The 121,896-nt window shown below is 41.7% G+C and overlaps 18 protein-coding genes across 42 annotated transcripts; 12 read left to right on the top strand and 6 right to left on the bottom strand.

Moving 5' to 3' along the window:
- The first annotated feature begins 4,170 nt into the window (after window positions 1-4,170).
- On the top strand, window positions 4,171-48,162 carry Eip93F (Ecdysone-induced protein 93F). Of its 12 annotated transcripts, XR_011157438.1 has the most exons (8): window positions 15,363-15,498; window positions 15,559-15,981; window positions 32,062-32,471; window positions 34,240-34,685; window positions 38,625-40,498; window positions 43,571-43,923; window positions 44,039-44,149; window positions 44,204-48,162. XR_011157438.1 is itself a non-coding variant. In XM_069040661.1 (7 exons), exons 2-6 carry the CDS (start codon window positions 15,888-15,890, stop codon window positions 43,909-43,911), a joined length of 3,165 nt encoding a protein of 1,054 aa, XP_068896762.1. In that variant the 5' UTR covers window positions 15,363-15,498; window positions 15,559-15,887; the 3' UTR covers window positions 43,912-43,923; window positions 44,204-48,162. The 12 variants fall into 12 exon arrangements, 10 of the variants coding, with proteins under 10 accessions (XP_068896760.1, XP_068896762.1, XP_068896761.1 ...); XR_011157437.1 differs by having other exon boundaries at window positions 43,571-44,149; XM_069040661.1 differs by lacking the exon at window positions 44,039-44,149.
- On the bottom strand, window positions 47,978-49,323 carry LOC138125407 (RCC1 domain-containing protein 1). 2 transcript variants are annotated; one of them, XM_069040693.1, is made up of 3 exons: window positions 48,827-49,323; window positions 48,483-48,778; window positions 47,978-48,436 (listed from the first exon to the last, which is right to left on the bottom strand). In XM_069040693.1, exons 1-3 carry the CDS (start codon window positions 49,321-49,323, stop codon window positions 48,261-48,263), a joined length of 969 nt encoding a protein of 322 aa, XP_068896794.1. In that variant the 3' UTR covers window positions 47,978-48,260. The 2 variants fall into 2 exon arrangements, with proteins under 2 accessions (XP_068896794.1, XP_068896795.1); XM_069040694.1 differs by having other exon boundaries at window positions 47,978-48,433.
- Window positions 49,324-49,329: 6 nt separating this feature from the next.
- On the top strand, window positions 49,330-51,769 carry LOC138125409 (ADP-ribosylation factor-like protein 3). Of its 2 annotated transcripts, XR_011157444.1 has the most exons (4): window positions 49,330-49,453; window positions 49,871-50,131; window positions 50,179-50,524; window positions 51,575-51,769. XR_011157444.1 is itself a non-coding variant. In XM_069040697.1 (3 exons), the coding sequence occupies exons 1-3, from the start codon at window positions 49,451-49,453 to the stop codon at window positions 50,455-50,457; spliced, it is 543 nt and encodes a 180-aa protein (XP_068896798.1). In that variant the 5' UTR covers window positions 49,330-49,450; the 3' UTR covers window positions 50,458-50,702. The 2 variants fall into 2 exon arrangements, 1 of the variants encoding a protein (XP_068896798.1); XM_069040697.1 differs by lacking the exon at window positions 51,575-51,769 and having other exon boundaries at window positions 50,179-50,702.
- A 579-nt stretch (window positions 51,770-52,348) lies between these two features.
- Window positions 52,349-54,905, top strand: LOC138125397 (uncharacterized). Of its 2 annotated transcripts, none has more exons than XM_069040682.1 (4): window positions 52,349-52,497; window positions 53,226-54,198; window positions 54,290-54,622; window positions 54,673-54,905. In XM_069040682.1, the coding sequence occupies exons 2-4, from the start codon at window positions 53,245-53,247 to the stop codon at window positions 54,751-54,753; spliced, it is 1,368 nt and encodes a 455-aa protein (XP_068896783.1). In that variant the 5' UTR covers window positions 52,349-52,497; window positions 53,226-53,244; the 3' UTR covers window positions 54,754-54,905. The 2 variants fall into 2 exon arrangements, with proteins under 2 accessions (XP_068896783.1, XP_068896782.1); XM_069040681.1 differs by lacking the exon at window positions 52,349-52,497 and adding an exon at window positions 52,509-52,728.
- A 187-nt stretch (window positions 54,906-55,092) lies between these two features.
- On the top strand, window positions 55,093-56,454 carry LOC138125408 (luciferin sulfotransferase-like). Its single transcript, XM_069040696.1, has 5 exons — window positions 55,093-55,444; window positions 55,489-55,585; window positions 55,631-55,811; window positions 55,856-55,976; window positions 56,025-56,454. The coding sequence occupies exons 1-5, from the start codon at window positions 55,264-55,266 to the stop codon at window positions 56,411-56,413; spliced, it is 969 nt and encodes a 322-aa protein (XP_068896797.1). The 5' UTR covers window positions 55,093-55,263; the 3' UTR covers window positions 56,414-56,454.
- Window positions 56,455-56,475: 21 nt separating this feature from the next.
- Window positions 56,476-57,832, bottom strand: St2 (Sulfotransferase 2). The gene is made up of 2 exons (XM_069040692.1): window positions 57,280-57,832; window positions 56,476-57,232 (listed from the first exon to the last, which is right to left on the bottom strand). Exons 1-2 carry the CDS (start codon window positions 57,579-57,581, stop codon window positions 56,560-56,562), a joined length of 975 nt encoding a protein of 324 aa, XP_068896793.1. The 5' UTR covers window positions 57,582-57,832; the 3' UTR covers window positions 56,476-56,559.
- A 1,033-nt stretch (window positions 57,833-58,865) lies between these two features.
- On the top strand, window positions 58,866-61,412 carry LOC138125395 (hexosaminidase D-like). Its single transcript, XM_069040678.1, has 2 exons — window positions 58,866-59,973; window positions 60,022-61,412. Exons 1-2 carry the CDS (start codon window positions 59,016-59,018, stop codon window positions 60,714-60,716), a joined length of 1,653 nt encoding a protein of 550 aa, XP_068896779.1. The 5' UTR covers window positions 58,866-59,015; the 3' UTR covers window positions 60,717-61,412.
- A 1,447-nt stretch (window positions 61,413-62,859) lies between these two features.
- Window positions 62,860-83,115, top strand: LOC138125402 (casein kinase I). Of its 4 annotated transcripts, XM_069040687.1 has the most exons (7): window positions 62,861-63,381; window positions 63,819-63,925; window positions 75,318-75,837; window positions 80,494-80,734; window positions 80,946-80,996; window positions 81,550-81,605; window positions 81,846-83,115. In XM_069040687.1, exons 1-6 carry the CDS (start codon window positions 63,259-63,261, stop codon window positions 81,576-81,578), a joined length of 1,071 nt encoding a protein of 356 aa, XP_068896788.1. In that variant the 5' UTR covers window positions 62,861-63,258; the 3' UTR covers window positions 81,579-81,605; window positions 81,846-83,115. The 4 variants fall into 4 exon arrangements, with proteins under 4 accessions (XP_068896787.1, XP_068896788.1, XP_068896789.1 ...); XM_069040688.1 differs by lacking the exon at window positions 81,550-81,605; XM_069040686.1 differs by lacking the exons at window positions 81,550-81,605; window positions 81,846-83,115 and having other exon boundaries at window positions 62,860-63,381; window positions 80,946-81,160.
- Window positions 83,116-83,179: 64 nt separating this feature from the next.
- On the bottom strand, window positions 83,180-86,343 carry nst (phosphoglucomutase 3-like protein nst). Of its 2 annotated transcripts, none has more exons than XM_069040680.1 (7): window positions 86,206-86,343; window positions 85,716-85,857; window positions 85,571-85,641; window positions 85,395-85,524; window positions 84,884-85,340; window positions 84,399-84,835; window positions 83,180-84,177 (listed from the first exon to the last, which is right to left on the bottom strand). In XM_069040680.1, the coding sequence occupies exons 2-7, from the start codon at window positions 85,817-85,819 to the stop codon at window positions 83,733-83,735; spliced, it is 1,644 nt and encodes a 547-aa protein (XP_068896781.1). In that variant the 5' UTR covers window positions 85,820-85,857; window positions 86,206-86,343; the 3' UTR covers window positions 83,180-83,732. The 2 variants fall into 2 exon arrangements, with proteins under 2 accessions (XP_068896781.1, XP_068896780.1); XM_069040679.1 differs by having other exon boundaries at window positions 86,077-86,215.
- On the bottom strand, window positions 86,007-90,219 carry Tsf2 (transferrin 2). 2 transcript variants are annotated; one of them, XM_069040668.1, is made up of 10 exons: window positions 90,045-90,219; window positions 89,616-89,794; window positions 89,290-89,565; window positions 88,946-89,240; window positions 88,137-88,897; window positions 87,922-88,086; window positions 87,209-87,464; window positions 86,745-87,155; window positions 86,520-86,691; window positions 86,007-86,472 (listed from the first exon to the last, which is right to left on the bottom strand). In XM_069040668.1, exons 1-10 carry the CDS (start codon window positions 90,115-90,117, stop codon window positions 86,241-86,243), a joined length of 2,820 nt encoding a protein of 939 aa, XP_068896769.1. In that variant the 5' UTR covers window positions 90,118-90,219; the 3' UTR covers window positions 86,007-86,240. The 2 variants fall into 2 exon arrangements, with proteins under 2 accessions (XP_068896769.1, XP_068896770.1); XM_069040669.1 differs by lacking the exon at window positions 90,045-90,219 and adding an exon at window positions 89,894-90,038.
- Window positions 90,220-92,089: 1,870 nt separating this feature from the next.
- LOC138125404 (vesicular integral-membrane protein VIP36) lies at window positions 92,090-93,871 on the top strand. Its single transcript, XM_069040691.1, has 6 exons — window positions 92,090-92,284; window positions 92,332-92,447; window positions 92,502-92,699; window positions 92,744-92,906; window positions 92,955-93,121; window positions 93,173-93,871. Exons 1-6 carry the CDS (start codon window positions 92,170-92,172, stop codon window positions 93,386-93,388), a joined length of 975 nt encoding a protein of 324 aa, XP_068896792.1. The 5' UTR covers window positions 92,090-92,169; the 3' UTR covers window positions 93,389-93,871.
- On the bottom strand, window positions 93,570-97,778 carry 5PtaseI (inositol polyphosphate-5-phosphatase A). 6 transcript variants are annotated; one of them, XM_069040674.1, is made up of 9 exons: window positions 97,157-97,778; window positions 96,876-97,106; window positions 96,657-96,824; window positions 96,348-96,605; window positions 96,130-96,297; window positions 95,713-95,955; window positions 95,599-95,638; window positions 95,257-95,293; window positions 94,361-94,433 (listed from the first exon to the last, which is right to left on the bottom strand). In XM_069040674.1, the coding sequence occupies exons 1-7, from the start codon at window positions 97,217-97,219 to the stop codon at window positions 95,600-95,602; spliced, it is 1,170 nt and encodes a 389-aa protein (XP_068896775.1). In that variant the 5' UTR covers window positions 97,220-97,778; the 3' UTR covers window positions 94,361-94,433; window positions 95,257-95,293; window position 95,599. The 6 variants fall into 6 exon arrangements, with proteins under 6 accessions (XP_068896773.1, XP_068896772.1, XP_068896777.1 ...); XM_069040672.1 differs by lacking the exon at window positions 95,599-95,638 and having other exon boundaries at window positions 93,570-94,433; XM_069040671.1 differs by lacking the exon at window positions 95,599-95,638 and having other exon boundaries at window positions 94,290-95,293.
- A 51-nt stretch (window positions 97,779-97,829) lies between these two features.
- Window positions 97,830-99,446, top strand: LOC138125401 (caspase-6-like). Its single transcript, XM_069040685.1, has 4 exons — window positions 97,830-98,095; window positions 98,155-98,311; window positions 98,360-98,947; window positions 98,997-99,446. Exons 1-4 carry the CDS (start codon window positions 97,961-97,963, stop codon window positions 99,269-99,271), a joined length of 1,155 nt encoding a protein of 384 aa, XP_068896786.1. The 5' UTR covers window positions 97,830-97,960; the 3' UTR covers window positions 99,272-99,446.
- A 134-nt stretch (window positions 99,447-99,580) lies between these two features.
- Window positions 99,581-102,253, top strand: LOC138125398 (caspase-3-like). The gene is made up of 5 exons (XM_069040683.1): window positions 99,581-99,871; window positions 100,263-100,404; window positions 100,455-100,774; window positions 100,828-101,054; window positions 101,792-102,253. The coding sequence occupies exons 1-5, from the start codon at window positions 99,737-99,739 to the stop codon at window positions 102,180-102,182; spliced, it is 1,215 nt and encodes a 404-aa protein (XP_068896784.1). The 5' UTR covers window positions 99,581-99,736; the 3' UTR covers window positions 102,183-102,253.
- Window positions 102,254-102,334: 81 nt separating this feature from the next.
- Window positions 102,335-103,985, top strand: LOC138125400 (caspase-6-like). Its single transcript, XM_069040684.1, has 5 exons — window positions 102,335-102,572; window positions 102,639-102,689; window positions 102,742-102,818; window positions 102,872-103,663; window positions 103,711-103,985. The coding sequence occupies exons 1-5, from the start codon at window positions 102,526-102,528 to the stop codon at window positions 103,914-103,916; spliced, it is 1,173 nt and encodes a 390-aa protein (XP_068896785.1). The 5' UTR covers window positions 102,335-102,525; the 3' UTR covers window positions 103,917-103,985.
- A 26-nt stretch (window positions 103,986-104,011) lies between these two features.
- Window positions 104,012-105,821, bottom strand: LOC138125403 (uncharacterized). Its single transcript, XM_069040690.1, has 4 exons — window positions 105,469-105,821; window positions 105,167-105,421; window positions 105,002-105,115; window positions 104,012-104,948 (listed from the first exon to the last, which is right to left on the bottom strand). The coding sequence occupies exons 1-4, from the start codon at window positions 105,604-105,606 to the stop codon at window positions 104,370-104,372; spliced, it is 1,086 nt and encodes a 361-aa protein (XP_068896791.1). The 5' UTR covers window positions 105,607-105,821; the 3' UTR covers window positions 104,012-104,369.
- A 149-nt stretch (window positions 105,822-105,970) lies between these two features.
- On the top strand, window positions 105,971-109,093 carry LOC138125392 (serine/threonine-protein kinase PITSLRE-like). The gene is made up of 3 exons (XM_069040670.1): window positions 105,971-106,216; window positions 106,567-108,766; window positions 108,817-109,093. Exons 1-3 carry the CDS (start codon window positions 106,122-106,124, stop codon window positions 108,907-108,909), a joined length of 2,388 nt encoding a protein of 795 aa, XP_068896771.1. The 5' UTR covers window positions 105,971-106,121; the 3' UTR covers window positions 108,910-109,093.
- Window positions 109,094-109,111: 18 nt separating this feature from the next.
- Window positions 109,112-111,244, top strand: LOC138125394 (cyclin-dependent kinase 11B-like). Its single transcript, XM_069040677.1, has 5 exons — window positions 109,112-109,255; window positions 109,306-109,443; window positions 109,555-110,656; window positions 110,714-111,052; window positions 111,102-111,244. Exons 1-5 carry the CDS (start codon window positions 109,161-109,163, stop codon window positions 111,177-111,179), a joined length of 1,752 nt encoding a protein of 583 aa, XP_068896778.1. The 5' UTR covers window positions 109,112-109,160; the 3' UTR covers window positions 111,180-111,244.
- Window positions 111,245-121,896: the final 10,652 nt, after the last annotated feature.

Below are 121,896 nucleotides of genomic sequence, written 5' to 3'. Positions count from 1 at the left end.
GCGGATGGCGCAATTTGAAATAATTTTAGTCGATTCGAAGAATTTTAGATCAATCCGAGCATTATTGTCGAGAAAACACGCGATTACGCTGTGCCGGTGCGAATAACTCGGACGGATGGGATGGCTGAGGCAGCGCGGAGGCATGTCTGAGATCGAGTGCTTCACCCGGAACTTTAAACCTTTGTTTTCATAAACTTTACGAAAATTTTTCAAAATGATATCAACCGAAACGAACAAACCTAATATTATCGTTACTGACAAGAATCTAAAAGTTTTTGTTTTTGGTCTGGCCACGTAGAACAATTTCATTTTAATTCGGAGAGTTTGGTATGTTGTCACATTGACAAGCCGACATTTTAGGTAGTAGTTATGCTGGAGCACGTAGGGTAATCTTAAAGGAAGATTACTTATCCATTAATTGATTTAAATTCGTCATTACATCCGTAACTGAAATTCATCCGGCCTGAATGCCGTGCACTGGGGTATTTGAAGGCGTACTTTGAAGTCGAATGCATAATACATCTTTTGCGCGTGTAGTTTTTTCGGCCTTCGTCTAAATTTACTCAGTTTTCATTTACCCAAATCGTCTTGAAACAGTAAATTCCATGCATAGGCAAGAAAATCAAAACAGGAATTTTTAACGGCATTGAGTGTCAATGACATTTGGAGTTTTTGACAAATTCAAGAAAAATTCTGTTTCACTGTCTTAAAAGTTATTTGCATCACAAGTCATTTTGCAAATGCGTCAGCCGAGGCTCTACAAGTGCAAATTAACATAATTAAATGTCAAAAACACAAGCATTAAGACTTACTTGTTTTTTGAATTTGACATTTTAATCATTTCTCTATCCGGTAATATTTTAACAAAAATTATTTCTTTTGCTTTAAAATATTGTCGGCCGAAAAATTTTGTGCACGGTTTATGGTCCGAGGCGTCAGCCGAGGCTCCACAAGTGCAAAAACCGTCCTCGCACTTGCAAAATGACAGTTTCTGGCCTTGTGATACAGTGCCAAATCTCTTATGTTGAGAATTGCAACATTTAATGATAGTAACGGTAACAGGTTCATTGAAGGGAATGAAGTCTCCTACTGGATAAAAATTAGTAAAAAATGATAAGAAGAGAATTCGAGAAAGAAACAAAATTATTGTAAAATTATGAGACAGGGAACTTGTTTTTAATCGAATTTTATTGAAAGGTACACCCCAAGCCACGATATCGCCGAGAGGGTGGAACTGTAATATTCGATGAGTAAAAGTGAGCAGTTTCCAAACGTGAACGACACGCAACTATTATTTCTAGATTTAAACTTCTTAAAGCCAAGATAACAGGTGACAAATTCGAAATTCCTATTCCTTTTTTTTACAGAGTACCTACTTACTGACCTTTAAAAAAATATTGGTTTATTTCTTATTTTGAAGTTTAAAAAAATCTATTGTCTTTGAAAGACCTCGAACGTGTCCAAAATCTCTTCACCACAGAACCAAACTAACTGACTTGGTAAAAAAAATGTTTGTTATTTCTGCAAGAGTTTTGGTATAGTGCGGACAAAATACATGTGAATCCTGACTTTATTAAGTCAAATTATTTAACATCTTCAAATAAAAATGTAAAGATATAGATCTATGATGAGAAACAGATTTTTATCTATCATCAACCATAAACCTTTATTATCGTTATCATGTTGTTAAATAATTTCACTTAATAAAGTCAGGATTCACATTTATTTTGTCCGGACTATAGTTCCGTGTTGAGAATTGAGAAATTTGCCTAATGTAACGATATTTGCAACGACTGCAACAGTTACTTGTTTGATGTGCGTCAGGATTCTAGTTACATTTTTTTTAACTGTCAAACGCACTGTCAAATTGCTGACTTTTAGGTTATGTGTATTAAACGTTCTCCTTGTAAACGTTATATCAATTTGACAGGGATTTCAAATCTCATGAAAGAAAGAAGCGCCAACGTCGCCAACTATAAATGTTGTAAATTACCAGAAATGTTACCAACATAATTTTTTTCCCCTGCTTCTTTGCAACCTGTACCGACTTTACATACTTAGCACGAAACGATATTTGGGAACTCATTATAAAATAAGCCGATTGCCTCTTACAATGGTTTTTGTGCTGCCGTAGTTGCAACTGGCATTTTAAGTGGACGATTAGCGTGCGGCAATGGAAATGAGAAAACTCTAGTGCTGCAATGGACAAACAAGAAAAAATAAACTAATTATGGCAAATCAAGTATTACTGAAAGACAATTATGTCTCTAATGTTATAAAACAAAAGGTGCTTCGTAAACATTTAAAAAATGCTAAAATGTGTTAATTTTAGGTTTGGGGGGTTTATTTATAAAAATTTCGGTTGGTGACCTTGCAAGCTATAAAGTTGCGTTTGAATTTGAAATTCGAGCACTGATAGACTGACATTTGACATATTCAGTGCTAAATTGATTACCGACATAATTTTGTTTAAGTAATATTTATTATGTTAATGATTCAAAAATATGTTTTATTACAAAAGGCAGCACAAAAAATATTGTATGGTACTCTTGTGAAAACTCCATTGCTTTACTCACTCACATACAGCGCTCGACTGCGTCTCGCGCCATATTACCGTTCGTAAAGTAATGGATCGTTTTCAACACTTGTAACATAAACAACTATTATGGCTTGTCTGTAAATAATACCTGATTTTGGTCGCTTCGGCACGCTCCAAACGTTTGCAGCTTGATGGTCCGTTCCGTACTTCCAAAGCTTACAAACCACACTTTTGATCTCTTCTGCCTCATCTTCTAATCGACATTGCTGGAAAAACTTTGTCTTTATGTAGCAATTTTGGAATGTCTTAGCTGTCAGAAGATTACACTTTCTGTCTCTCCTGTTTCGAATACTGCTCCATCATGGCTTTCATGACACAGTCTCTTGGCAAATTCTTCCAGCGTGTTTGTTACGGACATTTTTTTCCACTTTTTTCCATTTTTTCATTCAGAAATGTCTCTTGCTTTATCTCAACAATCATAACAAATTTTTCTCCCTTCTAGTTTCTTGTCCAGTTGCTTTGGAGTTTCTATACAACTGAACTAGAGCTTAGTGTGGTACATTTTTCCAACTCCGAGTTGGTTTCCATTCTCTTCCACTCAATTATCCATTCATTAGGAAGATGACAAAGTTTCGTATATTTTCTGTGGTACTACCAACAATGCCATAACTTTGAATCAGTACCTACATATACTCCACTGGTGGTCTTTGTAGCGTATTCGTTGCAGCGTTCTAATAAATCTCTTTATATGACCTGCACGAACCAGTGGTATTAAAGAATACTTGTTGCCATTATACAGTAAAATTGGCTTTAAAGTGACTTTAAATGAATCATTGCGAAACCTCCACTGTTGTTCCAACACCAAGTTCCGTTCTTCACATCGCTGTATATTGAGATCTATCGAACTTTCCAAAAGATTCAAGACCTGGATTCTACTATGCAGATAAGATCTTCAGAAATGACCTCCGATTTTCTTGACTCTGTCATCGCTGTTGCTTGCAAGACATTTACCTAAATCTTTTTAAGCAACAGTTGTGATTGTGATCCACATCAGTTGTATTGAACAATACGTGACATCTGGCATCTCCTCAATAAAGAGCAATGGACCAGAAAGAATCCCTGCGGTACCCCAGCTGTTACAAATCCGATTGTGATAACAAGCCCCAAAAAAAAAAACAATCTCGTTCGTCTTCGTCGGTGCAACTGTCAAAACCCCAAAGACAGTAAGTACAGTCTGATCGGTGGAAAACCGTAGTGCATCTCGGGCGTGCGCATTTCCCTCTCCGAATTAGAGCCTTTTGTGAAAAATCCTCGCCGAAAGGACAATGCGTGCGACCCCACGTCTTTCGCAAAAATCCACCCCTTTTCGCTGGCCCCTCGTGCGCTCGCACCCCGCTTTTTCGTCGCCTTTAATTACCCCCGAGCGCTCGCAAGTGCATTTAGTTTTAAGCAGTGAACTCCTAAAATAACTATGGTAAAAAATCAATAAGTGCAGCAGCGGTGCCGGCAGAAATACACACACACACACACACACACGTACACAGAGTAGACGTAGCGGAGGGCCGCTTCGTAGAGGTGGAGGTATAGTACGTTCCATGTGTGTGTATATCAGGACATAAGAGTGTCAAGGTCGGACTTGGATATGCACCACATGCACCTCAACTGCAATTGCACCAATGCAACAGTGCGCTCTTGCTAGTTACGCGCGTAAAACATTTTTCCGTTGTTTGGTACGATCTCTTGTGGGGTGTCGGACAGTGTGGACGGGGGATGGACGAGAGGTAGGTTTTTGCAGACAACTAAATGCACAAATTGCTCTCCTGGCGGTTATTATTCCATCATGCAAATGACAACATTGCACACGCATAATCCACCGGTGATGGATTTATGTCATATTGTGTTCAGATCTATGATTACTTTCGAAATGTCTTACATATAGGTCGCATTTTTAACGCGTTATTTAGGTGTCTAAGGTTATACAATTGTGCATTCTTTGCGACTGTGGTGCCAATAAAACATGTGACTGTCGTGTTTTTAATTTATGTTGCTGTTAGAACAGTAGGTTGTGGCGTTTTATATTCTAAGGTTATCAGATCAGGTGGTGCCATTTTAAAATCTGTGTACTACAGCGTTCGGGACGTAGATCTACAGTCTGGCACGCTTACCGATGACAGAGCGCTTCTTCATTTGGCAGACCTTGAGTGTTTGGGCAGAGTTGCTAGGGAGCGGTTATGGGAAGTGAACCCTTAATTTGCATTTCATTGGTTGCTATTAGCCGTTGTCGAGATGCGTCATTATTTGCGACTTAAGTCGAAATTCGCTAATGTTGTGCTCGCACTGTACACAATGTTGAAAGTGTTCCGGTTTTTTCGACAGCTGCAATCTGCTGTTTGGGTGCAAATACAAAGAGCGAGAGTTGGCACCGGCAACATCAGGCGGGATGGGATCCCAGAAGGGTTTTTTATTTTTTGTTTATTTAGGGAAATGCCAGAGAAAACAGATGTATTATCTGGCGAGCTCGAATGCAATTGGTGCTTGGTGGAGATGAAAGAATCTGGCGAGAAGAAACACAGACACGTGACCGACTAAAATCTTGGCAAAAATGTTTCAAAATTAGGTGTTATTTTTGGTAGTAAGAAAAATAGCAAAATGACTGAAATAGAATCATAATTAGACACTCCAATAAAAACACAAGGAAAGTAATTTTTTAGTCAAGTCTACGTCAGGTAGATTGGTTGTTTGCAAACTTCGTCCCTACCAAATTTGATCTGTACCTTGAATTTCTTAAAAAATTTTAAGAACGTTTTGTCTTTTCGACACATAATTCAGGTTGGGGTTTAAAAAAATCGAAAGAAGAAAAAACAAAATTGAGAAAAACATTAAGAAGGAAATGAGAAATTAAAATTGGTAAAAAATGTGTCAAGAATTTGGATCTTTGGTAGGTTTTGTTCAACAAATAACAAAAATTACTCCAACTTTTTAATTCTTGAATTGGGTTAGTAGGAATAACATTTGAAGACTCTTCACGCTTTCAGTTTCAATAAAAATAAGCCCGACTTTACTTTTTCTAACAAAAATACATACAGGGTGTCCAAAAAATGGCGTACAAACTACTTACTACCTTATCGACGATGTTTAAATGTATATGGAAAAAATGTTTCCGACAAAAAATCAATTTTTTTTTTATATGAAAAAAATGTTTCCGACAAAAAAATCAATTATTTTTATTATTATTATTATTAACAGTAATACAATGTAAAGAAAGATATATTCGTACATCATTACCTTGAAATGCTACCGTAGTGGATTTAAAATAATTTTTTCGATTTCCAAAGCTTCTAAATTCTCTATTATGCAAGATTAGATATTGGTAGTGAGTGATCTTGTACGATTAGAGGTAGCTGTCATTACAATTTCATACAAATATTTCAAAATAATTGACCTGTTAAGTGCCACTTTCAAAGACAGCCAAATCAGCAAATAAATCCAATAGAATTTTTTTAACATTTTTCTGACGTTTACGGTAATCTCTTCTACACTGTAGTGCACCGTTAGTACGCAATTTTTGGGACACCTTTATTTTGATTCTTATTAAGCTCTGGAAAATTAATTTCGAACGAGACCAGAAATTTTTAACTTAAGTTAATAAGTCCACAAGAAATCAGATGAAAGAGTTTTCGTCAAAATTTTTGGTTCTGTTTCTGTGCAGTTCTGTTCTGTAGTTTTTGAAATTTTATTTTATCAGAATTTCTTATTTATTCAAGACTTGTTGGGTAGATATTTATTTTTGATTCGTTAACGATGTTAAAAACTTTTGCTTTTGACTTTCACTGTCAGTTTAAGAAAACGAAAAAAGAAGGGAATGGTAAATTTCTTTCTTCTTTAAACAAAACAAGACGAAAAACCAAATTTGGTTTCATATTTTGTCAAATATAGTTACGAATTTCTCTTTCAACATTTTTTGCTAGTATTAGTTGAGGTAGAAACGTAACTCTTTTTTAACTGACACAATTATGATTTTCTCAATTCTGAGAAAGTGAGAAAAATTTATTTATAAGTTAAAATGCATTCACGTTGTTTTGGGATAATTTTGCATTTAATTCGATAGTAAAGCTGTCTGTTGAATTAGGTTATGTTTTTCTAAGTTTGAGGTTATAAATAGCGTCAATGTCTACTCAGACATCGCAGGAAATTCAGCAACATTCATTTTGATAGGTCCGCATGTCAGGCACTTTAGTGACGGAACTCAAACAGTGTGTCCAACATTAAAAAAATAAATCAATGCCTCCCATTATGCCAAAACAACCTGAACGGTGTTCATAAGTTATAATACTGAGCTGGTATGTATTATCAAACATTTTTTTCTGATTTATCTTCCTCCTTGATATTATATGGGCTTCTTAAAAAGTATTTTTGAAAATGTTGTCAAATTCTTTTTGTACTGCTGACGTTCAATTAGAAACAATAAAAAATTGTAGATCTGATTCTTTCTACATCTAACAAATCGCATATTTTTTAAATTATTCAAATTCTTTATTAATTATAAAATTCCTATAAATAAAATAAAATAAGGATAAATTAAGCAGCAAATGTGGGTTTTTTGTTAAACTGATTCCAACACTCCATTTTTACAGAAGCAACTTTACAAGCTTGAAAAAATTTAATTTACACCAGACAGAATGACATTATCGAAAAAAAATTCTTACAGAAAAGAAATTCGAGTTTTTTGGGAAATTTCTCAGAATTCTCTTTGTATGTATTTTTAATATAAATCGGAAGAATGAAAAGCCCAGAAAATTTGCTAAAATTGTAGAGAAATAATAGTAACTGAATCGTAGTCTCTGTAATATACAGGATGATTCACGATTCTTTATTTTAACGGAAATAACCCAGATAACTATTTTTTCCATTTTTAAATGAATTACTTACATAACAAGTGTTCAATTGAAATGTTCATCAAGTTGGCTTTGACTTTATTTTTTAAAAGACAACAACATCGTAAATTAATTTGGTTAGAAAAAGATAGCCACAAAGATCAAAGCCAATTTGATGAACTTTTCAACTGAGGCCTTAAAATCCTCGCTACGCTCGTATTTCAATCTGGCCTCTCGGGCAACTAGAAAAGCCCAATTTACACAGAACCTCGTCGCATAAATAATAATTATTTTCGATATTTTGAAGTACCTGATTTCCACAGTAGTTATTAAAAAATGAAATTTTGAAAACAATAGGTAGGTATCTTTGGGGTGGAAAAAAATAAACTGAACTGAAATGTTCAGTTTCCTCATTGTATGAATTATTTTAGAACATTTTTCCCAGCTCACGAATCCTTTTGCTGTTGTGGAAATAAGCACGAGTCGCAGACGAGCAACGAACAACAACAAGGAAATTCAGGAAAAATTTACGGAAAACCAGTTCGAATCCACGTGGGAGATTCTGCAATAAAATATCAACACCAATTAATTATTACCGGCTGCTTAATTTACTTTGATTTAGTTGAAATGTCAAACGTACAACGTTCGAGTTTTCATTGGAACAGCGATTAAAAAATGTTTTGGCCAATGGCGTGCACGAAAAAAAATTCCACTTATTAATTTCTTGGAATGGTCAAAAGCTTCCGGAAATTGTTAGTGTAGCCATGACAGTCGTACCAAACTCCTTCTACTGGATGCTTATAGCAAGCATGCCATAAATTCCAAAAACTTATTCTCTCGTTCGTCAGCGATTCGTCAAAAAAATGATAGGTACGCGAAAACGATGATTTTTTTCTTGGTGTCCACGCCCCGATGATGCACGTTTCGGCCGGGTAGATGACGTCTTCACGAGTCACCTCACCGCAACCGGCGGCCATTGCGATCGGCGAAATTAATCGCGATTTTTCGCTATCTCGCTAATATTTCCGTTCGTTTTTAAGGACAAATCTAGCTGACGCGGAAGTGCATGTTTTCGCAAAACGGATGTAGATTCGGCCGACATTTGGTCAAAAAAAGAGAACACAACACGGAATCACAAAAGCGACACGGCCGCGACAGCCGATCATAATAATAACAATAATAATTCTCTTCGGTCCGATCTGGGGTTGATATAAAAAATTAAAACGGCCGACGGCGATGCGTCTGCCGCTTTTTATTATTTGACATGATGCAGTTGTTATTTTTCCCTTTGTTGCGCGAAGGGTATTTTACATGAATTTTTCAGATCACTAAATTAATTTTTACAATTATTGCACGCTTTGTTGTCGTTGATTTGACGTCCTTTTGTGGAAATTGCTAAACGGTAAATAGAGGCGCACTTGTGTTATTTACATTTGTCGCTTTTTCTGATGTTTATTAAAAAATTGAATTCATTATTTTCTGTTTATGCTGCCGATTTGTTTTTGATACGACCGGACGAGGCCCCGAGTCAAAATCAATCCATAATGGATATATAATATTTCGAATATTAAGAGGGGGAATAAACACGTCCTAACGGCTAAATTACAAAGGTAATAAACATAAATATCAATAAAGAACGCAATTTGCATCATCGCTCTAATGAAATTGTAATAATAAAATCGATAGACGCGACCACCAAAGATTTTTTAAATTTTAATTAGCCCCAGATCATAATCCACTCCACTTGAAATTTCAAGCGACATTTCTCGCTTTTCAAGCTTTTTTTCAGGTCAAAAACTCAACAAACGAGAACGGATAGTTGCAGACTTGCACCGAGCTGTATTTATAGATTCCCGTCAGGTGTATGAAACTATAAATTTTTTATTGTGGAATGGTGAGCAGCTGTCAAAGTGGAGATTATTTATATTTAAAAGTAGTTGAAATATAGGTATGACATCAAACAGTTTGTCGTTTGCTCAAATCTCAATCAAACGAGAAACGATTTTATTTCAATTTAATTTCGTCCGAACAATGCTCAGCGAGGTGGGCACAAATTCTGGTTGACTTTCCTAACAATAAATCGAGAACAACACTTGTTTGTGCGACGTTCTGGAGGTTTCAACCAAAAATCAACGACTTATCAACGTCGTTGATTTGTGGTATTTTTCCACCGGATTTTCAACCGATGCGAAAAATTGTGTGGGGGTTGTTGCCGTGATATTATTTCTCAAGATCTGTTCGAAAATACGCAGTTTGTACGTCGAGCTGGACATTCACAGGTCTACAGTCACTACAACAAAATCCTTTTTCCGCTATCGACAAGCAAATACCCACTTTGCGTTTAAAGAAAAATGTTTAATGCACGAGCGCTTGAAAACCATCTGTTTTTACATGTCAGCAGGAAATTCTTACATTGTACGCTGCGCAAAAGATACAATTCGATGGTCGCACAAAGGACACCTACGGCTTCTCCACGTTAATACGAAACAAATGCAAAGGAGATCTTCGCACGGCTCTGCGAATTTTTGTCGGCGATAATTGTGCGGCGAGGGTCGAGAACAAACACCCTCCTCGCTCTGTGTCGAAAGCGACCCCTGGAATAGACGAAATTAAAAGGGGCCTCGCGCGACAACACAATAAAGAACATTGGAACAGGGTGGGTTTGCCAAATATTTACATTGTCGGCTAAAATATTGTTTTTTAGGGCACGTGTTCAATTTAGAAATTGGTATCGATTCCGTGAAGGTTTCGGCTGAGCCGAACCCACTCGCGAAAATAAAGCGTTTTTATCGACAGGGTGGTCGGCGAGGGCGACACCGAGCGACGAAGAACCGTAATTCAACTGGTGGTATTTTTTGGTTGTTTTGCGTCTTGAGCAAATTTGAAGGGCGGGTTTTTTATCGATAGACATATCGTCGAGGGTTGAAAAACGATATTTTAACCTTCCATCAACGTGTCATTGTTTTTTTGTTGTAGGTATTGGATTTTGAAGGGTAAATATGGGGGTGATTTTTTTATCGACAGGGTGATCGGCGAGTGCGAATAAGCGTCGAAAAACCATATTTCAACCTTCGATCAACGTGTCGTTATTTTTTGGTTGTTTTTGGTTTTCCGGGGTGGATTTTGAGCGGTCGGTTGTAGAAAACGCAGAAAGTGTGTCGTTTTTGTCGGCGAAACTTGTAGCCTTGTCTGATTTCGCTTGATTGACCGTAATTGCGTAAAAAATATGGTTGTGCGGAGAAAAAAGTAAAAAATCGGAAAAGTTACACAAGAGTTTCGTTCACGTCCTTGATTTATCTAATGATGGTCGAAGAATTAGAAACCATAAAATTTTCAAATGCCAAACAATCCGTGATTCACACGTACACACACACATACATGCATCCTGACGCAATTTCGCAATTATAATCAAGGTTACGAATTTTCTACGACCGCAATTTGCGATTGAAATTGATTCGGATTGGTGCGGCGACGGCCGCAGAAAAATCCAGGAGTGCAACACACCACTTTCGGGTGCATTTAGCAAGCGGCGGGGGTGTGCGAAGAGGGCGACGGAAAAGGGGGAAGGGGCGACACGGAAAGGGATCAAAAAATGCGATCAATAGTGGCTCTCTCTACTTCTTAAACCCTCCACAATTGCAACGAAGCGCTCCGTCAAAACTGCTCTCTCGCCCCCGGTCCACCAAATATTCGCATCGACCCCCCGAAAAACGTCGATAATGGGGTGTCGTGCTGGGGCGGGGGAGGAGGAGGCGGCGATCGGGCGATTATCGTCGGGATTTTTTCCGCGGGCCCAACAACAGAACCAACTGTAAATCGTGTTGTTGCGCTGCAGCTTATAAACCAAATGAATTATAAGGTTCGAGTAACAAATTAGCGGTATATTTAACAAGGAAATGAAACAAAAGTATTTCCCGCTGTCGAGAGCACCGCATGTATCGACATTTTATTTTTGTAGCCTTGATTCTAACAGCTTATATAGCGAAGAATGTAGATAAATGCGTTCGCAACTGGTGCAGCAGAGGAAAAAACTCGACGACGACGACAACCTGCAGATTTGCTAAATGTTCAATTATTATCGAACGGTCGACGGAAAACGACGATGACGACGACTACGACGACAAATAACACACACGAATTGACGAAACCGTCTTTAATTGCCCTCGTGGAAAATGGCCACTCAAGGATAACTTTGACTGTTTAGCTCTTATCGTCGATTTTAAACGTATAATTACTAATCAAAACTGCGACCGATCGTTGCTCAAAAAATATTCCAAACATTGTTATCGGAATAATGGTGCTCATTATTCTTTCGTCGAATGAGGTTTTCACAAAACAATTGCCAACAAAAAAGGAAATTCCGAATTGCGCAATTTCGTCGCGGAGGATTAAGAACTGAATAACGCACAGTTTAGGCATTTTTTTCCATCACTGATTTATTTTTTTCACGACAACAATTTAACACAATCTATTTCTCCGTTCTCTTTTCAAAATGCTCAAAAAAAAAAACTTAATTATTATTATTACTACGTCTGATGTTGCTATTAATTATTACGTTAAAATAGTTGTCAAAGCGAATGCTCAACCTCTCTTATTTAAATGAAAGTTGAAAACTTTTAATTTAATATTATTGGTGCGGTTTAATAGTGAAACAAATATGTACCAAATGAATTTTTTGTTTGTTTTATCTTTATCGCTGTTAATTGGCATCTGTTAAACTAACACACAGGTATTTATAAAAATTGTTAATTGTTAATCAGTTTCTCCGAACATCTCGACAACTGACGGTAAGAATAATAGCTTTGGTTAGTCGTTTAAACTAGTTAGAAAGTTTAATCGATATTTATATCTAATTGAACGCTCAGATATATTTCCAAAAACTATCCTTTCTCCTATCGGAAATTAAAAAATATCACAATTTAATTCTGGTTAAATGAAAACACATGAAAAATTATTATCAATGTCAAATTAATGACAACCATATTTCTTTAACATTTTTTTAAATTGAGAGATATCCCAGTTTTTGCTTTTAACATTTAAACAATCTCAATTTTTTTTTTAAATGAGGACATTTAACTGACAACAGGTATAGATAGGTACAGAGAGGTCAATAAAGAGTCTGATCAGTGATCACAACAGTCTGTTAACTCTTTTCCGCATGTCTTTGACTGAAAAATATTTAACAAATTGTCTGTTCGACATTTACTACTCTTTTTTAAAAATGTTGACTATTAAACAGAAATTCTTCCTTCTGAAATTATCTTTTCGAAATTGTCTTAAAGATGTTGGATTTTCTCATGGGCTATGAGTCATATCTGCGCAAACGACGAATATCCGTCTCAAGTAGGCGCTACAAACCGACCGGAAAATATTGTCATTCATTACATTAGCTTCGTCTCTCTCTCGTCTATTTGTATCGGGTGTTCATTTAAATTTGTCCTCAAAGTTGGCGTTGAAGAGTCCCAAAAAGTGAGGTTAGATTTAAACAGCTGATCCGTGATCTGAAATCCGTAGTGCGATCACAACTGGTTTATCGCTCCGCCTTCGCGCAGATATTTCCAAGGTCACAGCCCATGAGAGAATCCAACACAGCTTGTTAGTTTACTTTTAAGAATTTTTGTCGAACTGACGATTTGGCAAAAAATTCATAAGCTACAGCGGTCAAGTTCTTTCTTGGTCTTCCTGTGTATTTTATTTGTAAGATTATTTGACGGTAAAGTCAAAAGTGAATAAAATTTTCAAATTGTTTATCACACTTCCGCGCAAAATTTAGCTCATTTAAAGAGTTTAAAGCATTTAAGTGTCTTTAAGTCAAAATTTTGCAAAATTTTCAAAGATTCTTGATGTATTCAAGCAAAATCTCACAAAATTCAGAATTTTGTATTTATATGTTTACCAAATCAGGTCTGGTGAGAAGAAAACCCTATAAAAACAAAATTTTAAATAAATTTAAAAATTCCTATTTTAACTTTGGCCTTGTTTGATTAGTAGTTTCAGAAGAGAACTGTGATCCTCCTTCATTCCATGGAAGAAAATAATTTTTATTAGTGTACCTATTAAATTAAAAAACGGCAAATGCCTTTTAAAGAATTATAAAATAATTATAAATAAATTTAAAAATAAATAAAACAAGTTTTTTCCTTCTACTATTCATATGGTAGGTCTAATGCACATATTCCAAAAATGTTTTACAAAATAGTTGAAAAAAAATAGCTATTTTATTTATGATGAGCTTAATGTTATTTATTCATAAGTTCGAGGAATACATATTTTGAAAAAAAAATTATGTGTTTCAAAAATGCACTTTCTGTAGATTATGGGACATATTTCACGATCAAAAAAAAAAATTTTTTATTGCCTATCATATTATGTACCGTGTTTTTTTTTTAAATTTCACCTCAAAGTAGTCGTTGAAGAGTTGATTGTGAACGCACCACGGATTACAAATCATGGATCAGCTGTTTAAAGCTAACCTCACTTTGTGCGTTGTTTGTGTTTTTACTCTGCAAATTGACAAGTGGTGCGTTCACAATCGACTCTTCAACGCCAACTTTGAGGTGAAATTAAAAAAAACACCCGATATCACCTGAGTATCAATGGATGTATTAAATCAGTAAAATAGAAACTTTGCGTGTTATTGCAATTTGCAATTTGTGTTGCTAATTAATAAAATAACCTGCAGATCCAGTTGGACGAAACTCGAAATTTGAAATAAAATATGTCTTCATTATCTGTCACAAAATCAAATTAATTTCTGTTCCACTTATGCATATTTAATGTCGTATTTATGCGTGTAAAATATGCAAAGAAACATGATTACGATAATGTAGAATGAACCACTTTTCATCGAAAAAAGGTTGGACGTGAGAGGAACGATATAAGTATCCGTATCTCACCTTGAAAAATGTTGCTACAATTTTAATTTTGAACTTTTCGTTGATGATTCAAAAAGTTTTAAGAAAAAATTCTTTTCATGTTTACAAAACAAAGAATCTAGACGAGACTGCACCCGTAAGTGGTATCATCACGTTCCATAGGTCACTTAGATCCAAAAGATATAAAAATATCTACATATATTTACATAATTTAAGTGTGCGTTAAGAGATGATTAGTTTTAACAAAAACAAAACATTAACTCCTTGATAAAACACGGCATTCCTTGCTTGACTCGCGAATTATTTGTGCAAAATGGATGTAGATTAAGCGTCAATTTGAAGAATAAAAATATTTTTTTTATTCGGCGGTCGGGAGGGTATCATAATCCATCGAGCGAATTTGTATTTAAACTTTGATGTTAATTTAATAATTCAGAATATCTAAAAGCTCGGGAACAAGGTAATTTCGTGAAAACCCAAATTGGGAAAAATCCCTTGTGTTGGTTTCCGCGAGTTTTAACGAGTTCGTATCCGACTTGAATAATTTTCGGCTTTCCCGATGAAAAATCGCGCACCCGATCGATCCCGCCGCCAAATAATCTCCCGATTTCTTCCGACTCCCATTTTTCGCCGTCCCAGCTGTTGCGGTGCGTCCGCGAAATTTTCGACCGCTCCCCGTACTCCGAAAGGCCAGCATCACATAAGCAACCTTTAAAAAGAGACCAATTCAAGTTTAAACTAGGAAAATCTAGCGACAAAGACGAAAAACTCGCCTCTCGCCGAAAAGAAAAAGAAAGAGAGACCTGGCGAAACAGGCCGCAGGTCATCAGACAAAGACCGGTCGGAGAAAGACGCCGATACACCCGAACCTATGAGATTAATACGTTAGAAAAGAATACAAATAGACCAGGAAGAGAGATGTAACGAATCGGGGGGAGGGCGCCGGCGACGGTCCTCGTCTGGCGCAGGGGCGGCTCGTGCGAGCGCGACGAGGACGGAGCGAACGGGGATGCACGGCGATCTAGTGTGCGGGCGAGGGGAGGGAAAATGCAAGTGCATGCAAGCGCCGAGTGGCGTCGCACTTGTTGCGTCACAATATGACGTTACTACAGTAGTGATACAGACCACCATTCATGCAACACATTACTGCAAAATTTTACAAGAAATGGAAACGCGCCAACCGCGCCGCTATTCAAACATGTAACGAAAAGTAATCGGGAAAATCGGCGATTTTCCGACGCAGATCTGACCGGCTGTGCTTCTGTTCCAGATAACCGACGGCTATGGCGAAAAAAACGGAGCCCTCGTGCCAGAAATGAGGACCTCGACGGGATCGCAGGCGGCGTGGAGACCGCAGTGACGCCGACGAAGAGCAAAACGACCGGACAGAGTGACTTGACTTTTGCGTTATTCGAATTTTCCGGGTGAAACGTGCTAGTGCGTGTGTGCGCCACTGACGATCCACCATCAACCGAAAAAAACGAGGTGCGTTCGGCCAAACGTTCTATCTAATAAAATTTTGGTGTAATGAATTTGAAGCAATGGGTAATAGAAAATCTTGTATACGAATCAGTGTAGCAAACTTGCCGCTCGGAAAAAATGGCGGAGTGCTCTTATGCGCGATGCGTTCAACAGAGGAGAAATATTAGAAGAGAACTGCAAAGATGGACAAGAAACATGGTTCACATCGTCGGTAAGTGCCGAAATACACACAGACTCACCCCCCGGACGCGATCGTCCCGTATTTCCACCGGAAAAGCGCCGCCGATCCCGGTGTTATTTACTATAACCTGTTGACTGCGACCGTGGATTTTTCCCCGGACACGTTTCCCCTAGAAAATTCGAAAATCGCAGCCGAGGCGGCGGCGTCGTCGCAACGCCGAGGGGCGCCTCTCCGGGTGCATTTAATGATTTTCAAGATGCACTTTTTCGTATGCGTCGTAGTCGCATTTTTCTGTGTCGGCGCCGAATTATTACTTTGCTCTTGTTTTTCTTTTTCGGGAAAATTCGCCGCCGCCCCCACCCCAGACCGACATCTAATTACGATTTTCACCTTTTCCGATGCTCGATTTTTCACCGACACGAGAGCCGCGGCCCAATTTGCATCGGTGCCAGTTTACGGATGGCCAATGTAAATAATGCTCGTATTAACATGTAAATGTCAGTGTAACCGTGAGCTATATTTGTGGTAGGGCGTTTGATGCACAAGTTTACCTACAGAGTGCACTGTGAAAATGCAATTGTCGGGAGAACGCGCATGCGCCGCCTAATCCGGCACCTCAGCTCCGAGAGGAGGCACATCGCTCCGTCACCCCCGAAATTCATTTTTTTACACTCAATTCGGTAACAATTTTGCAAGAGTCGTCGACTTTCGAGTTCACGCCGCCAAGAACGGCACGCTCCAGTTGGCGTTGCCGATTTTTCAATTGTTCGATCTAATTCGGCGAAAAAAATCAAGATGGCGGCCGCGCCGGGAGGGGGACCGGAACTCGATTTTGAATTAATTCGAGGTCGGCCCCCCCTTCCCGCGACCCCCGCGAAAAACTAGTAGTTTCGGAAAGATAAATGGATAGGCTCCGCCCATTCGACCGACAAATCACATTCAATTGTCTTTTGGCCCCGTGGGTGGAGTTAACCGCAACTTTGTTTTTCCACAACGTTCATGTACCTAATCAGCATTTGGGATTTTTTGCGGTTTTTTTCTAATTTGTTTTTTGGCCTCGCTGCGCGACAGTCGATTCGACAACGAATACAACGTTTCCCTCGAATTGACCAAATCCACATTCACAGAATTTTTTTCATTTAAACTGCATACAATTTACAAGATTTGTATTTACAAATTCGGAGATAACACTTGATCAAACTAGGAAATACAAGGACAAGGTGCAAAACAACCTTTCATCGGTTCAAAATATTTTTAAATTTTAAATAACCATTTGAAGTAAGTGACAGCTGTCATCTCAACCACTCCAGCTAATTAATTCTGAAATAAAAAGATCTAATAGGTATCTGTCGTAATTTATCAAATCATGTAAAATTTTTTAGAACTCGGGATCATAAATCAGCAATAATTCTCGACGTAATTTGAAAACTTAATTTTTTCTAGTGTCAAGTTCTTTGAATCGAACTATTCATATGACATTTATTTTACATTGAATTTAAAAACAAAAACCTGTAAAACCTAATCACCAATTTCCGTTCTTCCTCAACAAACATAATTTTATCAACCATTTAAGGTGGTTTGACAGTATATTATTATTCTGCGAACGTGGATATAATAACCGTTACACGCAAGTAGAAGACGATACTTTTTTACGAGGTACAAATTTGACATAATGGCAATATTATGCTGAATTATATCGACTTTATTACGGTGGTGTAATGATTTATTACTCACGGCAGTAGGTAATGACTAGTATTACTTAACGGTAAAAGCTATTGTACCTAATAATAATAAATGTATGTATTAGTTAATAAAAGTAGAAAAAGTAGATTTATATCATTCTGATATCAGTTAGTTTACACATTATGATTCAGACTGTTCGAAACAGTTATTTACATTACAAATGCGGTAGGTTACATTTTACTGCGCGAAGTTTTTAGATTGAAACAAAAACCGAGCGATGTAAAATCCCTACCGCATTAGTAATATTAATCTTTTTGGCCGACGACTCGTTTTCTCAAATTTGAAATTTGTTGTAACCAATAATTTTGCAAAATCTACAAAGACTGACATTTGATTAATGAAATACCAGAAAGTTATCTATTATACCAATAACTGACATGCTTACGATTTATACCACAAGATGGCGCCATCAGACTTCACAATTTTCCACAAGAAAATAATTAAATTATGTTAATTTTCGAAAACTGCACGGATCAATCGTAGCGATATCTTTTTTAGTATAAATAGACTTTATTTATGATAAGCTAACAGTTTTTTTGGAGGTCCCTGAAAGCTTAAAATTTTCGTGGTATTTTACACACTCCGTGCGGTAAAATGACAGATAGTTTGGTTAGTGTGTAAAAATCAAGATACCGTAGCTGTTCAAAATGTGTAAACATGTCATTTAGAGTTGAGGAGACCAAAAATATTTTTCTTGTCTAAAATTGTCAAATAAGTACATAGATGGAATTGAACTGTTTCTTCCACAAATGGTTATTGGATAAATTAGGTAATTTAATTAGGTATGAAATGAAAATAAAAAAAATTATTAATTACTTACGATTGAGAGTATGTTTGTACTTATATTCAATATTCAATAAATCAAGGATTTCCGTCTTGTTAAAAAAAAAGGAATACATTTTATTTTTCATCAAATAATACATACATATTTTCTAGCCTGAAATTTTCAAATAAGTAGTTAGTTACTCTTCAAACAAAACGTTATTACATTTAATTATGAAATTAAAGACAAAATCGGACTGCGTATCGATCATGTAAAATTAGAAATTATTTTTGAAAAATCTAAATATCGGGTGTTCACTTTAATTTGTCCTCAAAGTTGGCGTTGAAGAGTCGATTGTGAACGCACTACGGATTACGGATCACGTATCGGCTGTTTAAATCTTACGTTTTTACACGAGTGGTGCGTTCACAATCAACTCTGCAACGCTAACTTTGATCGGAAATTAAATGAACACCCGATAAAACGAAGCAATATTCAGTTCTCTTTAACTCAACACAATTTTAACACCTCGAAGTATGTTTGTATATTTTAAAATGATCAAAATTGTAAATCAGTGAGTATTGTAGTCAAAAAATAAAAACAATATTTTTTGAAAAAATTAACATTTTGTGATTACAAGTTTTCTGAATCTGACCCAAGGTGCCAACTATTCTGCTAACTTAGTTTACTTAATTTTGAATGAAAAATCCAGCATTAATGTTTAAGGAAATATTTTCCAAAGCTTTAGCTTTAGAGATACATATAATAATTATTATCATCATTAGTATTTTCCAAAAAACTAAAAAACCAACAATCTAGTTAACACTGCAGCACGCACTTCTTGTTTTATTGTTCTTTTATACCGTTTGTACACATTTCCTGCCTTCAGTTTATTTACCACACGAGATCTATATTTACCGACACTTGTTTTATCTTTTGTTTAACAATTGTCTCAACCTTTCGTTTACACAGACACAGGAAAATTGACACATTTTTGACATTAATCAATTTCATCCAGCGGGTCATTTCCCTATTTATCTTTTTTCTCCTCCCACTTACACTCGTTTAAATATCATGATGGCTGCGATTAGTCTTATTTTAACCTCTCTTCACCTGGTCTATTAACTTCTTTTTTCTTGTAAATATAGTCTATTTACATCTAGGCCCCTATCTACTTTGTGCCTTTCTTGTTTCCCTATCGCTCAGGCATCAGCCCCGAATAAAACAAAACTATCTGAAGTACTTCGCACGCGGTTGTCGAGAAAACCCCAACTAACCTCACTTTCGCCCTGTCAAATCCCCAGCTCCAATTGCGATTTGCTCGCGGTCAACTCGCCAACCAGAAAAGTCACCAGGCCGCTCTGGTCGCGATTTCTTCGATTTCGGACGGTTCCGTGCGAGCAAATCGAATTTAGATCGCCGCTTTCGAACGTGGCGTTGCAACGTGCACCTGGACACGTGACCCTGAAAATGGGCGAATAGGATTTGCGGATTTTTTGCGCGTAGAAGTGTGTTAGTCGCGATCGATCATCGGCGTTCCATGACATTTCGACCAAAAGCAGCAATTTCCACCACCTTATCTGTTCGATTCCCTGATCCCTATAAGGTCACGAGTCGAAAACAGTATCCAGTAAAGGTCATCCGTCGACGGAATAGGACTTTATTGAATTGTAAAAATCATAATAACGCAACAACAATAAATTTCCACAACGAAACCGCACACTCGTTCCGACCTATCGTCCACCGTCGGTCTCGCTCTTCGGGTCGTCGGTCTTCGTCTGGCGCACACACGTCGTTCCATTTCGGTCGATTTCTAAACAGCCGAGAACCAATAAAAAAACGCCTTACACCCGGTACCTTTACCGTGTGATTCATGCTCGAACGCAACAATGGCCCACGTTGCGAAGGCCACCAAACTATTCATCTATTCGGAACCAGTTTTAGACCAATTGAACGGGCGGAGGCCGATCCCACCACAGCCGAAAAATTCGGCGGTCCTAGTCGACGCCCGCTCCCATTGGTTTGGTGCGTCAAATTGGTCGGCTTAGAAGGCCTTGAATTAGACAAGAACGCAACGAACAAAATGACGATCGCGGGCTGACCGCGGCCCACCGCTCTTCCAAAACGGCCCACTCGACGGCGATTGTGCCGCGCCGATGGCGAACGGTCAACTCCGTCGACGGACGACAACACTTCCGGATCGGATTTGTTGCCGTTCCGGCCCGGACTCAACTGAATCGTTCTCGATCGACCCGGATTTTATCTGCCGAACCTCGAGTCCGGCCCACGGAATTTTATCGCTAGACTTTTCGATAGTGGCGTAACTAGAGAGCGGGATTTTGACGTTCGCACGTGGATCGCCATTTCTCCGGTTGATTCATACTTGAATAATTCGTACCGAGTGACCTTCGAAAAATTATAAATTTCTGATAGCGCGCTCGCTTCTGGGAAGTTATTTTTGATATGACTTGCGCGAAACATCATCCAATTTCAACAAGAGGATACGATTTCCACGCTGCTTTTTCCATCGGCAAATATTCGACAACGCGTATACAGGGTGACTCATCCCGCATACCGAAAACTCCACTTCGTACGAAAAAATCTTCCGCTGGAGGACCTCGCAACTTCCGTTTCCACACCAAACCGGAAACTTAAGCACGTTTTTCCGGTTTCCCCACTATCAAAAAGTGTGTCCAAAAACCACGCAAAATTTCGAAAATAAAATGCTTCTTTCTAAAGCAATCGATAGTCCGTTCGTGACCGACGTCCTTCAATTCGGCTCAAGACGCTCAAGCGCGGATGTCCTAAGATATTTTTAACCCTTCCCACGGCCCCAGCAACTACAGTGTGATTATTTAAATTTTGTGACAACGGCAACCGGTTCGAATTGAAATCCAATTCAAATATGATAGTTAAAGGTTACGATGGCTTCGAAACAAGAAAAGTACTTTAACGTGTCGCAATTATTAATAAATTAGAATTTTAAATAGTAGCAGCGCGGGTAAGTGAAGGTGTTTAAATAAAATTTGCATCGATTGAATAATTTCCAAGTGTTCAATGCTAATCATTAAATACCTTTTTATATCGTTATTAAGCGCATTCGTTCGTTAATTGTTGTAAGTTGGCCGTGAACGTCCATTTAAATATTGCCGTTTTTTTATAACTCATGAACTTGAACAACTTAGATTAGGATATTTTTATGTTTTATCTATGGTCCGGGTTGCGTAATCTTATCGCGAACAATTTTGGAAAGTTTCGGAATTGATGGATGATTCGAACTGATTTGCAAAGATAGACGATCTTATCGAGTGTTTTTGACATTTGATAAGTGACGTCGCTGTCATCAAACAGGTTAGGAATGGGTCGATCGGTGACGAAAAAAACAAAAATGCATATTTGAAAACCATATTGCCCTTGTTTTTCTAGGTAAATACATACATAAGTATAAATTTCTGTTTTCAAAAAGTGAAAGGTGTAGATATTATATTCTATGTAGGTATGTATATTTGTTTTGTTTTTTTTAATTCTCCTTTTACCTATTGTAAGAAAATTAACATTTTCGTTATAAACATAAAAGTCCTATCCATCTGGGTAGGTGAATACCTACAAATTTCGAAATTATGTCTGCTACACCATGACGTTCTAGATAAAAAGTCAAAAAATGGATATCACCTGACTTGTGCTTGTACAGATTCGTGTCTAACCAAGCCCCGCCCCGTCCACTTCTGTCAACTGTGGTTTCTTGTACGTACGTCTAGGTAACTTTGGTTTTAACGAACCATTCCCCTTAGGCCATCAGCCAATAGGTGTGAAGTTCCTTTTATTCGGAATCGTATTGTAATATGCACATTCCTAACCTTATACGAGGGCGGAAAATTAACTATTCCTTTTTAACTTTACTTCCCTCTCTTGGTCAGTAATAGGCTACTTTCCGACCTATTATAAGGTTTTTCCAGTGGCATACATACTGAAAGTCTAAAAACAGTAGAAATTAAACTGCATCAAATTAATTGTTTATTTGCTAAAAATGTAATGATTCCGAATAAAATAGTATACAAACCTCGGTGGGAATGTGTTTCATTCCTGTCCCGAGCATTAGTTCACCTCGGCTACACCTTGGTAAACTATCTTAGCTCTCGACAGGAATGAAACACTTCCCACCTCGGTATGTAATCTACTATTAAGTCTAGAACAAAAATCTGAAAAGACAAAAATATTAACCTGCTTGTTCTGTCCAAAAATAAAAAGTTTCGGGCCTTTTTGATGAAACAAATGGACCTCAAAGCAGTTTTGCATTTAGCAAAATCAAATTACTTTCTCTTAGAGAAAGAATAAGATTTCGAAAATATATTTCCTGTCCGGAAATTCACAAAATTGATAATTTTAATCGAAGAAAACGTCCATATTAAAAGGGTAGTAACGAACAAACTTTGAAGTTTTTTTTTTCTGGAAACCATGTTTCTAAAATGGCTGCCGTAATATGTTAAGATTTGTATACCTAACAAAATCTTCTCTGCTTTGATTTTTTGACTAAAAAAAAAAAAAAATCCATGTAAACTTATTCGTTTACATATTTTATTTTAGATAAACAGAACTGCTGAAGTCGTGCCAATTATTTGGGAACAGTTTTATCAATTACAAGCTTAATTGTATCATCGGGTGTTCATTAAAATTTATCCTCAAAGTTAGCGTTAAAGAGTCGATTGTGAACACACCACTCGTGTAAAAACGTAAGATTTAAACAGCTGATCCGCAAACCCTAATCCGTAGTGCGTTCACAATCGATTCAACGCCAACTTTGACCGGAAATTTAAATGAACACCAGATAGTTTCATTTGTGTGTTAAAATTTGGAGGTTATGTCAAAATCAAATCGGGAACAATACTAATGTCGCGTCGCAGGGTTGAAAGTTGAAATATCCCTATCGCCCGAATCACAGAAATATTTGCATTTCTTGTGTTTCGTATATGTATTTTTTAAATACGCGAAAAAATATAAAATGTCATATTCCAGACTACTCCGTTAAAATTTTCAAAGCACACGTGTCAAGTTGACGAAATTACATACTGTGGTTTCAGTTGTGCCAACTTAAATCATCTTAGTACATACATACTACATCACATGTAGAATTGTAGGGGTATTTATTGTTTAACCAACATAAATCAACAGGTGGTGGATATTTGATACGTGCACGGGGTATACATATTTTATTTTCATTTGAGACAGTGATACCTAATTGACAAAACAAGGTCTGAAATTCCTATTTTACTAAAAATGACGTCAGCGCAAATGCTGTCATTCTCGGAATTGACATGTAAAGTTGAATCAGCGTTGCCATAACCACAACAGTAGCAACAAAAGAAAAATACCACAGTTGTCACCACAAAAAAACCGACATTTTAGCTTCAGTTTCTTGAACAAACTGTAGAAATAGCGTCGCGATGTAGATAATCTGACATTACGAAATCTAGTTTTTAGCCATTCGATAAGTTCTGGCGTCACCTACGATACGTCATTCGATGCATCAACAAATCCAGTTCGAGCGGAAGCGAATAGTATTTTCTCAGCCTCCAGTTACCCAGAACCAGAAAAGCAGCGGTTTTCCTTCGGACCAACGGCACTCCAAACTCGGCCACCGCTCGAAACCCGTTTTCCCAGCGGAAGCGCGATTTTTGCCGCGCCGCCAATTAGATCCCGATCGGGCGCAACGCGCCGCCATCCGCGCCGTCCCCCAACACCGAAACGGCAAAGACGGTGCGGGCCACCTGCCCCTGCATGGGGGCCCGGAACTCGCTAATCGCCGGCACCGCCAACTGCCGCCCGGAGCGCGAGACGTCTCCGGGGCCGGGCCCTCGCATCTTGCAGATTCACTCTCGCCGGACGCACACACACGCGCGCCCGGATGACAAAATCGAATTGTGCCGCTCTCGCGGCACGATGTAACGCATTCGCGCATATGCAGTAACTGACCTACCCGACAGTCGGTTGAGTGCACACACACAGTCGAGGCGGTCTGCCCTTAGCCCTAATTCGGGCCATAAGGGCTTTACACGAAAGTAGGTCCACGACGCAGTTCGGCCCTTGGACGTTTCCACGTTTTTGTGAACGCGTGATGCACCCGTTGTTTTTGTTTTATCTGTGCGCGATGCGATATTGTTTGGTTTGTGCGGTCCGGGCGGCGTGATAACGACCGGTTTTCATTTTTGTGATATTTAATTGCTGTCTGTAATGAAATATGTGCACGAGGAGAATTTTGGTTAGTGCATTTCGTTTGTTCTTTTGTTTTTTATGTCTGCGAGCTGCATTTGTTCGCTTGACGCTTCGCGGCGCAGTTGGCCGCGGTGTGTTATTGTTTTTCGGGAAAAATCGAGTGCACTACTACACACACCACCCACACTTCCCCACTGCACCTCTCGCATTATTTGTTTTGCGCTTAATTATTTCGAAACGTTCCGAATATCAAACGACAATATTATCGTCCAGCTTCTTCTTGTTAACTGTCAACTGTCAATTTTTTTCCCCCAAAAAAAATCTCCCAAACAAAACACGTACGACCGATGGTCGCACTCTCTTCGCATTTTTTTTAATTCGCATTTTGACGCGTTTTCTCTAATTACAAACCGATTTCGACACGACTAAAAAGTTTGAATGAATTAATTCCCATTTTGACATAATAACCTCGATGCAACTCTCTTTGCTGTCGAAAAATTCCTAATTGCGGAAAGTTATTTATTTTTTATTGTCCGTTTGACACGGTAATTTTCATTCCGTTTGCTAATTGCGGACTGAAATTTTGTAATAAATGAGCTGAATGAGGTGTTCGACACGTTTAACTTCATTCGAACTTTCGATGATTCGAAAATTCGATTAGCGTTTTCTTTTGTCGATTGCGGAACTACACCCGTTCCAGTGAAACACCAGCAGAACCGTTTCCACTCTCAAAAGAGAAATAAAACGCAAACACACAAAACTAAATTTATTCACCAAACAACACGGTTTTTTTCCCTGCTGCAAGTTGTGTGCATAAGACTCAACAAGATGACGCTCTCGACCATACGGCACGTAATTTTTTGCCGACAACAAATTAAAGTCGCATCCGAGCGTCTACCAAACCATAAGAAGTTGTTCACGTTTGCGGCTTTTTATTTCTCGTCCGACCACCATTACCATCGAAGCCATTTGACAGCTGTCACTCAGTTTTGAGGTTATGATGAATCACGGTCCGCACAAAGCGTCGCGTTTTTAAATTCCGCAGTCACCTTACGATTCACCTTTGTCGCTGCGATGTGGAGGTCGTCGCGGTGTGCGGCGCAGCACCGTCCTGCCTCCGCGTCGAATTTTTGATTTGAACGCGGACAAAAGGGTTCGATTCGAAAGAAAACCGCACCGTCCAACCACCCCCGGACCGCGATCCCACCTATTATTTCCGCGGTATTCAATTAACCGCACAAAGAACACGCCGCACTCGTAGGTACTTTTCCGGACGATTTGAGGCACATCCACCATATGGCGGGGCCCGCGTTACGCAACGGGGGCGGCACCATGCAAATGACCGCCAATTACACCCCGATTACGCAACAAAAAAAAACGTTTGATAGGTTGTAATTCGGGCGAAAAAGCGGCGGCGTTGCACACATCCGGTCTGCATGCAAACCGTCCCCTGGACGTGTGTTTGTTGCGTCTTGCCAATAAATTAGCATGTTTTTAGAGCGGCCATCTGAAATTCAGATCGGCTCGCCGTACCTAACCTACCTGAAAAGTTTCGTATTGGTATTGGCGTTATCAGATCAGATAAGGCGATCAGATAAATTTAGAGACGTCGTCAGCGAGCGCATCCATAAACATTGACGCGGGGCTTATTTTTTATGTATGTGTTTGTTTTCGTCGCCAACGAACAACGGTGGACGTGTGAGGTAGGTCGGACCGAACGGCTTGGCCTTGGCCCTAAATTTGCGCGAGTGCGGCCCTGCGGTGCGCCCTTCTAACGCCCGTTTAACGGAATTTAATCCTAGATCGAGTCACAATCGACCAGGCCGACACTAAAACATAAAAGCAAAATCGTGTTCGAACGGTTTTACTTAAAAAAGAAAAAATCGCCACGTTGTTGACTCGCCGAACGACGAATCGCGGCGCGCACATTGACGAAAAAGACTTTTTTCTTGTGTTTCGTCCGTTTTTTTTTTTTTCGTGACAGCGATGGCGGCGGTGTCACCTTCGCCCTGCCGATTACAAATCCCCGGCTTTGTTTTTGCGTGTTTCCCATAGTAACAATTAATTCGTCTATTAATAAGGTTGTTTGTTGTTTGAATGAAACATTGAGGCATGGCATAAAATTGTTCTTTGTTCGCGACTTTTTTCCTTCTGTTTGTTGCCGGACAGGCCGGGAGAGAGGGGGAGACCTTGAATGGACTGCTTAGTTTTCTAATGCTGAAACACCATTGATCAGCGAATTCTGCCGTTTTCGTCCTTTTTCGACGTATCTGCGCACTTGACTCTAACTCCAATTAAATCCGGGACGGTTCGCCTTGATTTCACTAATTAACACCGACTACAATTTCTCTAATTGCTTTAATAACTCCGCCATTGACCGATTATTTCTTTATTTATTTATTTATTTACTTTTTCGTCGAATAATCGAATTGTGCCGGCAAATAGTAAATATCTTATGAATATGCATGTCGGAGTTGTGTAAACTGTTGAAATAATGTAGACTTCCGGAACATCGCTTGAATCTTTGATGAGCTCTTGAACCACGTATGCCATAAAGCGACGGCTAGATTATGCCGATATTTTATTAATGGATGCAATCGCCAACGTTTAATTATCCCTTTTTTCCACGATTCGATCAATACTCGGTTCGATTACGCCGACACGAAACTGACATTTTTCAAAATTCACCTCTTCTGCTCCTGCCCTTTTGCCCCTCGCGTTCCAAAAATTACGGACGTCACCAGGAGATTTTAGACGTCGATCGGGTGACCCAGGTCCATTCCTTGGAGATTCTCAAGAGTTTCCCGACGTTGTCGTTGTTGTCGGGTCGAGTTTCTCGACTCTCGCCGTTCATTTTCACGACCGATCGACCGAAATTGCTTCGGCGATTAAATATAATTGAGAAAATGTGGCGACCGCGGATTCCGACGACGAATGCGTTTTTAACAATTTTATCAACAAAAATGTCGTTTATTTTCTGCAGCTCGTTTCGTTAATAATTCGTAAACTGTTTCCCCGAATTCTTGTGCAAATTTGACCGATAAATGGGACAAAACAACAACCTACACCTATAAATTAAGCGATTACCGTCTGTCATTTGCATTGACAGTTATGATTACAGATACCTCATTCTAATTAATAAAAGTGTAATGCTATACTTTACGATTTTAATGTTTAATATAATTTAAGCTAATCTTTGACACGTTTTTTATTGGGTGGATTTGTTAGTCATTTATTTAGCTGTTTTTGAAGCCTTCCGGGTCTTTGGGGAACATTTTTAATTCGAATTAATATTTTAATTTTAATTAGGTACATTAGATACAACAAGTTGCTAAATATTTTTCAATAGGTAATAGTTAAAAATTAAAATAAAGCCCCTAGTGGTGATTAGACCCGAGATTATTAAATGAATTAGCAGGTTATAATCCACCTAATCGAGATCATGCAAAGGGCTCATTCTAACTTTGTTACAATTATGATGATAAAAATTAAAATAAATACAGTCAAACCTCGATAACTCGAATTTTGATATCTGAAATGTTTTGATATGTCCAAGCATTGTGTTGTTTCCACAACCATAATTTACGGTATTATATTTCGATAACTTCAAATTCGCCGAATTGAAAATTTTGTGAGAACGTTTTCTTTAAGAAATATAATACACATCAGCGGCACTTCACGGAAACTTGAGCTGAACAACAAATCTTTAGTTTAGGTGATTAACTTGCCAGTTATATTTATTTGCTATAATGAAGACGAAAAAAAACCCTCAAAAGTATAGCGTGGGTGAAAAAACTGTTGGTAATTGAAGAAGTTGAAAAAGAAACAAAACAAAAAAAGACATTGCAGTTGAATTTGGTATACCACCCTGTTAGCAATAATAAAAAAAATAAGATTAATAATAAATACTTCATTAAACGTCTAGAAAAAAAAGTAGTTATTACAGTCCCTTATTGCCTAATACTATAAGAGTCGATTGTGAACGCGCCACTCGTCAGTCTGCAGAGTAAAAACACAAACAACGTAAAAAGTGAGGTTAGATTTAAACAGCTGCTCCGTGATCTGTAATCCGTGGTGCGTTCACAATCGATTCTTCAATGCCCGTTTTGAGGATAAATTGAAATGAACACCCGATATACCTAAGTACATACTCGTTTTCTTAATTTCGGTTATTCGAATTTTCGATAATTCGAACTGTTTTGGCTTTCCCTTGACTTCCAGGATTATCGAGGTTCGACTGTATAAAAAAATGTAGCTGTCATAACCCTTGTGAGATTCTAAAATAATGCGTAAAAATATGCACAGTATACTTACCATTAAAAGGAATAATTAGATGCCACCGCTTCTAGTTGAACTAAAAATGTTGCAAAGTATAACCATTGTTCAAAAAATTGTTGTTTTGTACATTTTAACAAATTTTCAAAATTTTCAGTGGCTGGTTGCGTAAAATAATACCACCTAACTAAATCTGGGTAAGTAATTTCTTTATTTAGAAAATTATAGTATGTATGTAATTCTTACGACATTTCAAGAAATTAATTTTTTGTTTAGTGCAATAAAACTTTTAGTACTAAAGAAAATAATTGTCAAATTTCAAAAAATTTAAGGTACATTTGAAAATAATTGCTATCCGACTTTTAGCTGAATTATTACGGACCAACTATAGGTCTAATATCTAACTACACTAGAGTATGTACTTTTCATTTATCATTTAGAAAAAAAATAATACAATATACATGCATGCGTATATACATATACAGGGTGTCTCAAAATTCGTAAATTCCGATTTCAGAGCATGGTAGGGAAGGACTCAGTGGAGCTCGAAAAATACTTAGGAAAAAAAAACCGCTTTTTCTGAAGAAGATATAAGCACTTTAATTTTGTTCAATGCATAGCAGCCTTCACATCCACACAGTGACAAAATACTATTCTCGCTTCGTTGCCGTTCCATTTTTGAAATTTGAAATTTTTTTACTCCAAAATAAAGCTATTCTTCAAAAAATTGTTTTACGTTATTATTTTCCACAATCATCTACACCATAACTAACAATAAACACTGAACTTTTCAGCCTGTATTTGAAGAAAACGCACTTCAAAGAGTGCACCTTCAGACCAATGTACCTTTGTGGGGGGAGTCCCGATTTTTTTTTTTAATTTCCATATTTCGACTACTGAAGTGATCCCCTACAACGCTCTGAATTTGGAATTCGCGAATTTTGAGACACCCTGTATATACTTTTTATTTATTTTGTATTTTTGTTGAAAAGATTAAAGAAAACATATTCTAGGAAAAGATAATAATTAGGTATTAGGTACGCTGTACTTTCTCAGATAATTTCATGTTCGAGTCATTTAGTGAAAACCAATTTTAAGGAATTATGACATCCTTATAAAAAAAAGTCTTGCTAAAAAAACACTTTTCAGTAGCCACTTCGATAAAATAACAGTACTTATCATCTAGCTACGTTAACATAAATAAATAAATTCATTTAGAGAAAAATGTATTCCAAACACACTATGATTTCGTAATTACATATTACGAAAGTGTAAGAAACTTAATTTAGAAACAGAATTTTCAATAACCTCGTTTTTTGTTTAATAAAGTTACTGTTATTGTTATAATAGATAATAATATATTCGAAGAGGAATATATTTATTATTTATTAATAAGAAGTCTGGTCAGGTGGTGGAGAAATTTTGTAATTTTGACTTTTCTCAAACTTAAAAAAAATAACAAACTGATTGTAATAGATATACCTTGTTTACTTAATTTCTTTATTGTTGTTTCACGGAAATCATCATAAAGAAATTACTTGGTTCGTTTGCGAAAAAATTTTGCTCGAAAAGCATAAATATCTAAAGCAAAAGTAAGTGACCATCTGCATTCGGGCTTAAAAAAATTGTTCCTTTAGGAAAGAATTGAAGTTTACGATATGATTATGGTGCATAATTATTATGAAATTGCAAGAAATCTCATGATAATACCATCAATTCCGAAACAATTGAAATTAATTAGAACTATGCACAGTTGGAGAGTTGATTCAATGGTTCACACATAATTATCTTTTAATGCCGCTAACTGTACTATAATTTAGCAAATTTTTTAATAATCTCCTCCAAAGCCTTATCGAAAAGTCGAAAATAAAACCGACTAGAAAATAAACACTGACCTCGAAGTGTTTGTAAAGAAAAAAAAACCTAGATATAGAGGAATAACAAAGCCGAACGTCACTGCAATAAAAACCAACAGCGAAAAATTGAATTAAATAAATGCATATAATGAAGTTTTTTGTTGCAAAATCAATGCTATTCAACGTGTAATTTAGCAATCTCGTTAGATGGCAATCTCAGTTTTCATGGCGAACTAAAACCTGTCGACATGGCAACATCGGCAACACGGCAGGAAGACTCCGTAATTTTTGCGACAACTCGATTTGTGTACATTCGTTCGCACAAAAATGCGGACATTCGCGTTGCCCAATCCCATCTCGGAAAAAATCGTCGCTCGCCCGCCATCTACATCACGACTTGCGAAACATGATTTGTTATGTCCTCGACGCCTTAACGAAACACGTAATAAACCTAACCCACACGCGAAATCCGTTGTTGTATTACCGCCGGTGAGATATTCGCGGATCGAGCCGGTGGGATAACCGATAGGTTTGTTGAACTTTCGGAAAGAAACTGTAGAAACCGACATGAATGTCCTTAATTCGTAACGATTTCGGTTTACAAAGACTGACCCCGAACCGTACAGGAAAATGTTTATTAGACACGAGCACGTATATCATGTGACGATGTATCGCTTTACATAACGACATTTGCATAATTATTTAATTAGGGTAACGAACGCCACTGGAATGGGATTGTCGGGCTGCGCCCCTGCTCCTACCGGCCGTCGCCATCATTAAAAATGGCGAATTTCAAGGAAAGTTTTCAGTGAAAGCAGGCGAGGCTTCGAAAAAATCGCGAGGCTTTCGGCAAAATTTCTAAAACCGTCACGATCTCCGCCGTAAAAATAACAACAACAACAATAATAAGTAATAACTGAATTTGTTGTGAAAATTAATTCGTGTACGTTTCGAAAATTAAATTAAATTAAAATATGCAATTGAAGAAAAACAAAAACCATTTCTAATATGTAATTCGATTTTACATGTTTTTTTTTAAATGAATTAGTAAAATTGTTGTTTATTAATTGTTGCGCGCTTCGCGAAACGCCGCCTAAGCGAAAATTTGTCGTTTCCGACGAAGAGGCAGAAACCACAACGTCGGCGGCGAATTCGACGCCGCCACCCGACGAATTCCGACCATTTCAAGGCCGCTGTTAAAACGAACACAAAAAAAAATGCGCTTCCGTTCGATCGCAGTATGTAATACATGTGCGTGTGCAGGGTTGGAACGAATCGCTGAAGAGTTGATGGGTCGGAGGAAATGGAAACTGTACCAAGAGTCCATGTCGAGGAGTTATTTGCAACCGTTAAACAACAACGTGAAGACGACGCCGCGAACGAACCTAGACGATCACCATCACTACAAGGAGGAGACGCCGGATCCCGCCGTACAAAACCACCACCATCATCATATTCATCAGAAAGACAACACCGCCACCACGTATACCTCATCATCGACGCCGAAAAACGACGACGACGGCGGCGACGCCGCGACGGAACGCAAGGAAAAAGAAAACGAAAAGAGGACGCAAGAAGTCGAGGACAGGCTCAAGGACTGGACGCCGCAGACGAAGTGCTACTTCTGCGTGGACGGCAAGCTGGATAGTGAACACACCGCACACGGGGTTCTGGTAAGGCTGAAGGTGCTCCCGCCACACACGAAACGCATACATTCGTAGAGCAATTCGCGGAGAAAAGTTTTCGGCGCGTCCGATGCAGGTTGGGGCAGGAATTGAACGGCCGAGCGCGAATTCCTGCACCGGTGAATTCCTGCCGCCCCAGCCACCCATGATGCGCCTAATCGTATCAGAAGCGAGTCCACAAAGTGGATTTTCTGGCTGAACGCCACAAAAAATATACAATTCATAACCTAGACGTCCTGCAATTAAAACAAAGTTTTCGCTTCCGGATGCACCTTAGATCGATACGGCCATTCCAGGACCGTACTCGGCCCTCGATTAACTCACAATTTAGAGCAAAGGTGGACACCACAAGGTCTGCTTCGTTCCAGCGGCTAATTAGTGCAGAATCGATAATGATCGATTTCGTAAGAAATTATCGGTTCGGCTTTGAGAAACGAGCGAAAAAATACGAATACCGCACGCACACGTAGCTACGTCAAACGTGTGGACGCGGCTTCACGATCGAATTCCAATATTTGATCTAGTAAACTTGATGGTTGCTCAACCTGGCACAGATGTCTCAACGCGAACCGATTTCAGTAATTTCGCGTCGAAACAATTTTTTTTAATTGTCTTTGCACGTCAACAACTGCGCAAAAAAATCCTGGCCAAGGGCATCTTCGACAGTCATTAGACGGCAATTATTTGTAAACTATCCAATGTAAACTGATAGATTTTTATAAATTCTGTAATTAAAGTGTTTTAAATCGCGTCGCGGGGGGAAACGCTCCGTTTTTTATCGGTTTTGTGGACGCGGGGGAAGGACGAATCCTTGCCGCAAGTGCACTCGGAATCGAATTAATTCGCTTTCTTGTCGATGGAGGATTCGAACAAGGCAAAATAATTGCAGATGCATCGACGCCATTTTGTTTGTGAAAAATATAGGTGGCGCGACTGCACCGAAAAAATCCTAGATGTGCCGAGAGAGACAAGGAGAGAACAAAAATGAGCGTGACAAAGAGGAAAAAACCTATTTAAGGAACAAATTTAACAAATCGAGAATGTTTCCAATGAGTAGTTATTTTAGCCAACTTTCTCTCTACATTTGCATATTTTCTACAAATTTCAGGCAAGAAACTTTTTATCGTTTGTTTTCAGTGGTTCAAAAGATATTAACGTTAATTATCAACAGTAAAGCAATAATTACACACTTCCCGCAAACAAATTAAACGCTCCTGTCAACTGAACCGTCGGATTTGATTTGGGTTTTTGTTATCATTCTGAAAAAAGGCGTCCTCGGCAGGACCGCGGATTTTTTTCGAAAAAAAAAAGACTGCGAACTCAAAAATTTTTGTACAAGGGGATTATCTCGACGTGACGTCAAGAAGAGCTCAAATCAAAATTGTCAGACAGTATTATTGGTCGCACAAATATGCGATAGATATCGCGTTTCTCAATTGTTTTTCATTTGTTGTTTTCCCAGGTGACTAACCAATGGTAAAACGGCGGCGCGATAAGACGGTGTGGTTTAAAAATTTTTCGAGCAGTTGCCACTTCCCCCTTCTAATTTATGCACGTTCGTGGCTCTATCTCGCATCAGGTATTTTGTACAGAGTGTCGCAAAAAGTCCACAAGACCGGCGAGAGAATTCGCTATCGGCGCGAAACGATTCCGAAAAACAATAAAGATTATCGGTCCGTTCCAGACGGCTGAAATGTCGCGATAACGACTGTTGTGTCTGGTAGTAGTACCCTTTTTGAGGGAGGTTTTCCCGCAGAGTCCCCGCCATTCGGACTCGGATTCGTCGGACAGCCACAGTGACAACGAGGTACCGCCATCGCTCACACCGTCGGCGACGGGGAGCTTGCTCAACAACAACCACCACCACCACCGCCACCGGAACGTCCACCCGGTGGCGCCGGCCAACATGACGACGATCGAGAGCGTCACGTCGATGGCGGCGCTGGCGGCGGCCTTCTCCGGGGGCAACTCGCCCGGGATGACGGCACCGCACCTGCCTTTCTACGCCCCCAGCATCCTCTCGCATAACTGGTACCTGGCCAACCTGGCGAGGTCCTCGCAGGCGGAGCGGCTGGAGCACCAGGACAAGGTCGGCTCCGGCGAGCAGCCGCTGGATCTCAGCAAGGGGGCGAGCAACAGCTCGGACGGGATGCCCATCAACAGTGTGAGGCTGCCGACGCTGGACACCAAGCACATTTTCAAGTGAGTTCCTTTGCATCATACATTTACGTCGGCGAAGAGCGCCAAATACAACATTTTCAAACAATTTTTATAGATTATGATGAAACAAAAAAACGCAAAATTTTCTGACTCAGAGAAACGGGAAAAAAAGCGCGCAATTTTGGATTTTTCGTTGATTTTAGTTCCGCGAATCGCCAACACCTGTAGTCGAAAAACGAGTATTTCCCCGCATTGACAGTCAAAATTTTTCGATGAGATCACCGAATTTACAGCGGTTTTCAGAAACTTCACGTGAATTTTTGATGTTCACTTGTAAATTTGACCACAATTTTGCAAATTTCCGGTAACGCTGTGGGCGAAATTAATTTCGATTGCTCATCGCTGTGACATTTAACATTTCGGATGTTTATTTTAGAATTATCATAATTATTATCTTGTTGCTAACTTAGGTGCATGCACTCGTGCAATCTACGAATCGAGTGTTACGTATGGACCTCATCAAAAATTGAGTGCATTTTTTTTTTAATGAATCAAAACGAGTACCGTTTTCCAAAATGTACCAAAAATAAGTCAAAAAGTAGGACGCATCAGAAGAATTTTAAGCTTAGCATCACATTTCACAGTTGGCAGAAGACGCTTATGCGAATGTCGTAACTCGTAATATGTACGTCGAAAATCCCAAGCTCACTTTGATACTGAAACCTGAGATGGTCAGTCTGGTGGGGCAAGTTTACGTGCCGCTCTGTGGAGATTGTGGCTCGGCATTTTTTGATAGCCCCGGCCAGACGGTTCATGGATACACAAAAATTCTTATCGTCTTTATTTGGTATTAGTGATAACATTGCTTCGTAATATTTCCTGTGCGAAATTCGAAGCCGACGAATGACCCATAAATTATTACGCGCTGCGGTTGCTGAAATCCGGACCGAAAAACGGATAAACAGGAAAATTTTTTCGTTTTTTGCAAATCATTGACAACTCTTATCGTTTCTTTCTCTGAAAATAAACACGTGTTTTGCGAAACTTCCCAAAAAAAAACCAAAACATTCAAAATGAATGTATAGTACTTTTGAAAATTTTCTGTACTTCAATTTACTCGTGTTTGTATTAAGTATTTTTTAAATTTATTTCCCTACGCCGTTCTATTTGCAGACAGACTCCTTACTATTATTATTTATTAGTTCCGTCCCGTATGTCTACATACAAATCTGGTCAAGAGTGCTTTGAGAAATTTTACGGACGCATGTCCGGCATAATATGTTACACTTATCCAAGTGGCAAACCATTGTTACGACTGTCTCGTTGCGAAAATAATAATTTGTCATAAATGTCTTTTGTTCAGTTCAGTTTTGTAACATTAGATGTCAGCTGGTATTGAAAAAAAACATCTTTAATAAAAACTAGGACAGAAAATGAAAAACAAAGACACTTTATAACAAATTGAGGTTAAATAAATTTGACAACAATAAGAGTCAGAAGGTTTCATAAGCTGCAACATGCGGGAAATAAACACAACTTGTGACAGACAGAGCACTCTTGACCAGATTCTTATTTAGACACCCGATGTATAATTTTGAAGAACACAACTTCAAGCATTGCACAATTAATAAATAAACAACGCTTAAAAATTTCGACGGTTTTTCCTGGCGGTGGGATTTTTGTCCAAATTTTGAGTTGTTTTTCCGGGAATACATATCTTTGATTATGCGATTATGTGTTGACGGTTTTCCCAAGAAGTGTGATTGAATAAATAAAAAAAAAATGTAAATGAAAAACTAATTGGAAACAATTACATAACATCTGTTAAACCCAAAAAAATCCGTACAATAATAAATATCGTAATAAAAATATGTAGTTGCATTTGTGCAAGTGCACGTTGCATACGAACAGTAAACACTGCAAATCTGCATTCCCACCGCGTCGAGTGGTGGGACAGTTTTTGAACAATTATTGCAACGACGCTCGTTCCAATTTATTTATTTTCTTTCCCCCGTTGCAAACGAAATTGCACCCAGGAGTGAAAAACAACTGAAAACTGAAACTGTCTGCCCCACTTTGCCCACTCCAAGGCTGCCAACAAACAAAGTGTTGACACACAGTTTCGTAAAAATTAGATTAGGTCTAGACGATGATAATGACCCCGACGTCTCTCCGGCAAATTTTTCACCAACCGGAGTTTACGGTCGCGCGACGACAAAAAACGTCACCGACCAATAAAACGAATTCGACGAGAGTGAAAAATACAATTGCATAAAGATAGTGGAAGTTTGTGACCGATAAACGTATTTGTTTCGCTGCGTGGCGCGCGGGGGACGTCGCTGCATTTTAACCATTTTAACAATGTTTTTCATTCGTATTTGTTATTGACCCCTTTCAGATTAAAGCGACGACGAGTTCATTTAACTGAATGTTTTTTGTAGTCGAAGAAAATATCTAATTTTAAACAATAGTTCACTCGCGAGAGCACTTTGTCCCTCTTCTGCAGATATGGGAATTAATTTATGCGGCGTTTTTTTCCCTTTTTGTCATCGCTGCAACCATTACGGGCGCATCACTTTTACCTCGTGGGAAAATTCGCACCTCGGGCGCTTCACCCCCCTGCACGATCGCCTCGAAAAATCCCAATAAGTCGATTTCTGACGCCAACAATGGCGGCCCGCATTAATCTTCCTTCGCTCTATTTGCCGTAAAAAATGACGATTGCTAGACTGATTATTTAGTCTTTGCTATCGCGGGGTCAATCACTCTGCTCGTTGCATATGGTCTATTTGTTTTTTATATCTGTAGTACTGTGTTTACCGTCTATGTTTGCAAAAGGCAGTTGCGAAAATAATTTTCGATGCACTTTTTACATCCCACCGACGCGTCGTGCCAGTGCTCGAACTCCGTCCTCATCGTCTAGATTACGCCGAGATTACGACCACGAAAAAAATTGATCTTTCACGATTTTTTTCGAGACGCAATATGATTCTCAATGGGATAGGTTAGTACACAATGATTTTTAATTTTTTGTCGCACCTTATCTCGACGAATTTGTTTGTTTGTCCCAAAAACATATTTTTTTAATCTCGCGCTATCACGTCAAATTCTTTTCGTAAACAACTCGAGTATTTTTGTCGTTGTAACCTTGACAATGGTTTATTATCGCCGAAAGTGTGTATTCACCAAATCTGAGTGATGGGGGGCGATCAGATTTCCACCTGGCGGGTTGGGATCAGACTCGGTGGGCGACGTCGTCACACGCTGCGGAATTCAGGAGGAAGTGAAACGTCAGACCGATCTGCCTTTTACTGCGTTTCACCAATTCAGAGCGGCTCCGTAAAAAGTTATTAATTAGTCGATAATCGAGTTAATCCTCGACGATTGTTCATGCACTTTCGAACTGAAACGTTGCGAATGGAGAACGTCGCAGTTCCAGGTGCGAAAATGTGATTCTCCATTTTTTTAAATGCAGTTTAGGGAAAAATTGTTGTCAACAAATTCACAACGGATGAGTAATAAAATGAATGACAACAGAAGTTCTAAAAATACGCGTTAACTGCTGCGTGGTAAACACCAATCGAGAGATTGTTGCTGCGACCTGTTTGCAAAATTTTTGTAATTTCTGATGATCGGAAGACAGTTTCAAGATTTTGTTTGTTTGAATTTTTGTGGTTTCCGCGAAGGTGTCCTTCCTGCACCGCTTCCATCAAACTTGTCCACGTGTCGAAATTCCAATTAATCGCGGCGCAGTTGCACGATTGCGTCTAGCTAGGAGATAATGCACCGTTGCCCTTGTCCCACATAACGATTTTTGCCTCTGTGAGAAATGCATTGACATTAATTTGTAACCGACAATTTCGCACAAGCATCACTTGACCAATCTGTAATTTGAGCGTTGTTGCGACATGGTCGGTCGGTATTGTAGCATCCCAAAAACGGTTGACTTTCGGACAACACCTCACCAAGCTATAATTTCAGTTCTGATTTTAGAGCGAAACCTAGGATGTCCGCTGTAGCCGGCAGGAGGACGTACACCGAAGACGAACTCCAGGCGGCGTTGAGAGACATCCAGTCGGGAAAGCTGGGCACCAGGAGGGCGGCCGTGATCTACGGCATACCGAGATCGACGCTGCGGAACAAAGTCTACAAACTTGCCTTAGAGAGGGAGCGAGAGTCGCACTTGAACAGCGCGACGCCCCTGAAACTCGACGAAGAGGAGGCGATGGAGGACGACAAGGAGCTGTCGGGGGCCGAGGAGGAGAAGGAGGTGGAGAAGGCGCTCCAGGCGCCGCTTTGTGATATCTTGAGATTCTCACAGATGGAGATCCCTCCGGAGGCGGTGAAGGCGCTGCTCCAGAAGAACAAGGAGGGACAGGAGGCGTGGGCCGGACTGGAGCACAGCGAGGTGGGACCCTACATCCAGAACTTGTTGCTCGCCTCCCAGAACCTCCTGGCCAACCAGAAACCGATGGAGAACTCGGTGCTGAAGAGCGTGGTGCCGGAATTCCTCAAGCAGATGATGACGGACGACCAGACGAAATCCAACGGTGATAACGTGACGAGACCGAGCCCGTCGAATTCTGTAATAACCAGACAACCCAAATCTGAGTCGGACATGGAAGCGGAGGAGTCGCCTTCGAATGTGATACTAAAAATTCCGTCCTTTAAACCGACGTCTAGCAAGAACGGATGTGATCTATTCAGGAACACCGCGGAAACGGGGAGCATGGTCTCGCCCCCGGTCACCAGCGAGTCGGGCTCGCCCCCGATCCTCCCCGGCAAGGGCATGACGATAAAGGACGTCAAGGATGTCATCGCTCAAAGTATCAGCCAGAAATTCCAGCAGAACCTGGAGCCGCGAAGGCCTCCGATGATGGAGATGGATTTTAAGCGGGGCGGCTTCACGCCGCCGTTGAGCGGCGGCATCTCCGTGATCAAGACCCAAGACCTGACCCGGCCCTACCAGCCGCCCCCCAAGCCCCAGCAGAACCCCACCCCCAATTCCGGCGGCAAGGGCACCAGACCCAAGCGCGGCAAGTACCGCAACTACGACAGGGACAGCCTGGTCGAGGCCGTGCGGGCCGTGCAGAGGGGCGAGATGTCGGTCCACCGGGCGGGGAGCTACTACGGCGTCCCCCATTCGACCCTCGAGTACAAAGTGAAAGAGAGACACTTGATGCGGCCCCGGAAGAGGGACCCCAAGCCCAACCCCGTCGACGAGAAGATCGCCAGTTTGAAGCAGAACGACATCCGCGCCCAGGAGAAGCTCAAACCGATGATGAAACCCCCGCAGAAGTTCCCGCCGACGGCGACGTCCCCCAACGGCATGAAACTCCCGATTTTCGAGCCGGGCATGGCGCCCCTGGCCGGCTACAACCCGCCGCCGTTCCCCTTCTGGCCGCACCCGGGGTTCCACCACCTCCCGCTCGAGTACAGCCGGCCCATTCCCCCCAACCCCGAGTTCTTCGCCTCGCAGATGATGCAGAAGCTTCAAGAGGAATCGTCGAGGGGGATCGGGCCCCAGACCGCCGCCCCCCCGAATGCCCCCGCTCTGGCGAAGAGCGCCAGGCAGATAGCCGAGTCGCTGTTGGACGGGACGGGGTCCAACGGCTCGTTCCTCGACGGGATCATCCGGTCCAGTCTGGAGTCGGGCGTGCCCACCACCGACAAGTCCCCCAAGGAGGATAAGAACGTACCCGTGGAAAACCTGTCGAACAAGGCGCTGCTCGATCAGCTGTGCAGGAACAGCAGGCTGACGCCGCTTTCTAAACCTGCGATCACGCCGGAGGCCAACAGCTCGGGAGATGAGTCGTATAGGAAGGGACCCAGTCCCCTCAACTTCACTGCTGGAGGTGAGCCGCGCCTTCCTCTTTATCTGATCTTTGCATTTTTCTCCAACGCTTGCACGAATCACATTTATTTATCTTTTCCTTCTCGATCCGCACCTTCTCTCGCAATATTCTTCTGGCAAAACTGATGTACCTTAATTTTCTCTTTCGAGATCGTTAAAGGGGCGTCTTACAACAATTTTTACACGCGTGTTTGCACGCCACCTGCGTTTTCCCCTGATGACATCATCAAGCATGGCGCCGATATATCCTCGAGTCCGCTTGTATTTCTGTCACTTTTAAGAGGATTTACTTCACAAAAGTACGTAAATCGCGCAAACGAACCATTTTCGACCAAACGGTCCTGTGAAACCTAACGTAACAGAATTGCTTTAAAATCTTATCAGGTATAGACTGCCATAAAAAACGCCAATTCATAGTAAAGAGAGTGAGCACCGAAATTTTGCAACAGTGAAATTTTTTTTCCGTCGAGCTTTCCGAAATGAACCCGGACAGGCCAATTTAATTTTTGCAAAAGAAGCATTTTCCCGTGATTTCCATTTTTCTGTTCCTATCCGTTTCCGGGCTATGACGTCGCCGCCATTTATGGCAATCCCTCAAAAAAAGTTTGTTGGTGAAAGAGAAAAGGCAGAAAAATTAAAATGATCACAAAATATTTTTTTCGAAAAGCTCAAGACAAAGAAAATATTTCCGTTAATCCAAATTTTTACCGCGCACCGTGTGTGCTCAATACTAAATTTTATTCGTATTATTAAGTGGGATTAGGTAAGCAAAACTTGATTCTGTGGATAAGCAAGTTTCATTGTTGCACTTTTTTGCAAGAACATATATACATCAACAAATTTATCTTGATATTGCACAATGTTTGTTTGGGGAACTAAAGTTCTGTCAACTTTGTCAAACTCAAAACCAGATTCAGAGGGGATTTAAGTGAGTTAGTTCATCGTCGATACAATCTCAATAAATGACCTTTGATCCACCTACGGTAGGTCTCTGTCAAAATGCATCTTGGGTCTTACAGGCCGAGAATTTACACCAAAGCTGTACCAGATATTGTTCTGCCAGCTCTAGATTATTTGCGACGATCAGTGGATATTTTTCGGGATCTTTCCGTATCTCATTATCTCTTCTGTGGATCTCCCTGTACCTTCCATGGATCTCATATCCCAGACCTCCCTGTATTTTCCTCTGATTTACCTCCATCTGCGACGAATCTCTCTATATTTCCCTGAATCTCCCAGCCGGGAGGATCCTGTATATCTTCCCCGAATATTCCTGCGTCAGCCTCGAATCTCCTCCCGATTTCCCTGTATCTCCCATGAATTTCACATCTCAGAGCTTCCTATATCTCCCCCGGATTTCTTTTTATTTCTGATAAATCTCCTTGAATTATGCCCTGGATCTTCATCTCCTATCTGCCGTGGATCTCCCATGACAAGTCCTTTGATTTTCAATCTCTCCAGTTCTTTAAAATAAAAAAAAAGAAATCCAAGTCTGGATAATAATACCGAACTCCATTTTGTACGGACTTAGTACACGTAAACATTAATTCGAACCTACAAATGCACGTGACATGTGGGTGGAGCTATTTGCCCTTTCTTTCGAATGTTTTTCAAAGAATCGGTAAAAAACTTCTGGGATAGCAATTTGTTTGTTGAAGATGAGCAAAAAGTATTTCGCTATTCAGATAAAAGAAATAATTCAGGAAACATTTCTGCCATATCTGCCAGAGAATGGCTTCTCTCAGAAATCTTTCTGAATCTTTTGGTGAAAATGCACAACAACTGTCAAATATGTAGTCGATCCTTTCAGAGTCCCCAGATAACCTTGAGATATACAGTGCGTTCGTAAAGTTCGGAATAAATTCGATAAAAATGTAAGTAGGTAATAATTTCTGAGAAAAATCCTTGAACAGGTCAACTTTGTTTTTCTTATTTTTCTGGTACGCCTTCGTACTAGCTAAACGTCAATGAAAAAAATTGGCACCTTACATAACAATTTTTTTGGAAAATTACAAATTTTACTTCAAAAAATGTAATTTAACTTTTAACTTAATTTTTTTTCAATAGATTTAGTTACAATGGAAGGTTTATTTTAAGAGACCAAACAATTTAGAACGATTTGCGGTAGAGAATTCGCACTGAAACAGAACAAATAAGCCCTGACATTATTGAGCGCAGTGTACAAAGTGTCGGTGAGTGCCAAATAGTTGGCGGGAGGTAATTTCAACATTTGCGTTAAATTTTATTCTTAACCTGAGATGTTTGTTTGATTTTGTTTGAGGTCAATTAAAATTTTTACATTAAAAATTAAGTTAAATTTTTTAAGTAAAATTTGTCATTTTCTCAAAAAAAGATTGCCATGTAAGGTATCAGTTTTTTTCATTAGTCGTTTAAGTACTAAGAAGGTCTACCAGAAAAAGATGAAAAAAGTGAGGGTTGTCATTTAAAAAAAATATTGATGACGTCATTATTAGGAGACGACAAGCTGTCAACTTAAATAACGTACTGTACAACATGCACTTTTTAAAAACAAAGTTGACCCCTTCGAGGATTTTTCACAGAAATTAATACTATTAATAATATCGAATTTATTCCGAACTTTACGAACGCACTGTATGAAAAATATGGTGAAAAATGGTTATGTAATTTTACATACGTTTGGCGTTGCTGTTTTTAGAAATGTAGTAATGGACTTTCTACTAATTAACACGAATAAAATTTAGATAAAAAAAAAATGTAAGTATGTGCGTTTTTTTGACGGGCTAGAGTTAAATTATACAGCATTTCTGTTACGTCAGGTTCCGTAGGGTACTTATCTAACATCTGATAACACAGTTCGATCCACGATTGTTCACTTGTTCTATTTATATTCACTTTTCTTCGAAAAGTCATAAATATGAGCTGACTTGGGGGTTGACGGCCGCCATTTTTGGTGACATCATCACGTCAAAGCACCAGATGGCGTGCGTGCAAGCCCCGCGTAAAAATGTCTTGTGAGAAAATTATTTTGCATCGACTTTCCTGCGGGAGTAGTGGGTTGGGGAGCATTCCATTGAACATGTTTGTGGCGCAGGATGCAATTCCAAGGATGGCCACCACCAGACGGACACGTCTCCGCCGCGCTACGAAGGAGCGGACCTGCACACGATCGAACTGTCGAACGATTCGAACGAGTCGACGGAGAGGAATCCGAACTTGTCGTCAAGAGAAGAACCGTCGACGACACCACCGACGACAACGGCGACAAGCACGCCACCGGCGAGGATCTACCTAAAGAAAGATCTGGCCAACCCGGACAACCTTCAACCTGAAATGCTGATGCGCTTCCGGGACGTCCTTCCCGACATGGAGCGGAACGGCGTCAGCGAAGGTATAACAGGAAGTGCCTCAGATAATGACGCGCCTCAAGACTGACACCTAACTATCGTAAGTGAGAGATTTTTATACTAAAAATACACACACGCATAGCAAAAAAATATACATATACGAGTATATATGGAGATGTGTAAAATTAGCAAATCATCAAAATTTCGGTGTTAAGATACACGATACGCCCCACCCACCCATCTTCAGACCCAGCCCGAAATTCGCACGGAATTTGGGAAGAACGACGTGGTTGTAAAGTGAACATAATATCGAGCTCGATGACGGTGTTTGTTGATTATTTATTTACGTTTTTTTCTTAATTATTATGGTTTTGTTTTAGGATAGTGGTGAGCATCAAAGCAGTGATTTGTATATTAGGTGTTTTTTGACTCAAAACAAAATGTATTCATTATGGAAAAATTCATACCATTCCGGCTGGACGGCTGGGTCCCGCATGTGCCATCCGACCATCATGTGATAAATGTTGAATTTTTTCCGGACGTTGCGGCGCCCAGCCGTTCCAGCGATACATGTTTACTGTTCGGTGTATTTGGCATGTACCAAAAAAAAAAAATTCGTATCATCAGTGTACTCTCTATGTGTCTTCGACGTGGCGTACTATACCTCAAACTTGTATAAAGTTCATGATACATGTTCGCGCATTCAGCTGCTTTGATGAGGACGGTTCATATATATTATATAATATCGAAAAAACCCATGGGATTGTCCCAGAATTGAAAAAAAATTATATCTATCTGTGATTTATTCAAAATTTTTGATGTATATTTTCTCTAAAAATATCTTAAAATATTATAAATATAAAATTAAACAATTAGGAGTAGTTAATTGATATCGATTCGGTCGGCGGACTGATTCGAATTCGGGATTCAGTTGACCGAACCGAACATTTCGTTTAATTCATATGACAATGAAGTGCAATTAGATGGTATATACATAATATATATTTACATCAATATTAAGTAGTATATAAGATATATTAAAATATATTATATATTTCAAATGGAAGCTATTTTGTTCGAGAGATAAAAGATTGACTCAAGGTAGAGTTTAAACGCTTCATTCCCCCCTTTCAACAACCGTCAGACATACTACAACCAACCACTAACCGAACCGATACCGACAGTTATAACCGAACCGGCGCGTCCCTCGCGCCCGTTCCTCAAACCAAAACAGATTTCTACAGTACACATATTTAAGTTGGACCAATGCAGTTGTATATAATGTGGTATGCTTTTCATACATATCGTTTGGCGCCCCGACCGACCCTCGCCCCCGCACGCGCCGGTCCCGAGACTCGATCGCGCCGCCAAAACCAAACATTCCAACCATATATGTGCCAGATTTTTTATTCGCAAAAATTAGAGATGAACAATTTAAATGTTAAAAAAAAAACCAGATTGTGATCTCGGCCCGGGGCCCTTACGGATCATCTCGGAATGCATTTCTTTCCTAAAAGTTGATTTCGAAGCTGTGAGCTTCCCAGTTCTCGTAGTCCTAAGATTTTAAACAAAACATAAAAAAACACTGTAATTTTAAATGTTTGTGTGTTTCACTTTTTGCGCTTGCCAATTACAGTCGGGGGGCGGACGTCGCCGCCGGCGCCCTCCGCTCCCTCCAAAATACTCTCTCGGCTTGATTGTAGTGTAACAAAATTTCGTAATTCCGCGCGCGATTACATAGTAGGTGAGAAATTTTTCAAATAAACAAATTTAAGCAAGTGTGCCACCGATTTTTGTGCAATTTATATCAAATAGCGATTCTTGCATTGATTTCCATGTGATAATTTGTTACGATAAAGACACTTTCTTTACACTTTTTTTTTTACTTGTTTTTTTCCTCCAAATGTGCGGTCCAAAAATTGTAAAATTTTACAGTGTATCAAAAGGTAACCTTAAAGTATACGCGTTAAATACACGATATTTTTAGTACGTAAACTCTTACAGGCTTCAAAGCACGATATAATCAAAAAACGAATTGTGTTCTTTGAAAGTTGTTGTCATTCTTTTCGTTTGCAATCCTCCATTATTTATTGTTGTTTGCTGATGTGTCAAATCCGACTTTCGTGACGCTCACCTGGGAGACAGAAACGCCGCCAGAATTCACATCTCCAAACAAAATTCAACAACCGACGCTCTCTTTCCATTTCGTTCTGTACTCACGTTTCCTCGAGTCCCCTTATTTTGGCCTCGGCTTCCTGTCTTTCCCGGTGCGGTCCTGGATTTGCGATAGTACATATCTGAAACGGTACGATTGACAGTTCATTTTAGTACAGTTTGCAGTAATCGAACTACGTAATTTTGTTGTTTATTGTGAAATTGTTTGAACTTTATTAAAATGGACGTAATTTTTGTTTTTAATAATCTATTTGCACCAAACGTGTCAGTATTTCGTTTATAACAAGTAAACAAAACAAACAAAACAAAAAAACAATAACGGACCAAGGTCTTTTTTTAATTAATTCAAATAGATGTTAGATTTATCATTCCACACTATAGCTTTTTCACAACTATAAGACTTCTAATAGTTTCTATGTTATTCCTAATTATTTTTTTACAATACACACATAATTTTAATGATTTTTTTATATCAACGTATTTGTTAATTAATTTTTAGTTGTCTAGTGTAGTGGAAATATTACTTAAGTTTTTTGCTTTACAACCGTGTATATAGTACTGTTTCAGCGCACTTGAATGTTCGTGTGCCTGCAGATTAAAACAGAGAAAGAAACATTTTTATTACAATTGAAACCTCTGAGCAATTTTGTTTTAGTTGAAACAACCATAAGCAACAATAGTACACAATTTACCCACATTTAATCACATTGATGAAGAGCGGATTTTACGTAAAGAAAAGTAAAAATAAGAAAATGATATTTTTATGTATAATGTTGTGTTTGTTATTTATGTTGCAATATCGTAGGCATTTTGGGTGCGTCGTTTTTATTGAGCACCGCTGTATACGTAAATTGGCGTTCTGATGATGCGTCCGCCGAATCGGGCGGACGTCGTGTCGCGACTGGTTTAAGCTAAGACATAAAATGATTTGTTCACAGCCCCCCCGTAAAACACCTTAGATTAATTGATATACAGAGTGTATACTTAATAGATGGTAGTTATACGCGTCATACTTCGTTGACAGTTTACAAGTACAAGAGGTTAGGTTTAATACCCCCACACTATATAGAGTTTTTGTAAATGAGACACTAATAACCAGGTGATGGCACTTAACTAACGTAGCTTAAGATTTTACTTAGTACGTAATGTAAAAGTAGATTAATGTAGGGCCCGAGCTCTTCATCAATGTGGTAGCAAATAAATAGAACAGGTTCAAACTGCAATATACAGGTCGTTTGGCGGATGGCATATTCACAAAATCTAGACGCACTCCAAGGTTAACGATTGGCTCTAAAAATTGTCAGCACCCAACACCAAAAAGTGTCTTCTATTTGTTTCTTTGTTTGTCTAGTCGAGACCGTGCTAAAATTGGTAGAATCAAAAATTACAATGTGATCGGTAACAATTGCGAAGACTGAACGAAAATCAAACTTAACCTTGCACGACAGTTTTGAAATATGCCATGAACACGAAATTTATCTCCGTTGCACACACTGGGACCAAAAGTACTGATTCATATCCGAAATATCAAAAATTATATCAAACATTTTTCTCTTGACAACTTTTCTGTCGTTTCATTGCTATTATTATTATGCTTAAAAGTGGTGCGGATATTAGGGATACTGTTTTTATTATTATTATTACGAAAAGTTTGTTGGATTTTTTATGAGACGAAAATGATTCCATTTTTTGACAATATGTTAGATTTAAAGTCGGCGACCGGACCGCTTCCCCGAAACGGTCCTGCCGCTGACGAAACGATTGAAAAAAGTACTCATATTATAAAATTGTGACTATAAATGCCTTTTAGCGTGAATATTATATTATATCGATTTGTTGTATTTTCTCATGTAAAGGAAAAAGGCTAGACGTTACGTTTCGTTTGTTGTTGCAGATCGTTTTCGATTTTTTCATTATCGTATTTTCCGTTTTCTAGCTTTTTTCCTAAAATACAACGTGTTCTTGTTCGTAAATAACTGTGACTTGTAAATCATGTTTTATTAAAGTTAGATGTTTGAACAATTGCTTTGTGGGAAATTGTTATTTTCAGAAAATATTTTAAAAACCACAAAAATACAAAAAAAATACCATACACATTGTATATTTATAATGTAATTCTGAAGTATACCAGTATTTATTATACTGTGGACTACATTAAAATGTTCACGGTTGTTTTATTTCACCCCCCTGATCCCCCCTCCCTCCGAGACATAACTCCCACGAGAATTATTATTATTATTATTCCATTCTCGATTTAAAAATTCATCCCAATTTTCGTTCTTTACACAACACGAGCGTGTTCCAAGGACCGCATTTAATAGTTTCCACAATCTCTTTAGAAAAATCCGCCAGACAAGTCATCTTGTAAAAATTCTCCTTTTTGTCGTTCTTCAATTGTTTGTATTTATTCCACCCACATCCGTACAATTCACCCTCTTCTGAAAACCACCAATGAATACAAAACCACACAAGAGAAGATACCACCTGTCAGGACAACAGTGTGTCTGTTCCCGCATCCGATTTTTCTTATGTTGTAGTCGACGTCGAGAACTTGCGGGGTTGCCATCACGGCCACCCCGTCCTCCCCTGAATCTTCCCGATCGGACAACCCCAACTGTCCGTTTCCGTTCCAACCCCATCTGTACAAATCACCCTCTTGGCTCAAGGCGCAGGAATGCCATCCCCCTGCCTCTATAGCTTCAATCCGGATTCCTGCCAGCGCTTCTATTAATTTCGGTTCGGACTCATCCTCCAAACTTCCGTGACCCAGTTGGCCACGGCTGCAAAAAAACGATTATCTGGTGTCTCGATGAATCGCACTGACCCACCTTCCCCTACCAAACGAGAACACGTTTCCCGTCTTGTCCAAGAGCAGGCAGTGTTCCCGACCTGTTTTCATATCCACGATCTCTCTCCCGTCAAAATCCAACTTGTTGGGGACGTTGTACACAACCCCTTTCTTAGTTAGCGCTGTCGTCAGCTTAGACCCACATGAAATGCGAGTTATGTAGTCGTCGCAGTCTAGATCCATCAATTTTGGCACTTTAGTCACGCAGTCCGTTATTTTCAACAACTCCCCGTTATCTAGGAGCACCAGAACTTTGTCTTCGTTGCAGGAAATTTGCGTAATTTTACCCTGGATTGGTAACGTTTCGTTTTTAGCGCCTCGCAAAACCAGCACGTTGGCAACCAACAATACAGCGTTGTGGTAACTAACCTCAATGTTTCCCAAATCTTGGTAAACGTGATCGATAAAGCTTTCCACGAGGTTTTCACTGCTGGGGAACTGGCGGTGCAGATTGAAACCGTTGTAGAACACTTTCATGCTATCGATTTGTCTAAGTTATTTACGTTTGACAGTTTTGTGTTCAGTGTCTCTGGTCACGTTCGCTCCTCGATTTCGTCATTTTTAAGCGTCCGAAAACACGTTTTTCGCCTGGCAAACGTTACCGATGGTGAGATTTTTCAGGAGAGGTTGCGGTTTTCAGCTCCGGTCGCCGAATAGGCCCAATTTAACTCAAAAAATAATTATCGAAAACTGACAATACCGCAAATGTCAAACTATCACCATAGCAACTGCACTATCACTGTAAACACACCGAATAATTGATAGGCAACCAGTCATGCAAGTGTAAGGCGGGTGGCCTATATCAAACAATTTTGCAAGAAATCGCAAACCAAACTGATTAAGTGATTACAAACAATGAGTTTACAAAAAGTTGTATACACCAGTTTCAAGGACCATTTTTAGTATAATTTGGGAATCTGATTTATTATTTAATCATTGTGAGAAATCGTCTGTAACAGATGGGATCTTCCTCCATAATTATTTTGTTTTTGCGACCTTGTTCCTTAATTTGGCGTATCTTCAGGGTCTTTTGTCGATTTTGCGGAAGCTCCGCGCCGCCCCCGAGCGCGAGCTGCGCTTGCTCCTCCTCGGCTTGGACAACGCCGGCAAGACCACGATCCTCAAAACTCTGGCGTCTGAAGACATAAACCACATAACACCCACAGCCGGGTTCAACATTAAGTCGGTGATCTCTGAGGGTTTCAAGCTGAACGTGTGGGACATCGGTGGCCAGAGGAAGATTCGACCCTACTGGAAGAACTACTTCGAGAACACGGACGTTTTGGTGAGGTTTTGGTAATGGAATGGGGCCGTTACGCGTGATTGTTGCAGATCTACGTGGTGGACTCTTCCGACAAGAAACGGCTGGAGGAGACCGGGATCGAGCTGTACGAGTTGCTGACCGACGACAAACTCCAAGACGTGCCTTTGTTAGTCTACGCCAACAAACAGGATCTTCCGGAGTCGCTGACGGCGGCGGACCTCGCCCAAGCTCTGGGACTGCCCTCGATCAAGGACCGGCCGTGGCAGATCCAGGCTTGCACCGCCGTGCAGGGGGTGGGAGTGCGCGATGGCATGGAGTGGGTGTGCAAGAGCATCAAGAAGAAGTAATGCCATGCGAAAAACCAGCACCGAATCCGTCCATTTCCACGCACATTTCCAAATCAACACACCTACCGTAAGATAATTGGTAATCTGTGATGAAATAATAAAAGTGGGTAAATCATTGTTCAGTACGAAGCTAATTATCGACTGAGGTTTTATGAGCTTTTGGAATCACTCGGATGCGAAATTAATGTTTCAAATTAGAATGTGTGTCATTTTTCCACTTTATAATAAATCGTTTCCTAAAAGTGTTTTATTTGTGTGGAGTTCACGCACTCGACCGGTTCCTTGATTGAACTTGAGCATCCAGAATTCAAGACTTCAAGGTCTTTTAAATTGAAGGTTCATTGGCCCCGCTTTATACTTTTTAGTTACACCATAGCCATGTACATATTACCACAGATGCGTGCGGGGTAACGGAGCTTGTTCCAATTGTTAACGAAAGAAGCTCCCGATACAAACGATTTGTGCAGTCACGGTTCAGTTACCGTAAAGGCACCCGATTACCCGATTTTAAACCCAAAAAGTCTAAATTTGAACCGAAGAAATTCCAATTTTTAAATGACAATGTCGTTGACACTTTGCAGTCACGTGACATGACAAATTCTAAGCACACTCGTAAAATCGCCAACGCAATTTTTTGCCTCATTCTGTATATTACAACTACAAAACTGTTAAAAAAGTCGTACACTACCTTTAGATCCTTCTTCATATACTCTTGTCTTTCACAATTCGTTCAAATTAATTGTGGTTTACGCCCCAAAACTCTTACATATTTACATGGTGATGCACACAAATACCGTCGAATTAGAAATTATTGTTGCTCACGGTATAAACTTCGAATTAGTTTCACAATTTCAACGAATTTAATGCGGGTTTTTCTAAAAACTGACGTGTCCTTTTGACAGAATTTTCACCTGCTACAGTCATTTGTCGCACTAGCTTGCTCCGATTTGTCAATTGGGGTTTTCAAGACGCGGTTTTCGACAATTCGAAAAGAAAACAGTTTCCACACATGGAAAATAGGATTTTAACGCTTTTCAAAACGACAAAATTAAATTTTACGATTGTCTTGAGGTTTTTTGCAGATTGTGCTGCATTTTTGAATCTCTTTGAATGACAGGTTTGCAGAGGGCGCAATGGTTGCACCAGTGGCGTTACCAAATGTGTACTGAGAGGAAACCTTCTCCCAAAAAGAAGGAACGAAGTTTTATTTCTTATGGGTAATCATTGCCGAGATATGTATTAATTTATTCACTGCGTAGTATTCGAAATGTTATTATTTTGTACCTATTAAAAATTTATAATTATGTAAATTTAGTTTCGTAAAAAAAATAAAAGTTTTGAAAAAATCCAATCTTGTCTATTTCAAAAACATCTCTGCTTGCCTCGTTTGAATTGGATCACAAGAAACTCATTTTTTGCAAATTCTGCAGATGGTAAGACTAATAGTAAAAAAATCTTCGTTTGGTCAGTGGCGTAGACAATGTTTTGAAGTTGTTAGACTTATGCTAACAAGATGCTACACGCAAATAAGTGTATTACAGTTAATTAAACTTGCATAAAATAAGAGCGAATGAAGTACATAATTATGATTATTCTCGGAATTATATAAAGTACTTGTACCAAGCAAAAAAGTCAAGGTTTAAGTAATAATGAAGCATGACTTTCTTAATTCGCTAATTGGTAACCGTATGCTGTAGTTATTATGCAGAATAGTTATTGTTACAGTTCAATGTTTCAAATTTAAGCGCAAGATGACATCATCTTAGCATTCCTAGATGCGGATCCAGCTGGAAAGAGCGTATCCTGCGAGTGGTGTCCTTGACGCTGTTCCTGTGGCACCTGCCGACCGTTCCTGCACCGTTGCGTGTGGTGAAGACAAAGTAAACTCAGAACAGTTGTTCGCATATTTCTGATTATGTAAGAGTGTACCATCTGAAAATAACACGAAAATACAATCTCTGCACTCGTCGTTATCAGCGAGATTTTTACAAATCTGCCCCTTATCAGTGCGCATTGTTTGGACCAGTCGGAATGTTCCAGGTAAGCAGGCGACCTACTCAACAAAGTTAAAAGGTGTATTACGAGTGGCAGGTAGTCAGTGTTGAATCGAAACCAGAACCGTTTCGAAGTACCGTTAGAAAATCGTGTACGTCAGGCCGCAAAGTACCATCGACTCGTGTCATTTTTGTGTTGGCTGTGGTCGCGATATGTGACATGTGAATGGTCGCACGAGTCAAAAAATCCCAGAAAAACCTTAGGTACTTGCAGCACGTAAGTACCCTTTCTCTCGCACTGTCACTCAAAAAAGATATCGAGTTCGCAATTTGTTTACATTACGCGCAGAGTTCAAGGCTCTTATCTGGTGCGAGGATGTCGTTTGTTTTTCAGGTGTTTGCGCTTTTCGGGCGGTACCATTCCGTACTCGCACAGAATGAGCTAACTGTAATTTTTGCGGGATCGCGGGTCATTGTGGTACCATCAAATTCCATCAGAAACTGCCAACAAAAAATTACTGTCATTATCAGAGATGCTAAATCACTTTTGGTACTGAGGCGTACCGAGATTGATGATTGTCAATTATTCGGACGCCTACTACGACTGTTGCAAAGTGCAACAAGCATCTAGCACGCTCGTTGAGATTAGCTCTAAAAGTCGATTAGATTGTCGATTTGTTGGTAATTTTTTCAACACCTAGGAACGTGATTTGGCGACGAAGATAAAACATGCTTTATGAAGCGTGAAGATTAAGCAGAAATTAATTTTTACAGGTGAACCCCAGCAGACCAAATGGCCACCAAACACCTGATCCTTCTAGTCATCCTAGTTATCTCGCATAGTTCTTTGGGGGACCTCACCGACAACAAAATCGACGATGAATCCAGTCCACTCGCGGAAGCCGCCGCTGACATCCTGAAGGAGCAAAATTTGCAAAACGTAGGCGGAATGTTGAACAATTTGATGCATTCAGATGGAGCCAAACAGTTGGGGGACATTTTGAGTCAAGCCGCGACTGGAGACAACGCCGGTCAAATCTTGCAAGGACTGGGGTCGGTCCTGGGACAGGCTAAAGGACTCGACCCGTCGATGCTGGGCATGGTGATGAACATGTTCCAACAGGGCAGCGGCAAAAAAAGCGACGACTCCTTCGACATCCTCTCGCTTTTGGGCAGCATCATGGGCCAGTCCGGGGACAAGAACCTGTGGAGCTACGTCCCGATGATCCTCCAAACCGCCAACGCCTTCTTGGGTCCGGAGGCCGACGAGAGAGCCCGAGCCCACGGAGACCACGCCGACTTGATGCCCCCCATCCTGGAAAAACTCCATCTCCTCTTCGACCACTTCATCAACTCCGAGATGGGGCGCCAGCTGGTCAACACCATCGGGGCCGAGAAATTCGTGAAAGTCTTCGCCGACGAGAACGGCAGATTCACCTATCGCCGCTTCGTCGACATGCTCGAGAACCACTCGTTCCGCAAGCACTGGATCAAGATGATCACCAAGAAGATCGCCGCGATCATCTCGCACGTCTCCGACCCCAAGATCCAGAAGAAGTACATCACCACGTTCCAGCACTTCATCAACAGCATCATGAAGAGTCAAGGCTTCCCCAAGGCGGCTCTCTTCGACCCGAACCGCCCCACCGAAACCATCACGGCGCTGATCAACCACTTCGCCAAAGAGAATCTGAACATGAAGATCAGCTCCAAGCAGTACGTCAAACCTGCAGTGGAGTATGTCCAGGTAATGGCTTGCAGATATCGCACTGGTGTCTGCACCCAATTAATGCAACTCACCGTGAAGACTAATTACCTGAGTGTTGTTGACCTTTCAGGACTTGTTCCGTTTGGTGGAGAAGCGAGGGATGCTGAGTGTGGACTCGCAGCTGTTGTCTGACAAACTGGCCGACACGATCAACCTGGAAGTGATCGAACCCATCGCAAGAGTCAACCGGGCGTACAGATTCGCCAGGAAAGTACCACAATGTGACAAGTACGTCATGTGTCTAGTGAATCGAGAGCCGCAAGACGAGAAGCCGAGTCTCCCGGGACTCAGACCGCTCCTCAGCAAGTCTGCCAGTCTGATTCTGAGCTGGTTCCTGAGCTCCACCACCAAAACCTCCTACTGGGACCTGTACCGCTCCATCACAGACCAGAGAGACTGCCAGGTACCACGCTTCTTATTTTTAATCCCGGTACTGATCTCTTCCTCTTTCAGAGTCATTTCGTAGCGGCTTGCAACGATTTCCACGCCGAAGAAGTCAGAGTCAAGAGGGAGTACGTGCACAGCGAGTTGTGAACGGCTTCGATGGTACTTCCAGTTATGTTTAATTTGTTGGACTGAGTGCGTCGACGCTCATTGCGGGCATAATTCTTGTTGAACGAGTTTTATTTATTAATTTGTATTTATATTGTACATTTATTGTCAATAAATGATGAGGAAAAAGTTGACACTGGTGTCTTCAAGGTCCGTCAAGCTCCACCGGACAAGCTCGTGGGTCCCAATCAGCTCACGCTTTTTGGACAAATCAAAAAGTACTCTTGCCCTGACAATCTAAGACAAGACCGTAACCTCTGCGTTTTTGCTTGAGAAATAGTAGTATTTTTTATGTGTTTGGCCCCAAAGTATGGCGGGCAAAAACGCTTAACCTTGTTTCCACCGATCAGATAATACACACGTTGGGCCTTTTTTCCCCGCTGTTCTTGAACGTGGTGCGGAAACACGTCGAAGGTCCCACACACCCCACAAAAACTCCTCACATTACTGTTATATAAGCTGGAACAATTTATTTATTCTAATTGTGCAAAAATGCTCGGCGTCGACGAACTCGACAAGATTCTCCAGGAGAAGTGTACCAATACCTTCAGGAAGGGCTACGTCAACATCGGCGGATTCACCTTCCCCAAGAGATACGAAGAGTTGAAGGACCAGTTCGACAATCTCGAAGTGCACGAGGAGGATGTCTGGATCTGTAGCTTCCCCAAAACTGGTAAGACCACATTTTAGTGTCTCAATCTCTAAATGATGAAAAAGGGACGACCTGGACGCAAGAAATGGTGTGGATGATCGTCAACAATCTAGACTTCGAAGAGGGACAAGTGAATTTGGGACATCGTTCGCCATTTCTAGAGTAAGTAAGGTTAGGAAGCAGAAAAAAATATTGAACCTTGTGTAGGCTCTCTGTAATCTTCGATTACCGCGACATGCTCAAGAACAACGCCAGTTTCAACCCCCCACCCTTCCTCGAAGACTCGATCGGATTCGTGAAGTCTCAGAAGAGTCCGGTATGCGTGAAGACTCACTTCCCTTACCACCTGCTCCCCAAAGAGATCCAAAATGGCAGCAAGAAACCTAAGGTATGGTAGAGACTCTCTATTCTGTTGTAACCTTCACATTGCAGATGATTTATGTGGCTCGTGACCCCAAAGACACCTGCATCTCCTACTTTCACCACAGCAAGTTGTTGGAATGTTTCAGGGGAGATTTCAACGAGTTCTGCGAACTATTCTTAGCTGGGAAAGGTACTCTTCAAGTAATTTCAAAACTGTGGTGCTCACTAAACATTTTAGTAAATTTTGGGCCTTACTGGAAACACGTTTTGCCCTACTGGGACAAACGAAACTCACCTGATCTTCTCTTCTTGAAATTTGAAGATATGAAGAAGGATTTGCCCAAGGTTATCAGACAAGTGGCCGAGTTCTTGGAACGTCCGTTGAGCGAAGAACAGGTAGAGATTTTGACAAAACATCTCAGTTTTGAGTCGATGAAGCAAAATCCTGCTGTCAACTACGAACTGGTTTGCAATTTGAACAAACAGTTTAATTTGACAGAAGGGGGAGGAGCGTTTATGAGATCTGGGACGGTGGGAGGTTACAAAGGAATGATGTCTGAAGAGATGATAAAAAGATTTGACGACTGGATCGAGGAGAACCTCAAGGGAACGGATTACGTCATCTGATTGTTATTTTTGAAAGTGATTCAATAAAATTCTTTCACGTATTTGATTGTTTTTATCTGAACTTGAAGGGAAAAACATTTTATTACGTAAACTATTCTACAAAACATCTTAAACTATTTTTATTTTGTACATAACTCTTCTTAAACCTAGTCGAAAGTGAGTCCAGTCCCTTTGGTATTCTCCTCGATCCAGTCGTCAAACCTCTTCGCCAACTCGGGACTCATGTGGTTCTTCCAATCCCCAACCTGCCCCTTCCTGATGAAGTGATTCCCAACTCTCTTGAAGAAGTCTTTCCCGTAGGTCTCCTCGAGGATCCTCTCGAAGTTGCATCCGGAATTGTCCCTCATGTTCTGGAAGCTCAAGAAATCGCACAACTTGTCGAACTCCTCTTCGGTGTAGCTCTTGTTCATGAAAGCCGCGATCTTCTTCACGGTTCCTCGAAGATCCCTCTTCATATCTTCGTATTTGAGGAACAAGACGTTGGTTTCGTGTCGCTTGTTCCAGAAGGGGAGGTAGTGGGAGAAGAGCGAGCCCAGCGGAGTCAAACCGCGTATCATTTGGTCACCGAATTCTTCAAAGGAAATCTGGAGGTCGTGGAGCATCTTGCAGTGGTGATAGAACGAGACGCACATGTCTTTGGGGTTTCGACAGGTGTAGATGATTCTGGGTTTGATCTTGTCGAGTTCTGTGGGGAGGAGAGGCAGAGGAAGATGGCTTTTGATGTATCTTGGTGATGGGAGGTTGTTGACGAGCTCGACTGAGTTCTCGATGAGGTCTTTGCCCAAAGAGTTTTCGTACTTGAAGAGAACTGACGACATCCTGTTAAGACAAGTGTTACGGGTGGTTGTCGACTCGTCGGTACTTACTCTATCAAAGGGGCTCGGATCTGCTGGATGGTATTCCTCGCGGTGTCAAAATCGAGATCGTTGCCTATCAGCCAGATCATCTCCTGGCACCAGGTGGACCCAGTCCTGGGGTAGCTGATCAACCAGATGTCATCTTCGCGGACAGGAGCGTCGATTATCGCTTGGGCGATCTTGAGGTGGTGAGGAGGCATCAGACATCGCCCCGGGTTGTATTCGAGCATGGCGCCCTTCACACCGAACGCTTTGTCCACGACGTCGGCGTCTTCGGGGTCCAGAGCTCGCACCGTGTAACTTACACTCATGATGTTGCACCAGCTGGGGCTTTCGTCAAACTATGAAGAGATGACCGGGGCGAGTTCTTTAGAAGCGGGCCTTTCGCAATCGTCCCCACTTTGTGGTTGATCTGAGCGTGACTTATCCATCGAGGGCGGCGCGATTATTTATCGCAATTGCAACTGTCAAATGACCGACTGATAACAGGGGTGGTCCGGGGGTGATTTGTGCATAGATGGACGTTGCACGGGAGAATCTGCACCGCTTGTTACACAGTTAGGTTTACTGCGAATGTTGTGCAAGATTATGGCGAGCAGACGTGAAAGTTGTTGTAGTGAAATGAATTTTTCCACGGTCTGCGTGTATGAATAATATAAAAAACCAGAAAAATAGCCACACACGAGAACCGGAAGTCAGATTTATGTGATCTGGAGGAGAAAATATCGGAACTTTCCGTTTTACGATTTAAGACGATTGGATGACTGTCGCGTTTTTACGAACTTTCCATCGACCGACATTCTTTGATGTTTTAACAATTATGCAAGTGCTAATTATTGCGTACTTCTTTGTGGAAATATTTGTGTTGCAGACTAGGGAATTGATGGCTTCTAAATGCAAGATATTAATACGCCAAAAAATAACTAAACAAATACAATCATATTATGCAAACAGCAAATACGCAAACATCCTTTCGAAAAATCTACGAGCTCAGACAATTAAATTCTCGTTTCAAAGGAATTCCAAACGATTTCATTTTTACGATTTTCGGCTCATTCACAAAATTTAATAACACACAAACAAATTCTAACTTGATTGCACACACCGATTTTTACTTTTCAGTTTCAGTAGAATTTAGTGACCCGTATATAATTATTATCATTATCAGAGTGAAAGTTCTCTAAGTAACTTTCCTTTAACTGGTTTATTCTTAATTTGTTGTTGGCGTGAGTGAATCAGAATCCTACGAACTGGCAGGGCCAGCGGAGTGAAAATATCAGCTGCAATTGATCAATTTGTCCGACTAGCGAAACAAAGATAAAAGGGCAATCTTGTACAATGCGTTTTTAGTTAATTTTATTATTCCAATTCCTTTAGTTTTATTTAAAACGAATTTTCTTTGGTCCATCAAAATTTTACTGCTTGGTATGCAACCAGCAACACATACACATGTACTGTGTCCAAATTCTTGCATTTAGTAACAAAACGGCATTTTTGTTCTTTGCAAGAGCCAAATGCAACAAATCTGAGCAATATTTAAAAATATAATTAAATTGTTTATTTATTTTGAAAAAAATGTCAGTAATGCGTGTTGCATATACCACTGGCAAACAGCTGTTTGTCAAACTTGTCACAAATGTAAACACACATAACCTCAATCCCTCATTGTTAAATAATTGTTTTTGTTATCCAACTGTTTTGTTATTGTTCGAAATGCGTAAGCGAATCCATTACTAACATTAAAAATGAAGACTTTGCACTGGTTGAACAGAATAACCCTCGGAAAACCACTAAAAATCTACGTGACCTTTGCCACCCTCCTGTTGATTCTCTTCATCATGTACTTTACTTATTTAAAACCCGCACCCTCCCAGACGAAGGTCCCCGTCGACCGTCACATGTTCGACGAGTACAAGCACACCTCTCACAAAGAAACCCCCTTCACGGGGGCGAAAATCATCCATCTAGATCTGAAAGGGGCACCGCCTCGAATTTCGTATTACAAAACTCTTTTTCCCCTCTTGTCGAAACTCGGGGCCACCGGGGTACTAATGGAGTACGAAGACATGTTTCCGTACAACACTCCTTTACTAAAAAATGTGTCAGCTCTGAACGCGTACACCGTCGAAGAAATCAAATATATCAACGATTTGGCGGCGCAGAATAAGTTGGAAGTGATTCCGTTGTTGCAAACTTTCGGACATTTGGAGTTTCTGTTGAAGTTGGAGGAGTTTAAGCATTTGCGTGAAGTGCAGGAGTACCCGCAGGTGATATGCCCCACGCACGAGAAAACGATGGATTTGCTGATGGAAATGATCGATCAAGTGGTGGAGCTGCACCCTCAGTCGAAAACGCTTCACATCGGCGCCGACGAGGTGTACTATCTGGGGTTTTGCGACAGGTGTGCCAACATAATGAATAAATTTAATCTGTCGAAAAACATGTTATTTCTCGAGCACATCAATGCGGTTACGTCGAGGATTCGTAAGAGACATCCGCAGTTGAAGATCCTGATGTGGGACGACGAGTTCCGGTCGTTTACCTTGAAGGAGATGAAGAACGGATATTTGAACAGATTCATCGTACCCGTGGTTTGGAAGTACTCCAAAGACGTGTACGAAGAGCTGGGCCCCAGTCTTTGGGACATGTATTCGGAGATGTTCCCCAAAGTGTGGGTCGCCAGCGCGTTCAAAGGCGCCACAGGTACCAACCAAAAAACTCGCAAATATTTGTAACTGTCAAAAATTCTAGGCAGCAACCAGTACGTCTCTGACGTCACGCACTACGTCCAGAACCACCGCTCGTGGCTGGCCCTCATGTCCGAATACAAGAACCGCATCACCTTCGAGGGCATTATCATCACCGGGTGGCAGCGATACGATCACTTCGCCGTGCTCTGCGAGCTTCTCCCCGTCAGCCTGCCCTCGCTGGCCATGAGCCTGCGCGTCATCATGGGCTACCAGGACTCTCCGTTGAGCCCCCCGACCGAAGTGGCCAAAATCTTGGGGTGCGAACAGCCCTACGCCCTCATCGGTCCGGTCTTCGGCAGCCCGCGCTGCTCCTACGTGGGCGGCGACATTCTCGAGGGCGTCCTCAAGCTCCAACAGCTCAAACAAGAATACGAAAACATCCTGGAGGACTCGCGGGTCAAGGGCTGGATGAGCGAATACAACAGAAATCACGAGTTCTCCAATCCCCAACACGTGCAGTCGGTCACGGCCCCCTTGAGTCGCATCCGAGGGGAGCTCATGTTGGTGGATAACGAAATCACGGCAGCTATGTACGAGGTTTACGATAACTATACGATCAGCGAGTGGAAAGAGACGTACGTGAAGCCGTTCGAGAGGGAAGTGAAGAGTATGGTGGAGGCTAGGGACAAGATTTTGGCGAAGGATTCTTGGCCCAGGAGGCCCCTGCAAGGTTGTGACACGTGCAATGAGTTGTAGGGATTGTTCAAATGTCATGTTGGCGGCTACCTCAAGCATGTCACGTGACATGTCGACCATAACCTCAGTTTTTCAAAATTTGCATGTTTTCTTTACATTTCGGTGTCGTTTCTTATGTCTCACGTCTAGAATCACACCTAGGGAATCTCTAGGGACACCACGTAATTGCGCACCGTGTACTGTAGCGACATTTTCAAATTCTCACCTCAAAAACTTGCAGTCAATTAAAAACGCAAAAGTAAACATGGACGTAATCATGATGTTTGTATTTCTTCATATAAGCGTAGTTTTTATATGATACGGGAAAACAATAAATCTTAGGGTTATTGAGATAAAGATTTAAGTAAACAGTCTAGTCACATTGAGTTTCACGGAATTGGTTGTTAATACTTGGTTGTACAATTTTTATTTTTTCCTTTTTGGGTTGTATTTGTTCTCAAGTCGTGTCGATCAAAATCTAAAATAAATCCGATGATATGCGGGAGGTTGATCAAACCAGTTTGTAATAGCCAATGGTGTTTGTTAGTTTCGGGACAAATTTTAAATGAAAGCCAAAGCCCAAAACAAGCGAACAGTTGGCTAATATACAGAGCAATAAGTTGTAAAGTGCCAATTACTTATTACGTAAACAAGTCTGTTTAAATCTTGTTAATATTCAATAAATACTCGGGACTTCTCTAGTCTAAAATACAAAAATCATCGTGGTTTCTTTGAAGGTCACCTGTACAGCCCCAAGAATAATTTTCTGGTCCAATAAAAGAGTGGGGAATGTCGTAAGAGCAAAACATGCTAATCAAGAGTTATTCCCCAGAGATTAATCTAAACATTCCAAGAATCAAAGCCGATCCCAATTGGTTAAAGTAAAGTCCCCAACTCGTTACAATAAAGATTAGCGCTGGAATGTGTAGAGTACAGTCAATATTTGAAAAATAATCGACAAGCGATTATAAAAGGTGCTGAAACAATAGCAAATGGTGTCAGTTTATTGAAGATCACGATGAAGCTTACAATCTTCGCATTAGTTGCTTGTTTCTTCATTTTACAAATTGCTGCTTTCCCGCTCGAGGAAGCGGCAACAGCTGAAGAAATCGAACAAGGTAACTGCGAATATATTACAAATTGTACGTAAGTAATACTTGATTTATTGATATTTACAGGCGAACACATTCGAGTAAAGAGAGTGACATGCGACATTCTTAGTGTAGAAGCTAAAGGTGTTAAACTCAATCACGCCGCTTGTGCTGCCCATTGTCTCTTCAAACGCAGAAGGGGAGGTTACTGTAACAGAAAGAGGGTCTGCATTTGCAGATAATGAACTTGATTTCGTATTTTTATAAATAAAAACTAATTTAATTCAAAGTTAATGTTTCTTTGGTTGTAACAAAAACGATGTAAGTACGAGAGTTTTTTCAAGAATCATTGTCGACACATTTCATCAATGAAGTTATCATCGTCAAAGAAATTACTCCACGCAACTACCTGTTCCACTTTTTTCTTTTTCCTACGCTTGATCACCCACTCTTTACACGAGTCCTTGTACTCGGTATTTATTATCTCTGGTATTTAGTTGAGAATTATTGTTGCAGTGTAGGTATAGGTACAAAAGGGGAATCAGGTGGTAGTTCTCTACAATTAAGAGGTTCATAACATAATGCAATTCTGCTAAATTTTCTCCTGTCCATATTTTCTGCGAGAAGGTGACAGATGGGAACAGGATGGGAATGAATGAAAGACGCGGCATGCAATTGCAGAATATTTGAAAGACGACCACTGGCTTGAAGTTATAACGATAAATAGGTCGTATTTTAGAGATTTTTTGTCAGGAGAAGAGATTGTATAACTCATTGGAAACATTTTTCAACTTTGTAGTAAAATTTGAAGGGTATTTTTTGTGACATTTAAATGACACAAGTGACCTTGTTGCCTTTTGACCGTCAAAGTTCTGCAAAAGAAAATGTTGTTGGAAGTTGTCCGTTGACGAGGACGTGTTATTATTTTGCGTTGCTTGCACCTTGTGCAACTTCTTGCATTGAAACAAACGTCAGAATGGCGAAATAGTGGTAATTAATAAGATGTTTTTGAAATGTACATTTGGGGGTTTTCTGTTTGACAGCGGCAGTGGCGCCCCCTGTGGTGTGCCGTCGTCGTTTCCGTCGTACCGCAACGCCGTAACGCATCGCCGTCGGTACGGTCGGTAACGTGGTAACGGTCCGGGCAAATTTCCGTTAAAGGCCGTATTTCAAATTCGTCCGTGTGACAGTTTTCGTAATTTCGCATAAGCGAAAAGGTGCGTGACAGCGGAAAATTCACCAACCTCGAAAATTTCCAGCGTTCCATTCCCAGAGTTGAGTGTGTGTCGTCGTTTTCGTGGCGCCCGCGAGAGGCCGCAGCGCTTTGTGACGTCACGCACAAGCGATCAGTCAGACCAATATGTCGGCGTGTTGGTGGAGCAAGTGATAGTTATTGTGTGTAAAATTGGTCGCAATCGGTCATCCAAATTGCTGAAACGACACGCGAACAGACTCTTAATCAAATTAGCACGATGGCGTCGCATTGCATCGGCAAAACGGAGTTCATAGTTGGTGGGAAGTATCGGTTAATTCGGAAAATCGGCAGTGGATCCTTCGGAGACATCTACCTGGGCATCAACATCACGAACGGAGAGGTAATCAGTGCAGAAATCGTCGAAAACGACGGGCGCGACACGTCTTAACCTCAAGTCGGGTCTTTGTTTCGAAAAACCACGAAACCAGTCCGACGAGGACGAGCAATGGCAGCCATTAAGGCCCCGTCTCTTGCGCCTCGAATCTGTCCCCAAAGCCTCGATTTTCGCCTTTTAACACACCCCCTACATCCCCAGAGGCGTCCTCCACGCTCAACCGCCTCGGTTTTGTAACGCCGCCAAAGTAGGTTACGTTACCAGGATATGGGCCTCTCTTGCGACACATTTCACAACTTCCAACATCATTCAACCCGTTTAGGTGCAGCTGTCGAGGTCCCACCCGCCCCACAGACCGAACCCACCACGAAAACCACCCCCGCGACCCCCACACACCACCCCCCATTTCGCACCACTAATACGTTCTTTGTTTTTCCCAACAGGAAGTGGCGGTAAAACTCGAATCAATTAGAGCAAGACATCCCCAACTTCTCTACGAAAGTAAATTGTACAAAATTTTGCACGGTGGAATAGGAATACCACATATCAGGTGAGCAGGTGTTTTTTTTTGCGACCAGCGGTCGCACCAGGCCGTGTTTGGGTATGGGTCATTCCAGTCCGACAAGACGCAAGAGCACGGTGACAGCTGTCATTGACTCTGTGAAAAGCAGATTTCCAGGGAGGCGGAAGCTTCCATGAAGCTCGACTCGAAAAAGAAACGGGTTTGCGTCACGATTGGGTCTCCGGAAAGTCAAAAAATCGTCGGCGACGTGCTCTAGTTGTTCGGGCCTCGTCGCTGTTGTTTCAAAACGGTCGCGGACAAAGAGTCGAAAGTAAAAGACCGTTCAGAAACTGCTCCTTTTAATTGTTTATCGATCGAGAGTCAGTATCGGTGACCGTTACACAAACTTATTGGCAGGTTTTTTTTTTGTAATTTGCTTTTGTAAATTATTTATGAGTCACGCCTTCGCAAGTTGACGCGGAATTTTGCTGCTCATGACGGCTGATAATTGACCTTATCGTGTGGACGCGTGCGGTTTTTTCCGATATTGCGACCGGAGAGTCGGGGTGTTTTCCCGGCCGAACGGTGGTTTTCGTCTTGCAGAAAATGCAAATTTGTGCGTCATTCGAACGGGCCAACACAAATGCATCGGGAACGTCATTACGAGAAATAAATATTTAGGCGGGCGGCGATTTTTTTATCGGCAAATTGTACACAACTAGTAAAAGTTGCGTCGCGTACGAAAATAAAAATAATTGGTCTGACGGTATAACGTGTTCGAGGAAACCGTGTTCGACTGATAATAATATAATGAGCAACGTCTAGGATTGACTAGCTAAAGTCTGGTCGCTGAACAGATGTAGTAATTTAAAAAAACTGGTGGGGTTACTGAATACGCCGAAGCCTGTTTCACAATGGAACAGGTTCGTTGGCGCTTGTTGTTCTTACGAGAATCTGGTGCTGCTGATAAAGAGTGAAAAAAAATGGTGAAGAAGTTTTCCATTGCACTCGATTCGAGCAGTCGTTTTACTTTTACATTGTGAGAATTGTGTGGAATTTGAATCGTTTTACTAAAAATTGATGAATCGATGTGTGAACAAAATTGCTCGCGTCGTTTTTGAGCTATGAATTTTTTAGGTTGGAAAGAAATCTTCCAACCAACCGAATTTGGTTAAAATATGATCAAACGTGTTTGTAATTACAGCAACTCCTCAACCATTGGTAGAAAGTTTATTTACAATGATTTTAACACAATGTTTATGAAATAATACATTCGAATGATTTAGTTTGAGTCTGTCTCTGACGTGGACGTGTCTTCAGCCAAGTTTATTATTAGTGGCTACGCTTGGACCTCCATGTGCCACATTTCCTCCTCTTCCCCTTTATTGTACGCTGTTGAGCATTTGTCCAACTTGTACTTACGCTTGGAAAAAGTACAACTTCAAATGTGGTATTTTTTCGGCCACCTCCCCTTTAATTTGCCCCCAAAATAATTCAACTGGATTGAATTCGCGGAATGGGGACAGTCAGAGTACTGTTTTGTTACTGGCCCATCAACAACATATTCTTGTTGCGGTGAATTTTCTTTGACAAGAACCAACAATTCCGGTTTGACCATGTCTTCTTCCAAGACTTGATTTATTTCGAAACCAGACTTGGATACCTTTTTTTTATTATTTTATTCCCGTGTTGAAAATGTCTTCTACTTTTCTGCTGTTGAACGTTTATTACAATCACAGCATCTTTTCCAGTCTTGGTAGAATGGCAGAGAACTATCTGTCGAATACCTCGGCATTCACTTCTTTGTGGTAGCCTCCAGTTTTTTTTTTTTTTTTGGTTAAGGGGTGCGAAAATCGCCAACATATGACAGTTTCTATAGTAAAAACGTTTTAGATGTGGGTTGTCACACTCAAGGTCGCTTAAAATTTCTGATTGAACTACTGTACAGTCACGGCCACGGAATTTCGTCAGTCGTTGTCATGCAACTGAGATTAGCTGTAAAACAGGTTTTATATATTTCTAACCCCACATTGGAATTTTTGACATGGATGTCAATTTGTCAATCAATTTTTATTGTGCGTGACAGAATTTCTGTCACAAAAATTTTGAGTCAGTCATAATAACAGTAAAGCTTAGATTACACAAGTTTTTTCGATTTTGACAGTAAAATAACTGACGAAATTCCTGTACTTTAAGCTAGTTTGACACGATGCTAAATATTGTAGAAAATTTGTTAGAAAATGAGAGAGACCCTGGATCAGGACCAATGAACGATCAGGATCATAGTCTGTCTTTGTCATTTTTACATAATTTTCTGTGAAGTTTAGTTTCGTGTCACACTAGCGTTAGTGAGAAATCTGTCATAAATTCCAAATACCTTATAAGCGCGCCTAGTTACTTTTCCTGGCAGTGCCAACTTAACGACAAGTCCCCAATCCACATCTATACCGTTCCGGCCATAGAGGAGTTGTGGAAATTTAATTTCGAGAATTCTTCGGAATTTTTTCAATTGCGAGAAATGCGATCTGACGGTTTAAACGATCGAAAAAAACAAATAAAGATCGTCGAGTAGTTAATTCACTTAACATCCGGTCAATACAACGAAACAAGTTATTTTCGAATTGAACTTGGGCTATTTCTTTTCTCAATTGTTCAAACGTAAAACACTGTTTACATTTCACTGTTTACGTCCGATCTAACAGGAAAAAAAAAACGTTTATTATAGGTTCTCGTTCGCGGTATTTTATTGATTTGATCGAGTCGTGGAAATTTTATTAGTTCGGTCGGTTTATAAACTGCAACCGTTACAATTTGTTTTTGTAACTGTAACAGATTGTTTTAAATAAACTTTTCGATCCACAGAGTTTCGTCAAATGGACTTTTGAGCTCGGATTACTTTTTTCCAATCGTCGGAAAAACTTAACGAAGCTGATGACATTTTAATCGATTTTCTTTTGGCGTTATCGGGCAAGAAAAATGATCCAAAAGTCTTGTTATGACGTGAAATATTTATTTCACAAAAAATTGTCGCAGTGGAGGTTTCCCATGGATTGTGGCACCTATTGGAATACATTCATTTTTTTTTTGCCAAGCTGAATTCTTATTTTGCAGAACTGCAATGTCTGAATTTCCAGAAAGAGTGGTCTGTCAGGTGTGCATTAACCGTTATCTCGATCAAAGATGCAGTCATTGACAAATATGTAGTTATTTTTTTCCTACACTTATTTTAAACTCTTATCGTCCTTATCCTGCGAAGAAGATAAGCAAAAATAATGAACACCACCGACTTCGCTTCTTAGAATAATGATTGTAATGAAGAATGTAATGAAAGAATTTTTTTAAAAACAATTTCGAAGCGACAGTACAAAATCACGGTATTCAGGCAAGTCACTTGTGCGTTTAAAAATGCGTTCCGATTTTGATCGAACGATTTGCGCGAATAATTTTCTGCCACGTTTTGTTCATCGACAATGAATTAAACGTTATCGCAACAATCGACAATGTTATCGAGGGCGTTTTATGTAAAGTGAGTTCGGCTCGTGCATCGAGATAATCACCGTTATCAGTTGGAAAAGCGACCGTTTCCGAAAATTGTTTGTTGTCCCATCGAAACATGACGTGATTCCTCGACTGGTCACGATAAGAATTGTCATTCCGTCGACTTCGAAACGGTAATTGCGCGTTGTGTGGCGTGGCACAATAGGACCCGCCGATTGGGACACAACATCGTAGAATTTGTCAAGTCGCCTCGCCATTTTGCCTCCTCGCAAGGACTCCGAACCGACCGGAAACCTTGTAAAAGTCCGTTGTTCGGTCGGATTTCACGCCAGCGAAAAAATTGTAAGGTCGCGATTTTCTGCTATTTCATCGAGTATTTTTTTTTTCCCGACACTCGTCCACTCGGCGATTTATTTTTGAAGTTCAGCCTTGAGTGTCGTTTTTCGCTTTAACATTGACGTGTCGCTTGATGAAATACTCGTTTGTTTTGCATTTAGAAAAAAAAAAATACGCAAACGTTCGTAACGTTATCTTCGGCCGACAGAGATATCGTTGCCTCGGTATCAGATGTGTACGTGTTGGTTGCGTTTTAATTTTTTTTGTCGCGGGCTGCAGCAGAAAAGCCGCGCCGAAGAGAAAGACGAGCAGAAGGCGACGTGTTGTCGGTCAGGTGCGCAACAACCGTTGCCCACCTGAGCCGAATTACCATTTTTTGTCGCGGTCGCGTTGTGCTGGTGCACCGTTGGGCCCTAGAAAGTCGGATCGAGCCTTGAATCGGAAACCGCAGATTGGATCTCGTAAAAAGAAGTCGGTCGCGTTTCCGCGTCGATTTTTGGGGAAGAAGTCGTCGAGGTGGGGCCCAAGGTCGGCGAAGATCTTTCGCTTAGGGGGGAACATTTTCGTCTTGCTTCGATGGGTGTCAACGTCCGATCGAAGAATCGACTCGTCGAAACGCGTCTAATTAGCGGACGGCGACCTTTACGATGACAATAACAACTAGTGTTGGGCATAATCGATATATTTCCATAATCGAATTAATCGAAATAATCGCTTTGTATAATCGAATGATCATTCGGATTGTCCGATTATGAATGATCCGCATGCGCAGTTGCTTTGAATAACGAGTGATATTCGGATGGACGATTATGAATGATACCAAGGCGGTCTCATGATACGCAAATTTCAATTTTCACATCAAGTTCTTTTTTGGAATCTTAGTGAAGTAAACGAAACTACCCTTACTAATGCGGGAAGAAATAAAATCACTAGATTAAAACAATGAGAACCAAATGACAGAACCACCGAATGAATATCTCGTAATAGAGTGGTCGGGTCGAGTCGTATCGAGTGATCGGGTCGAGTCGTATCGAGTGATCATTCGTTTTACCATCCAGTTCTCGACTTCTCGAAACATTCTAACGAATTATTTTAACGAATGATAATCGAAGAGCATAATCGAATGATCGATTATTCGGCTATAATCGATATATTTCGATTATATCATTCATAATCGCCCAACACTAATAACAACGGACGCCCACGCACTTTCTCTCTTTCGGGGGAAATTAAAGACGACGAAGGCGTTGTGCGGCGAGTCGGATGGCTCGGGTCGACGTGTACACCGAGACGAGAAACTTATGGTGAAATGTTTTGCTTGAGCGAGGAGGCGAGGTCTATACGGTGTTCGCTTGAACGAGGTAGTAGTCACGTGCACAGTAATAGACTTCATTAGCGTGACTGGCGAACGGTAGTCTTAAATACGCAATCAATAAAAAAATCGGAAAGTGTCAGTTTAATTGTCATGAAAGGATTTGGAAATCGTGTTGTTTTCATCATTTGGGTAACTGTTCTGTTACTCAAATGGGGATCATTTCATTGTGACTGAATCAACTAAACAAATAATGTGCTGAGGTTGACTGCACCGGTCGTTGACATGAGCTCTGCCTTGTTGCATCTCTGTTTAGTCGTGTCCAGTACCAAACAAGAGTAGGCGAAAATCACGTGATTTTGTTACTGTACAAGTTGAGTGAACGAAGTGTAGATTTTTGCCCCACTAAACTGAAAAATAGGTCAAGATAAAACTGGATTGGCATTTTTTTAAATGTTACTTTTAATTTCCTGAAAGTAATTTTAAAAGAACCAAGAAGTTCATCGAAGGAAAAGATCATTTGTTCAATATTTTATATTGTTTAGAGAGAAATTTCAAGTGTGCAAGATTCATTTGAAACAGGGGTGTGAATCGTAAAATGAAACAATTTTTTTTTTTGGCACGTTTTTAACATCTTTATTGATGGCTTGTAACGTTAAATTGCCGTAAGTTGGATGTTCAAAATTCGGCAAAGAATCTTCAAGATGGAGGAAATTGGAGTTACAGAAATGCACCGGTTAAATCGACACGTTTTAGCGGTTTCCGTGTTTATACAAACCTGAGGATTAAAACAAATACACAGAGGAATCAACAGAAATAAACTGTAGCTCTTATAAAAATGTGTAAATATCTAAGAACGTAAAATAACAAGAATAAAGTAGACGCGGGAAGAGCGAAAAAAATTATTGGTGCAGGTAACAAGCGTTGAAAAAAATTGTCGTCACAGGCCGTGCTTTTCTTTCTTTTTTACAAACTTAGGTTGATTTTTTTTGAGCTGATAAAACCAAGGAAACTCTCGTTGACTAGTTCTAAAAAGAACTATTTTTTCTCTTAAAGAAATAATCCAGAGCAATGAGGGTTCGCTGAACAAATGATGTTTTTTTAAAAACACAAAATCTTTTCGTTGAAACCTTATCTCCTTAACTGTTGACAACAATAATGCATAATATTAATATGTACATATGTACTTATATCTTTTGAGCTGTTTGGGTCGTGTTTATTTTGTACAGGTAAAAAAAATAGAAATAGCAAATGGAAGAATTTTTTATTTATTGACAAAAACGTTTTACAACTTATCCCCACTTTAGAGCGAACCGAGTACAGTATGTGGTCATGATTGTAAAGGTCATTGAAACAGTAATATTCCAAATTGCGAAACATTCAACGATCTGAACCTCACCGAAGGATTACGAATTATGTAGTGATTTAATTTTTGAATTAAAAAATCTAGAAACGAACAAGTTCCAGTTTCAAAATTACTTTACAGTAAGTAATAGTATGTATATTGTTATCCGAGTTGCATAGAGATTTGTTGTAGAACGAGAGGGTTTAGGGCACGACGAGTACAGCGTCTTGTGAAACGAGTGTAACATGCTAGTTTTTTCTATTTCGGCTTCATTAATTTAATTCTAAAAAATATAATAGTATATTATACAGGGTTATTCTAAATGATTGTAGTCGAAGTAGGCGTGAAAACTGAATGTAAAATTTATGGTTGCCGCTCCACATAAAAAAATCATCAAAATAATGTGTTAAATTGGGTGAAAAACAACTCAATATTTTTAAAATTGATTGTAGAACAACTCAATATTTTTTGATTCAATCGTTAATTTAACAAAAATAAATAAAACCCACATCACCGCACTTTTCACCTAAAAAATGACAGTGACAGCGACACAACTGACAGTTCACATGAAAGCGGCAAAAACGTAATAACATGGACATGGCCTACTTCGACTACAATCATTTAGAATAACCCTGTATTATAAGTGATAGAAATGCATCATTATACAAGAGTGGGAATTTTGACCAACGAGTGCGCTTGCGCACAAATGGGACATTTCTCACGAGTTTCATAATGGCATTTCGCTCACGTGTGATATACGTTTTATCGTACAGGTGCAAATATTGCAAAAAATCCAAGAAATGAAGTTTCATTCAAGTAAAATGACAGCTGACAAATTTAGTCACTTGTGAGTACTTTATGTCAAGTTAAATGGCAGCTGTCAAATTTACTCACTAGTGAGTATTTTATCTCATTTGTGATCAAAATTTAACTTCCGTCTGAGGTAGCTCAAAAACTCCACCTGTAAGATAAAATAATTATCTAGTGACTTTTATTGTAATGGAATTGGGTTGGTAATTGCGTAATTGTCTCCCAAATGTTCTTACAATGTTCTACTCCCGTAGTAGTTTATTGTAATCCCACAAATGAGATCACATTAACACTGATATTTACTATCAATACCAACCCCATATTCAATAATCACTAGAAACGATGCTATAAAATTGATGATTGTGAAACTGTTTTCAAAAAAATCCTGGGCTGAGAAGGCGTTGGAAACCGTCAATTGTTGTGGTTTTTTAAAGCGGAGATCAATTGGCGCATGTTGACAGCTAACCTAAAATTTACAGCCAAAAATCTTTCTTTTTTCTTTCTTTCTTTGCAATGTTTTACATTAAAAATAGAACACCTTAACGATTCCTATTCTCGAAAAATATATCTCAGGCACCCTTTGCTGAAAACAAACATGTACAATTATGTCCCGATTAAACATAAACAAATGTCAAACGGCGGTAAATTCAAAATTTACACTGTTCCAAACCGTTTAATTTTTCCAACGCCTACTTAGCCCAGGATTTTATTTGAACGCGCGATATAATACGAATTTTATAAGACGTTGTTGTGCGTCTTATAAAACGAGTGCAATATACTATTTTTTCTACTTTGGTCGCATTAATTTGACAAAAACTCAAAAATCTAATTATGAAATAATCTAGGGACTTTTGTGTGGCATGAGTTATGGTGGCATTTTTGTGAAATTTATGTCAAATGTTTTAATTGTTAACAGTAGTGTTGGGCGATTATGAATGATATAATCGAAATATATCGATTATAGCCGAATAATCGATCATTCGATTATGCTCTTCGATTATCATTCGTTAAAATAATTCGTTAGAATGTTTCGAGAAGTCGAGAACTGGATGGTAAAACGAATGATCACTCGATACGACTCGACCCGATCACTCGATACGACTCGACCCGACCACTCTATTACGAGATATTCATTCGGTGGTTCTGTCATTTGGTTCTCATTGTTTTAATCTAGTGATTTTATTTCTTCCCGCATTAGTAAGGGTAGTTTCGTTTACTTCACTAAGATTCCAAAAAAGAACTTGATGTGAAAATTGAAATTTGCGTATCATGAGACCGCCTTGGTATCATTCATAATCGTCCATCCGAATATCACTCGTTATTCAAAGCAACTGCGCATGCGGATCATTCATAATCGGACAATCCGAATGATCATTCGATTATACAAAGCGATTATTTCGATTAATTCGATTATGGAAATATATCGATTATGCCCAACACTAGTTAACAGGAGCTCGCTAGAGATGCTGGACGCCAGCCAGCGTGCTATTGCAGCAATACCAACGTAATACGTATTAAAAACAAAAAAGCAAAAACAGTTTCACAAAAAGTTCCTTTGTGACACTACTTTTAGTTTCACAAAGACTCACTTATGATACCAAAGTAGAAAAAGATATTTTTGATTTGGTGTCGTTTAGATCTGCTCAAAAAAATTAGGAATTTGGGTTTTGCAAGTACATTTTTAAATTAAAAATGACGGAACAGAACAAAAAATGTCAGATGGAACATACACTTTAAAGCAAAAGTTTACGAAAACACTAAAAATTGATAATAATGTTTTTATTGTTTTGAAAGGTTCACTTCATGTTATGTATCATAATCCGATAGGAAAATTGAATTTCTTTCGAAAGACGTGTGATATCTGATTTATTTGGGAAAGTTTTATCTCAGATTGCATTTGTTGGGATTAAATTTGAGATTTGAATTGATTGCGTTAATTTAAATGTTTATTGACGTCAATAATGGTCAGGTTGCGAATTGAATTCATGTAGTTGTGTTGTCACGACAACCTTGTAACTTACACTACATATAGCAACAAAACGCTTATTAAAAATGAATGGTCTTAAAGTGGACCCCTGTGGTATTCCTTGCATAATTCGAATAAGACCAAAAAAAACTTGATACGTTGCGGTCACCACCGTAAACACGAAAAGAAATACTTTGGAGGTGAGATTAGATTTTGTGATGAGATAAATTTGTCCCTCGACAGATCACGACCTGACACGTCGAGTGCCCAGCAAAGCAACTAGACAATACAAATCTCTCATGATCTTCAGTAATGCAGACGAGATGATCAAGTGGGACGGTTTGCCGCATTATTGTGTCTAAAACTTGACTGAAACGACATTATTATTAATGGCGACGTGGACATAAAATCGTTTGTTTGTGACTGGTTTTTGGAGAGTTTCGTTTACGACGACGACGGTCTCGACTTGCCAATTCCTATAACTTATCAAATCTTGATCGTTCCTTGTTGATTGTCGTGACGTCGTGGGGGCGCCCCCCCGACCTCCCGATTCCTATCGAACGAAAACAAAACGCCATCACTTTCACAACGCCAACGACGATCCAATTTGAATAAGTCGGTTTCCGCGAAGTAGGCCGCGAAACGGAAAAGTGTGACACTTCTCGGTCGCGGTCCGTTCTTCTGATTCTTCTGCGTCCGCGTCCAAGGAAAACAATCAAAAAATCTGCGCACACCTCTTCGGGGGAGAATTGTTTCGGGCGCGCCCATTCACCCAGTGTTGCCAGATCTACCGAATTTTCGGTAGATCTACCGAATTCGCATAAAATCTACCGATCTACCGATTTAAACCTCAAATCTACCGAAAAGTTACTCAAAAAAATTTTCATAATCTAACATTTTTACTTCATTTGCATAAGAGAACATCTAAGGCGTTTTGTTTTGGACTGGTGACTGGTTGATGTGCCGTTATTCCTGGAGTCGAAAGGGTGATCCCGTTAATTACCCCGCTTTCTTTGTGTTCTGTTGTCGAGGGTGTGAAAGTGTCTAGCTTTTATTTATGTTTAGTTATTTTCTACATGTTACGGACTTGAACGTATTTCTTTAGAATTATATGACTGTAGCTGTTTTGTTGTTCTTTTTTTTGCTTTTCTCCTTTTGCCAATTGTGTTTCACAATTTATTAATTTATTTTAAATGTAAATCATTTTATTCCACACTGTATATGCATTGTTTTATGACAATATTTCTAGGATTAAATGGAAAACAGCGATTTTGTTTACGTAAAAACCGTGAAGTTCTTGCAAGTTTTTCCAACGTTATACTTCATAGAAATATTGCTTTTTAGTTTTTTCAATCTGGAAGGCGTTTTGTTTTGGACTGGTTGATGTGCCGTTATTTCTGCAATCGAAGGGGTGATCACCATCACCAAAACTCCGTTAAATGCCCTATTTTTTTTTTGTGTTCTGTTTAAATTACGCCATGATGAGGGTGTGAAAGAGCGTAGCTTTTATTTATGTAAAATTCAATCGTTTTATTACAAGGAATACGTCCAGTGCCGAGAAATAAAAAAATCTACCGATTTTTTACGAAACCTACCGAAAAGTTCCGAGTTGATCTACCGAAATGTCACTCGATAGGTCTGGCAACACTGCATTCACCGGAGACTCCTCCATTCAGAAAGGTCGTCGTTGCGTGTCCCTTTGTGATCGTGGTCGCGTGCACGCATCGCAAGGTGCAACAACCCGGCAACGGATGCACGTCGATGCGGGGGCGGACTTTCGACCCCCGGTCGGCGGTGCGTGAGGTCTCCAGGGTCGCCGCCCCCCACGGGGGAAGTTTGAAAATTTTTCGAACGCGGAATTCGTCATTAAACGCGATATTGATCGGCGGGCTGATGTTTGCATAACCTATTTGTGTGACCCGAATTTGTATTGTTGTGGGGAAATAAAATTCCTTGTCATCCCTCGTGTGATTGTTGGCCTCGCTGCGCCTACACTCGGGACGAAAAGATATGTACTTTTAATTTGTGTGGAGTATTTGAGGTGTCCTCGGAGAGGCGTAAACTAGAGCTGGGAGTGTGTCGTTCCTCGGATCTGTTTATCATCTCCGGGGGTCTATTTATAATGCTGCTCGGGCGACCTTTGTCTCTACAGTAAGACCGTCTCTGTCCGCAGATACTATGGCCAGGAGAAGGAGCACAACGTCCTGGTGATGGACCTGCTGGGTCCGTCGCTGGAGGACCTCTTCAATTTCTGTTCCCGTCGTTTCACGATCAAAACCGTTCTGATGTTGGCCGACCAGATGATCGGCCGTATCGAATACGTCCATTGCAAGTCTTTCATCCACCGCGACATCAAACCCGACAACTTCCTGATGGGCATCGGCCGCCACTGCAACAAACTCTTCCTGATCGACTTCGGTCTGGCGAAGAAGTTCAGGGACGCGCGCACGAGGATGCACATCGGATACCGCGAGGACAAGAACCTGACGGGGACGGCGAGATACGCCTCGATCAACGCCCACCTGGGCATCGAACAGTCGAGACGCGACGACATGGAGTCCCTCGGTTACGTCCTCATGTACTTCAACAGGGGATGCCTGCCGTGGCAGGGACTGAAAGCCGCCACCAAGAAGCAAAAGTACGAGAAGATCAGCGAGAAGAAGATGTCGACGCCGGTGGAGGTGCTCTGCAAGGTCGGTATCTTGGGGGAGGTGAACGGAGGAGAAAGTCGGGGAAGTGCAGCTGGTGCGAGTTGAGCAACCAACGACCAGTTCGAGCGAATTTTTTTTTCTCTCCGTCTCTCGACGCTGTTAACAATTAATTCGAAAGGTTAGGTTGCATAAGATCACGGTCGAGAGGGGGTCCCGGAGGTGGTTTGATTGATGCGATACTGTGCAACTGCGATTCCGGGTTGATCTTCACATTTCGGAACGGAAGAGATTTTTAACGAGCGAGCTCTGCCGAAAAATGAAAGTTTTTCGGTGGGCCGTAAGTCGCTTTCGACGACTCGAATCCAGATAAGACTTTACGAGTCACGTGATCACCGAATGGCGGATTTGCACACAGAGATCTGGCACACCAGATATAAATGCGAATTTATTTTATTTCCTTCCTTCATTTCGTAATCTAAAATATAAATAAACATTTATGAAAATTGGGACTTGGCTACGGGGGGCGGTGGTTCTCAGCTGTCACGGTGGAGAAATGGCGATTGACAGATGTGACCTTCTTTAATTTGACAGTTGTGCGCGTACGAGTCAATCTACGAGACGACTTTTGTTTGTCGTGGTAAGAGTTTTTTTGCGCGCAAAACGCAAAATAAAGAAATTTAATTTTCGGGAAAAGATAAAATGTAAAATACGACGAAACGTTATCTGGACGGGTTAAAACTTCAAGGTTTTTTTTTAAGTCGGATAGTTAAAAAAACTTTCATTTTTAGGCTGTTGCAAAAACAATGATTTATGTAAGACTTGGTGCGAATGGTCCGGAAGAGAGTTGCTTTAGAAACGTTGGAATCATTTCCGAAGGAAGTGATTTTTTTTAATTGAAAAACGTTTTGATAGTTTTTAGATTGCCGTAATTCAGATAAGACTTTATTAGTCACGTAATTGATAAATTACGAATTTGGCGAGATAAATGTGAATTAATAAAAAGTAAAACTTATTTGTTTGGTAATCTAGATGTCTGAAAGAAACTTCAATGAAACTGTCACATTTTGGAGTTACTTACGTAATAAACAATAATCTGGAAACTATTTTATTGTGACCCACTTTAATTTGCAGTTGCAGGCGTATGAGTTAATGTACGAGTCGATTTTTGTTTCTTTAAAGGAAAAAATAAAGAAGTACATATACTGTTTTCTCAATTTCGTTGTAGGTCGTAAAATTTAATTGCATATTATGAGCGATTAACGGCCACAATGGTTGGGTTTAAAATGGTTGGGTTTAAAAAGGTTGGGAAGCGGCGCTTGCCTTTTTCCGTACAATGCAAATCTGCAAAATGTACAATACAACCCTGTTTACCGTGAGATCATATAAATTTATAATTAGAGTGGGCTATGACTTTTACATTAGATGGGCAACACTGTTGACAGCTTGATTTGAATTGCCAAGTGATGCTTCAAAATTCAACACAAAATATGAAACGGTGAGTTAACAATTGTTTCCAAACGGGGGAGAACATTTTCTATGATTGTCAATAAAACTGTATTATTTTCTAGTGCTAAAGTCAACAGTATTGCCAATCTAATTTCAAAGTCATTCATAGCCTACTTTAATTATAAATTTAAATGATCTCACGGTATTACCTGCTAGTGGTAAACCAGGATTTGTTGTAAGGCCCGCAAGATCTTTAATTTAAGAACCAGAAAATTTTACGACCTACAACCAAATTGAGAAAACATCACATTTGTAAAAAAATGTAACAAGAACTTACTAATATGTAAGTAAAATTTGAAGGTTTTTTAAATTGAGTAGCTTTACTAAAAAAGAAAAAATTCAGGATGCAATAGCTTTATAAATACGTAATCAACATTTTTGTTTTACAATACAAAAATTTCCGATAATGCAATTTTTATTTTGTTTGTTTGTTATTGTAAAAAATGACGTTAAAAGAAGTTGGGATCATTGCCAAGGGAGAGATTTTTAACAAACGCACTGCCGAAAAATATCTCAAATATTTTTTTAGGTCAGTGGAGTTACTTTTCGAGTAGTTAAATCCACATGATTAGCAAATAACAAGTTTACAGAGATGTAGCACACTTGATAAATGGGTATTTAAAAAAAATAAAACGCCTACATACTTCATTTATTTTGTAATCTAGATGTTGAAAAGAAAATTCAATTAAATATTCACATTTTCAGAGTTGAGAAAAAAAAACGTGGGGGTTGAGCCAATAATCTCGGAAACCTTTTATACAGGGCGGTTCTACTGGGTGATTCAAAATGATTGTGAATAAATATGGCAACTTCGTATGTACGAAAATTTATGTGGCAACTCTGTAGGTAGGATGGAGTTGACAATGTGTATAAAAAAAAATCAAATGCACGCATATAAAATGTCATACAAATGTCAACTCTACCCCACCCACACAGTTGCCACATACATTTTCGTACACAGTTGCCATATTTATCCACAACCATTTTGAATCACCCAATAAAACTGTATGTTGTTCACATTGAACACAGACATGAAGTGTGAAATGTCAGTGACATATGTGACCTTCAGTTTGACAGTTGTGGGCGTTCAAGTCAATCTACTCTTTGTGGTGCCGATTTTTTTTTATCCAAAACTGAATTAAGATATTAAATTTCCAGAAAAACTTGAAACGTAATATACAACAAAAAATCACAAAAATAAATATTAAAATTCAATAGATTTAAGAAAGATTTTTCATTTTTCTGTTGTAACCAATTATACCGTGTGAGCAACAAGTACTGATTGAGTTGGCAATAAATTCTGGTGATTTTTGGTGACTTTTGTGTCATGTTCCAACGAGAAAACCATTTTATTAATAAAAGATTACAAAAACCAAGACGTTTAAATTTTTTTATGTATACCAGCTGTCAATAATAATAAAACAAACCGAAATTGGTACAATTCAGTCTTGAAAATTTTATGTAAATTTTTTTATTGTCAACTGAAACAGTTATTGTTGCTCACCCTGTAGTATAATTCAGAATAAGTGGCATCGCGGTAGGTGTGGATTATCTAAAGTGAACTTTATGTTACGTCAAAAAATTTACTAAACTTGTGAATCCGTCATTACTTTATTTTGAGGTTATGCGTCACATGATCTTGACACGGTTTTGACCCACAGCAGAAATAACCCATTTTGAATTTTTTACAGTTTTCGTGAATGAAACAAAGAAATACCAAATACTATAACATAAAAATAAACACAAAACGATTCCCTAAAACCCAATTAACAGCGAAGGATACCAATAGCGTCGAAACTAGGGTATTATTAGCAAGGGTCTTGCTGCCAACGTAAATTTGAATTTCCAATGCCTACCGCAATGCTACTTACTCTTGAATTATTATAATTCATTTTTGTAATGACGAATCAGAGTTACTAAATTTAGTAACTTTTGTCTTGTGAACACACCTTTTTACGGCGAATTTGGGCTTTTAAAAAGTTAGGTTATGCGTCACGTTATTTGCTTCTATGGTCCAATTTTTTTAAAAATCAATTGTCAAAGTGTTGTCATGTTGGTATAAGCCACTGGTTATTTGATAGTTATTAGATTGGCAACGTAAAATGTCAACTGTATGTCAGTCATTTTGATGTGAAGGCGCTTTATATAAAAATACAAAGTTAAATGAGTTTCGGAAAACAAGGATCTAACACAACGAGAAAAATTGGCTATGATTAGATTACGTGAAGAAATGCAGATAGAAAAACCGACCATGCTAAATTGCAGTAAAGATGCGCACATCATATTCGAGGTATTTTCTTTTAATATATGGATTCGTCACTGCGAGGAACTGATTAGAAAGGACTGGAAAAAATTGATGGGAAATCTACCAATTGAGGACATTCCTCTTCCGCAGAATCATATTCGGAAGACGATTGGAGGTTAGATTCTGAAAATGAATAGGTAAATTGCTTATATAACCCATTAAATAAATTCCCATTTTCCTGTACCTATATGTTCAGTTGCACTTTTTAGTGCCATTGTCTTTATTTCTTGTCTTTTGGTATAAAATTTGGTTACACCTGAAACTTTTCTGACATTTGAAAATTACTGATATAACCTCAAACCTGATCTGGGAGATTTTACGATAGAGGTGTCCCGAAACGAAAAGTTTTAGGGTGGTACAGCCTGGTCTTTGAGGGAATTTTGACATTGACAATTGATTTTTTTAAAAATTGGACTATACAATTTTGTACTTTTTCATTACGTTTCCATCATCTACGAATTTGTAGAAACCTAGCACACTCGATAAATGTGAATTTAAAAACAAAAACTTCTTCCTGTTTCATTTATTTTGTCGAGGAGCAACTTCAATTAAATGTTCACATTTTCAAAGTAAAGAGAAGAACTCGTAGAGAAAAGTTGAGAGATAACGTCGGAACTCCTTTTTGCGGGGCGGTTCTCAAACCATATGTTCCCTCCTGTTAATTCGTATTACGAAGACTAAAATGTCAACGACAGATCTGACCCACTTTAATTTGACAGTTGTAGGCGTACGAACCAATTTCTGTTTGTCGCGGCCATTTCAATTAAAACCTTGAAGATTTTTCCTCTCGCGTAGCTTTTAAGATTTCATTTCAACGTAAAACTGAGGGGTGAATGATGATTTCCGGCTGAACCGGTCGAGATTCCAAAGAGTGTTACCGTTTTCAGGGATTCCCCGCCGAGTTCTCGATGTACCTCAACTACTGTCGCGGCCTCCGGTTCGAGGAGGCCCCCGACTACATGTACCTAAGACAGTTGTTCCGTATCCTGTTCCGCACGCTTAACCATCAGTACGATTACACGTTCGACTGGACCATGCTGAAACAGAAGGCGGCGGCCACAGGGGGAACGGTGGCCGAAACGTCGGCGCAGCCACAGACATCGCGGGTCGTGATATCTCAACAAACAGGTGGGTACCGGGGTGTCCCCTTCCCCGTTTAGAATTTCGTTTTTTTCGTTGTTTGGGAACACGAGCGATAAGGGGCGTCGAAGTCTGGCCCGGAGGTGGCGACCGGAGAGGTCGGCGCGGCCCCAGGCGAGACTCCGCCGCCGCCGACGACCTACTTAGAGTTTAGTGGATAATTTCGATAGTTAATATCTTATAGTAACCCTCTTTTCAGCGAACCGTGACAAAAAAGATGACGAAAAGAACAAGCAGAATTCTGCTAAAGGTACAGCTCACTATAAAACAACCCACCCTTCTACTGCAAATATTGCTAAAGTCTTTAAAGGTCACTGAGAATGTTGTTTTCGTTAATATTAATTTTTTTTATTTTGCCCTGTAATTTCGTTTATACTTTTTTTTTTACATATCTACATAAAATTGTTGTGTCCCTTTGTGTTTTCTTTTCTCCCTTGTTTTTGTTTTGAATTTCGTTGGTTACTGTTTAAAATATTGCGTTTCATCATCCGAAGTAAGTGTTGAGCTTTTTCCTAGTCTTTGGTGACCGATTTGTGTTCGATACAGGAGCGCGGTGCCCCCCTCTCTCTCTCTTTCTCTTAGACTGTTACCACTTCATTTCTGTTTTGTGTTCGATTCGTGCATTAGACAAGTCGCACTCATGTCACAGTTTTTCAGTTTCGTTTGTTTCTCATAATAGTCGGTCACGCGACAAGTAAGTCGGGCCGCGTCAAGTAGCTCTGCTAAAAGCTTCAAATCCATACTAACAGTGATTTTTCTTTGATTTCTAGTAAGATTTAAAAACGAGAACATTTTCATTGCAGGTCAGCCAGTTGTCACGAAGCTTCTATAAAGGATCAACGCTGTATTAAAAAACACTGTTAGTTTTCATCCTTTTTGTGTGTTTTTATTATTTTATTATTATTTAGTTCTAATTGATTATTAAGCTTTGGGAAGTTGGGACGAACTAACCTGGTCGGGATGAAAGCTAACATCAATCAATATAGTCATTGCATGTTGTATATTTTTCTAACCAATCACGGATCGTTTTTTATTTACTGTTACATCGTCCTTTTTTGTAAAATGTTTTGTTTTGGAGTAACCAGTTGTTTTCTTCTAGGCCGTTAACACGCCCCCCACGCACCACCACCGACTGGGTCTAACCGACTTCGCAAACAGTTGTCAATACAGCAACCCAAACAAAATTAATTACAAATTCAAAAAATGCAAAAAAATGAGAGGTTGTCTTGATGGACGCTGACAATTTTATATAAAAAAAAATTAAACTTTTATTGTAAGTGAGCATACACGAATTAATTTTTCTTTACCCGCCGTTTATGGGAAAATTGTATAAAAATATATAAAATAAAAAGAAAAAATTTAAGGGGTGGGCCCCTCACAAACCGGCCGAACCCCTCGATTATGTAAGTGGATTTAGTGATATGAGTGGGAGTGAATGCAAGTCTGGCTGTACTATTTAATATGTTAAGAGTAGGTTGTAAAAATATTGGATTCAAACAAGTGAGTACCGCTAACCGTCACTACTGGATGTGAAAAACAAATAAAATGATACGGAACTCACCTCGAGCCTACGACGTTCAGGCGCTGCACGGTGAAACGTCGTTAAATGTGATACCATCACTTTGTCGGATTAATTTCATTATTTTACCCTCGTCTCGCCGTGCGGCTTGTACATTTTATAATAATGGTGTCGATGTAATAATTTCTTTCGTTCATTTGTCACATGGGTAAGAAAGAAAGAACTGACCGGTGCGCCGGCCGTACAGTTTTCTTGTGGAGTCTCGTCCTTAAAAATACAAACGCTTTCGTTCCAGATGTTCCACCGACCCCCGACAAAAATTTCCCGGAGTAAATCCGATCGATGCACGTCAAAAAGTTCGAAAGAACGTCGGGGCGCAGGCCGAAAGACTGCGCCCCCTACCGTGGGCTGTGTGCGATTTACTGCGGTCTAATTTCTTGTTCGAGGTTGAGAATGTACGATAGATAAGTCTGCGGGATCCAGAATGAAAGTTTCAGTTGTGTTATTAATCGGTTAATTACTACGACTGTGCGTCTTTTGTATGTAGCTGCGCATTCAAGCAACTGCCATGAACTTAATTGTCGATTTTTATTTCCATGGTAACAATGTAATATCTGTGTGAAAATGCTCTATTATTATTACAGGCAAGTTACGAAAATAAGTTATTGTTAAATACAGTTGTATAATATGGTTTTGTCTTCATTTATGATTAACTAAATACGCTATAGTTTTTACAATAGATTTTTTTCGAGGCTATCTGAGAGCCCCTATTTTTAAGTTAATAACCACGTTGGATATTTATGTAAAAGTAACTCTCACAATGAGGCATCATTAAAGATTGAAATTGTGACCAGCGGAGATTTCATTTTCACCTTGGCTCCTCCTCCGGAACAAGCCGAAAAAACAAACGCCAATATACATAAACCGTTTATTAAAAGTATAAAGACTGAAAATAATTTAAGCCGATTTGGTTTCAATTCTCTTGTGGCAGTCGGTGTCGAAAAACAAATTCAAATTCTACTAGGATTACAAGTCTAGTGGAATGGTTACAATTCTGCCCACTCGTGAAGATTAAGTACACCAGCGATGCCGTGTACGGACAGCACAAACATCAAACAGTCGATAAAGCTACTATATTTCAAAAATTTGTACAACACAAAAGAGGCCCAGCCTCCGATAAGGCAAGATAACGTGAGGACAGCCACCCTCGTCCGGTGATACAACAAATAGTGCCACAAAACAATACGTATATTGACTCGAAAAATGCAGAGCGAGCCGAGTTGCTTTTAGACCAATTGTCGCTATTATTGCCATCGTTCGGTGACCCACTCTGCAGAGGCAAACTACAGATGGCACGCGTAAGTAGACCAGGTCCGGCTCCGGATCGGATCAAATCCGGCCCCGGACCCGCCACAATCGTAATAAAATAAACATAAAAGTAACAGTCGACGTAAAGATTTATTGCACTTAGATTTCCGGAGGGTTTCCGGTGCCCCCGGCCAGCTCGTGCACCTTCTTGGCCACCTCCACGGCCAGCTGATCGGCTTCTTCTCTAGTGGACGCTTCCGCGTACACTCTCACTATATCTTCTGTCCCCGAGGCCCTCACGAACGACCTCCCTCTCTTGTACTTCGCCACCAGAGCGTCGATCTCCGGTTGCAAGCTCTCGGGGGTGACGCACCGTCTCTCGGCGTCGGTCGTCGTGATCACGGTGCGATCCTCCACCGTCACCTTCATCAGGCGGTTGGGGAGATCGGTGTAGGCGCGTTCCCACTCCTGGATGTCCCACCCTTTCGCGTGCAGGATCGTTTCGATCAGCAGCATGTCGGAGATGGCGTCCCCCACGGTCTCGTTGATCAAGTCGATCAGGTTCAGCAGGGTCTCCGCGGCCGTGCGACGCTCGCCTGCAACACTAAGAATGTCTTTTCAGAAATGGGAAGTTTACGCGCACGACCGCAGCGAGTCTTGTCATCTACGTCCGAAAAAGCTGGATGCAAACATAATTCTTTGTAACATCATTGTCTGAAATGAAAACTTCAGGCTTGTCTGAAAGAAATTCTGCTCGTCAGATACTTCTCATTTCATTTTTCCTGTGCCCCCACTTACAATCGGCACGAGCCGCCACTGGCCTACCTGCTGTCGTTGGCAGTCTCCTTGAGCTTGTCTTTGGCGTTTTTGCTGAAGACGACTGTGCCGTGCCCGTTGGCCTCGAAGTAGACGCCGATGTCGTAGTCTAGTGCCTTGTGGTGGAGGTGTTTGACTCCGGTGGAGACGCACGCCACCGGCACTCGAAGCTTCTTGGCGATGTAATCGGTGGAGGCGCCGTTCGCGTAGGCCGTCTGGACCAGACCCAGGTCGAGCTCGATCCCGGTCTTCTCGAGGACCTCTTTGAGATAGGACGCGATCAGCGTGGCCATCCTGTCGCCGTCCATCAAGTGAAAGTTGTTCTCCTCCATGTAGTAGTAGATGAGCCGGTCGGCGTCTCCGTCGACGGAGCAGCAGCGCACGCCGGACTCGACCGGCACCCCGGTCGGGAACTTCTGCTGGGACTTGACGTGGTCGGCTCCGCACTGGAAAGTTCAACGATTTGTCATTGTCGAGGCGGCGCGCCCTCTCACCAGGTGGTTCAGCTTGCCCGAGCCGATGATGGCGTCGTTGAACATCTCGATCTTGAGCCTGTTGCCCAGCAGCTCCTGAAAGTACTTGATCTTCTTGGCGCCCACGCCGTTGGCGCCGTCGTACAGGAGCCGGTTTCTGTATTTGCCGTTGGTGTAGGTCTCGCCCCTCAGCTTCTTGAACGCCCCGGTCAGCTTGGCGTAGTAGCCTTCTTCAGTCGGCTCGCCGTACACGCGCTTGGTGTTCTTGCAGGCGACGAAGTAGTGCAGCTGGGGGGTCGTGACGATGCCGTAGTCGACGGGCTTGCCCGACAACGCCAACACCCCGTCCATCACCGACTTGGACAGGCTGGGGCTGCTCGGCCGGGTGTCTTTCCCCACGACAATCTCCACGCGATCGGTCATCGGAATGTCGTACTCCTTGATTATCTCGTTGATGGTCTCCTCGAGTTGGTCGTCACTAAAGAGGCCCCCCTGATAAGATAACGCGACATTCCTGCCGGCGATCGCTCACCCAACATTGGCAAATTTCGTGGCCCACTTCTCCCAGCTCTGCTCCAGCATCTCCCCCATGGGGTCCACCAGCTTGACCCCGTTGTCGGGCTCCGGGTTGTGCGAGGCGGTGATCATAACCCCGATCGCGGCTGCAAGCCCACAGTCAAACCTCGCCGCTCTCAAATTCCCACTCACCTCTCTTGTAGCGCGCCCGGAGCACAGCCAGGAGCCCCATCCTGTACATGACGTACCCCAAAGTGGAGGCCCTGCGACAGACACATCGTTACGCACAGCTGCCATCTGACATAACCTCAAAACTGGAATCGGCTGATTCACTCACTTGGCCCTGAAACCCGCAGTTCCGTACAGGATGTCCTCTTTCACGGTCTTCGGATGCATTTCTCTGGCGAAAGCGTACACCGTTCTGTAACTACTATTTGCCATGCTGATAAGAACCACTCGAGATACGGCCGACACCTTTTCTGCAAAGGAACGGGTGTGAGAGAGAAGGAGGAGCGCGCCGATGACTAATAAAGTACACCGGTTTGACTTCATTTCCTTTAAGTAATTCTAATTGACTTTCGCTCGGGTTGGACTGGGGAGTGTCTCACTTTAATTGAAACTAGAGCAATTCGTATCAATTTATAATCTGTTTCTTGTACATAAAAAAATCGTCTGGTTTTAACATCAAGATGACTTACATCTTTGGACGGAAAGTTACACAACTCAATCACAAAAACATCTGTTAAATATTAAAATACACTGTATAAAAATTCTTATCAAAAACTGGACGGGTTGTACTTTGTACGACATATAAAAATAAAACTTACAAAATTTGACAGTTCAATAACTTAACCTCGACAGCTTAGACTCTAACAACAACGAGAGCGAGAACGCTCGTAATGATAAGCGTTGTGATGGAGGCACTTATTGAGGCACTTCCTGCGTGGCAATCTACGATCCTGCGCGCCCTCAGGAAATCGCCACCTAAATACTCGGCGTAATGTCTCTTGGAGGGGTGAACGACCTTCAATTGCGTGGTCGCGTCTTGAAATATCAGGTCGGTGTAGGGGGGCGTCGACGAGAACATGCTGAAACTGACGGGAGCGTTACGCTTGCGACGACAGACTCTCTCCGCGCTTACCTGAACTCGTCCGTGGTCCTCCTCCCGTAGAAGGTCTGCGCGTACAAGAACAGATTGATGAAGGCGTTGACGTGAGTGTCGTTGTACCCGTAACCCCCCCGCGTGACAATCGCATTGGCCTTGACCTTCCCCAGATTGCACTTTTCGTACTCGTTGATCTCCGCCCTCGTTCCTGAAACCGCGCTTCGGTAATAAGGCGAAACGCGCAAATGTCACAGTCCTCACCGTCAGGGCAGAGCAGTTCGAAGTCGTCGTTCAGGTTGTCCCTCGCCCACCACTCCTCGCGCTTCCCTCCGGTGTTCTGCGTGACGGTGACGTGCGTCACAAAAGCGACCTGCCCGCCGCCCTCCACCAGGCACCGGAAGGCCCCGGTGTGGCCGTAGTAGTCCTCGGAGGCGTCCCGTCGGCAGTAGCGGTAGCTCGCGCCGTGGCACAGGTCGCACATATTGTCGTACGGGACTCCGGTGTTGTACTCGCTGCTGAGGGCGCCGGGGACGCAGCTCTTGCTGAAGTACTCGGCGGCGGCGCGGATGCTGTTGCAGCCGTACGGCCGGATCCACCCGTTGCTGATCAGGAAGGCCAGCGGGTACACCCAGCCGGCGGCGGTGTTGATGCCCCCGTGACACGTGTATTTCCCTGCAACTCGCAAGTAGAATACTTCCACGTCGTGCCGCCCACAAATTTGTTACCTCTCAGATAGGTCAATTCGGTGGAGGGGTCCGACTCTTTGGCCACGGCCACCACGTATGACTCCGGCTCGTTCAGGTTGTACACTTCGCTGATGAACGGCATCAGGTCGTAGCGCAGCCCCGCCGTGTACACGTCGCTGGCGTCCAACACTGTCACGTCGGCTTGACCCGACCTGACCGCTTGCATGCAGTGGATCTGCGAATGGCCCTTGTAGCACTCCATCTCGGGCTTCAGGAGCTGCGCCTTCAAGGCCGTCTGCGGGAAACGTCAAATAGTTGAAAAGAAATAAAATTCTCTGACTCTTGACTTAACATTGACATTTCATTTGACAGTGACAGTTCTCTGTTACCATGGCAACACCTTGTTTATTTTCACTTCAGTCCATCGGGATTTTCAATAATTCTTAATCTAACGGGAATAAAAATACCCCTTTGGTCCTTTGGACCCCAACTACTGCTTTTCTAAGGTTCTCGATTATAAAAGGAAACGACAACGGTTGCGCCTATATTTCCATCTCACTTAATTTGGAGTCTATGCAAGTTAATCTCTCCGACGCGATACAAACATCCCGTAAAATTGTGTATACTTTTGTTTTTGTCACACTCACGGCATTTGTCGATAATGTCCTCTCTTTTAATTTGGAGTCTCAAAAATGAACAATGAGTTTATCATCGAGAACCTTAATGCTTTTCCTCTCTGCCGCGCCCCCTACCTTCATCTTGACGCACTTGTCCTTTTCGACTTCCGATGTGACACACAAGGTCATCCTGTTGACGGGACACTCTCTGATCCCCATGATGTAGGTCATGGCGTTGCCCAAGAAGTTCGAGTAGGTTTGGAGATTCTCGTTGAGGGGGGCGATGCCTCTGGCCGTGTCCTGCAACAGAATTAGTCAGCAACATTTTGGGAGACCGTGGGGGTGATCACCTGGAAGAGGAGATTGATGCGGTACTTGTACCGTCGGGAGATGCCGAACAAGCTGAAGACCTCGTAGAGGGTGCCGTTTTCGTCCCTGTCAGGGGGCCCCGGCACGGTGATGTTGCTCTCGAATTGATCCCTGTTCCGGTCGAAGCTGCCGTCCTGGTAGGGATCGACGTTCTGGTCGTACCCCCCGCCGTAGATGACGCTGGGGTCTGGGACGTACGCCCGGTGCGACGATTCGTTTCTGTTCCTGTTGAAATCGTTGCGATTGCCGGGGCCGTAGTAGTCGCCCTCGTATCGGGGCCTGCTCTGCCCCCCGAAGTTCCCGAAATTCTGTCTCTTGTACCGCGACAATCTGTTCCCGAACTGGTCGTATTCCGGAGCCTCGGTCCCGCTGCGACCCTCCTCGTTCCTGTTCCCGTACTCCGACCCCCGATTCCTGTCTTGATCCTGCCGATTCTCCTCGTTCACCCTGTTGCCGTACTGGTCGTACTGCTCCTCGATCTTGTTGCCGAACTGGTCGTACTGGGGCTCTCTACCGTCATGTCGCGTGTCCTGATAGTCGCGGTCCGGACCGACGTACTTGTACCGTTCACCAGCTTTTTCCAGGAACAGTTGGTACTTCCGACGATCCTCGAAGGACACAGCCGACGACGTGACGATGGCGTCCGAAGGCACGCGACCCCAGTTGCAAGACAAGTAATCGTCGACTGGTCTGCGCGAGCCGTCCGTGCAAAGCAACTCGAACGAGTCTTTGGTAATAGAAACTGCAAACCGAGATTAGAACAAGTTTTCTTTTTCTTCTTTTAACATACAGAATTCGTGCCCCGCCAGGAGTTGCGTGATGGTGTCGTGTTTCAAAAACGCGATGTCCCCTGCCTCTTGCAGGCACCGGAATGCCCCCTCGTACCCGGCGTACGGATCGGAGCTGGTGCACCGCCCCCCGGGGATTCTACCTATGCACAGTTGGCACAATCTGTCGGAGTTGTCGCCGATCGGATTGAACTTATCTGTCAAACAATTGACTGCGCATGAAGGACCGAAAAACTTCGTCGCCGACTTGACGTGGTTGTTACAGTCGATGATTTCCATGCCGCCTTGAGTCATCAGCTAAAAAATACGGTTAGATTTTGTGGGGCTGCTGTAATGGAGGACCGACCGTGTAAATGGGGACCACCCATCCGGCGATGGTCTCGACGCCGGCGAAGCACGCTCGGGTGCCTCTCAGGTCGAACAAGGAGCGCACATCTGGGAGAGTCTCCTTTTTGACTACGGCTACAGCATAGTAGTCCAGCATGTTGTCCGGGAGCACCTCTTGGGCGATGGGCACCAGACTGTTGTAGCGCCCCCCTATGAAGATCTGGCCCGCGTCCAACGTCGTCACCGTCGCCTCCCCTTGGTCGAGCAAGCTCATGCACTCATCCTTGTTAGACGCCTGCAAACCCGCGGTTATTTCGAGCGATTTTGAGGTTAGAAACAACTGACTTGTCTGCACTCGATTCTGAAATGGTCGTAGCCGACTCGGATCCTGTCGCGGTCGTTGGCCCTCGAGAAGTTGCCGCACTTGTAGGTTTCCTGGAGGTTGACGGTGCACCAAACGATCTTGATGCGTTTATCTTCATTTTGTTCCACATCAAATTTGGTGATTTTCCAAAAATTCTGGCCTGAAATGGATCACCCATCGAATTTTTTTTTTTGCGACGTTAACATCAATTGTTTAGTGGTTATTTGTATTAATGGATGAAAAGGAGGTTAATACTAACTTTTTTTATTTTTGTTATTACTGAGGACTAGGAAATATGCCGTAACTGAAAAAAATTGGGAAATTCGTGATCGTCAAATTACGAAAACAAATGAGTAACATGCTCGACCCCGCCTACCCAACCAGTCTTATTCAAATTTTGCACTATTTACCTGCGCTTATCACAAAAACACTGAACAATATCAACACGACGAAATAAAGATAAGTCCTATCTTTGAAACCCATCTTTGCGGGGACTACCCTGATAACGTTAACAAAACATCGATAACACAGCACAACAACACGCCCATCCGTGGAAAATGTTCATTACAAATCGTTGGCATCAATGCCTGTCATTTGAGTTCACAGGAAGTCCTAAACACAGTACGCGATCAACGAGATTTTCAAATATGAAAAAGTGTATAGCGGAGGATTTCAATGCAACAAACCATAAACCAACAAATAAGTTAATTTCTTGCGTAATAAGTAAGCAATTTTTGTGTGTCTGTGTGCTTTGTGATTCCATATCTTGTCCACGCACCTTTCGAATTTAAATTCACTGTAGCCAACATAAAAGAGGTCAAAGAACCAGGTTTGTTTTGGGTCTTTGGGCGCGAATTGCTTGCCATTCTGTTGTTTAGGTTAAGGGCGAGCCGTTGATAGTTTGTAACGCTTCTCGTCAAGTCTTCATAATAGTTAATCGTCGGAACTACTAATGTGCATGATCGATTATTAGTTTAACGCGAGTTTGAAATTTTGTGAGTGTAGTAATCATGGGACGAGTCAAGAATAATCCAAAGAAGAACGAGAATCACAAAACAACAGTTTGTACGATAAGCGGCAAAATGTTTCGACCGCACCGTAACGTGATTAAAACGATCAAGCGTTTGCAGCGTTCTTTAGAGCACTGCATCCCAAAAACGTCTTTTTATCGAGTCATTCGCGAAATTCTCCAGAACCAACGCACTCACACCACGGACTTGCGGATTCAGTCCAGTGCAATTCAGGCTTTGCAAGAGGCGGCCGAAATTTATTTAGTGGGCTTGTTCGAGGACAGTACTTTATGCGCGGCACACGCGAGAAGAATAACCGTTAGGCCTGACGATTTCAAATTGGTACTCACCATCCGCGGGCCCGGCGACGTTTTTAACCATTAGAAGGGCTGATACTGTGACGTTGACGTTTGTATGATGTCGGAAAATGGATGTTTTACGAACAACGACGTTCTCTAAGGCCACAACGGAAAAATCCTGTGGCCTTATTGACAATATATTTTTATGTTTGTATCGATTACTATGCATCTTTATTTTTAATTTTGTAATGTAAGGTTTTTTCTACTGTCGTAAGTTATAATTTGTTGTGGATTAGTTGTTAAGTTAAATAAATGACAACTGACAAAATAAATTTGCAAGTTGTCAGTACCATTGACATAATGACTGAATAACTTAGATTACTCCACTGACAATTTCTTTACGAAATTTTGTACCTAATTGTTAACAGTTATCCAGGAAAAGTGTTATTTAGAGTACTTTTTCCGGTTTGTTTGTATTTTTTTAATAAAGTTTTTGTGAAAACGGTATTTGGTTTGGTTTTGTGCTAAAATCACCTTTATTGATATGACGTCATATGGCTCCCTCAACGGTCATTTATGTACGCCAAATTTAAAAATTACTACAGTTGGCTTAAAAAAAAACGGGCAATGAAATTTGACCTAATGTGAATTGGAAATTTAATTTGTCAATTTGTGTCTGTTTGACAGTAGTATTTCTGCCACATAAGTGCAATTTTTTAACCTAAATTATAAAAGGCCGCTTCAAACTAAAAATTCAATGAAATCTGACAAAACTTTTTCTGACAGTTTCCATTTTTTTTTTGAAGCCAACCATACATATACCTACAACGTCCTGTATTATTCAATGAGCGAATAATGATGGGAGGGTGATTATGTGTCACGAGCCGTTGGCGAGTGGCGTAATTCATCCGAACGAGTAATAGACATCCGCGAATAGAATACTACATTTTTTCTACGACTATAAGAGCAATTGATAAATAAGTTACATTACTGACAAATTGAAACTGAAACTAGATATATCCATGGAATAGAATGAGGTTTTAGAATATTAAAATCTCATTCTATTCCATTTGTACCGTAGAGAATTTGGACCGTGAGATTTGGACGTATATCTAGTGACTTTATTCTCTGGTGTTGTCATGTTGGCGACAGAATATGTCAGATTGTGAATACGTCAACCGCCACTAGTCCCGCAAGTCCGGTAAATTAACGTAAACACCGCAAAGATGTTATTTAACGAATTCGTCGGTCTTTTATTATGTTTCTTGAGTTACGTAAACGCCGAGTGGAACACTAAAGACTTCATGAAACGAGAGCACAGCCTCATCAAGCCATACTACGGTAGACAATTTTCTAGGTTAGAATTCCCCCTGATCCCATTCTTCCAGGTTCCGGGATAGAAATCCCGTTCTGGCAGTTTTCCGGGAGCACGATAGTCACCCCCAACTACATCCGCCTGACATCGGACCTCCAAAGCAAGGTGGGGGCGATCTGGAACTCGGTGGTACGTCCGTCCACAACGTCATCCGCGCCCTTTAACCTCTCCTACTATTCTTAGCCGGTGAACGTGCGCAATTGGGAGCTGCAAGTCCACTTCAAGGTTCACGGTAAGGGGAAGGACCTGTTCGGCGACGGCTTCGTCATCTGGTACGCCAAAGACCGCATGCGGGAGGGTCCCGTTTTCGGCAACAACGACTTCTTCCAAGGACTCGCGATCATCCTGGACACGTACAGCAACCACAATGGACCGCATAACGTAAGTACTCGGCCCGATCGAGACGCACCTAATCGCAATTCCAGCACCAACACCCGTACATCTCGGCGATGGTCAACAACGGGACTTTGCACTACGACCACGACAGGGACGGCACGCACACGCAGCTGGCCGGGTGTGAGGCCAAATTCAGAAACTTGGATTACGATACGCACATCGCCGTCAGATACGAAAAAGACATACTCACAGGTTGGGTCTCTGGCGCTTTGTAAAACACCAATAACACCGCAGTTGCAGTTTCCACCGATATTGAAAACAAAGCGGCGTGGAAGGAGTGCTTCCAAGTCAAGGGGGTGAAGCTCCCCACGGGATATTATCTAGGGGCGTCGGCCACCACCGGCGACTTGTCGGACAACCACGATATTATGTCCGTGCGACTGTTTGAACTGGACATGCCCGACGATGTAAAATTCTTTTTTTTGTGTTTTGACCCCACGCGATCATGTTTGTTTTAGCCTCAGGGCGACGAAGACCGATCCAATATTTTGCCCTCGGCGACGTTTTTCGAGCCCCCTCGCGACCACGTCGAAGACCCCAAACCGTCCTCGCTCTCGGGCGTCAAAGTCTTTCTTTTGATGCTGATCGGCAGTATAGCTGTGGTGGCATGCGTGGTTTTGGGCATCATGTTCTACCAGAAGCACCAAGAGAAGAAAAATAAGAGGTTTTACTAATCACGTGTTCTTTTCAGAGGCATCGCTTTCTGTTCCCATAATAATTTGACTGAATTTTTGTTTTTTCATGTTGGTAGGTACTGGGTCGCTCCACTTAGTCTGTTGTATTTGTTATGTATAGATTTGTGTAAATACAATTTCGCGATTGTTTTTTTCTCTTTCGATGAAAAAAAAATGTACAAACCATTCAAGTGTTTATATTTTTTGTTTATAATCTTACGACAATTTACAACATTAATTTAAGAAAAACATACGTATTTAACACATAATAATGAACATTGTTGTATCGAAAAAATGACTATAATGACTGACTAAAGACGAATAAAAATGTGCCGAGTCGTTACGGCTGTGGCACATTTTTTCAACTGTTGCAGGTTCACATTTGGTTCGAATTTGTCCAAAATTTTATACTTAAAATACATAACTATATATATAAAAAATGTGATTTATAAACAAAAAATTAAATAAATCTTTTTAAGTATTTGTGACTAGTATATTTAAATTTTTGTTTGTTTAAGGGCTCCGTTTTGATGTAAGTACATTTATCGGCCAATATATAAACATATATTTCACACCAATGCGCACATTTACTAGGGACTCGAACCCCGGCGTGGGATCTGTCGCGCCGGTTCGAATCCCGACTAATCGAATATAAAAATTTCCCTTACATCGACTGACAAAAAAAACCTTACTGACACAGCCATAACATAACTGAATTTCGAAGGAAAACCGGTGATTTACCCTTATTGATTGATATGAGGTGATCATGTCTTTTAATGGTCGGCTAATGTACCCAGATACGTATTAGAGTGGCAAGTTTTGGCATGTGAGGCTCAACTGAAGGACCAATTTTTGCTCCGGGTGTGTTGGTCCGGTGGAGGACGTGCAGCGCTACATCTTTAGACGGCGGTCTCTCTAAATATCTTAACGGGATTATCGATATTTTGGATGTAAATATATCTCGTGCGTGGATCCACCTTTTCCTGAACTCTCGTCACTTTAGTGTCCGCTAATTTTAAACTATTCGTCGCACTCAAGCTCAGGCCTGTTTCAAAAAAAGCCATCGTTACTAAAAATTCCAACAATTTGAGCAAATCAACATCTACGAAAAAGAAAAAAAATCAACGAGAAGCGTGCACTTCAAACACAAGCACTAAACTAAAAATAAACTGATGGGACAACAAGAACAGCCACGGATGCAGCGCGTCACATCACACAGCAGCAATTCATCCGGTTGCGCCTCTTCTCCTTGAACTTGTCTGTACCGGTGCGGAAGTCGTTGAATATCTCCGACTTCTTCTCGTCGGACTCCTCTATCGCCCCCTCGCTGCTCGCGCTCCCCGTCTCTTCGTACTCGTACCAGTCCTCGTCGGACGAGCTGTGGTGGCTCTGGTAGCGGTGCATCGAGCCCGAGCTCGTCGTCGAGATCAGTCTCATCTTCCTGACTTTGGGGACCTCCGACATGGCCCTGTTCCTGAAGAAGTTTTCGTTGGAGCCCTTGACCTCGACGTTCGCCGAGACCGACCTGGTCATCGGGAACTTGCGCTCGAGCTTGAGGATGTACTCGAGGCGGCTCTTCAGCTGCGCCGCCGACACCGACTCGCTCTTGGTCAGGTGCTTGTCTTTGTCGTCGGGGACCGGGGAGCGCGATTCGGCGCTCTCCGGCGTGTACGGCTCGTGCGAGAGCATGTCTCTGGTGATCGGTTCGTGCAGCAGTTTCGAATCGATCGTCACGTTCGAGAAACTCTTTCTTCTGCTGTAATCGCTCATGTCTACTACGTTTATGGTTACGGAAGCGAAAGTCTGGCAACACTGGCAAGTAGCAGGCAAGCATTCGTAAGGGGCGTGATCGCAACATTTAACCGTACCTGAATTGGTTCTCAGCTCCAGACGGAGGTAAACCGGCTGCAAGGACACAAGGGGGCATTAGCCACGGAAGAGCGGGATAAAGGCCGATTTGCGACGGCAAATCGGACTTTACCTCGCGGGGCGCCGTCGGACGGCGCTGCTGTCGCCCGAGCGCAACCCACCCGACACGACCAACCCAACGGGCACGATAAAACAAACATTTTTTTATGCACGCCGGGTCGGGGTTGCTCTCGGCGGTCGATTTTTAGGTTAGGTGATTTTTGCCAGTGTGAGTCTACCTCAAGGTCGTCTACAACTCCTCCAAACTAACTACCAAACAAACACAAGGCAGAATGAAATACCTTATTCGTTTACCAATATGTGAAAATCCAGAAAAACTGGCTGCACAAATCACAGAGAGAAAAACGAAATCATACGGGAAACGTCCCAAAGGTGGTGTTGAGCAACCGACATACCTTGTGGTCTCCCATGCACGTGTCCAACCCTATCAGACCGTATTCGACCCTATCGTCTTCGCTGACGAGCTGCTTGGCGGTGTGACTCATGAGGACGCGGTCACACCAAGCTGGACATCTTGTCTGCATGTAACTCCGAGCGTGCAAGATTTTCTCCTCAAACGGGTAAGACGGCGGGAACGTTATGGGGTACTCGGTCAGGTACTTGTCAAAAGCTTCCAGTTCCTTATCGAACGGTTTCAGCTGCAACAAAAATAACCTTCAAGTCAAACCGTCAATTACAGTGTCGGTAAGTGTGTTGTAGAGGGCGCACCGCTCGACTACATCTGTCAAAAGCGCAGATCTCGCCCAGCTCGAAACAAATAAAACGATATTTTAGTTTCTCGTCGTTTTGTGGCTGAGGTATTAAGTGGTTACCCAGGTAGGCGACGGCGTCAGGAAGACCTTCTGGTGGTCCAAGTGGTTGAACTCCTTCTTGCCCACGGTCAATACCAGTTCGCTCTCCTCGTTGGCGAACTGCAGCTTGGTGTGATCGTTATTCTTGTTGTTCTGCAGTCTGGTGGTGGTCAGACCTTCCGTCAGTTTCTGAAAATGGCGGCGTTCACGTATTTGCAAAAGCGAGGTTGGGTGCGTACTTTGATGACACTTTCAGTGTCTGTCCTAAAATTGAAATCGCCGAAAACGAAGTACGGAGCCTTGCCGTACGTGTCATTGTGGAATCTTTGGAGGGTGTGTTCGAGGGCTCGACGCCGGTTTTTGCAGTAGACCGAGGGGTAGGACTCCATGGCGATGAAATTGGAGGCGTCGTGGAACAAGTGGATGTTGATCAGGTCGAGAACGGTGCCTTGGAGCGACCAGCGCGTCCGCATGAACCCCTTTCTGGACCATTTGCACTGCAAAGTGAGGTTAGGGAGAGGCGAGTTGGTGACTTTTGGAGTACCAACCTCGGGGAAAAAATCCTGGGGGAATTTGGCTTTCTCTTTGGTGACCACAGCCTCGATGTTGCCCGAATTGATCTCCTTGCCTTCCACCGGTACGAATTTGAGATCGTTGAAATCCCAAATGAGCACGTTCTCGAGCGACTCGTGAATGAAATAGAGATTACCCAGAGCCTGAAACCGTCAGCGTTAAAAATGCAATTTAGGTGCGGTCGGGCGTATAACAGTGAAATTTTCGGCCGAACTGTAATCCTCGTCCAGAAATACCCTGATTTTGTCAAACAGTCTCAACTCGTTGCTCAACATGAGCAACTTGACGAAATGCTCGACGTGTTTCATGCTGTTCTCGTAGTTTTTTCCGCCGACTTCCTGGCAGTGTAGGGCGATGAATTTCGGGTCCAATTTCGTGACGGTCGATAGAAATTCTTCTGTCCAAATCTTGAGCATTTCAGACGGCTGAAACTCAAAAATTATATACCCAAGGAGGGCCTCTGCTCGTTACTCACGTCTTCAAATATCGATCCTACGTTTGCTGTGACTAGTAGAGCTGGAATCGACGGCGAGCCCATTATTTCGATTTAAAGCGACTAGTTTTTGGTTTTAAAAAAATTGTCAAGTATCAAGACCGCCGTCTACGTATTAACGAACTTCCCGTACGTACATTTTGTACATTGAGGCGATCTTTCGTCGACGCTTTTACACATTTTATTAGCACCACTCAGATTGGGACGACAATTCTATTTTTGTGATTCTATTTAGACCCGAGTTTCCACCGATTCTTGTGTCAAATTGATGTTTTGGAGAGTGCGGACTGCGCGCCTGCGCACACAACGCACATTCAGGATTATTGATTTGTTTTCATTTTATAATCCCCCGACTGTGACTGTGGGGATTAAACTTTTGGCATTTCATCAATGCAAATAGACTTTAATGAAGAGACGCCGATTTAAAGATCCATCGAGGAAATTGACACTTCAAAGCAAGTTGAAGTTACCGACCGAGCAATCATCTCATAATAATCGAGAAAAAATGCAAATTGCAAACTAGTCTATGCTTGTCATCATGAATAAATTTTAAAAAATCGCAAAAAACAGAAATGGGCGGTCATTCTCACAAATTACAATCACTTCCGACCCCCACGCACAAAAAATCACAAAAGTGTGGTTATGTCCAACAGTTGACAACTGTGTCGTTCTTAGTTAGGTTATGTTGTACCGGTGAATAGTTCCCCTTTATTTTTGTTAGATTGTGTTGGTTTTACTTAGTTTTGTGTTCACTTCTTGTTAGACCCGATCTTTATCGTTTATTCAATGCTTCCGGAACAGAAGGACTTGATGTACAAACACTTCCCCCAACTAGTGGAAAAATGCGATTTGGAACATATTTTACACGAATTAATAGAAAAGGATGAATTGAGTAAAGAAATCCTGAACGAAATATCTCTTGTAAGTTTGTTAGTTCTTATTTTCAACCAGCTAGACTTTGCTTGAATTGCACCTTGCAGGAGGACAATCTACGTCACAACAACAGGTGCATTCTCTTCAAACTAATAAATTTGGAACAATTTAACGCTTTCCCGGGTTTTGTTGAGGCCTTGAAACAAAATGGTTTCAATGAGTTAGTATCCAGTTTGGAAAACAACTATAAAAGAATAACTAAAGGTGAATACCAAAGTTTTTTAATTTGTGTTTTTATATATTTTTTTTTAGACAATCAGTTGCACCCCCTTGACGTCAACATCGACGTGAAATTGTCCACGCAATTTTATGACACCAATGAATACAATAGGACAGGTTTTTACACCACCAGATCAAAAAATCGCGGTCATGTTCTTCTTGTGAATAATATAAAATTTCCTGCTGGAAATGAGGAAAGACATGGAGCTGAAACAGATCAGGAGAATCTCAGGACCCTCTTTGAAAAGATGGGGTTGACAGTATTTTCATTTACAAATCTCAGTGCTTATGAAATGTATTTCAAAACCCAAGAATTCTCTAAAAATGTACCTGAAACAAAGCCAGATATGGCCATTGTTATTTTCATGAGTCATGGACTGATGTACCAGAATGAGACTATGATCATCAGCAGTGACAACAAGATGCTGACTGAAGACTCTTTCAGAACAATTTTCAACAACGAGAACTGTGCCTTATTCAGGGGGAAACCCAAAATTTTCATCTACCATATTTGTAGAACTGTTCTTGAGAATCCAATGAGAGAGACAATGACAGATGCCAACAGGTCAGACACACAAAGGACCTACAGTGACATGCTGATATGTCATCCTTCAGTGAAAGGTGGTGAGTCAGAAGTGATTGTACAAAGATCTAAACTGAGTGATTGCAGGTTACTCTGCCTATAGGAACAGTATAAAGGGTTCATGGTACATTCAGTTGTTGTGTAAGGTGTTCATGGAACACGCCCATGACATGGATGTGGAGTCTTTGCTCAAGAAAGTGGATGAAGAACTGGAAATCGTGTCTTCCATGCCTTGGCAACTGGATGAGGGTCACAGTACCCAGCAGACCTCCACTTTTCAAAATATCGCATTCAAGAAGTGCTACATCCATCCAGGCCTGTACGAAGAAGACGGAAAAGTGAAGCATTTCAGCCAAACCTGATGACGCTTAGTATTTACGTCCAAACCAGTTTTGTAATTTTATCAAATAGTATTAGGAAACTGATTTACATTCCTAGTGTTGTCACAAGTGCAATTATTCCGCCGTGCCAGTTTTTACAAATATTTGTTATTTATATTTGAGACGTTTATTTTAGAATAAAGTTATTAGAATACGAGTCTCGAAATGTTGGACATTTTTCCTAAAGTGCGTGGGCGGAGCCTCGATTCACCTCAAATCACCCCACATTCCAGTCACGTGACGTGTACATCTCGTGTCCACTCGTCAATTCTCGCCGTTGGGTTGGCAACGAACGAGTCGAGCTGTTTAATGTTTAAAGGTTATGTTTATTGTTTTGGTGGTCATTGTCACAACAATATGTGCGTTATCGAGTCGCTCCGCTCAAGAGAACACCCCAAAGTGCCATTTTTAAAATAGATAAATCGAGAAAAACCGGCTGAGAACACGATGCTGCCAGAACACGAAAGTCTGATTTATAAATATTTCGTCGAGTTGGTCCGCGACTGTGATTTGGAGAGGATGATGCGGAGTCTCTCCAGCAAGGACCCCAACATCACCAGGATCATGGACAACATAAAATTCGCAAGTATCCCAACTCTTAGGACAAGCGCCGCGGTAAAAGCGCGATCGGGGGTCCCTGGGGCTTTGTTTAATTTTTGCGCGAGGTGTCGTTGTTTTGTGGTCCAAAAGGGTTGCCTCCATTAATGACGGGTTGCAGCAGGTAGTTGACACGTGCCTTGGGGCGCAGGTGCACCCTGCAAGGTTTTGTCTTTGTTCAGTTGATAGACAAAAAAAAAAGAAGCAAACAATTGCATGAGTACCTGAAAGATGTGATTGGTCAGTTGGGAAAAAAAATATTTTTGGTGAAGAATGTGGGGATGTCAACCCCTGTCGGGATTTATGGCCGTACCTGTTCCTCGCCGCGGGCTAGAACGGGTCGGGCTTTGTTTGTAAAGGGTAGTGGTGGTTTCAGGAGGACAATCGCCGCCACAACAACCGCTGCATCCTCTTCCAACTGCTGAAGGCGCCGCCCCCCGTCTTCCACCAACTGGTCGGATGCCTCCGCGAGCACAAATTCGAAGAGCTGGCCGACAAACTCGAGAACAAACCCACGAGTACGTTACGTCGCCGCCGCCACAATAATTTTTCTATAGCAGCTTTGCAGTCCGCCGCCCCTTCAAGCACACCACCTGTTGCTACAAGCTGCCCGACAACATAATCCAAGAGCCCGCCCCCGAAGTGACCGTGTGCGGCGAGCAGCTCGAGATCGAGGTGACGCCCGCGACGAAATTCTGCGACACCGACGATTACTGTTACAGCGCCCGGTCGAAGAACCGGGGACAGGTGTTGATCATCAACAACGTCCGCTTCGACACCGAGCGCCACCAGACCCGCCGAGGGGCCGAAGTCGACGAGGGCAACTTGAAGGAGCTCTTCGTCAAGATCGGACTGAGCGTCGACATGTACAGGAACCTGACCAGAGATGTTAATCTAAAACCGGGCGTTTTGCTTCCCCGAATTGACTGTAGGGCTTGCAGGAGATCAAGACGGTGATGGAGAAGTTCGCACACAGGGATTACGAGATCGCCCCCGATGTCGGAATCGTGATTATAATGAGCCACGGCGAGAAGATCGACAACAAGACAGTCATCATCGGCAGCGACGGACAAGGAATCGAGGAGGAGTGGATCATCCACCAGTTCAACAACAAGACTTGCCTCCTCTTCAAGGACAAGCCGAAAATACTCATTTTTAACATCTGCAGGTACTTGGGGGCCACGAGATGGTCCTGAGCCTGGCAATATTTAACGTAGAAAAATGCATTTATTGTAAAGCACTCGATAGAGCGTCATCTTGCAAGAATTTTTACGCGGGACTCGCGCGCCATCTGGTGGGTTGACGTAATGACGTCATCAAGTATGGCGGCTATCAAGGTACAATATTTGAGCGAGTTAAATAAAGCAAATAGATAGACCAAATAAACAAGTCCGGATAAAAGGGTGTCGTTAGATATTAGATAAGTACCCCATGTTGGAATCTAACGTAATGGAATTATTAAAATATTTAATTTTAGACCGTCATTAAAAATGCATTAAACGTGATTAAGAAAATGTAAATATGTGATTATTGCACCGAATACAGGTTTGAAAGGAGGAATTTATAAGATGAAACATAAGGAACGATAACATGTACGTAATCGATATTAAATTAAGTACTAAATTTTATTAAATGTAGAATAGAATAAAATTTTGTAATACTTGTGTTGTTACGTAGAATATTCATCTAATCTAACAGATTGGTCGTTTGCGTTTTTTGTGTACCTTTTTTTTGACGAAAACCCTTCAAAGGGTTGCAGAAATGCATTTGGGAGAATTCAGGGATAGACGGTCGCCATTTTGCTGACGTCATTACCGGAAAATTTGAGCCGTCGCGTAAAAATTGTCGTAAGACGCTCCTCTAACGCCCAGAATGGAATAGTAGCGTCATGGGTGCGGGTTTCAGAGGGGAGCTGGTGGACAACCTGGCGCAGTTCGCTCAACACACGCAGAGCGACTCAGCTCTGACCAAAAAGCCGGACATCGTGGACGGCGACGAGAGGTACTACAGCGACTTGATGATCTGCCACCCATCGGTGGAGGGCTTCCAAGCGCACAGAGACACCATCAGGGGGTGCTGGTACATCGAACTGATCTGTAAAGTGTTCATGGAGAACTCGCACGAAGTCGACGTCGAGTCGATGCTGAAGATGGTCGAAAGGGGTCTGAAAACTCGGATTTCGGAGAAAAGGACGCGGCAGACGTCCACCTTTCTGAACATCGCCTTCAGGACGTGCTTTCTCAATCCGGGAATTTACGAGGAAGATGGCAACGTGGTCCAGCTAGAGCATGTCTGACACTTTGTAGCTAATCTTAGTTCGCAATATTACCACACACCGACTTTATTTAAATAAATATTTTACAGAAATCTTTTTTATCATTAACGCGCTGATAAGAAACGGCTTTGATTTTCAAGTACAATAGCGAGATAGCGAGTATGATGACAACACAATGCGGAGTGTTAAGTGAAAACGGAAGTTGTGCAAAATTGCAAAAAAACCTTGTTTTTAATCGAAATTAGGGATTAAAAAGTATTGGACTATCGCATCCAATAGGAGTTTAATTAATATCTATTAAATTCGCGTTATCTTATCAAACAATAAGCGTTAATAAGTCAGTTGTGTTCAGGAAAGTGCGAATATGTGGTCCAAAAGGGTTGATAAAAAGGACGAGAAAAAGGTTGTAACGTAAGTAGCTTGAATATTGAGTAACGAACACCACAAAGAAGAGGTTTTGTGTTGTTTTGTTTTTAGATCAACCCAGACAGTTTTCACTACCCAAACTAGTTACAGCTCGTCATCTCGGTCAGTTTAAAATGTTTCAAGTGACAACGCTTTGGTAATGTTTGTTTTTTAGGATGCACAGAAATTTCTCTGAATCGTTTTCTTATGCTGGTACGGCACAAAGTCCATCAGCATCCCTGTCACGACTAGGTATTTGTCAGACGTTATTGTTGTTGGAGCGATTAGAGTGATATTGTTTTCAGATAATAATTACTTGGGAATTCCGATGCCCAAAACGTCAAGATCGTCATCAGTAAGCAATATGGGTGGTGGTATTAAATTGGACGCTAAACCTGTAAACCTAAATTATCAAAGTCCTTACCGTAATTCCGCTGTTTACAGCAGTTTCCAAGCACCTAAAGCGCAGATCGCAGTTACAAATCTCCGTCGCCCCGTACCTAGCCTAGAACAGTCCACGACGGACGCACAAGCTCCCAAAAAGAAATTAACTGTGAAGAAAACTGGCAAGTTTTACGACGAAGGCTCTGCAGTTCCTACCTACCAGACCCACTCCAAAAAACGCGGCGAAGTCCTCATCATCAACAACATAATGTTCGAAGACAAGGGTTACAGGCAAGGGGCGAAAGTCGACCACGCCAGACTGGAAAAGATGTTTAAGGAGATGGGATTCAAAGTGACGGTCGAGCGCGACCTCAAAAAATCCACCATGGAGTCGAAAGTGAAGAGCTTCAGCAAGAGGAGTTCGTTGTTCTCCGCAGACATTTCCATAGTGATCGTGATGAGCCACGGCACTCGCAACGAAACTCTGGGGGGTACGGAAGTCTTCGGTATCGACGAGAAGGGTATCCTCGTCGAGGACCTGCTACATAATTTCACGGAGGCAAACTGCAAAGCTATGGTCGGCAAGCCAAAGATTTTCATTTTTCAGTGTTGTCGAGGGGATAACGAGCAATTCGTGCAGAGCGACAGCACAAGAACCCCTGCTGTAGAATCGGTACTCGCGGACGCTCTCATAGCCTATTCGACCTTGCCAGGTGAGTTTAGAGCGCGGTCCGCGTCGCATTACTACGTGATTTTGCAGGGTTCGTATCGCACAGGGACCCAGTCCACGGGACTTGGTACATCACCACGCTGTGCGAGGTGTTCAGCGAACACGCTCACGAGTACCCCGTGGAAGATTTGCTCAAAATCGTGGACGTGAAACTGAGCAGTTACACCAAGGCGACGCGTCAAACGACCCATTATGAAAGTAGAGGCTTCAAAAAGTGTTTTCTGCACCCTCAGTGACCCTCAATTAGATAAAATAAGCTGAATCGATGTATTTTTATCTTTAATAAAATTTGACTGTTTATTGTGGGTGGGTTGGTTGTTGAAGTCGTCCGTACCTTACATATTTTTTTATTCTTAAATAAGCATTTCAGTACAACTAAAACAGATAAATAAATAATTATTTACAGTCCGAATAACTATGATGCGGTACAAAATTGAATCGGATGTGTGACCTGTCAAACAGCCTGGATTATGTACAATGCCACTATCGATGACAAGGAAGATGCCTCATTTGTACAGCGAATACAAACTAAAATCACAAAATTCAGGGCAGGCTCGGGCCCTGAAAAAACAACGAAACAAGTCGACCCTATCAACAAGTGCTTGGCAATATTTGGTTTCAAAAAGGAATAACTTTACGATTTACATTATTATCACACAGAATTTGGTCCGATACAGTGTCTAAATAGATTACGCGTCGAAGGACAAGAACCGCCCTTCGGTCGTGATGTTCTGCTCGAACTCTCTCAGTAGGGCCTCCGCCCTGCTGAGATCCACACTCTCGAACAGCTTCTCGCCCTCGTTGTACATGTACTGGCTGCCGTCCATGTTGAACTTGAGTCCTAGGACGATGTTGAGCGCCGAGGTGTCGTAGCTGTGGCAGCCCGAGTACCTGTACTGGGGCTTCTTGTCGAAGCGGCATCCCGCCGACTGCGCCCCGATCGGGACGATGCAGTCTTGGGTGAGGGCGCACTTCACCCACGGCAGCATGATGTCGTTGTGCACCGACTCCGTGTTGACAATCAGGAGGATGTCCGCGTTCACCATCTGGAGAAAGAGGAAATTCTCGGCGTCGGTGTGGAAGTACTGGAACATCTTCTTGTGGGTGAGGCTCGACACCGGGTTTTTCAGGTTCATGGGCCAGGTGAGGATGCCCTGGGACTTGGCCCGCTTCTCGAACAGATCCATCATCGCGTCGTGGGTCAAGTGGCGGGAGAATCGGTAGTTGCACTCGAGGAATAAAATGGCACCGGTGCGTTGGAGGGCGTCCTACGAACACAATCGATAGCGCAAATCGAAATCGTGATTGTATTTTTTTCTACTTGAATGACTAGGGGTCTATAAGCGCGTATGCTTTCCTCGTCGACGTGCGAGGGGAAGTCCGCCAGACTGAAGGTCAACGATTGGCACCTGCTGTTGTTGCAGTAGGTCAAAAGCTGGGGACAGTCGCCGTTTAGGCCAAAACTTCCAACAAACCTCACCATTACCGTTTTCAAGCCGTAATTACCCAGTCCCAGGTTGTAGACTAGAATCGTGTTGTTGGGCAACACGCGACCGACGTTGTTGATCAGCCCCACGGCTTGACTCTCTTGGCCCTCCATCACGTAGGTCACGATCACCGGCAGAGACGTGTTCCTCCATATGTCGTTGGGATACAGCCTGGGACTGTCAGTGAATCCCAGAACGTTCAGATATTTCTCGTCCGCCACCAAAGTCTTGCTGTCCGAATCCCGGAACGTGTCCTAGAGCCTGGATGTCACTTTAAAGGCGCCACAAGTGCCTCACCTACCTTGATATTGCGAATTTGTTGGTGCGTTGTTGATACGATGTTTTGTATAGCTTCCGGCTTGTGCTGCCTAAATATTATTAAAAATAAACTGATTATGATTATTCCGAACAGAAATTTTATGAAATTCTTATTCTTCATTGGGGCACAACACGATTTCCATCCAAACGTACGAAATTTTAGGTTAGTACTTCACATGGTAACAACGAAGTTGTTGGGGCCAGTTTTGCACGAGAGTGGGGCTGCTAACTCACACGGGCACTCCGTATATTCATTATTTGCCGGACGTGAGTGGAAAACGGGGTGGAATCACGACAATCACATGAAGAGGTTAGTAATCATTTGACAGATCATACTAGTCTGAAGTTGGCACCTGTCAATGCACCTCTCACGACATGCCAATTAATTCGACTTATTAACCATAATTACAATAAAGTCGCATCAATTACTGTCAATCGTAGTTTGTTAGGCCAGTTTCTCGCGATCCTCCGCGGTAATTATCACTTTCGAACATATTTTACTCGAGTGTGACCTATTTGGTTGGCAGCCATTCGCATCAAACTTGTCTCCTTCAAAATTTATTTTTATTCTAACCTCACAATAATGTTACAAGTAAACAATTCCGTGTAATTAGTTTAAAACACAATTTTGCAAATATGTCTTACAATTCGGGCGACGAACAAAGCGAGGATGGTGAGCTGCGTCAGAGTCCGGAGACCTCGCGTCAAAAGGGCGAAACCATGGATTTCAGGTTAGTTCCAACGTCCTTGTTTATTTGGGGAGTTTGAGGGGGCTGCTTGATCTCTACTCGTGTCTCACGTCCTCTCTTGACACCCGACTGTTGTCTCGGTGTCTGGACAGTCGTATAAATTGCGACAATGTTTTTACAAAAAAAAAAAAAAAAAACAATCAGTTATACGAGTGTTATCAGCAATGCTAGAGCTTTTTTCGTGGTGTACGTCCGTTGAGTCAGTGATTAACGAACAAACATGTCCGTATCAGCGACGATGATAATTATAATAATGCGAGATAACAGTTGGAAATGTGTCAGGACCTACAGTGATGATTTTTAAATAGTGTCCGTTTTTTTAAATGTTGCAGCCTCTCCGAAGAAGACGGCGAAAACGTGGACTCCTTGGACATCAAGCCCCCTCAGGCCCGCGTCTCGTCGCAAAGTTCGCGGAGTAAGCGGCGCGAGGGTCACGAGAGTCGGTCGCATCACAAGCGATCGGAGCGCCACCGCGAGGAAAGACACTCTCACCGTGAGAAACACCACCGCGAAAAACAAACTCGTTCGAATAAAGAGAGGGAGCACTATCAGCGAGAGAAAGAGCGCTACTATCGGGAAATCACGTACAGCGAGATGCAATACTACAGGGATCGCAAGGAGGACTCGTCGAGGTCGCGACATTCCGATTCGCGCAAGTACGACGAGAAGAAGCCGAAAGAGGGACGCGGGACCGGGACGGAGAAACACAGACGGTACGAGGAGGAGAAGCGGGATCGCGCCGACAAAACTCTTCAGGATCTGAGGGAGAGGTTGCTGAGCAAACGGACGAGCAAAGGGGAAGAGGAGCTGCAGCGGCTGGAAAAGGGGGAGACGCGAGAGAAGGAGAAGAAGTACAGGGAAGTGGAGACGTTGGACAGCGCTTTGCAGGGCGAGGCGGGGATGTACGTCAAAGAAATCATCAACATAAGCACGAGCGAGGAGCACAAGAGACACAAGAGGGACGACAAGGGGAAAGACGAGGAGAAGTTGAGCGAAGAAGAGCGGGTGCAGCAGGAGCTGCGCAAGGAGAAGCTGTTGGAGGCGGAACGGGAGATGGCGCGAGTGAAGGAACAGTCGAGGGTGGAGCGCGAGAGGCGCCACCTGGAGAAGGCGGCGAAGCGGAAGCAGCAAGAAGAGGAGGAATTCTACAACAAGCGGCTGCGAGCCGACGAGTCCAACGTGGTCACGGTTTCCGACAATTCGGAGGAAGAAGCGGAGGTGCAATACGAGGACACCGATAATAAGAGCGAGAGCAACGAGGAGAGCGGCCGGAGCAGCACGAACTCGCGGCACTCGGACAGATCCGAGAGGAGTTCGGAGTCGCGGGAGCGGAGCCCCTCCTCCGAGCGGAAGTCGAGGAGTCGGAGCGCTAGCAGCGAGCGGTCCGCCTCGGTGTCGCCCAAGAACGGACGCGAACAATCCGAAGAGAAGGAAGTCGTCGAAGAAAAGGAAAAGAGTGAGGAGGCGACGAAACCGACGATCGACGAACACCTTCCTCCGTACTACCCGGCGGTTCAAGGTTGTCGCTCTGTGGAGGAGTTTCAGTGTTTGAACCGCATCGAAGAGGGGACGTACGGCGTCGTGTACAGAGCCAAAGACAAAAGGACGGAGGACATCGTGGCCTTGAAAAGACTGAAGATGGAGAAGGAGAAAGAAGGTTTCCCGATCACGTCGTTGCGGGAGATCAACACTCTGCTCAAGGGACAACACCCGAACATCGTGACGGTGCGGGAGATCGTCGTCGGGAGCAACATGGACAAGATCTTCATAGTGATGGACTACGTGGAGCACGACCTGAAGTCGCTCATGGAGACGATGCGGCACAAAAAGCAGAACTTCATGCCCGGGGAGGTGAAGTGCCTGCTCAAACAGTTGTTGCTGGCAGTCGCTCACCTCCACGACAACTGGATCCTGCACCGAGACTTAAAAACTTCCAATCTGCTGCTCTCCCACAAGGGCATCCTCAAAGTCGGGGATTTCGGCTTGGCGCGAGAGTACGGTTCTCCGCTCAAAGCCTACACCCCGATCGTGGTCACCCTGTGGTACAGAGCCCCCGAGTTGTTGCTGTGCACCAAAGAGTACTCCACCCCCATCGACATGTGGTCCGTGGGGTGCATCTTTGCCGAGCTCCTCCTGATGAACGCGCTGTTCCCCGGAAAGTCGGAAGTCGACCAGTTGAATCGAATCTTCAGGGACCTGGGCACGCCGAGCGAGAAGATCTGGCCCGGCTTTAACAAGCTTCCCGCGGTGCAAAAAATGAAGTTCAGCGACTACCCAGTGTCGAACTTGCGGGCGAAGTTTCACATGCTCACGGACCTGGGCTTGAACCTGCTCACCAAGTTCTTGACCTTCGACCCGGCGCAGAGAGTCACGGCCGAGGAGGCCTTGCAGCACACGTTCTTCAACGAAGCCCCGCTCCCGATCGACCCCGCCATGTTCCCCACTTGGCCGGCCAAGAGCGAACTGGGACAGAAGAGGGCGCTCGCCGCCAGTCCCAAACCACCGAGCGGAGGTGGCGAATACAAAAAATTGGTTAGAGGTGAGGTGGTTCTGTCGGAGTTTGTCTGAAATGTGTGTTGCAGGGGGGCGACGGTGACGACGACGGATACGGATTTCGGATAGGGATGGGGGTCGATAACAGGAGGATGGGCGGCGGGTTCAGCCTCAAGTTCTGATTTCATCAAGCAATGCATAATTATATTTATAATACATATTGTAATTTATAATTATAAGTAGTACCGAAATCGTCTTGATTTAGCATGAAAGCGGCGGTTCGATACGTCCACCGGTAGGGAATTTTCGATTTGTCATTGTTAGGTTGGTAGCGAATGACAGTTGAGCAATTACAAGTTGTGGCAATGTTTGCGTTTTGATCGTTAGAATCTAATTTGTAACGAAAATCAATGATTTAAGAGTTACGTGCATTATGGACGATTGTGCTAAAAACAAGGAAAATTTTGAAAGCCCGCTAGAAGACGGTGCAGATGTGTCGCCGTTGAGAAGCGAAAGTTGCGATTTGAGGTTAGGTTTTACGTTTTCATATCGTGCGAATTCGACGGTGTATTTTGCAGAGAGATGGAGGACTCGATCGAAAAGCAGCCGGAAACCACGAAAAGGAAGCACAGGGAAGATTATCGCAGTCATTTTCGACACGAAAGGTCGGCAAGTCACCGCGACAAAAGACACTCTCACAGAGACAAACACCACAGGTAAGGATTTACGCCGAAATCCAGATTGTACTCGCTAATGTTTTGAGTGTATAAAAAAGATTTGCGGTTTTTGTGGATTGTTTGGATAAAGTGGGGGGGAAATGATTGCAGGGACAGACGTCACCGTTCTGCGGAACGAGACAAGTCGAGACACCACCGCAAAAAATCGTACAAAAACGAGAAAGATAGTAAAGGTAACTTACTAGGATCAAAATATGTCGATTCATGTAAGTATGATGTTGAGAGAGTGAAAGATTTTAGAAATTCAAATCGTGACTCAGAGAATCATAGGAGTAATGAGACAGAAAATACAGTTCCGGTTGAGACGGAAGAAAGTAAAAATTTTAGCGAGATCCTCGAGGAGGACCTGAAAGACTTGGCCGACGATCCCTCACCGAAGCGTCCAAAATTTGACGAGGACAGCGACGTCAGCACGGAAACGAACCCGAGCGAGAACCAGATGGAAGAAGAGGCGGAAGAAGCCGGGGAAAGACCGGAATTCGACGAGACCCTGCCGCCTTATTACCCCGCGATCGAGGGTTGCCGCTCGCTCGACGAGTTCCAGTGTCTCAATCGCATCGCTGAAGGGACGTACGGGGTGGTCTACCGGTACAAGGACAAGCGCACGGACGACATCGTCGCTTTGAAGAAGCTCAAAATGGAGAAGGAGAAAGAAGGCTTTCCTATTACGTCGTTGCGGGAGATCAACACTCTGCTGAAGGGCCAACACCCGAACATCGTGACGGTGAGGGAGATCGTCGTCGGGAGCAACATGGACAAGATCTTCATCGTGATGGACTACGTGGAGCACGACCTCAAGTCGCTGATCGAGATGATGCGGCGCAAGGACCTGCACTTTGCCCCCGGAGAAGTCAAGTGCCTGCTCAAGCAGCTGCTGGCGGCGGTCGCGCACCTCCACGACAACTGGATCCTGCACAGGGACTTGAAGACTTCCAACTTGCTGTTGTCGCACAACGGAATCTTGAAGGTGGGGGATTTCGGGCTGGCGAGGGAGTACGGCTCGCCCTTGCGGTCGTACACCCCGGTGGTGGTCACCCTGTGGTACAGAGCCCCCGAGTTGCTGCTCTGCGCCAAAGAGTACTCCACCCCCATCGACATGTGGTCGGTGGGGTGCATCTTCGCCGAGTTTCTCCTGATGAACGCCATCTTCCCCGGCAAGTCCGAAGTGGAGCAGATCAACAGGATTTTCAAGGTTCTCGTCGCGACCACCTCCGCAACGGCGCCACTAAAACGTCCGATTTGTTCGCAGTGTTTGGGGACTCCCACGGAGAAAATCTGGCCCGGTTTCAACAAGCTGCCGGCCGTGCAGAAGATGAAGTTCACGAATCACGCCATGTCCAATTTGCGGAAAAAGTTCCAGATGTTGAGCGATTTGGGGTTGAATTTTTTATTAAATTTCCTGACGTTCGACCCGCACCAAAGAATCACGGCCGACGAGGCGCTCAAGCATCCCTACTTCAACGAGTTCCCGTCGCCCATCGACCCCTCCATGTTTCCCAAGTGGCCGTCTAAGAGCGAGCCCGGTCAGAAGAGGGCGTCCGAGGCCAGTCCCAAAGCGCCCTCTGGCGGCGGCGAGTACAAGAAATTGGTACGTATCCAGCGCGCTCAGTTCCACACGCACTGATCTTGCTTTGCAGGGCGACGAGGACGGCTTCCGGATAGGACTGGAGACCGACAACAGCAGGATAGGGGCCGGCTTTAGCTTAAAGTTCTAAAATGTGTTTATTTTCTATCAGACTTTTGTGTTCGTTTAACGAATAAACTCAAGGTTTTTTTCGAAGTCTGTCCTGTTCCTTTCCGAGCTCCCGCGGATGTGATGAAAAGCAAACACGTGTTTTATTCAAAACGGACCTGAACTACCGGACGTTGATCTAGATTTAAATATTTACCACCCTTCGTAGGTAGAGGACGTGCAGATTGCGTTTTCGCAATTCGATTAAACGTTGTGTACTCTCGTAATTTTATGTCGGAGGGTCCGGATGGAAACCTGACGATGGACGCACAAAGCGCTGCGAAACGTGCGCTCTCCAGAGCTTTGCTAATCGAAGATTAAAAGGTAAAGCTCGCTGCAAAATCAAATACCGAAACAGCTTGTGCTGAATTCCGGGGAGCGCTCGGGGTTAGTCTCTACTTACATCTGACGTCGATTTAGCTACGACGTGACTTTGCAAAGCCGCAACGTTTCGGCAATTTGTATTGTTGTCGTGAGGCGATATTGTTTGGTTGAGTCGCATAATGAATACGAGCTCGCGGTGTGGAAATTTAATAATCAATAGCGGCGGTCGCGGTCCACTAATAACCGATAAAAGCTGTTCAAATAATTCGCTGCGAGGGCACCACTCCAGACATCATCAGACTGTTTAATAAACTTGACACGGACTGCTTAATTGCGCTCGGACTGGCTCCATTAAGGTTGGGGTGACCACCACTTCTAGCAGGGCGTCCGTCTTCGACCGCCACTTACCCGCCCCGCATTACAATTTAAAATTCCTCTTAACGACAATCCTGCCGTAAATCCCGCGCGCCGAGTGCAAAAAAGCTTTTAAGATAATCTATCAATGACAGGAAATATTACGGAGATTCCTACAATCGATCCAAGGAACCGCCATTTACATCTCGGAGTGGAGCGGCAACTAATTAAAAGCGGTCCGAGTGCCGGACGATTCGGGAGCGTTTCGGGACCGCTCCAGGAGCGACGATCGATCCCTGAAATTGGGGATTATTTATGGAAGTCGCGCAGCAAGACAATTGGGATTATGACTCCCGGCCATGCTTCCGGATGATGTTGTGGAGGGGCGGGTGCATTTGCTACTCAGCGAAGAGCCAATTTTAAATATTGCCGGTCTGGCGTTTATCGAAATTTATATGTTTACGACGGGATCCTAAAGGTGTCCTTTCTACTGGAAATGCATGTTCGACTGGGTGCAGCCAAAAAATGCGCGCTCGACCGCGATGTGTTTCTCGGGCGCGAGCAATTTTTAATATTAAACCATTGAACATAAGAAAATGTGTCTGAATTCTACAAAATGCGAATGGGATGCAACGTGTGCCGCTATATAAAGTCTCTGGTGTATTATAGTTTAAAAAAAAGCTGAATAAACAGAACAAGTTGGGATTATTTTCGTTTTGTCTTCTCCACGTGTCTTTATACCGTGCGATCAACAATTACTTATAGATATAAGAGGCGGCTATGACTTTGACAATGTCAGATTTTTCGTATCTTTGCTAACAGCTAATAAACGTTAAACAACTGTCACTATTAATCAAATTGTAACGCAAAAATGGCTTTTACTCCAGAACATAAAAGATTCATCATTTGAAATAGGTATATGCAACCAAAAATACTTCTATGCATCAGAGCATTTGGATGTCTAGATTTGGACCTACGTCCAAAAGTTCAAAGGCTTCTTTGATCTAAATATGTACCTAATAATAATTGTTGATCGCACTGTACAACAGTCAAAAAAATACAAATAACAGTATTAAATTACGCTACAAAAGTAAATAAGCATAAGAAAAGAATCGATGATTTTTTTGCATTTTTTTATGAGATCCATAAAACGGAACATCTGCAAGCGTGCTTGCCGATTCAAATATTCAAATATGATTTAAATGTTTTTACAATATTTATCCGCAGATAAAAGTTGCGAAGTTACCTATTCTTTTGTTCGGTGATAAAACTTTTTACTGTCAGTCTTTCTGTACAGTCGATTGCAAAAAAATCGAATACATCGTAAAAATCACTGAATTTTCCTGTTTTTAGCACATGTAAATCAGTCTTTTCTGACTTTTAATGGCATGCTTTTTCAAATAGGTTATGACACAAGAAATGTCATTATGTATGACGTAATAAATGAAAAGTTTTGACATTTTGCTTGTCTCGGTAACATCAAAATTGACAACAAAAAGAATGAATTAAACTATAAAAAATTTGATGTAGTTAGTAAGGTACCTCGATTTTTTTGCAATCGACTGTACAACTGCATTAATATTTTGCCTCAATTTTGATTCTCTAATAGACATATTAACGAACGCGACGTCATCATCTGCGATGTCATTATAGCCATTAATTTACGGAACATTTTATGAGAATTTTTAGGTTGGCAAAGCTTGATGCGGAATTATCTTGTCATGCATATCAGTTTAAATTAGAAAATGTGTCAAGAACAGGAGGTGTCCAGTGGAAAAATTTGCGGTATTTTTTAGCAATTTCATGTATGTATTTTAAGGGGCGTACTGTCACTGTCGCGAGCAATAAATTTTGGTCGTGAATGTCATTTCAAAATTTTACTAGATTGTCAAGAATTAAAAAAAAATCCTGCCTGATTATGCCCATGTCAAGAGAGTGTCAAAAAATCACAATTAATGTCATCCAACAAGATGATAGGTTATGATATTTACGAACGTTTTACAAAGGAACATTTTCCAATCCGTCAAAGAATGACAATGACGACCAAAATTTATTGCTCGCGACTGTACATGCAAGATTATCTTGACTATTCCATTCACTTGTCATTTGTTAAAAATGGACCAATAAAAACACAATTTTACACATTTGTTACCATGGTTTCAAAAAAATTGGACAGAATATTCCCACTCGTGGAAATTGTATGGGTAATACCACTAGTGATCCCAGCGATAATTATTAACAAGCTGAATTCCTCTTTTCAATGCGCTTCTTTTGAGACGAAAAAATTTGACCTCGCTTTTTTCGTTGAAGAGAAATTCACAAAAAACCAAAAAACTCCTATTTTTGGCTCCCACACCGACAAATGGGGTTTATGGCCGGAATTTTCCCTATGCCTGATTTCAACTCATCGTACACAATAACTCACCGTAATTTCGTTCGAATCGGCCACAAAAAAAATTTTCGAAAAAACCACGAACCCCTACCTTCTATCGAATTTGCACCCGGAAAAAACATTTAAACGGCCGTAGCTCCCTTATTAAACATAATATGACAATGAGTTATACACCGCTGGATTCCTCTTTTCAATGCGCTTCTTTTGAGACGAAAAAATTTGACCTCGCTTTTTTCGTTGAAGAGAAATTCACAAAAAACCAAAAAACTCCTATTTTTGGCTCCCACACCGACAAATGGGGTTTATGGCCGGAATTTTCCCTATGCCTGATTTCAACTCATCGTACACAATAACTCACCGTAATTTCGTTCGAATCGGCCACAAAAAAAATTTTCGAAAAAACCACGAACCCCTACCTTCTATCGAATTTGCACCCGGAAAAAACATTTAAACGGCCGTAGCTCCCTTATTAAACATAATATGACAATGAGTTATACACCGCTGGATTCCTCTTTTCAATGCGCTTCTTTTGAGATGAAAAAATTTGACCTCGCTTTTTTCGTTGAAGAGAAATTCACAAAAAACCAAAAAACTCCTATTTTTGGCTCCCACACCGACAAATGGGGTTTAAGGCCGGAACTTTCCCTATGCCTGATTTCAACGCATCGTACACAATAACTCACCGTAATTTCGTTCGAATCGGCCACAAAAAAAATTTTCGAAAAAACCACGAACCCCTACCTTCTATCGAATTTGCACCCGGAAAAAACATTTAAACGGCCGTAGCTCCCTTATTAAACATAATATGACAATGAGTTATACACCGCTGGATTCCTCTTTTCAATGCGCTTCTTTTGAGATGAAAAAATTTGACCTCGCTTTTTTCGTTGAAGAGAAATTCACAAAAAACCAAAAAACTCCTATTTTTGGCTCCCACACCGACAAATGGGGTTTATGGCCGGAACTTTCCCTATGCCTGATTTCAACGCATCGTACACAATAACTCACCGTAATTTCGTTCGAATCGGCCACAAAAAAAATTTTTGAAAAAACCACGAACCCCTACCTTCTATCGAATTTGCACCCGGAAAAAACATTTAAACGGCCGTAGCTCCCTTATTAAACATAATATGACAATGAGTTATACACCGCTGGATTCCTCTTTTCAATGCGCTTCTTTTGAGATGAAAAAATTTGACCTCGCTTTTTTCGTTGAAGAGAAATTCACAAAAAACCAAAAAACTCCTATTTTTGGCTCCCACACCGACAAATGGGGTTTAAGGCCGGAACTTTCCCTATGCCTGATTTCAACGCATCGTACACAATAACTCACCGTAATTTCGTTCGAATCGGCCACAAAAAAAATTTTCGAAAAAACCACGAACCCCTACCTTCTATCGAATTTGCACCCGGAAAAAACATTTAAACGGCCGTAGCTCCCTTATTAAACATAATATGACAATGAGTTATACACCGCTGGATTCCTCTTTTCAATGCGCTTCTTTTGAGATGAAAAAATTTGACCTCGCTTTTTTCGTTGAAGAGAAATTCACAAAAAACCAAAAAACTCCTATTTTTGGCTCCCACACCGACAAATGGGGTTTAAGGCCGGAACTTTCCCTATGCCTGATTTCAACTCATCGTACACAATAACTCACCGTAATTTCGTTCGAATCGGCCACAAAAAAATTTTTTGAAAAAACCACGAACCCCTACCTTCTATCGAATTTGCACCCGGAAAAAACATTTAAACGGCCGTAGCTCCCTTATTAAACATAATATGACAATGAATTATACACCGCTGGATTCCTCTTTTCAATGCGCTTCTTTTGAGACCAAAAAATTTGACCTCGCTTTTTTCGTTGAAGAGAAATTCACAAAAAACCAAAAAACTCCTATTTTTGGCTCCCACACCGACAAATGGGGTTTATGGCCGGAACTTTCCCTATGCTCGATTTCAACTCATCGTATACAATAACTCACCGTAATTTCGTTCGAATCGGCCACAAAAAAAATTTTTGAAAAAACCACGAACCCCTACCTTCTATCGAATTTGCACCCGGAAAAAACATTTAAACGGCCGTAGCTCCCTTATTAAACATAATATGACAATGAGTTATACACCGCTGGATTCCTCTTTTCAATGCGCTTCTTTTGAGACCAAAAAATTTGACCTCGCTTTTTTCGTTTAAGAGAAATTCACAAAAAACCAAAAAACTCCTATTTTTGGCTCCCACACCGACAAATGGGGTTTATGGCCGGAAACTTCCCTATGCCCGATTTCAACTCATCGTACACAATAACTCACCGTAATTTCGTTCGAATCGGCCACAAAAAAATTTTTTGAAAAAACCACGAACCCCTACCTTCTATCGAATTTGCACCCGGAAAAAACATTTAAACGGCCGTAGCTCCCTTATTAAACATAATATGACAATGAATTATACACCGCTGGATTCCTCTTTTCAATGCGCTTCTTTTGAGACCAAAAAATTTGACCTCGCTTTTTTCGTTGAAGAGAAATTCACAAAAAACCAAAAAACTCCTATTTTTGGCTCCCACACCGACAAATGGGGTTTATGGCCGGAACTTTCCCTATGCTCGATTTCAACTCATCGTATACAATAACTCACCGTAATTTCGTTCGAATCGGCCACAAAAAAAATTTTTGAAAAAACCACGAACCCCTACCTTCTATCGAATTTGCACCCGGAAAAAACATTTAAACGGCCGTAGCTCCCTTATTAAACATAATATGACAATGAGTTATACACCGCTGGATTCCTCTTTTCAATGCGCTTCTTTTGAGACCAAAAAATTTGACCTCGCTTTTTTCGTTTAAGAGAAATTCACAAAAAACCAAAAAACTCCTATTTTTGGCTCCCACACCGACAAATGGGGTTTATGGCCGGAAACTTCCCTATGCCCGATTTCAACTCATCGTACACAATAACTCACCGTAATTTCGTTCGAATCGGCCACAAAAAAATTTTTTGAAAAAACCACGAACCCCTACCTTCTATCGAATTTGCACCCGGAAAAAACATTTAAACGGCCGTAGCTCCCTTATTAAACATAATATGACAATGAGTTATACACCGCTGGATTCCTCTTTTCAATGCGCTTCTTTTGAGATGAAAAAATTTGACCTCGCTTTTTTCGTTGAAGAGAAATTCACAAAAAACCAAAAAACTCCTATTTTTGGCTCCCACACCGACAAATGGGGTTTAAGGCCGGAACTTTCCCTATGCCTGATTTCAACGCATCGTACACAATAACTCACCGTAATTTCGTTCGAATCGGCCACAAAAAAAATTTTCGAAAAAACCACGAACCCCTACCTTCTATCGAATTTGCACCCGGAAAAAACATTTAAACGGCCGTAGCTCCCTTATTAAACATAATATGACAATGAGTTATACACCGCTGGATTCCTCTTTTCAATGCGCTTCTTTTGAGATGAAAAAATTTGACCTCGCTTTTTTCGTTGAAGAGAAATTCACAAAAAACCAAAAAACTCCTATTTTTGGCTCCCACACCGACAAATGGGGTTTATGGCCGGAACTTTCCCTATGCCTGATTTCAACGCATCGTACACAATAACTCACCGTAATTTCGTTCGAATCGGCCACAAAAAAAATTTTTGAAAAAACCACGAACCCCTACCTTCTATCGAATTTGCACCCGGAAAAAACATTTAAACGGCCGTAGCTCCCTTATTAAACATAATATGACAATGAGTTATACACCGCTGGATTCCTCTTTTCAATGCGCTTCTTTTGAGATGAAAAAATTTGACCTCGCTTTTTTCGTTGAAGAGAAATTCACAAAAAACCAAAAAACTCCTATTTTTGGCTCCCACACCGACAAATGGGGTTTAAGGCCGGAACTTTCCCTATGCCTGATTTCAACGCATCGTACACAATAACTCACCGTAATTTCGTTCGAATCGGCCACAAAAAAAATTTTCGAAAAAACCACGAACCCCTACCTTCTATCGAATTTGCACCCGGAAAAAACATTTAAACGGCCGTAGCTCCCTTATTAAACATAATATGACAATGAGTTATACACCGCTGGATTCCTCTTTTCAATGCGCTTCTTTTGAGATGAAAAAATTTGACCTCGCTTTTTTCGTTGAAGAGAAATTCACAAAAAACCAAAAAACTCCTATTTTTGGCTCCCACACCGACAAATGGGGTTTAAGGCCGGAACTTTCCCTATGCCTGATTTCAACTCATCGTACACAATAACTCACCGTAATTTCGTTCGAATCGGCCACAAAAAAATTTTTTGAAAAAACCACGAACCCCTACCTTCTATCGAATTTGCACCCGGAAAAAACATTTAAACGGCCGTAGCTCCCTTATTAAACATAATATGACAATGAATTATACACCGCTGGATTCCTCTTTTCAATGCGCTTCTTTTGAGACCAAAAAATTTGACCTCGCTTTTTTCGTTGAAGAGAAATTCACAAAAAACCAAAAAACTCCTATTTTTGGCTCCCACACCGACAAATGGGGTTTATGGCCGGAACTTTCCCTATGCTCGATTTCAACTCATCGTATACAATAACTCACCGTAATTTCGTTCGAATCGGCCACAAAAAAAATTTTTGAAAAAACCACGAACCCCTACCTTCTATCGAATTTGCACCCGGAAAAAACATTTAAACGGCCGTAGCTCCCTTATTAAACATAATATGACAATGAGTTATACACCGCTGGATTCCTCTTTTCAATGCGCTTCTTTTGAGACCAAAAAATTTGACCTCGCTTTTTTCGTTTAAGAGAAATTCACAAAAAACCAAAAAACTCCTATTTTTGGCTCCCACACCGACAAATGGGGTTTATGGCCGGAAACTTCCCTATGCCCGATTTCAACTCATCGTACACAATAACTCACCGTAATTTCGTTCGAATCGGCCACAAAAAAATTTTTTGAAAAAACCACGAACCCCTACCTTCTATCGAATTTGCACCCGGAAAAAACATTTAAACGGCCGTAGCTCCCTTATTAAACATAATATGACAATGAATTATACACCGCTGGATTCCTCTTTTCAATGCGCTTCTTTTGAGACCAAAAAATTTGACCTCGCTTTTTTCGTTGAAGAGAAATTCACAAAAAACCAAAAAACTCCTATTTTTGGCTCCCACACCGACAAATGGGGTTTATGGCCGGAACTTTCCCTATGCTCGATTTCAACTCATCGTATACAATAACTCACCGTAATTTCGTTCGAATCGGCCACAAAAAAAATTTTTGAAAAAACCACGAACCCCTACCTTCTATCGAATTTGCACCCGGAAAAAACATTTAAACGGCCGTAGCTCCCTTATTAAACATAATATGACAATGAGTTATACACCGCTGGATTCCTCTTTTCAATGCGCTTCTTTTGAGACCAAAAAATTTGACCTCGCTTTTTTCGTTTAAGAGAAATTCACAAAAAACCAAAAAACTCCTATTTTTGGCTCCCACACCGACAAATGGGGTTTATGGCCGGAAACTTCCCTATGCCCGATTTCAACTCATCGTACACAATAACTCACCGTAATTTCGTTCGAATCGGCCACAAAAAAATTTTTTGAAAAAACCACGAACCCCTACCTTCTATCGAATTTGCACCCGGAAAAAACATTTAAACGGCCGTAGCTCCCTTATTAAACATAATATGACAATGAATTATACACCGCTGGATTCCTCTTTTCAATGCGCTTCTTTTGAGACCAAAAAATTTGACCTCGCTTTTTTCGTTGAAGAGAAATTCACAAAAAACCAAAAAACTCCTATTTTTGGCTCCCACACCGACAAATGGGGTTTATGGCCGGAACTTTCCCTATGCTCGATTTCAACTCATCGTATACAATAACTCACCGTAATTTCGTTCGAATCGGCCACAAAAAAAATTTTTGAAAAAACCACGAACCCCTACCTTCTATCGAATTTGCACCCGGAAAAAACATTTAAACGGCCGTAGCTCCCTTATTAAACATAATATGACAATGAATTATACACCGCTGGATTCCTCTTTTCAATGCGCTTCTTTTGAGACCAAAAAATTTGACCTCGCTTTTTTCGTTGAAGAGAAATTCACAAAAAACCAAAAAACTCCTATTTTTGGCTCCCACACCGACAAATGGGGTTTATGGCCGGAACTTTCCCTATGCCCGATTTCAACTCATCGTATACAATAACTCACCGTCATTTCGTTCGAATCGGCCACAAAAATTTTTTTTGAAAAAACCACCTTCTATCGAATTTGCACCCGGAAAAAACATTTAAACGGCCGTAGCTCCCTTATTAAACATAATATGACAATGAATTATACACCGCTGGATTCCTCTTTTCAATGCGCTTCTTTTGAGACCAAAAAATTTGACCTCGCTTTTTTTGTTGAAGAGAAATTCACAAAAAACCAAAAAACTCCTATTTTTGGCTTCCACACCGACAAATGGGGTTTATGGCCGGAACTTTCCCTATGCTCGATTTCAACTCATCGTATACAATAACTCACCGTAATTTCGTTCGAATCGGCCACAAAAAATTTTTTTGAAAAAACCACGAACCCCTACCTTCTATCGAATTTGCACCCGGAAAAAACATTTAAACGGCCGTAGCTCCCTTATTAAACATAATATGACAATGAATTATACACCGCTGGATTCCTCTTTTCAATGCGCTTCTTTTGAGACCAAAAAATTTGACCTCGCTTGTTTTGTTGAAGAGAAATTCACAAAAAACCAAAAAACTCCTATTTTTGGCTCCCACACCGACAAATGGGGTTTATGGCCGGAACTTTCCCTATGCCCGATTTCAACTCATCGTATACAATAACTCACCGTAATTTCGTTCGAATCGGCCACAAAAAATTTTTTTGAAAAAACCACGAACCCCTACCTTCTATCGAATTTGCACCCGGAAAAAACATTTAAACGGCCGTAGCTCCCTTATTAAACATAATATGACAATGAATTATACACCGCTGGATTCCTCTTTTCAATGCGCTTCTTTTGAGACCAAAAAATTTGACCTCGCTTGTTTTGTTGAAGAGAAATTCACAAAAAACCAAAAAACTCCTATTTTTGGCTCCCACACCGACAAATGGGGTTTATGGCCGGAACTTTCCCTATGCCCGATTTCAACTCATCGTATACAATAACTCACCGTAATTTCGTTCGAATCGGCCACAAAAAAATTTTTTGAAAAAACCACGAACCCCTACCTTCTATCGAATTTGCACCCGGAAAAAACATTTAAACGGCCATAGCTCCCTTATTAAACATAATATGACAATGAATTATACACCGCTGGATTCCTCTTTTCAATGCGCTTCTTTTGAGACCAAAAAATTTGACCTCGCTTTTTTCGTTGAAGAGAAATTCACAAAAAAGCAAAAAACTCCTATTTTTGGCTCCCACACCGACAAATGGGGTTTATGGCCGGAACTTTCCCTATGCCCGATTTCAACTCATCGTATACAATAACTCACCGTCATTTCGTTCGAATCGGCCACAAAAATTTTTTTTGAAAAAACCACCTTCTATCGAATTTGCACCCGGAAAAAACATTTAAACGGCCGTAGCTCCCTTATTAAACATAATATGACAATGAATTATACACC

The sequence above is a fragment of the Tenebrio molitor genome, chromosome 3 (assembly GCF_963966145.1).
Source record: "Tenebrio molitor chromosome 3, icTenMoli1.1, whole genome shotgun sequence".
NCBI lineage: Eukaryota > Metazoa > Arthropoda > Insecta > Coleoptera > Tenebrionidae > Tenebrio > Tenebrio molitor.
This window is presented reverse-complemented; position numbering and strand designations above follow the sequence as displayed.

What these genes read in the sequence shown, in the direction of transcription:
- Eip93F (XM_069040659.1), top strand. Translation starts at nt 15,888, where the DNA reads ATGGCGGAGTGCTCTTATGCGCGATGCGTTCAACAGAGGAGAAATATT. An exon ending in AAACATGGTTCACATCGTCG is followed by an intron (nt 15,982 to 32,061) that starts GTAAGTGCCGAA and finishes GTGCGTGTGCAG; the next exon opens with GGTTGGAACGAATCGCTGAA. An exon ending in CCTCAACTTCACTGCTGGAG is followed by an intron (nt 40,499 to 43,570) that starts GTGAGCCGCGCC and finishes TTTGTGGCGCAG; the next exon opens with GATGCAATTCCAAGGATGGC.
- LOC138125407 (XM_069040693.1), bottom strand. Translation starts at nt 49,323, where the DNA reads ATGAAAGTGTTCTACAACGGTTTCAATCTGCACCGCCAGTTCCCCAGC. An exon ending in TTCTCGTTTGGTAGGGGAAG is followed by an intron (nt 48,779 to 48,826) that starts GTGGGTCAGTGC and finishes GTTTTTTTGCAG; the next exon opens with CCGTGGCCAACTGGGTCACG. An exon ending in ACACACTGTTGTCCTGACAG is followed by an intron (nt 48,437 to 48,482) that starts GTGGTATCTTCT and finishes GGTGGTTTTCAG; the next exon opens with AAGAGGGTGAATTGTACGGA.
- LOC138125409 (XM_069040697.1), top strand. An exon ending in TCGAGAACACGGACGTTTTG is followed by an intron (nt 50,132 to 50,178) that starts GTGAGGTTTTGG and finishes TGATTGTTGCAG; the next exon opens with ATCTACGTGGTGGACTCTTC.
- LOC138125397 (XM_069040682.1), top strand. Translation starts at nt 53,245, where the DNA reads ATGGCCACCAAACACCTGATCCTTCTAGTCATCCTAGTTATCTCGCAT. An exon ending in CTGCAGTGGAGTATGTCCAG is followed by an intron (nt 54,199 to 54,289) that starts GTAATGGCTTGC and finishes TTGACCTTTCAG; the next exon opens with GACTTGTTCCGTTTGGTGGA. An exon ending in CAGACCAGAGAGACTGCCAG is followed by an intron (nt 54,623 to 54,672) that starts GTACCACGCTTC and finishes TTCCTCTTTCAG; the next exon opens with AGTCATTTCGTAGCGGCTTG.
- LOC138125408 (XM_069040696.1), top strand. Translation starts at nt 55,264, where the DNA reads ATGCTCGGCGTCGACGAACTCGACAAGATTCTCCAGGAGAAGTGTACC. An exon ending in CTGTAGCTTCCCCAAAACTG is followed by an intron (nt 55,445 to 55,488) that starts GTAAGACCACAT and finishes ATGATGAAAAAG; the next exon opens with GGACGACCTGGACGCAAGAA. An exon ending in CATCGTTCGCCATTTCTAGA is followed by an intron (nt 55,586 to 55,630) that starts GTAAGTAAGGTT and finishes AACCTTGTGTAG; the next exon opens with GCTCTCTGTAATCTTCGATT.
- St2 (XM_069040692.1), bottom strand. Translation starts at nt 57,581, where the DNA reads ATGAGTGTAAGTTACACGGTGCGAGCTCTGGACCCCGAAGACGCCGAC. An exon ending in ATCCGAGCCCCTTTGATAGA is followed by an intron (nt 57,233 to 57,279) that starts GTAAGTACCGAC and finishes TTGTCTTAACAG; the next exon opens with GATGTCGTCAGTTCTCTTCA.
- LOC138125395 (XM_069040678.1), top strand. Translation starts at nt 59,016, where the DNA reads ATGAAGACTTTGCACTGGTTGAACAGAATAACCCTCGGAAAACCACTA. An exon ending in CGCGTTCAAAGGCGCCACAG is followed by an intron (nt 59,974 to 60,021) that starts GTACCAACCAAA and finishes CAAAAATTCTAG; the next exon opens with GCAGCAACCAGTACGTCTCT.
- LOC138125402 (XM_069040686.1), top strand. Translation starts at nt 63,259, where the DNA reads ATGGCGTCGCATTGCATCGGCAAAACGGAGTTCATAGTTGGTGGGAAG. An exon ending in TCAACATCACGAACGGAGAG is followed by an intron (nt 63,382 to 63,818) that starts GTAATCAGTGCA and finishes TTTTCCCAACAG; the next exon opens with GAAGTGGCGGTAAAACTCGA. An exon ending in CGTGATATCTCAACAAACAG is followed by an intron (nt 80,735 to 80,945) that starts GTGGGTACCGGG and finishes CCCTCTTTTCAG; the next exon opens with CGAACCGTGACAAAAAAGAT.
- nst (XM_069040680.1), bottom strand. Translation starts at nt 85,819, where the DNA reads ATGGCAAATAGTAGTTACAGAACGGTGTACGCTTTCGCCAGAGAAATG. An exon ending in CCGGGCGCGCTACAAGAGAG is followed by an intron (nt 85,525 to 85,570) that starts GTGAGTGGGAAT and finishes GTGGGCTTGCAG; the next exon opens with CCGCGATCGGGGTTATGATC. An exon ending in CGGGCAAGCTGAACCACCTG is followed by an intron (nt 84,836 to 84,883) that starts GTGAGAGGGCGC and finishes TGAACTTTCCAG; the next exon opens with TGCGGAGCCGACCACGTCAA.
- Tsf2 (XM_069040668.1), bottom strand. Translation starts at nt 90,117, where the DNA reads ATGGGTTTCAAAGATAGGACTTATCTTTATTTCGTCGTGTTGATATTG. An exon ending in TGTTTTTGTGATAAGCGCAG is followed by an intron (nt 89,795 to 90,044) that starts GTAAATAGTGCA and finishes GATCCATTTCAG; the next exon opens with GCCAGAATTTTTGGAAAATC. An exon ending in CGAATTGACCTATCTGAGAG is followed by an intron (nt 87,156 to 87,208) that starts GTAACAAATTTG and finishes TGCGAGTTGCAG; the next exon opens with GGAAATACACGTGTCACGGG.
- LOC138125404 (XM_069040691.1), top strand. Translation starts at nt 92,170, where the DNA reads ATGTTATTTAACGAATTCGTCGGTCTTTTATTATGTTTCTTGAGTTAC. An exon ending in ACCACAATGGACCGCATAAC is followed by an intron (nt 92,700 to 92,743) that starts GTAAGTACTCGG and finishes TCGCAATTCCAG; the next exon opens with CACCAACACCCGTACATCTC. An exon ending in AACTGGACATGCCCGACGAT is followed by an intron (nt 93,122 to 93,172) that starts GTAAAATTCTTT and finishes TGTTTGTTTTAG; the next exon opens with CCTCAGGGCGACGAAGACCG.
- 5PtaseI (XM_069040671.1), bottom strand. Translation starts at nt 97,219, where the DNA reads ATGGGCTCGCCGTCGATTCCAGCTCTACTAGTCACAGCAAACGTAGGA. An exon ending in ACACTGAAAGTGTCATCAAA is followed by an intron (nt 96,298 to 96,347) that starts GTACGCACCCAA and finishes CGCCATTTTCAG; the next exon opens with AAACTGACGGAAGGTCTGAC. An exon ending in CGTGCATGGGAGACCACAAG is followed by an intron (nt 95,294 to 95,712) that starts GTATGTCGGTTG and finishes GTGTCCTTGCAG; the next exon opens with CCGGTTTACCTCCGTCTGGA.
- LOC138125401 (XM_069040685.1), top strand. Translation starts at nt 97,961, where the DNA reads ATGCTTCCGGAACAGAAGGACTTGATGTACAAACACTTCCCCCAACTA. An exon ending in CTATAAAAGAATAACTAAAG is followed by an intron (nt 98,312 to 98,359) that starts GTGAATACCAAA and finishes ATTTTTTTTTAG; the next exon opens with ACAATCAGTTGCACCCCCTT. An exon ending in ATGTCATCCTTCAGTGAAAG is followed by an intron (nt 98,948 to 98,996) that starts GTGGTGAGTCAG and finishes GAGTGATTGCAG; the next exon opens with GTTACTCTGCCTATAGGAAC.
- LOC138125398 (XM_069040683.1), top strand. Translation starts at nt 99,737, where the DNA reads ATGCTGCCAGAACACGAAAGTCTGATTTATAAATATTTCGTCGAGTTG. An exon ending in ACTCGAGAACAAACCCACGA is followed by an intron (nt 100,405 to 100,454) that starts GTACGTTACGTC and finishes GCAGCTTTGCAG; the next exon opens with TCCGCCGCCCCTTCAAGCAC. An exon ending in CTCATTTTTAACATCTGCAG is followed by an intron (nt 101,055 to 101,791) that starts GTACTTGGGGGC and finishes TGCGGGTTTCAG; the next exon opens with AGGGGAGCTGGTGGACAACC.
- LOC138125400 (XM_069040684.1), top strand. Translation starts at nt 102,526, where the DNA reads ATGTGGTCCAAAAGGGTTGATAAAAAGGACGAGAAAAAGGTTGTAAC. An exon ending in GACGAGAAAAAGGTTGTAAC is followed by an intron (nt 102,573 to 102,638) that starts GTAAGTAGCTTG and finishes TTTTGTTTTTAG; the next exon opens with ATCAACCCAGACAGTTTTCA. An exon ending in AGCCTATTCGACCTTGCCAG is followed by an intron (nt 103,664 to 103,710) that starts GTGAGTTTAGAG and finishes GTGATTTTGCAG; the next exon opens with GGTTCGTATCGCACAGGGAC.
- LOC138125403 (XM_069040690.1), bottom strand. Translation starts at nt 105,606, where the DNA reads ATGAAGAATAAGAATTTCATAAAATTTCTGTTCGGAATAATCATAATC. An exon ending in AACAAATTCGCAATATCAAG is followed by an intron (nt 105,422 to 105,468) that starts GTAGGTGAGGCA and finishes TCCAGGCTCTAG; the next exon opens with GACACGTTCCGGGATTCGGA. An exon ending in GTAATTACGGCTTGAAAACG is followed by an intron (nt 105,116 to 105,166) that starts GTAATGGTGAGG and finishes GACTGTCCCCAG; the next exon opens with CTTTTGACCTACTGCAACAA.
- LOC138125392 (XM_069040670.1), top strand. Translation starts at nt 106,122, where the DNA reads ATGTCTTACAATTCGGGCGACGAACAAAGCGAGGATGGTGAGCTGCGT. An exon ending in GGCGAAACCATGGATTTCAG is followed by an intron (nt 106,217 to 106,566) that starts GTTAGTTCCAAC and finishes TAAATGTTGCAG; the next exon opens with CCTCTCCGAAGAAGACGGCG. An exon ending in GTGGCGAATACAAAAAATTG is followed by an intron (nt 108,767 to 108,816) that starts GTTAGAGGTGAG and finishes TGTGTGTTGCAG; the next exon opens with GGGGGCGACGGTGACGACGA.
- LOC138125394 (XM_069040677.1), top strand. Translation starts at nt 109,161, where the DNA reads ATGGACGATTGTGCTAAAAACAAGGAAAATTTTGAAAGCCCGCTAGAA. An exon ending in AGATCAACAGGATTTTCAAG is followed by an intron (nt 110,657 to 110,713) that starts GTTCTCGTCGCG and finishes ATTTGTTCGCAG; the next exon opens with TGTTTGGGGACTCCCACGGA. An exon ending in GCGGCGAGTACAAGAAATTG is followed by an intron (nt 111,053 to 111,101) that starts GTACGTATCCAG and finishes CTTGCTTTGCAG; the next exon opens with GGCGACGAGGACGGCTTCCG.